Genomic DNA, 113,202 nt, shown 5'->3' on the forward strand with positions numbered 1-113,202 from the left:
GAGGTTACGCAGACGAGAATTGGTGGGGGGCGGGGGGTGGAGGGGGATTTGGGGGATTTCTCTCCAGCAGCTTTTCAGAGAGGGTGAGGTATCAATCAGGTGCTGATGTTACGATGATGCAAGGTTTCAGTCTACTAAGAAAAGTTACTTCTGAGGATTTGTATCAACTTACGAGCAGTTAAAAAGTCGCTATAAGTTGTTTGCTGACACATGCATGCAGCGGTTAGGAGAATGTCTGATGTTGCATTAATGAGACGTCTTGTAAAAGTATTTAAGAGAACTTGAAGTCTTCTGGGTTTAAAAAAAAAAAAAAAAAAAACAGGAGATGGCATCTAAAATGTCGGGCAGAACCAAGAAATCAAATCACAGAAATAATTAGCTCGAATCAACCCATTTATTCTCATGCGCTTAGTTCACATTTGAGGCAGAAAGGTGTGAACGCATTGCATTTCTCAAATATATATATATTACATTCAATAGTGCCGTTGATTTTTATAAATATAATACAACATCTGAGTGTAATCAAATATAATTTCTTTTAAAAACCTGTAAAAGTTTAAAAAAATAAAAACAAAAATATTAGCCTCTAGATGGAGCAAAAATATACAGAAATTCTCAACAGGTGTACAGCATTGGTCCCAAAGCTTTGGAATATATAAACTTTTCATTTCTAAAATAAATATGTGAAAATAAAGAAGCTATACTCTGTACTGCAAGTGTGCAGTCAGCCAGAGGATGGCGTTCCCTTCACCTCCAACAGCATGCATGTCACCGTTCTTTAAGAAGGGGGTAATTAACCCAGAGAAACATCCAGAGGTTGCTTAACTCATCTCTTTTTGAATGTCTTCTTTCTTTTATAGCCAAAATCCTGAGAAATACATAAGAAACACTTTAGGAAAAATATATCTTTTCAAGCATGACAACTAAAAAAATTTTTTTCTCAAACGGAGAAAAACGGAACATAAAGTCTAGGTCAACATTCAGTGTGACAAATCTGAACCGTAAAGGATTCAGATAAAAAAAAAAAAAAAGGTGCTACAAGGCAAAGGCTGTTTATTTGTATTTTTTGGAGTCTTTAGTGTCGTCGTCTTTGGCTCTGCGCGTGCCTCTGTCACCCCTAACAGGCGAAGAAGGGCAGTTGTGTCTGTTGTCCTTGCACTCTTTGGTTGCCGTACGAGTGGTGGCTCTGCCTCTGTTTGATGTGCCGTTACCTATGATGAAGTTTCCACATATCTGTCTCAGGGAGAGAGTGTAGGAGGGGAAACGTCCCATAAAGAGGATCTCAAACAAGAACCACTCGATGGGGGAGAAGGGGAAGGAGGAGGAGCCCGTCAGCATCATCCGGGTCTGAAGAAAAGCAAAGAAAAAGAGAAATCAGATGAGAGAAGTTGCCCAAACGGTTCACTGCTGCTCAACGGGACCGAAGGAAAATTTGTAAACGCAAAATCACTGAAATTCTAATTTCTAAGGAGATAAAAAGAAAACACAGGAAAATTTCAGATACCACATGATCCAGGAAAAGATCATTAGAATAGAAATTGCTTGGAAGTTCTGTCAACAATAGCAAGTTTACTTTAACAATTTGGACCTTTTTGTTCTGACCACAATCTGGGTTTGATTCGAACGAAGACTGTGGACGTTTGGTACCCGCCTTGACACGCCAGGGCTTTTCTTGGGTTTATGTATAAAGTTGACCAGTCGAAACAGGAATTTGAACAATAATATCTGTAAATAGGATGTTGTTGTTGCGAATGGCGTTTGCTTTTGTGTCCCCGTTTGATCCCTGTAAAATCAACCATTTTGTAGGCAAGATCCCAAACCACTGTGTTCCAACTTATTTGTAAGTTAAGAACATCTATTATGTTATGATGATTAATAAAAATAAAATGTATATATATCAAGTCTCATAATTAATTAATGCAATTTCCATTTACTGTGGTTTTGATCCACGTTTGGTTCAGGAGGCTCTTATTAATATGAGAATCTATCAGGTGTGATTTGCGAGCAATTGCACAAAAGCAACTATAAAATGACCTCTTGTTCATAGGATAGGCAATTATTATTATTTGGAGACATAGCTACATAGACCTTAGAAAATGAGTGTAAATGACTGGTTGTCAAAGTGGGTCCAAAACACCCAACTGGCAGGTAAAAGTTATTTAACAGTCTGTTGATTTCAGTTACACTACATACCTGGAAAGATTGAGAATAGAAACATCTAAACTGCAGGCACCTCTCACAAATCGATGTATTTAGAATATGATTCGGTTTTATTTTAACTAAACACTGCAGATCACATGGCGGTCTCATAAAATGATGTCAATTTATAATAAAGCAGACTGCTACCTCTTCTACATGCAAGTACTAAACAAACTAACTTTAGAAAATGCACAAATTATCATTACATTCAAACAGCAGAAAGGTAGACTTTAAACATAAGTCTGTGTTAAGTATTACAACCTTATAATTGATCAATGGCTGCTTTTCCAGCAAGAACATGACGGCTGCTTAATAAGCATAAAAGCACATATTACTGGTTAATTTCCATTAGTGAATGACTGTGTAAAGCATGTGCCATTAGAAACAAAATAATAAACATCAGGCCTGGACACAGCTCTTAAATCTGACGAAACGGGCTGCTGGTAATTTGACGGATCAGTCGGTGGGAGCTAACTGGAGCAAAAGTTGAAAGAAGATGTGATAGATTTATCTGTGTCTGAGTCATGAGCACAAGTTTCCCAGAGAAGAGAAAAGTGGGTGATGCAAGCTGATGAAAATGATGCAAAAGCTCCAGCCCTGGGGTAATACGCAGCTAATGTGAGTCACCGCAGTAAAAACTTCAAAAAAAAAAAAAAAAAAACAGCAAAGGGAGAAAGGTCATTTAAAAGACAAAACATCAAAGATCTGGCTGGAGCTGTAGCAACAAAACATTTGCTATATCAAAGGTTCGCTTCAATTAATAAAAAAGGACACAGTCAAATAGCTGTTATTAGACACGTCTCCCTGTTCTGCATATGACCCTCGGGGTTGGATTCCAATAGTGTGAACACGGTCAAAGACACTGACCTTGTTGACAACAGTAAAGACGGTGTAGAAGAGCATCAGGTGGCGTTTCTCCACAGACAGGTACTGAGTCTCCTGCAGAGCAAACAGCACCGCCCCCATCAGGGTGATCTTTGTAGGGCTGAAATTGACAAAACATCAGACAGAATATTCTAATAAACAATATCTGGAGACACGCGAGACGTTCCGCATGCAAAATGGCTGCACAATTACAAAAGTCCAAATCAAACACTTTTGTTTACAGGCTGCCTCTTGGCTCTGCGTCATCATGCAGCACATTATCTGTAACTAGAGAGCGGCAAAAGCTGGTGCTGCAGCATGAATGATGAGAAAGGACATATTAAACACTGAACAGAGCCCTCTCACAAAATCATAAACCTGTGAGCGTAATTAGAGCTCATTAAGACACTTAAGCGCTAATGTGCATTAGCTCTCTTAGCTTGATTGCTGTACAACACTTTCAAATAAATTTCAGCACCGTATTGGAAAAATGATAATTTCCATTTCCACTCATTCCTCAAATGAGACGACTGGTAAAGGTTTTAGCCACAACATTCAGGCATAACATCATGATCACCTGCCTGATGTTGTTTGTTGGTCCTGCTTTGCCCGAAAGCTTTGAGACATGGCATTTTATACAAGTAACAAGTTTCAGAGATAACCATCATAATGTGCTGTAGACAGAGGGAAACTTTAAAAAACATGGTTCACATAATAATGCCCTACGTGGAAACCAGATGAGTATTTAGCAAAAATCTTAAGCTGATCCAGAACAGAAATCAGCCATAACTTTTTATAAGATTGTGTAATTAATTGGCTGAAAGAAGTCCAAGCTGTGCTTCTCAAAAACTAGAACCCCTGGAAGGTGTGCTGTTGGTGTCTGGCAGCCAGATGTCAGCAGCAGATCCTTTCTCTGTGGCCCAACTGAAAACCTAGATCTCGGTTCAGTTGAAGTGATCTCTGGTGTGGTTCGAACGTACAGGTGAACGCCAATCGTTCCGGACACTGTTGCGAAATCAGGAAGCAAACTAAAGCGCAGGGCAATCTGTGCAAATACACCCAAAACAAACGTGCGTGTCAAGCGCCAGAGGGAGAAACGGCTTGTAGTCTTTTACCAAAGACAAAAAAGTAACCCTGCAACCGCTATTATGTGACACCACTCCATTTTTGTTCGCGTTTTGCGAAGAAGGAAGTTGCGTTCATGTCTTCTTCAGACGCTTTCATGTCGCTTGCTTCACAGGTTCTTAATGTTGCACCACCACACGCGAGGAAGTAAACCAGTTTTTCAAATGGTTTGGATTGTTTGACACAGTGCAGTGTGAAAGCGAACCACAACAAGCTGAAAATGTAACAAACATTGCAATTTTCCTTTCCAATCGAAAGACGTCTACCTGACTATCGGGTATGAAAACACTCCGAGTTAGCTATGCGTGGAAACTATCACTGATTTGCACATCATGCTGCTAGTATATTGTTATTAATGTTGACTGACTGCTCTCATCAACATCTTAGTACTTGCTTCCTTTAATGAACCAGTTTAACTATGGTAATGAATTTAGGATTAGTTTTCCAACCTGAATGAAGATATTTTGCATTTTAGCAGGACGTGTTATTCTACAAAGATGCACTATGGATTTTAACATAAATTGCTGAGCATAAACCTCAGCAATTTATCTACTACTCGCATGTGAATGTGTTAGATTGCGCTACACAGATCAGCCTTTGACCCCCTCATGCATCAGCTCAAATAGGTTGGATAACTTTTGACAGATATTGACCACTGGAGAGTGCCTACAACCCATAACCCGACTGCAGTTTTGGAGACGCCCTAACCTATTACCACAAATACCCCTGTCAAAGGCAGCTTAAATGCGTCTGGTGCCGTAAAACACCAGCTTTGTTTACTCCACCTACTAACAGATGAACAGATAATCCATGTTATTCACCTGTAGTGGTCATAGCTATGTGAGCTACATTCTTGTCAGAACTCCAGTGTATGGTAGAAAAACAAAGCTGTTGTTTTTTTGGTTTTTTTCTCCGCTCAGAAAACCCGTGAACACCGACCGCAATGCAAAACTGCCAGAGAAGACTTACTAGGACATCCTAATTAGCTCGTTGGTTTCTGGCCTCCATATACCCCGGACAAGCTGCTCAAAATTACTGATGAGGCCACCTCCAGCACCTGCAAAGAACAGACACGCCATGAAAACACACAAAAAAAAACAAGAACACAATTTACCTGATTTATAGTGGTTTAAAAGCTAACTGATGTTTTCACATGTATCACATGAAAACTATGCAGAACTCAGATCATTTACTGACCTCTCGCCCACCCGATGGTGATCATAATCAGCAGGTTGTCCTGGTACTTGTCTTGTGCCAGAGTAACGCCTCCGAGGATCTTCCAGGTCCTGGTCACCTCCTTCATTGCTGACAGCACCACCCTGACGGGCAGCAGAGTCGTGAAGCTGTAGACCAAGTCCATGGGGCAATAAAATACAAGGTACCTGCAGAGACAAATAAAGCTCTGATAACTTGGCACAGACATCCAGTTCTGGTCAAAACATTACATACACTCACCACGTCAATGAATGTCTTATTAAATTTGGCCTCTTAATAAACTTTTAGAAAAACATGAGGACAAAAATGCAATTTGTTAAAAAAATATTTGTCGTATTAGTTTGGGTCTATGTATGCAAATGTTAAGGGAGAGTGAAGAGTGCCGAATTGCATTAAGTAGATAACGCATGAAATAATTATCTGTATTCTTAAAAAAATGAAAATAAGTGCAGAAATAGTTTATTAAATATATAATTAATTATTTGTGCCTCAATTAAGTGTGCTGATTTTATTTTAAAAACAGATACGGTACAATCACCATCCAATAATTCAAGTCAAGATAACTTCTTCAAAGCTTGCTATGTCTCAACATCTTCACTCTCAATGCATATTTGAGGCATCATGTTCAATTTAGAGCATATGCAGGCAAGTAAAAACGCACAATAAATTCCAACTTACACGATGACTGTCAGATTAAAAAAATAACCAAGCTGTAGCATGCTATATAGTTATATAAGTTATAAAAAGAAATTTAAAATGCATCGTCAAAAGCCCAAAATTTATATGACTTTTATGGTCATGTTGACCATAAAAGTCTGTGTAAACTGCAGTGTTTTTACGCTGCTGTGTGAGTGAAGTACCTCTCTTTACCAGCAGAGTGCTAGAGATGCGTGTTAAGGTGTAATTTTATAGCAAACCAGCAGAGGGAACCAAAGGCTTTGTTTTCAAAGTCAGGAGACCTGCTGTGTCTTCCACTTGTCAGGCTCTCCCTGATTTATTTATTTATTTAAAAAGCAAGTTCAGGAATAGTTATATTTGTGTGTCACCTTTATCTGACAACATAAACTATTTTATTCCTCCTTGCTCTTCTCTCTGAACTTGCTTTGGACACATCTAGACAGACAAAAGACCGTTCTATGCACTGTTCGAGCCTCTGTCATTTACCAGATGATTGATGCGAGCAGAATATTGTTGCTGTTGGACAAAGGTGCTATTGGTGGCTCAGCCAGCATGATCCCTGTCAGCACTGCTCCCCCGAAGCAGTGGAGCATGGAGCTGACCCAACAGGCCAGGGGGCTGATTCTGGACAGACCTATAGCTCCTGTGTAAGAAACATGAGCATTAGAGTGATTAGTGTCCATGTTGGTTAAATATTTCAGCACCTTCAATAACATTTGCAAACGTGTAAATGGCTGAGGACATCATGTTGTAAAAATCATTTGCAAAACATCAAGTTTGGAGCAATGTAATACTTTGGCCTCTTCGCAGCCAGATATTTGTGCCTCAAACGTCTTAGCTGTATAAATATTAGCTAGCTTATATTCCACAGGCACAGAGAACAGAGGAAGGGAAAGGTTTGTCAAACACATCCGCAGACTTTGCTCTGCAGCTCACAGTTCAAAGTGCAGAGCAGAGAAACGACCTATATAGATAATGACACTGATCAGAGCACTTCCTCAAAGATAAAAAAAAAAACCGTCAGCTTTCTGAGTAATTCCAGCCTGATTAGACAGAACCATGCAGGGTTTTTTTTTGCTTTGTTTCTTTTTCCCCACCTGCAATCATTCACACAATACCTGCTTGACAAGACTAGCAATAAACTCAAGATTAATGCATGCAAACGTAGAAGCCTGGGAACTGCTCTACATCATGCCACAACACATTCTGATCTCCATAATCACAGTGTTCAAGAAAAGTAAGATATTGTGCAGTATGCCTTACATTTACAATATGCCGATATCATTATAATAATATGACTTGTATAATACATTCAACCCAAGACTGACCTATTTAGTTTAATGAGACCAAATCAAGCCCAGAAATCAACACATTTAGTCCTCAGACAGGTAGTCCTGTCCAGAGTCTCTACAACCATACAGCTTTACGACGTTAATCTGAGGATTAGAGACCGACTATAGACTCCTGGAGGGATCTGGAGAATTTAAATCTCTGTTTGTCTTACCTGAAGACTACTTTGGACTCGGCACGATTGCTTTTTAGCCTTCTACTAACAATTATCAATCAAGAGAGGCCTTTCCAGAGGTGCAATAGGACAACTTTGTTTGAGTTCCAGGTCATAAATTGATGGCCAGACATTCTTCCTTAGGGTTTTCCGTTAGGGAGCATGGTTCCACCTATTACGGCAAGTTTCCAAGGTGTAGAAGTAGCAAAGTAGCTCCAGACCATCACACTACCACCATGTTTGACTCTGTGTGTTATGTTCTTTTTCATGAGAGCTTAGCTTTGTGCTAGATGTAACAGAGTTCATAGCATCCACAGAGTTCCACTGTTGTTCCTCATTAGTCGACAGAATAGACTCAGTAAGTCTGGATTTTCATCAAGATGTTTTTAAGGGAACAGGAAAGGGGCATTTGTGATCTTTTTAGTCAGGCATTGTTTTTTTTCCTTGGGAATCTCCCATATTTTAGTCCGTCTCTAATTGTTTAATCATGGACACGGACATTTACTGAAGCAAATGAGGCTCACACTTCTTTAGATGTTGTTTTGTGATCTTTTGAATGAGTTGTTTCAGCTCAGTTGCAGTAATTATTTTAGGCAGGCCATTCCCAGGAAGATTCTGTGCTGTGGTTAAGTGGAAGACAACTGGACTTTTTTTTTTATCTTCTTTTTTCTGACGATATTTTGACTCTCAGAGGCAAAATGTTTTCAAGAACGGCTTTAGAGGCTTTTAGAGAAGAAGTCCAGTTGCCTTCTAGCCAAGTACTCAGGAATGTCCTGGAGGACTGAGAACTCACACCAGCATATTACTGCTAATGTTTTCTCTGCAGGTCAATAATGGTTCACAGGGGATCACTGGCTTGCCGATAGGGGTTATCGACTTACTTTCTCATCTGCTCTTGAATTTCTTTTTATTTTGACATAATTTGTTGCTTTTAGAGATCTTCAAGCCTACGTCATGTGGTCAGAGAACCATTTAAGTTATTTCTTGAACCTACAAGTCAGACAGAGTTCAACATTTTGTTTGGATGGAAGAACTGAACTTTGTGAGAAAAGGTGGGTAATCGCAGGTAATTCAGGATTTAAAAAGTGTTTCACACAGGGTGAGAGTAGTTTGGATACCTTTGTTTCTTTTAACGAATAAAATCATAGCTAGATAACTAGTATTTACATCTGTTTACTCTGACATCCCTCACAGTAAACACTAAACAGTGGGTGTGCTTGGCCTGATGGGGAGTCCTGGTGCAGAGTGCAGCATTGTGTTTACACAGTAAGCAGCCATGACGCTTTGTCACCACCTTTAGATGTGAAGCAAATGTAAATTATGCTGTCAGTGCCAGAGCCTGACTTGAGCAAACAATCAGAAAATCGTGTTTAGCTCTAAAACTGCTGGGTGTGGCAAGATCAACTCAATACAAACACCCACAATGCAATTGCTGTTTATATTTTCAGCTGATGTTAACTTAAAGAGCTCTGATCAGCAGGTTCACCTCAACGAGATCCTCTCTTTTGCCTAGTAGGAAACACATTTCCAAGGCAAATGAGTTATTAGGCCAACCACACTGGTGCTACCATGATATGCTTCCCCTAGTTTGTTTATCCTTTTGCCTGGCTGGAAAGAAGAGACAGAATTGTCTCTTTTCTTCATTCACTACTGGTTGTTTTTTGTTTGTAAGTTGGGTTGTCATCAAAACAAATAATTTCTTCCATCTGAGAAGATCTTTTGTTTTTCTTTCCTCTTTACAATTATGTAGGACTTGGTGTTGGTCTAACACATACAAATAAATGTTAATATGTGTGCTTTTTCACTCTTGTCATGTCATATAGATATCATCCAAACCACTCAACTAAAGGCACTACAATGAATCAACTAACAGGAAGGCACCTCTAAACTAAACATGCCCGATCTGCACCCAGACAAGAGCTTTCTCCTCCACCCGTGACATCCATCTAAACTGATTTCTCTTCATCCATCCACCGTTCTTCACTCACATGATTAGACGGATCCTGAACTCATGACTTCCATGGCCTAAGTGGTCTGTCTTTACAGCCATTACTGGATTGATAAAAAAAAAAGAAGATCTTGTTTCTATTTCTGGCTTGTTGAAGCAGAAATTGCTGACAGACAAATGACCACTGTTGGTCCTCCATGTCTCTGCCTCCTGCTTCCTAAACAATCCACATGTGGCAGTGAGTGTAGCTTTTGAGTTTAGAATAACTCCATAATGAGATAGAGTCTTATGATGAAACTCTTGTGCTCTTTTAGAGAAAGCCTGTGCGCGTCCGTGTCTAGAAAATGTCCTGTATAACTTTAAATAACGACTTTCTTCCTTTTACCGTTACTTATAGTCTGAATTAGACTTATTGGACCCTAAATAGAAGCTTAAACAAGAAAAAAAGAAAGTGATTTAAGGCAGGAAAGAGGACAGGCATGAAGGGCTGGAATAGTTTATAGCATTCCATTCCTTTTATGGGACTTAGGAGCAAAAGAACCTGAAAACCAAATCAAACTTTTAGGAGATGCCGTTTAAACCAGCTTACTATTTTCAGAACTTTTTTCCACTAGAAATCACAGAACACAGATGTACGAGCGCATTTCCCAGAGGCGCCTCATATGAATCGCTTGCTTATATCTCTTCACTCTGTATCTTCCCAGAGTCATCCCAGAGTCTCAAAGGCAGAAGGCCTTTGAGACGGCCTGATGCCAGGAGATGAGGACAATGGGTTAAAATGTCACAGGGGCTCAGATACTTTGCAAGGCAAGTTCAGAAATAGATCTGCATTGTCCTACAATGGCCTGCGTCTATGTTCTTGTGCTGAAAGTCAAATGGTGGGGCAATTAGAAGCCCACCTGTCACTAAATCCATAACAGAAACAAACACTGGCACGGGGCCTGACTTTGCTCTCTGCTGCTATAATATGGTCTGACTGGCACAAGGTTAATATTAAAGTCATCTTAGAGAGTTTTCTTTCCGTTTTGAGCTCGGCAAAACATCAAGCCTTATTCAAACACTTGAGGAGAAGCAGCAACTCTCTTATTTTCCCAAGCATCTACATGTGTTTGTTACTACTTCCTATGAGACCAATCTGTTACTGTTGTCAGTCACTTAAAAAAAATCTATATAATTGTTAGAGGATAAGTAGTTGTTAGTAGTTTATTGTTAGAAATGACCTATATCTAGTCTAAATAGGCCTTACAGATGTTAGATGGTCGCTTGGTTCAAAATATATTTATTGTCACCGATAAATATATTTAAAATGCAAGACTGCTTGAATGTTCCTTAAAAGTCTAAAATGTGCAACGACTACTTCAAGATGGTCATGTTGGATTTCAACGGGATTTGAAGCCGTCAGTGCAGAACAATGGTTCTGTGGAGGCTGTTTGATGTGTGCATACGGTCCTCATAAAAATGATGTTTTATTTATCTTTCTGGACTGGCACACTGTCCAGCAGTACTGTCAGAATCCAAACCTTAAATGAACAAAAGCGCAGCCATGCCTCAGCATAGAGACCAAAGGAAGAAACTATAAAGTTGACAAACCAGCTGGGTGGGTTCATGAATTTGGAGCAGGCCAGTCTTATCTGACATACCCCAGCTGCTGTGACGTTTAACACATGACTAAAGCAACCATTGAATTACAAAAAAATAAAACACAGATGATCCCTGGAGATAATCCAGAAAGGCGTCTTCAGCTTGGACCAAAAATTATGTTTAATAAGGGAAACGTGGTGTCTTATAGAGTAGTAGAGTTATTACATTAACCTGATCAAAACAATACTGTTGTACTTGCACTAAAGAATCTGAATGAGAGGCACAGTTTCTATCACATCCACAGCTCTACAAGTGGCCATTATAAACACATAAATGCAGAAATATGTAGCTGAATTTACAACTTGTAAATGCATTTGGTAATCTTATTACAATCTCACAGTCGTCATTACAAAATGAAATAATACTCAATTACTGGGTGAAATTAGGTTTGTCACTAGAGCCTGCCATTATCATTTTGATTCAATCACTTCTCTGGTGATTACGTTACTCACTGCACCATCTCCTCGGAAAAAAAATAATTATTTGCTATACCTGTCACCATTCCGAAAATATCTGATGCCAACAGGAACATTACCAGATTATCATTTAGCTGGTGCTAACTGCTAAAGTTTAGATCTGCCAAAATGCTATATAATTTACCTGAAGACAAGGGGAATTTTTTTTGTCAGCTTTATGGCCTGATAAGTGATGTTTTTAACTAGAAATATACAAATAGATCTACTGATCTGATATCAGAGATATTGCGAATTAGCTCGCGTACCACCTGGATTCCATCACAAATTACAAAAATAAACTAGAAATAATAGATAAGAAAATAATTTAGCAATATGATTGCATTTTAAAAAGAAAACAAACAGAATACTTGTGTCTTTTGGTAGTGTATAATTCTTCAGTGTTTTTAAAATTAAAAAGAGGCTTTTTTTTTTTTACAGTCAAGCTGCAAAATATATTGAACTGCTGACGTCAGCGCAACATCAATGTGTGCAATGTAGCAAATTCTGCAAAAGATGAAATATTGTGCAGGCTTTAAAATCGTAAGTGCCGTATATTCAAACTGTGCATGTCAATAACATATTTGGCAAGTTATGTTACCAAATATAACTTACCAAAGTCATACCTGGTAACTTATACCAAATATAATGTACTTTCCTTTTATGCTTATAATCATGGGTAAGAGTTATTGTCAATGCAGATATTGTAATCGCAATATTCAAAAACATGTTTGGAGCAACAAAGTTACTTTTTGGCTCAATAAAAGCACTATTACAAGTAACTTAATTTGCATTATTTCTAACCACTAAACAAAACACCTAGCAAACACAATTATTGAATTTGAACTATTAATATCAACATGTTAAAATATTTTACAAACTAAATATGTTTTTTTTTATGATTTCGCAATTACATATTTTACAAGTTGTAATACAAAACAAAGGAACATAAATCACAATATAATTTCAGCTTATAAACATTACTGCAATATTATTTCTAAACCCCACATACATTATTTATCATTGGCATCTCTGGAAAGTTACATTTATCCTCTTTCAGAGCAAGTCATATGTTTTTACAGATCATTTGAACATTTTGGTAACATAAATGTATCTCCAACCCACACACATTTTCTGCTAGCAAAGGCCTTCATCATAAAGATGCAATCAAAAAAAAATAAATTAATTAAATTAAATTAAAAAATATCCTAGAAATCTATTGGACATAAATGGAACAAATATTTAGTCATTCCAGTAGCTGGAATAATAAACTTTGTAAGAGAGAGCGGAAGTTCTTTCCCAATTTAAGATTGAAAAAAAACAAAAAAAAGTTAAAATATTCTTCGTTTCTTCTATAAGCTTCATAAGATAAAACCAACAAGTCATAAACATGAAAACAAATATTAAATACTTCTTAAAAGTGTTCGGCAAACTGCCCGAGGGTGACTAAATTGCATAATAATGGTCTGTATCTGATGTACTTCTAACTGCCACAACACCCACTGTGTTTGCATACGTTGTTGCAGCACTGAACGTTCAACGTTAACATGTTACAACTGTTGCAAAACAAGGAGACGACCATAGTTTCCACCCGCAAAACTTATAAACTATGCAGACGCTCGAACTTTTCACTCACCTTGCTGCTCCCTCAAAGCCAACACTGACACGATATAGTGCGCAATCTCAAAATAAGGAAACATGGGCAAGTTTGCCAGTCCATCTGACAGTTCGTCCAAGGACGACATTTCGAAGAAACTCATCTTTGTTGGCTGGTCGAGAGCACTACGCTATGCTAGTTCGTTAGTCTGACCCTCGGGTGGAGAAAAGGCACAGGTCCAACTGTGAGCATCAAGGTATTAACACTCCATCCACGGTCTAAGAGGTCTGACACAAGCCAGGTGGCACACAACAGCTGTGTGTTGATGATACGCTTCTGCCGAGTGGCTCACAGCTGGCTAGCAAAGCTATGGGATCACCGCTGGTCGCTGGGCAACAGCTTTGCGTTGCCACGGGACGGTCATCTGCGACGCTGTCATCCGCGCATAGACGGAATTCCTGTTTCGTTCTCCGCCATGCCAGTGATGTGGCGGGCGGAGCCAGGGCGGATTGTCATTGGAGGATTACAGCCAATCAGCTGCCAGAGGGTGGCTTTGAGAGGTGATGGAACAGGATATGAAAGTCTTATGTGCTGTTGTGTTTATTCCCACCTGCAGGTGCTTGGCATTACGATAATCGTATTCAAACTATAATCAATGTGGCATGATTTGCTATTAATGATACAAAACTGCTTTATTTACGGCAAGACCATTACAAGACGATGGTTTTAAAACTTTCGGCAAACCTTGAAAAATAACTCTTCAGGCCAAGTGCAGGTCACATAAGTCATAAAGTGGAACTAATGGCTGCTCTTAACATTAAAATGGAAAAATGAAAACTGTGGATGAAACATGTAGTTAATACAATAAAAATGCATTTAGAAGACATAGCATTTGATGTCCTTCAGTTGAGAAATTAAGGATTTACTTATATACTGCTCAAAAAAATAAAGGGAACATTTCACTTTAATTTTGTGTGTGGCTCCAAATCCAGGCCTCCATTGGTTAATAAATTTGATTTCCATTGATGATTTTTGTGTGATTTTGTTGTCAGCACATTCAACTTTGTACAGAACAAAGTATTCAATGAGAATATTTCATTCATTCAGATCTAGGATGTGTTATTTGAGTGCTCCCTTTATTTTTTGAGCAGTGTATTTAGCTGTTATATAATCAATAGTTTAGATAGTGTTCTTTTATTAGTAGCATACTAATAATTTTAGTTTGTACTGTCAGGCGGGACAGATTGCTTTACAGTTTTATGTTAGATTTGCTTCACAAAAGGGGCAAATTGGTTTGCAGTTTTCTTGAGTTTTCCTTGTATGCATATATAAGGTTCTAAGTGTGGTGGGAAAACTAACACCATGAACACACCATGTCCACCAAGTGGTGGCATTACAATAAAGCTGAAACCATAAACATTCTATGGAATGGCTTCACTAAAAACATATTGAGTTAGATCAGCCTACATATGAAGAAAAAATAGCAGCCTGCTTTTGGCCCTTGCTGGGCAGCTTTGGATAGTCCACATAAAAGAACAAAGCAGGATGTAACATGTTTTAGGTGCAGCTGTAGCTCAATCTTCTTGGATGACTAATTTTGACAAATCGAAACTATGCTACCTCAAACCCTCAAATGTTCATGTTAAATTTGTATAAATCTTGAAAGCAAATGAAAATTGGAAACATAACAAGGCCTTTAAAAATAGGTTTTACTCTGTGGATTCACATCAGTTCGCTTCATTTAACAGTGCAGAGAAAAGAAGAGCTGATGCAGCATTTCTGAAACCAAACTGACCCAGTTGTTTTGTGGCTTCTGCTCTAAAGAAAGTACTTTCTTGTGTATTTCTGCACAATCATAGTGGATGCAGTTGGGATTTACTGCAGCACCAAACCTTCACCTCATAATCAAACAAATAGAAGTTGCAGGATGAGAATCGTAATAGGCAGAATGGTGAAATTGAAGACGTGCCATACTACATGCATACATCTGTCGTCACTCTGACATCGTGCTATAGCCATGGGTTAAATGCTACAGAGCTATTATGAACTGCACTATTACTGTATAATCTGCACTCTAGTTTACTTTGTGAGCAAGCATGACACCTGCTGGTGAATCTGCCTGGAAGCACATTTTGAAATCTGCAAAATATCTGACATCCTGTAATTCGAGGTACATTTTTACAGGAAGAAGAACAATAATTAACTTATTGTTCAATGGAGCAATGAATTACTATGATCCCTCAGTGTAATCTCATTCACTGCTTGCAAACTTTACACATTTTGTTTTCCAATATTTCACATGGTTCCTTGAGTTTATTGCCGATGAGCTGCATGATATTATAATTATTTAGAAAAACCTTACACTTAAACATTTAGCATTTTAAAATGTAAGCATCCAACTGAACACATTTACACCAGATGATATAGGCTTATCTGTGTGTATCTTTATTGACAGTTAATTATTAATCATCAGAAACATTTTATGTTTTTTTATTAAGCATTTAAAAAAATACTTTATTTTTTAATATAAACTGTAACAATTAAAAGGGGTTAGATATTTTTAGTGCAATCTACAATTTGAGTAATACTCCAGAAGAGGGCAGCACTGCACAATCCTTTGTGTCACTTACTGTTGCTGTCCTCTTTTGCTGTAGATAATTACACTGAAAAATATCCATCCATCACCAGCAGCTGTCAACGAGGGAGTAATTTCCTATCTCATGCTCTCTTATTACAAAGATAAATCAAGAGAGAAAATATTGCACACAGGAAATTAGAAAAAAAAAAAAACCTAATTGATAAGTTGTAGTTTTGGAACTTTGATCTTCCCCGAGTTCTGAACCCATGGCAGAAGCAGGTGGTCATTTTGGTTTCTATCTTGTACCAGTGCCATCTTATTAAAGGATGTAATGAAGCTTTCCCTGTGGATACTAAAAAGTGCTTCCAAACTGAAAATTAGGCTAACAGGGACTAATGGAAATATTACTGACACACAATGGAAAAAGAGAGTGTGCTAACATGACCAGGTGATGAAGTAATCTCATGCTTAAGACTGTCTTGAAGAGAGAAACTCCACCCGAAACCACTCCTGTGTTTGGAACCAGCACAACTCAGAGATCTGTATCATCTTGTTAAGTCTCACACATTGTCGTCACCGGAAGCATTACAGATGGCATACAAATCAAGCCAGACACCTTCTAGTAATATTTTATAAGACCATGCGTTTGTCAGACCCGAGGCTCAGTTCCTGTAAGTCCTTTCAACACCTTTACACACACACACACACACACACACACGCACACACAATCCACTTCCATTAAATCCAGGGATTCTGATCCGTATTGTCTGAATAAAGCTATCTCCACCACAGCACATGTCCTGCCACCGATTCATTTGGACTTTTCAGCGAAGGTTGAGTATTTGTTCATTTCATTCTGTGGCAGCTAGGCCTGTCGATCAGTCGTTACTCCCTTTGTTTCTAGGCTGAATGCTGCCTTCCTTGAGGAAGCTGGGCAGGGATTGGGCTCGTCATTCCTGGTATTATAGAACAGCTCATTTCACATTTCTCAAACAATTGAAGGTCAAAGAAAACTATTTGCTTGGATGTTCTAAAAAAAATAACTTTGTGCATGTGCAGGAATGTAAACTAGTGTGTTTTGATTGGTGTACTCACATCCTATTCACTCAAGAGCATTATAAACAGGTTAAAATGTGCCACTGGAATCATTCATTTTAGCACAGCTTTGTCAAACTCTATTTCATCTTCTTTTAGTCTATCTGTCGGTCGGTTAGGCAGAGGGAGACAGACAACACCGATTAATGAAATGTGCTGTTTGTGACAAAGGGTTCAGTTTAAAACTGCAGTATGTAACTTTTACAAAAATATGTTTTTTGACATATTTCGTTAAATGTCACCATGTTGTGACGAGACACATAATCTGTGATAAGACTGAACTCATACACCTCCCCCCAGTGCTATTATTTGCATCTGCAGAAATGTGCTGCACCCAGTCAAAAACAACCAATCAGAGGCAGGAAGAAGGTCTTAGCGCTGTCAATCAAACGTGCATGCTGCTAAATATGTTAATGGTAGAGAAACAAGTTACCGTTCCAGGAAAACCATTTATCCACCATTATCAGTAACAGTTCTTCCTAGCCTGAGCATTCATGCCATACTTGGTTGTATTGAACCAGCTGTCGCAGAGAAAAAGGTGGAAGAGGTTGAGCAGCACATACACAAGTTTGATTGACAGCACTAAGACCCTCCTCCGGACCCTGATTGGTTGTTTCTGACAGAACAATGAACATTTTTAAAGAGTAAAATGCCTTTACCTTTTTGAGATAAGGTTGGAGAGGAAAAATAAAAATCTAAGGTATGCTAACGATTGCAAGCGTTACTTACACTCGCTCATTCTGACTGTTACTAAAGCTTCATCGCCAGCTTATTAAGCTTTATGTGATTACTTGGAGTATACATGAAAAACTTCCCAGTGACTCTTTACATACCTGCATTTTTGATAAAGCATTTTCAGTTTTGCACTTAAGCAGCTTTCACAATCTAAACAATGACATCTGTTAGCATCAGTATCTATCTCAGGCACAGTGACATCACACCGTCTCTTGAGAATCCCTAGCAACACCGCCTCAAAGTGAAACTTAGACCACAACGCTCTGAAATAACTGGTGGCATTTTGTGGTTTACTAAGTACGTCAAGTGATAGAAACATGAACCCAGTCTCATGGGGTTTCAACATTAAAGGGAACATGAGCGGGGAAGTTCAGTAGGCATTTACCTGGCCGTTTGTTTTCATTGGAAATGTTTATAAGAACATTCCAGCAAAGATCAGAAACAACGATCAATCCAAAACTTTAAAAATAATCTCATGCACAAATAAATTATGCTTAATGTCATTTTTTCTTCTGAAAAACTAGATTATTTTCTTCCAACTTTTGAAGTCTCACAGCTGAGATTCCCTAGCTGGCACAAATATCTGTCTGTCTTCATCTGTACTGTTCACATGAGAACAACTAAAAAGGTAGGACAGCACAACAACCAGCAGCACACAATCCCTGCAATTAGTTTCAATCCCACAAGCAGATGTTGTATCCATGAGTGCTGCAGTGATCTAAAACCCTTTATATGGTCTGCAAACAACAAAGAGCTACTAACAAACCACTGGGTTTGTTAGCAAAACAAACCCAATGATGGGTAATACTGCTGTTCTTGGTGAAACAACATACAATAGGAGTTTTTCAACACAAATATCCTACAGTATACATCAGGCTAATGTGCTTATGTCTTCAGTTTTCTTGAACTCTGTGAGCTCACTTAGTATGAGAATGATAAATTTTAGTTTAATGTTAGGAATATGCATGATTTGATTAAGATTCAACATCATGGCAATTACTTAGGTCTGCTCTTAGCAAATTTGTATGGTTGCTACAGTATGTAAGCATTTGATACAGAGTTATCAAATGTGTGTGTGAACTAAAAAAAAATGACTGTTTCTTATAAGAATGGTCAAAAAACTACAGACTGAAAACTGAGTGCCTTTTTTTTCACAGATTAAGCAAATAGTTAGTTCACTTACAAGCCAAAACTACTTAGCGCCTTTAATAATTGATGTAAAGCTGCATGTGTGACAACAGTTTCACCAGCAAGTCACATGTGCACAATATTACAGTTCATCGACTAACTGTCAGATGGGATTAAGATGGTTGCCTCCAAGGGCACAAACCTCTGAGAAGGGAAAGTCCGTGAGTATCATTAAAACAAGCCAGTCCCTCAGAAACTAAACAAAACAAAGTAAAAGGAAGACAGTAAATGCTGGAGTTTCTTGAGCAGTGTATGACACAGAGGAAATGAAAGCCATTTTTACTCATCAGCTGCGCAAATGAAACCAGAAGCCCTGAAGAGTCTGGTTCTGGTATTTACGTCATCAAAATGGACGATATAAGTCCCAACTTTATTAGTTTTTGGATTATTAAGTTAGGCTAAAGTCAGCTGCTGGGAAAGAAGTTGAGCAGTTTTAACCAAAGATTAGACCAAAAATTGCACTCAGCTTATTGAGTTAGAAGGAAGATGAGAAAAACCCTCATTACTCCTCAAAGATCAGTGATTGCCCTTCACTGAACCCCATCCACGGTAAAGGAATCATACTTGTATTCAGTTATGCTAGAAAGTGGTTCTCAAGTCGATGGGTTGTGCTAATGCCTTCAGTTTTCTTGAGTTCTGTGAGTTCACTTAGAATAGTAGTAGCCATATTCCTGCTCACTGTTTAACTCAGGTTAATGCCATAATGCTAGCATGGTTGAGCATAAATAGTTGGTCATAAAGTCACCATAGACAGGGAATGATTATGCAGAATGACTCTGTTGGTCCAGTTTCACTTGTTGCCTTTAATATAATTTAATTGAATAAATTTCAATGCAGAATTAAACTTGAAATAACAAAAACATTCATTAAATAATCTAGATATTTCTAGTATTAAAAATTCAGGTTACAGGTTATTCTATTCAGCTCACTGTTCAGTATAGCCTTCACAGAGGACGTAAATCATTTAACCCAATTTCTGGTTAAAAACTTATCAAACTCATTAGCTAACCACGTTGTGTTAAATCAACCCAGTGCTAAAATGGTTTAGGTTTGACCCAGATAATCCATACTTGTCAAAAGAATGTTTTTTTTTAGTTTGTTTGTTGTTGGGTTTTTTTTCTGTCTGTGTCTATAATTGAAAAAGGACACATTGTCTTTATCCCAAATCATGTATTTATTTATTTATTGTTTTTATAAAAATCTCAGTAGCTTTTGTTAGACCTACAAAGAAGTTATTAAGGTGTTTGTTGCAGGCAACTGACAACAAACCTGACCTGTGAAAACCTGTTAGTCTGCTATTCTGCATAAGTATTTGTGTGAAGGCTGATGTTTGACCAGGAAGTAATCGTAGCATTCGCAAACGTTCCAGCAGACAGAACTAAGTGTGTTTGTGTTGATGTTTTCAAAGTACAAAGACTTGAATTTTTGTTCTCATGACAGAAGCTCTTCACTTAATCCACGTACTTTAGCACCTTCTCCACAGTAGTATTTTCGAAATGCCTACAAAAGTGACAGACTATTGACTTCTTTTACTTTTCACCGGATAGGGCTTGAAATTAATCGAACAACTTAAAAGCGTGACCGACGGGGCAACGTGGATCGGAGCCTATTAAATGTCCACAGAAGGTCAGTCAGTGAGTCAGCTTCTAGCTTCCTTCCTCACGGGGCTCTGCGTATGTGGGACACTGACTGCCTTCGGGTCGGGCTGGAAAAGCCTCTCACCCGCCAGATATTTCCATAGAGCTCTCAACTTCCAAATGCACACGCACAATTAAACACAAAAATCCACTAAACTCTGTCTATGGTATCTCCGTCTCCGCGTGTGAGCTAGGGTGTGGGCCTCAGTGTCAGCCTGACCACACAGCTATGCAGGGGAGTGCGTCACCCTGTGGTAAATTAGAAGTTGTGGCATAAACAGATTCCTTTAGACTCTCATTACATGTGTACCAAATGATGGCTTAGCCCAAACAACGAGGACTCTGCCCAAACCCTCCTTATTTGATTGGAGCTCTTTTGCCAGTAATTATTACTCTGAAGTGGCTCGGTATGGCGAGTGGATACAGATATTAGCAAGGTAAGGTAAAATGACTTTGTGCACGCACGGCTTTAGGTACCAAGGATCTTTGTTTGCTCTTCAGCTGAAGTTCTCTGAACATTACAAACTGCATTAATTATTATTCTCAAGATTTAATCTCAATTTCCTTCCTCATTTTCCACCGGATGCAGCTGTCTGTTTCATGTTGCTTGGAAATTAGGTGGGTAAAAAAGCTGTGCTTAATGTAACAACATACAATAAACATTTTTCAACACAACTGTTGTGAGGCATTCACCGGAATATCAAAATAAACCATGTTTATAAGAGATAGCAGGGGAAAGGGCGGAGGTCGAACTGCAACAAGTTTAAACTCCAAACCGTCTATCTGTTTTTGATAAATACGCAGAAGTTTCCGCAGGTTTGCCTCTCTCTACCAGAATCAACCATGTAATTTCAGTTCAGCCAAAACTGGGTGTCGCCTTTTCTCTGGTGAAATCATGCCCATGCAGTGGAGAATTAGAGGGCATAGGGAGGAAATACCTAAATTGAAACTTGAAGTTTTTCAGTAACAGCTGGGTGGAAACACACGACTTTTGGCAAAAATTCTTGAACAAAAAATGCGATGTGGTTTCTTCTCTTCAGTATCTGTTTACACCTTTGTAGATGTGTTCCTGTTGCGCCTCCACACTTCGCATGCTAAATTTATTACCAGATATCAATTTAGTAATTTTTTTGGGGGGGGAGTGGGGCAGGGCTGATACAAATCCATTAATCTGGTCCTTAATGCATACAAAATAAAGGAGATGCTTATCGGCTTCCAAAGGCCACATTCTAAGTTTGCACCCCTCTGCATCAACAGTTTTGGAGCACAGAACATGGAGAGTATTCATTTTTTCAGAGTTCAGGTGTCAGATCACCTCAACCTGGCAAAGAACAGGATTAGGACTGTGAAATGAGCTCAGTAGAGACTGCGCTCTCAATAGCCTACCAGCATTCATGCAACATTAAATGTTGGTTTGCATATGCAATTTGGTAGTCAAGCAGTCATGCAGAAGAAAGTGAAGGGAGCTTAGAAGATCCTTGTAATCTTCCTAAACTCTGTAAAAAAAATAAATAAATACTTTTTCAACTGCTCTCCCACACATATAAACTTCAAACCAGTTTATTGTGTTATGATATTGCCCCATTATGAACAAGGAAGGAATGCAGTTATACAACTTTGGGATTGTGAATGTGGCAAATTTTTATCATTCTGCTGGCACCACATTTACGAGATCAGACACTGCTGTTGGATGAGGTGACCTGTCAAGTTCTTCAACACCAAACTTGCTCGTGCATTTTTTTATGGACCCTGCATTGTACCCATTAGTGCTCAGCCATGCTGGAACAGTAGGTGGCCATTTTCAAATTGTTACTAATTTGGGAGATTGAAATTGCCAAAATTCCTTCAGTAGTCTTTCATGAAAACTGAGGTGTTGAGTCCAAATACAGAAAACTAACTTCACACCCTAATTCTCTCTCTGGACCAAACATTACAATTTACACAGTCCAGTACTTTATGCCACTGCATCCAATCATTTGTATTTTACTTGATGATGTAAGGCTTAGATGCAGTTGCTTGGCCATGGAAACCAAAGCTCTTGACACAGCTACTTAACTAATCTGAACATGGAATATCAGTAGCTATTGATTCTGTAGAAAATTGGCATTCTTTGTGCATTATATTCTTCATCTGCTGATGACCCCACTCTGAGATTTTACCCAGCCTAGCACTCCATAAATGAGATGTTGTCAAACTCAATCACTTCCACTTTCTTGTAATACCATTATCTGTTGTCTGTGGGATTTTTAGCTGTGAGGAAAATTAATGAAATGACTTATTGCACAAGTGGCATCTTACCACACTAACATGTTGGAATGTACTGAGCTCCTGAAGGGACCTACTTTTTCATAAATGTTTGTATAACCAGCCTGTAGTCAAATTCCAGACCAAAGAATGGTCCTGGTCTTCATTTGTTCTTAAGTGGCAGCCAAAAAGAGGTGCTGGGTTCATCATTCAGTGTTTGCAACAATCCACAGTGGGAAAACTGGCAGTGTTTTGCATATTAGTGAAAAGATAGAGCCCTCTGGGTTGATGCCGCAGCCAAGTTCTTTCTGATGCTCTCAAAGTGCACTCCGGCTTAATTACATCTGCTCCTACGTGAGAGACACAAGCATGTTTATGATGAATCCGTGTCTGCTATGAAATAGCAGAAAACATGCTGCACTTGTTCATAATGAAAAACGAGTTAGGATTCAGCATAATTTCAAGTCAAGCCCTTTAAAAATCACTTAATTGCAGTTTTTGGTGTTCTCCCTAATTCTCCACGGTGCTTCATACTTACATTTGGATTAATCAAGGCTGACTTGAGCAGTTGTCATGCTGAGGGAGGAATGCTCCTCTCGACTCCCTTCATTTTTGAGGATAATTGGTGCTGATTACCACCTCTTACTGTGTGTATTCACTGCTCACTGATGAGGAAATTGGCTCACGAGCAAAGATGCTCGCAAGCGTGCTTTTGTGAGCTCAAAATTCCAGGGCAAGACAACGACTTGTGCGTGCAGATACACAGCGATTCCCTCATTATCGGCAGCAGTTTGTACCTGTAGAGGAGGAAGCTTGTTTATTTGAGCTGCTATGTCTCTTAGAGACATTCCACAGAGGCTTTCCCACGCTGAGGGTAGTGCTGGTAGCTGAGGGCGGAGGTGAATGGGCTTAAGGGTGAAGACCTTTTGGGCTTTGTGTTGATAGTTGGACCATGAACTACTGAAACATACCATACCTCTGAGACAAGTCCAGGCACGTTAGAGACCAATTGAGGTCCAAGGCATTTTCTCGTACAGTTACAGTGCCTTGCAAAAAATATATATACTGCTCAAAAAAATAAAGGGAACATTTCACTTTAATTGTGTGTGTGGCTCCAAATCCAGGCCTCCATTGGTTAATAAATTTGATTTCCATTGATGATTTTTGTGTGATTTTGTTGTCAGCACATTCAACTTTGTACAGAACAAAGAATTCAATGAGAATATTTCATTCATTCAGATCTAGGATGTGTTATTTGAGTGTTCCCTTTATTTTTTTGAGCAGTATATATATATATATATATATATATATATATATATATTTTTTTTTTTTTTTTTTCAAACCTTTGAACTTTTATTCTATTTGTCACACTACATCTCCAATCTTCAATTGATTTTATTGAAATTTTTGCGGCAGATCGACATGAGATATCAAATAATAGTCAAGAGGATGGAAATGAACGCATTTTCTTACAAGTACAAATCTAAAAAGTGTGGCATGCATCCGCATACAGCCTGCCTGAGTCAATGCCTCGTAGAATCACCTTGTGCTGCATGTAGGTACGCCGGAAAGTAGATTTTATTTGGAAATTAACATCTTTTATTTGTAAATATATATATATATATATATATATATATATATATTTTTTTTTTTTTTTTTTCTCCCTGCTTCACAATTTTGAAGTATCTGGTGTTGGTACATCACACAAATCCCATTGAAACATGCTAAAGTTTGTTTGTGCTGTTTTACAATGTGGCAAAGATAAAGTGTTATGAATTAAGTCGGTAAGACAGCAACTACTGAGTAAAGGAAAGATGGGTTGAGCGTGTGTATGTGTATCTTTGGACGAAGGCGGTATAAACGGTGCAGGATTATTCTTGGCCTTCGTTTTTGGTGTTGAAGTCAACACAGTCCTGCTATTAAAAACATAACAACTTGGTTTACAGAGTGCAGCAACAGCTAAGCTCTGAAATCATACCTCGGTCTGTTCCATCATTAGCTGCAGATTTAAAACTGCAGATAGTAACACAGCCATGGAATTACCCTGAACTGTATGGCTCCAAGATAGATCTTATCAGAGTGGCTGCTGCTTCCAGATAAGGAGTGTTGAAATACAACAGTTTGCTCTATTTTAAAAAACAAAAAAGTTATATCATACACCAAAACACACTCTCCACTGTGAAGGTCTAATGCTGCATCCCTAAAGCTCCCACTGTCAGCACGAATCAGCAACGTATTTGGCGAAACCGGAGTCCGCTGGATTTTGGAGGGACACAGAAACAGGGTACAGAGGAGGGGACAGGAGGGGGTGCTCCCATCCCTTTTCTCCCTCTCAACCAGCTGCCACCAAGGGGCAAGTCTGTGTGCCCCCCATAACTGATTTACACCCCGCAGGTGTTTTGCATGTTCATGTGCATGCATGCATGCATAAGTTCACACACGTGCAATGGCTCCCTTCACAGTGTATAGGCTTTTAGTTAAGGTTGTGAAGTGAAACAAAGAGATGAATGCTTCAGACTCTGTCATTAATTCTGCATGGTTAAACACTTCCTTCAAAAAAACTCTTTCTGATGGGTAATAACAAGCAGATTCGGTGTCTGCTTTCTGCCTGTGAAGAATTCTTATAGATAGAGACATACACTGGAAGCTATTTTCATTGGATATCAAACATTAAGATTGTTCTAATAGTACTTCCAAAAATGTTTACTTAAAAACCTTTAAATCTAAGATGTGTGCGACAGGTTTTCCAAAGCCACAAATATTTACGGCACGTTTCTTGCTCTTAGCTTTGTGAAAGATAGCAATAAGCCCTTTTTTTTTTTTTTTTGAAGGTTCACCCTAAATCTTTTTGTGCATACTCCTTTAAAGAAAATATATTTTGCTCCTCACTCATATCTACTGGAACCCTGACAGACACTGAGTCTGTACTTGTCAGCCTGTGTTTTCTGTTAAGCTCCCCAAATGTACAGACTGAGTGCTGTTGGGCTGTTTATACAGGAGGCAAACGTACAACCAGTTTCATGTTCAAAGTTCATTTGTTACTATTTATAAGAACTGTTCTTCTCTGGTGCGCGTCAATATGTATATGCTGGACGTTTTAAGACTAGTCACAACAACCTCTTCTGCCACGCTGACTGCATTTCAAATCTTCAAAATGTTAATCTTTTCATGGCCTCAAGATGTTTTATGCTCAGAAAGGTTTTTCTTTTCAATATGCCTGTCGGTAAGTCTCAAAGGTCATCAATTATATATGGTCTTACTTAGCTAATTTAGAAATTTAGAACACCTCTTAGAATGAGCTATGATTTGTGATTGGATTAGTGTGTTAAACTATGAATGTGATTTTTTTTTTTTTAATCCACAATCATGGTCCTCACAAAAATGTACAGAACTAATATTCCATTTTACCTGACCAGGTCTAAGTGCTGTGTGATCAACCCAACAAGCTTTGTTTGCAATATGTGCTTTGGTTTGATCATATACCTATCAATGTTTATTTCACCTTTGTTTAAGGTTGTGCAAGATTTTTTAATTTATTATTTTTGTGTCATCGAAAAATAATAATGTATAGCTGGTTCAAATCCAAACTGGGGAACCAACTATACATCCAACTTACTGGGCCAACACAGGTCACGGTGACAGAAACAAAACGTGCGTGAGTCTAAACACCGGTCACTGAATTTTGTGAAGTTCAGCGTTCAGGACGATGGAAAATATCCCTCTCTGCAAGTTTTATCGACACCATTAACTGGAGCAGCATTGAAATGTGCAGCAACTACAAACAAGTTATAGCAACACAAACATGCTAGCATTAGCACTTCAGGATTCTGCTCAGCAAGAAAACATCAGCAGGTGCAAGACATGAGTTGATCAGCTATCTGTGTCGAGTCAAATATATGTCTAGAAGCAAGTTGCATATGTTATGCATGTTTTCAAAATATTATAATTGCTTCCTTAGTTGAGTTAAAATGCCCAGTTTTAAATAACTTTGATTGCACCACAGACAAAAAAAAAAAAAAAAAAAAAATCCTGATCCGAAACATTTTAATTAAAAAATACAAAAACTTCACTGGTTCCTTCCTGGTTGGTACCTTAAAGACCTTATATGGTTCTTTTTATTTAATATTCCCACACATGATTGAAGGTATACTATCAATGGAGATGAAGAGGAAAAGTATGGAGTTATAAGAAAGATAGACTGCAGGATGGGCAGTGGAGTGTTGAGGTGGTGGGGGTTTCAGGTTAATGCTGATTTAGCGCTTTCCTGCACCCTTTGCACAATCTATTCTAGAATTTCCTGAGGGATCACTCATGTTCTCATGGCTGCTCTCTATATAACGGGAACAGTCATCAGTCAGCCAGCACTTTGTTATGAGGTTCAAATTACTAGTGTGAGGCAATATATGGCGAAACGGCTAACAAAACAGCTTACAACAATAGGTCCAAGTTATAAAACTCAAAGCCTTAGCTTTATGAATTAGAATGGCTGCTTGTTTTTAGTGTCATTGAATAGTGTCCCTTTCATTCGTCCCACTGGAAATGTATTTAAAAAAAGTTATATAAACCTAAAAACAATGGAGTGTCCCTCCACATCTGTCAAAACAACACTGCTGGTCCTCGGTTCTTTTTCCCCTCACGCTGTCCCACGATTCGGCCCACGCAATGCTTCTGATAGCGACACAATAGGGAAATATGTCTGGCAGGTCAGAGATGTCATGGATATCACGGATCAGCCAGCTGAAGCTGCAGTGCGGCCTAGGAACTTAAACATAGATGTCTAATTGGTTGACAGGAAGGAAGCAACATGAATACAAGGAAACAAGGTTCACTGACAAGATCAAGCGTCCGCCATGGCCTTGCTTGCTAGTTGCATGAAATGTCCAAAAATTTCCTGAGTCTGCTTCAGCCTGTATGCCGTTTCTTAGCAACAGTGATTAAGTTTAATCACTGGGGAACTTTTATCTGCCCTTGACTGCAAAGTTTGCCCCTTCCTCCAGAAAAGGTCATCTCATATGTATGCAGAGCTACGATAGGCTTATTTATATCTGAGTACTGTGACAGTTACCTGCGATAGACAAGCTAACCTTATCAGCAGTGTGAGTCAATAACGGGGAAATAGTTCATCGCGTTGAGCTCATATATTCTGGTCACACTGACATTGCTTAGCGCTTAATAATTGTAAAAAAAAAAAAATAAATAAAAAAAAAGTAAAAATCTTTTCTATAGTGCATTCTCACCAGATGCAATATTTAGGTTTTTAGTGACTGCTATGACACCAGCTGTTAATTAAACCTGCTGCATTATTCACTGAAACATAAATAAGTGGTGTATTTTTTTTTCTGTAAAGTTCCCTGTAGATGTTCAAGGATTAAAAAAATAATCTCATATATATATTTTTTTTTCTTTGCTCCAGCCTTGTCTTTGTGAGGATTATGGGAGATTTGAATTATAGTATTCTATAATACTATAATTATTATAGAATTCAGACTCATTTCCATTGAAATGAGTCTGTTTGCTACTGTACAAGTGCCTGGTTTACTGTAGGATTAACACAGAAACACCTATTCATGGACACTAATACTAACACCATTATCAAACAAATACATTTAAATCTTGGCACCTCAATGAGCAGATCAAGCTTACCTTTAAACCGTGTTTCTCATTGAGTTGAATCCATGCACTTTTCTGAATTTCCTGATCTCACAGAGATGTCGCATTACAACCATAGCCACCTGACCATTGCAGCAACTGGAGGATCGATTCTGCCCCCCCTTTAAAAGTGAGGGACCAAACATCTAATGCATTAACAACTTTACACATAATTGGATTATTCAGATCAAGGTTGCAGGCTGCTTAGACATACCAGTCTGCAGCAGGGAAAGGTAAGCATTGCAGGTTTTGCGCAAATCTGTGTCTGTTGTTATGAGACTTTCCATCACTCTATAGAAAGAACATCCCAATGGCTGTTTTCTCATTAAACTTAGACATAAACTAGCTCAAAATTAAGAGCAAAAACTGCCAAAAAAGTTATGTTGTAAAAGAATGACATTAATGACATTCATGAGCTGTGAGGTTAAAAGTTCACAACTAATGCATGTACACATTAAATAAATGTAAATAAAGGTAAGTCATTTTTAGACGTTTTTTAAAACATATAGTGAATGACCCATTTAGATTCTTATCACCCTGAGCTACCAAGTTACCACATGTGCAAAGACTGCCATGTGGCAGCCATTCAATGTAGCTGGACCTCTAGATGTGATGACTTGCTGAAGTTCAAACCAAGCATCTGGATGGGTGAAAAAAAAAAAGGGGGTTGGGGGGGTTAATTGACTTTGAACTAGGAATGGATTTTTTGTTGCCAGATGCCGGGTCTTTTGTATTTTGAAAACCGATAATCTACCGGATAAGCTCTCTGGTTTACAGATAATGGTCCGAATAGAGATGAAATACCGAATGAGGGTTGACTGTGTGCATGAAATTGCCTTGCTGACGTCAGAGGTGATTAACAGCTCTACATTTTCTTGTTACAGCCAGGGTTTGTAACATATGATGAGGCCACAGTTTGCACAGAAAATGTCAGACTGGAAAAATGCTGCCTGGTCAAATTAGGCTTCGGGATTAAGTTGGTCAGGATTTGGTGTAAGTAACATAAAAGCATGGGTCCATCCTGCTGGTAGACTTGGTTCATGAATGTGTGGCCAACAAATCTGCACCAGCTGCATCATGTCAACAAGTCAAAATGTTCTGAAGTCTAATAAATGTTTCAGAGAGGGTTTATTCATGTCCTAAAACCTAAAAGTAGCTTTGCAGGCAAATAGCTGTCAAACCAAATATGTTAGTGCTCTTGCAGAATTTTTAAAAAAAATTTTCAGTGAGAGAAGATATCGTGTACATAGGACTTAATATTTATTGATGTGAGATTATTTCTTATTCTTCTGATTCTATTTAATATCTGAAATTGCTCTGTAGGTCACTTGACAACATGCACTTTAGCCTTTGGGCAAATATTTCATTAACAAGTTTCTGTGCACCGTTAAAGCCATTGTTTTCTTTCCAGCATGTGCTACCACAAAGATTCGCTGCTAAGTGTAAAAAAATAAATTAATAAATAAAAATATGCACATTTAAAGCCACAGTGTGGCCCAGAACAAAAAAGAGACAGCTAACAAAACTTTGGTGGTTGTTAGTCAAACCAGGGAGACAGATGGCAGGAAGTGCATCTGTGTCTTTCCCTCTTAGACAGCTGGAGCTGTCATGCAGGTTTGACGCAGACCCTTCCCAGGTGTTGCCTCCTGGGCTCCGCCGAGGGAGGCACCGGGGACTCCAACCCGTCTGAGGGGAAACCGATGTCTTTCGTGAGTGCGTGTGCCGTCGTGGCAACGGTTTCAGTCCCACAACACTTTTACAAGTATACATGTCATGTCCTGCCTCATTCAGAGCAACTGATGTGTCATGCTGTGCCTCAAAGCGGCTGGCACGGGGTGAGACAAAGAGAATTTACTTAAAGCTGAAGCAGCTTTCATGTGCACATTCTTCTCATGCCAAAACGCAGTCAACACCTAGATTAAACAAAGGAAAGGTATCGTTTTTTCCCAATTGTGTGTTTGCCCAGGAAGTCTCTCTGAGGCAGAGAGATCAACAGATTTAGACAGAAATAAAGGACGCATTTAAAAATCCTGCCCACATGAGAAACATTCAGGCGATAATGACTCCTGGCTTACCTGATTGCTGGGTTCAGGAATGCCTTTTATTGCTAATGTTTTTTTTTTTTTTTTTAGATGAGCTCATAATGCTTCTTTTTTTTTTAAATAGTATATGCTAATAATTAGGCTTTTTCCTATGGCGCTAATCTATTTGGAAATGTGATGTAATGATTTTCTTGTTGTTCAGGGTCAAAATGCTTACAAGAAGCAGGCGAGATTAATTGCAGTGGAGTTTAATGAATAAGCTGATGAAAAATATTGGCTTTACGGAGCTGCAGGTGACAGAGACAAATAACCACCAGGACCCAAACCATAAAGGTTACAATCCGAGAGCTGTTGAGTCAAAGTTATGACCACATTTTTGGTAAAATTCATGACTAAAATCCTGGTCATAGCATGAGAAGAATGGTTTTTTGGCCTCATGGGTGTGATGTGTCTGTACATTGGAGAAGCAGCTGTCACCTTCTAGCATCACACAGACAGGAAGCAGCTCGCTGACCGATCGTGTTTCATTTCCTCCTGCCAGCTGAAAGGCAGGAAGTCAGACTGATAAGCAAGAGTGACCAAAGACAAGGAGCCGTGTAAACTGAGGGAGACCACAAGCTACGCTCCCGCACGCTGCTCAGAATGACTAATTTGTAACTGTGTGTGTAATTATTTAAAAAGATTCCCAAACAAAGGGACGCCTGCACTCTTCTCCCTTTTGTGCAGCATGCTGAGTGGGCTTATTGTTTCCCACTGTTGTCTGAAAGGGCGAAAAACTACTCTGTCAGCAGAATCTCTGGAATGCCTGAAATTCGTCCTATCAATTTTATTCATTCACAAAAGAGCTTGGAGGAAACAAAGGAAGGGGGGAAAATACTCTCTCTTCCAAAACAACTTAAGTTTTAAGTATTTGGTATAAAAGTGAAAAGAAACGAGCCAGAAACAGCATTGACCTCAAACAGAGTGCTGGCTGGTGTTTTTGAACAATGAGCATTTGCCGTGTTTTCTTTCTTTGGGTTAAAATGAGCGAATTAACGACAGCCTGCTGTTAGCAAAGGTTTATTGCTAAATTACGAGGTTAGCGTTTAATTATAAGTCGACCCTTGGAGAAGAGAGGTCACTTTCATGTGTCTTATTAGTAGATTAGCATGTCCCTGAGAATCTGTTCATCCTTTTTATGTGTCCATTTGATCCATTTCATGCCCTTCATATGTGCTATTGAAATTTGTCCCAACCTGAGTTTCTGCAGACGAAGATGGTGTTCTGACAAGAAGCCACCAAAAATGTGCATAGCTTCATTAATTATTTCCAGAGAAACAATGAGGTAAAATCAAATAGACTAAATCAGTTTTATTTCATCAGGACATAATTATTCCTATTTTCTACCCAGTGTTTTTCACAGATGTAACTCTTACTGGATGGCCACCCATTCTGCTTGATCTTTCACACACATATCACACTCTTCTTCTTCTCAATACCCCCAAACATTGCATAGTCAGTTGAGCAAGATGATCAGGAAAGCTTGGGTTTACTGGAGGCGCACAAAAGGCTTTTGTATCTCTACCCCAAACTGGCACACAATGGTTGAATGTATGGGAAAGAAATCAAACAATGAATACATTACTGTTTGGACAGCGTCAACAATGTGCTGGTGTGGTTCACACTTTTGCTGCACCTTTCTACATTTTCACGCTGCATCGCGGCGAACCAATTATTTAAAAGACCGAAGCCATGCGGACTGATATGCATCAAACCCTCAGAGGACGGAGGCTTACGTTTGTCATTCAAAGGAGAGATTTGGACAGACTTGTAATGATTTTTTTTCCCACTTCCCTTCATTTAAAAGACAGGCAGCAGGGAAATAGTGAAAAGGAACATTCTGACGCAGCTCTGGAGGAAAATTAAGTGTTAGAGTGAGAAAAAAACAGAAGTACAGAAGGAAAAAAGGAAAATGGAGATTAAGCCAGGGAGGAAACAGCAAGGACAAAGACTCACAATAACAAAAAAAAGAGGGAGAGAGAGAAAGAGAGAGTGAGAGAATGTTTTTAAGGCTGAAAAAAATAATTGTGGAAAAAGAGAATGAAGGGAAAACGGTAAGAAAAAGGAGGGAGAATAGAAGAGTGTGTCTATCATCCAGACAGACAACAGATAAACAATTTAGAACCTTAATGATAATTTACTATGTGTGTCCTCTAGAAACCAAGAAAACTCACTGGGATAAACTTGTCTTGGATTTTTCCCATTTGATTTCAGTATTTATTTTTTTTTTTTTGTGAATTCTTCTATAAAATCTTTACTTAAGAATTATAATACACCCCTTGTCATTGTCATCGTCTTTTGCACCAAATCTGCACACTTTTTTTGTCAGATAAACAGATCAATGTTTCTGGTGGCATTGCATCCAGCCTGTGGCGAGTGTTCACTCGCCAAATGCATATATGCATGGTTGCACACAGGCAGATACAAGAACACGTGGACATGCATACCAATGAAGAGTTATCATGATCCCCTCGCACCCCCTGCTCAAACATCAATATCGCCCTCTCCTCTGTGCAGGATTGTATATAAAACTGAATAATTTAGCAGCAAGAAGAGTTGCACTTCTTCATCCTATCACACGCACACGCAAACATGCATAAACACACGGCGCGGTTGGATCAATAGCGCGAGGTCAAATGTATCTGTAAACAATATAACAGCAGAACAGGCTTAGTGAACTTTAATGTACCCATGTAAAACGACTCGACATAATTTGTTTTCTGCCTTGTTTCATGGCAGGAAACAAAGTAAGTAGAAAAAAATGAAGTGGAGATACAGAAGAGGAGTCAAAGTAAGGACAGAAACCTTTAAACTGAAAGGATTTTTAATTAATATCATAATTAATTACATTTCATGCCAATTCCGCTTCTGTGTGTGTGCGCGCTTTATTATTATTTTATAAGATAAAAGCATACTTAGATATCAGATGTCACTTAATATTTTATATGGACTATCTCACTATCACGTTTCAGCTCTGACAGCCACTGCAGCAACCTGCTGTAGAGCTGAGCTGTGGCTCACTGCAGGATTCACTAAAGGTGGTGATTTTATGCCTCAGCAGCCCTTTTCTTTTTTAGACATACAGCCACGAGTAAAAGCAGATATGTAAAGGGTATTATAATAATCTAATCTAATATATTAACATGCCAGGTGAACAAGGGAGCTCTGCCTGGAGGTGCACGAGCCACACATCTAATGTTTTATAATTCAGGGGATCTTCTGTTCAATCATTTAGACATGGATCCTACACAGTGTAATATAACAAGGGTCTGGCAGTATGAAATGTCAAATAAAGTAACACAAAGCCTAGTCAAAAGGAAACTAATCCACCAACATGAGCCAGACATAGCCCCCGGTGTTACAACTGACATTTTTAAAGGTTCTGTGTTGCAGCCAAGCAAGAAAGAACATTTTGAGAAAAATGAAAGAGCTGCTGCTTCAGGTAGGGTGTTGTGAAAAATGTTGAAGATGTTTTAGCCTAGAGGGTTCATAAGTGTTTTCTATGTATTCATTATTTTTAAAACACCCCATTTTCTTTACACTTTTGTGTCACTGCATTACAAATTTATTTTACTACATTGTGATTTTGATCAAAATGACAAGTTTTGAAAGCAAATATGTTTTTAATTTGAGCAGATTCAGCATGTTGACGGCCCATGCTTATCTGAGTGAAGCTGCCCAATCAGAGTGCACTTAATTTTTTTGTTTGTTTCATTTTATTTTGTTGGGGGACTGGGGGGGAGAGGGTTGTCTGCAAATGCAAAAATATAAAGGTGTAAGTCATTTTTACATCTGAAAATTTTAAAAGTAACATGGTATCAATAAAACAGTGGAATGTCTGGTGAAACTTGTCTAATCCTTTAACATGTGTGCTAAAGACATGCATACTAAGGAAATGTATCTAGTTGTTTTTACTATTTACAAACCCAAATGTCCATTTTCATGATAAAGCTTCATTCTCTCTAAAAATATGTCAATATTATTAACCGCGCTTGGCAAATGTTGACATCTAAAGTGGAATTTGATTTGGGAACCGTTCACCGCCACTGGCAATATTTCAATACAGATTTGCTCGAATCTAGGGAGCCAGGTGTAATTAGATAAAAATTACTAATTAAGTTAAAAGCAATATTGATTGACCGGTTCTTATTGTTTGAGTCGTATTGTTGAACACAAAGAAAAGATTGTATTATTATTGTACTGTAACAACATTAACACAACAATCGAATAACAAAAATTGGTTTTTGCACTTTTATAAAGTGAGCTGCCAATTTTAAACATTATTCTTTTTTCAATAAACATGTCAAATCTTTGACTTATGTTAAAATGTAAGCATTTATTGTAGGTCCCTGATGTTTGACTGTGAACGGCAACATGAGTTTGCCAATGCCTTGCTCAGATCATCAATGAAAGAAAGAAAAAAACTTCTCAGCAAGCATGTTCATATACTTCCCTTTATTTTTATGTAACACTGATTTACCATTTCCATTTGGATCTGGGAGGGATGCTGGAACTGGATTTCTCAAGCCCTGGATCCACGGGGGTATTGATGGGAAAAGGTTATGACCTTGAGGGTTGCTGGCTCATTGTCTCCCTCCTTCTTGAATATGGCAACACCATTGTGCAATACAGATTTAATCACCACTGGGAGAATTCATCCACATTCCATGAATCTGTGAAAACAGTAGAGGAAGCGCGGTGGTTATTTTAGTAGATGTTGCAGGTGTTCTTCTTCACTGCTAAATAAAGAAGTTAACTCTCAAGCAGGAAACGGTCCAGTGAGATTTATGAGCCGTTTGGGCCACAGATGCTACATGTGGAGTTTTCGGCATAGTTGTGCCATTACAGGGTTTTTCACTGTTTTTCTTTTCCTCTTTAGACTTTGTAGATAATTTGAAAGGATGAAGGACAGAGAGGTGACCTGTCCGTCACAGAGAAAGCAGGCGTCAGAGAACGGCTGTGGCCTACAGCCATTTTAAATTAACCTACAAGAAAGGACCGCAGGGAGAGAACCTGAACACTGGAACTGGAAGACACACAAAGACGGAGTTTAAAAATGAAAAGGCCAGATCAGACCACTACTGCAGTCCCCCACCTCACAGCCAAAACAGCATGTTTAAAGGATATTCTAGATGGGGGGCTTTTTAAATATTAAAATTCCAGTTATAGTCCAAACTCTACGTTTCATGTTGTGCATTTTCTTGTCTTTGTCTCTTTGTTTTGGGCTGATGCAAAAATGAGAATTTATTATCAATGTTGTGATAAAGGAAAAGAAAAACCTTCAAGATTGAGTTTATGGCTTATGTTTAAATTTTCATGGGTAATAGGACAACTTCTTTTTTTATTGCTACTCTATGAATTCATGTGTTATTAATGTTGTACGTTAATACAAGCTGCACTGGTGTTCATGTAGTTCAAAATAAATTATTTATCCTCTCACAGTCATTCAGTTTTTGTCAATACATCTTGCAGAGGTTTTGATAAAAGACCACACATGATGCACCAGTAACAATTATAAAGGAATAAAGATACACAGATTATAATTTAGTGCCCAATTTTTGTAAAGCTTTGTGATTGCATTATTATTATTATTATTAAAATAATCACATTCAAAGTGCTCTTTGGTATATTAGTGATTACAAATGAGGGCTATTATCACAAAACGGTACTCAATTCTCACATAAACTCTGAGATTTCCAAACGGCTGTCAGGATTTCAACATCCAAATTTCTAATGACCAGCAGACAAGCTTTCCTTCAAATAGTTTCTTACACCTCTGTGCTTCCTCTTGCTCAAATGATCAATTACTGATCAGGAGAGTTAAGCTGAGAATTGGATTAATAAGTTCTCAGTGTATCTCCAAGGTTGGAAAATAGTGATCTGTGGTCACATTTATCACTCAGCAGCTTGATGATTTGAACGTAGGCAAAACCATGACCAGATCCCCGATCTGGAGAAAAAGCTAAAACATTGATTAATTTTTGTCTGAGTAAGAAAACAAAATTGAGTTTCAGTTCACTCTCTTCCACACACTAAAAATGTATTTCACTGGCAACCTAAGACAAATTGTACTTTGCAATAAAGCCAATCGAACACCACACCGGTAGTTCACAGCCAAGAATTTAAAGTTGAACATGAATCATTTTTATGACTTTGTAATGCAGCCGAATGTTTATAGTATATAGTTCGGATAGCTTCTAATGTAGCTGTAAGTCTGTCTGTATGAGCAATAAAAAGCCACTCAAATACGTTACAGTATTACGATTATAATCAGCTGGCCGATTAATTTACGGCTGTAAAGACCGAGGATGAGACTGTTAAGGTGGAGCGTTGAGACCGAACATCAAACAGAAGAGTCACCCAAAGGTCCGAATGAGATCATAAACACTGTCTTATTCCTCCTGCTAAACTATTTACAGTAATTGTAAGACTGTAGAGTCGCCGTCAGCACCAACAAGAGAAGGGTTTTGTTTTAGCACCTACGCTCACAGGGGTGAAATAGTAAACAAATAAAGAGAAAATTGTTTCTCCGTGAAAGATGGATCTGAGAATAAATTTTTTTTAAAAATCCAACACCATCTGTTCGGTCACTGAAAGGGTCATGGTAGACCTACTGACAAAGAGCAACCTGTCTTAGAAAAAGTCGGTAAAAGTGTCAATGGGTTTCTTCACCCATGAGTTGTTGTAGCAATTAAGGAGATTTTTTTCCCCCCTTATCCCTTCTTGCTGGAGCAGTGTGTAATTGCACAGAGGCCATTTTCTGATTCAGCATTTCCAACATGTCAGAAAACCAATCAGAAACATCCTGCAGCAATCTGACCTTATTGCTCCACTTGGTCCATCATTTTTTAGATGATCTAAAGTAGACCAACGCTCGGTTACAGTGTGTGACGCAGCGGGGACGATGTGTGTGTAGAAAACAGCTTATTGCTGAGGTTTCCACAGTATTAATGAGCTATTGTTTCATTGCTCCGGATAGTTTCAGAAAATATCATATAAGTCTTATCCTCCTTATTTGCTTATTTAACCGCAGTATAAACACTTTTATTTCAATTGTCTGTTGTTTAACTTTAGCTATCGCCCTTCGCTGAATGACTGAAGAGGAAGAACCAGCACCCGTAGCTGTTTTACGACAAATGTCAGGTAATCAGTAATGTCACCGTGAGGTCTCAACGCACACAAACACAGACAGATACCAGACAGGAATTTTCAGATTTTCTGCCCAGACAGGTGCTTATTAACTCTGCAAATCCCTCTTTTCTTCTCGCGTTTAAGCCCTGCTCAGCTCGAAGGTCAAGACGACGAAAACGAGAGAAAATGGCAGATGGAGGACAGAAGAAGGTGAGGACTTTTCACCCCGACCGACCACCCACCACCCTCACAACCTCTGTCTGTGTTTTCTTTCCCCATTGACAATCAGGGAGGTGAGACATGCTGCCACATGGTCGCTTCTTTGTTTGCCAGCTGTTTGCACTACAAACTCTATACTCCTCTGTTTAGGATAAATAAGCTGTAAATGTGTTTTTCTTTTCTATTTGTGAGATGAACAGAGATAAGAAAAAAAGGGTGGGGGCCGGGGGGCTTTTTCAACTCTCGGTGTTTCATGGGAAACCGGTTTTGAATTCTCAGACAGACAGAGGGGAATCTGTTTCATTATCAAGCCTTTTAAACGAGAAACCCTCCAAACTGTTTTGCTTCACTTCTTCTCTTCATGGCCCATACACATAAGATGCCTGTTCCACGTTTATATTTCATGACCAAGCAGCTTGTGTCCCATTCTCAGCAGTAATGTTACTCTGTGCTCTCCTACATCCTGCTGAGTGCAGCAGTTTGGAGCAAACTTTGCTTTTAATATTCCTGCCATTGTTATGGCTCTCCGCATCTCCCCTCCCTCCACCATGAAAGAAAATCATGTGATATGTGAGGCCGAGCGCGTTCCGGGGGTTTCATGTGGTGAGTGGAGCTGGGGAATGGTGGGTGCTTTATGAATCATGGATCAGAGAGATTGTGTTGGAGCAAAGCCAGCATTTCCTCAGCGTGCGGATAGGAAGTTCACCTCATCCGATTTTTTTCCATCCTTATATGTGAAACTGGTAATGGGTTGGGACAGAAATCTGTCTTTATTTGTTGCAAAGTCAAAGAAAGAGGGATTCTGTTGGCTCAAGTTCGCAGTTTTACCAACAATAGGGAATTTTTTTTATTTTAGTTTTTTTAGTAGTACTCCGTAGAACAGCTTTGTGCATTTAATAATCCATCTGTAGCTGGCATTCAAGTGTGGAAAATCTGGGAGAAATACTCATTTGGGGATATTAAAGAGTCAGACTTGCCAACTAAAATAAAAGTTAAACAAATTCATAACAAGTTGAATAAACTTTTGCATTTACATAATTACTTACACTGTTAATTGTGATTAACATGCAAAAATGCTGATCTGCACAAAGTAACTCCCTGATGTAAAAGTAGTGGGATCTAAAATAAAAAGGAAAATGTAACATATAAACTGATGCGAAATGTTTAGCTCCAACTTGATAAGCTTTTTGCTCAACGTCCCCATTGTAGTTTTTTCTAAGTTGTTCTTAATTGAAATTATCTGAAGTGAAGTCTCAGATAATATTTGCATTTCATCAAATTCAGTATATACCCTTTACAACTTTGCACTTTTACGTAGCGGCAGAAAACTACTAGTTTAAGACGATTAAAAGAAATTGGCCTGCCGCAGTGAGATTCTGTGGAACGACATATTGTTGCTGCTTTTCTTCCACAGAAAAAAACCTTCACAGAGTAATTACTTCTACTAAATCCCCTCGTCTTGAGAAGTACCTACATATTTGTTGTTGTATTTTTTTCCTCCAAAGCTTGTAGAGGTCATGGAGGCTCATTAAATGCAGTTTTTATATTATGACTCAGGAAATTGCAGATATTTTCAGTGGTAGACTGTTAAATATCTCGTATTCTGAGCTCACAAACATGAGTCTCACACATAGTAAAATCCATGTGCCTTGAAGAATGTGTGACAGTAGTAAAACTGGATTTGACGGTAAAAACGTATTAATCTTAGACCCCCATTCAGGTGCGAAGGTTTCTCCATTGTCTCTTGTGATGTTCTACTACAATTTAAGCTTATTTCAATTCTTAAAATGTAACAGATTCTGAATGACTGGCGGGTCTTTCTTTCTAGTAATTACTAATTAAATTAATACAACCGTTTTTATTACGTCCTTGTGTTCTTTCTCTTTCCCTTTTTTCATAGGAATTTTTCTCCAGAATTCATTTTCAACCTGCCCAGATTTGCTAACGCGCTGCATAAAACCACAAACTGCAATCAGCCTCTTGATCTTATCTGGCCCAAAACGGCAGGAATTACAACAATGTTTCCTATCTCGGAAAATAAATAATACCCCCACTGAAATCTCCAAGTGTGCAAGATAATCTTAGCTCATGTCTGGTCAGTCCATTAGCAGCGCCGTGGCTGTGAGTGCCAGATGTGCCTGATACATAATGGATGATCAGGAAGGCAAACATAAGGTCTGCATACAGTCATCAGATCAATGACCCAGCCTGATGTCTCCTACATAACTTAAAATCTGCTCCATCATGATAGTTCAATCTGCACCGTTTGATAACTTAATTATGCCTTATGTGAAGTAGCAGCATTTGAAAAAAATAAATATTGCTCGGTTTAATTTAAGCAACAACAACAGCATGCATTTAGTTTGCAGTGGCATGATCCTCATTTGACTTTTCTCTTCGGTGAGTCACTTAGATGTCAAAACCAAAAATAAAACAAAAGCAAAACACCAAGCAATTTAAACCGGAAGTGTCAAAAAGCTCACATGTGATTTCACAAATGAAAGAAAGATCAACTTTTAAAACTTAAAATACATTTTCATTGTGTTCTTGTCCTTCCTCTTTATAATGATGGTTTGGGTGCAGGGGGGGGGGCTTCATAGACTCCTCCTTCTCCTTGGGGAGTCCACAGGACGGCTCCTTGGCATGAAAAATGAATTGTGATTAATGCACATGAAGGGAAAAAAATGCATGCATCATGCCTACTTCAATGAAATAAGTGAGCATAACTTGATTTTTTTGCTTTGGCTGAATACACCTTTAGGTGCTTAGATGTAAATAGTGAAGGTTAACCAATATGAAGATGGTGATTTAATAAAAATTGCCCTCAGATGACGTAGAGATCACATGCTCAACTGGTGTAAATAATACAATAATACAATCATCATTGTGTTATGATGATTGTTTTTCAATGATTGTTCTCAGATATGTCTAAATATTTATAATTGCTAACATCAGTAAATCAATGTTCCTATATGTATATTTTTTTACAAGAGTTTAAATTATATTAATGTGGTCCTGAATTTTGTTTTGGTGTTGTGAAAGAAAGTGAAAAATAATACGTGCTTTCGCTTGTGTCTGCTGCTGTTTGTGTTATTGCAGCACGCTGCAGAGCAGTACCAGGCCTCCCGCATTGATTTCCTGTAAATTTAGTTCATATCAATGCATGTGTGAGCAGTGTGAATGCAAGGCCTCTCTATCTTTCTGGGTCATGGCAGTGGGGTCTGTTTTAACGGTTAGATGTTGCAAACATGTATGTTTTTTATATTATTATTTTGTTTGAAAAGCCATTTAAAATACATTTTTAGTATATTCTCCGCAGCCTGACCTCAGAGAACTTTTCTAGTGCAAAAGGAAGACACTACCTGTCTTCAGAGATGGCGTCACAGATCTTAAGAATAGGCACACAAACAAAGACTTTCTCAGCTCGCGCAGACGTGACTAAACCCGATGCCTTTTGTCTCTGGTTCTAGTTCAACAGAAATGTCATTATATATGAGGAACCGGTGGACAGACAGGTTTTCTGCGACTCGACCTGACTTTGACGAACCTGTGTGGAATTTCAAGCTTTTGTGATCAAATTACTTTGGAGACTTTCGTGAGTTATGAAATGTTGCACGTCGCATAAACTGACCTCAGAGATACAGAACGGGGGGATATGTGGAGCCACAGTCTTAAGTTTCAAACGTTTTAGAGAGTCAGTGCAAGACGACTGGCATTTTGAAAAACCTTCCCAGGTTAAAACAATGAAGATAACGTAACAATTGTTTTCCTGGCATATAGTACAAAGTCACTGCACTCAATGCACTCTGATAGAGGTATAAAGTTACAGGATAAACACAGCACTACACCACAGACTTTAAATAAAAGGAGAAGTAAAGCCATCAAATCATCCTATTTTCATCACAGTTTCCCAGACAGGCAGAAGTTATTTCTGAAAACATGACCTGGCTATTTTTACAAACTGAAAATGTCTTGTTTACCGTTTCTCTGTCCCACCGTGCTGCACGCTCTAATCTCTTATACACCTCGTCTTTCTGCCACACCAAAGATTTACAAAAAAAGAGGATCAAAACAGATTAGAAAGCCACCCAAAGTGTGACTCAATAAGAAGTGTTTTTTTTCCACTTCAGATCCTGTAATTACAACAGTTTCTGCTCCTATTAAACCGTCCTCTTTGTGTCTTATGACCTTCAGATTGCCTGTCTTCTTGATACGCGCTAGCCTCCTTTCTGCTACACTTGCATGTATCTCTTAGTTTTTTGTTGCACACAGGCAACGCATTGGACAAGTAATGCCTCAATTGTTATTGTTGTATCAGAAAATATGTGTCTGGATGAGTGCTTTCTGAAATAACTCTTTAGTTCAAGTAGATCTTCTCTTCTGCAGCTTTCTGCAGCAACTGGTTTCTGAATAAGGCAAGAGTTTTACACTGACATTAAAACAACATTAACATTAAGTAAATTCTATGCAACAGGTCGTTTCTACTCACAAAAAACCCCATTAAGCTTCATAAATTAAGTTTTCAAATTGTAAAACGCTACAGGGCAAAAGATCATTATCATACAGCCTAAAAGTAAGTAATGAAATTATGACACAGAAAAATCATATTTAGCTTTTCCATTGTTTTTCAAAGGAAAGAAATCATTTTAATTTTGTTTTTCCAACACAAAATGTAGCCCAACATGAATGATCACATATGGATGATAATGTTTTCAATGTTTGTCGCAAACAGAGAATAACTGCAACATGTCAGATATTTCACCACTTATTGGAGGGAAAGTGTTGGAAAATTTGTGTGAGAAAACAGAGAGACACTTTTTGCCTTGGGGTTATGAAATAATTTCAGTCTTGGGCAGCTACAAGCTGAGGCTGAGTGTCAACAACACAGTTCATATGGCATGAGCAGTGAATAAGCTGCTAGGCTCTCCAGGCGACTGGCAGCATTGTCTCTGAATATAAAGCTTCCCAGGTAAGCAAAAAAGTTATTTTCCTGAACACTGGCAGAATGTTAGTTTCTCTAATAAAATAATGTCACAAGCAGTCATTCGGCTTACCGTTCCGTTTGCGTGTCCACGACTGCCCTGCTGTCGCCTTTTCCCTTCATCTATTTGCGTAAATTACTTGACTTTGAAAATATAAATTTAAATAACAGCTGCAAGATACAAGCCTAAGCACATTTGAAAAGGAAAAGTCATAAAAGTGGCGATGTGACACCCTTAAACATACAGGGTTCTCAGATTTTTGCTGAAGTAATAGGCAACAACCGTATCCCATGTGAGCAACTTTATATGTCTTTTATTATGACGTTCTCGACTGAGGTGTCATTTCCCGACAAAAGCGATTCAGTCAGGATCAAAACTCTCTAATGTTGTCTGGCTCTCACCCACGGTCCTCTAATTCTGCCCAAATTCACCAAAAATCGACAGAGCAAACAAACATTTTCCAGCAAAAAAACAAACAGATGACTCCTTTTCACTGGCAGCTTTTGAATTTTTAGCGTTTCACGTGACACAAAGGCAGATTGACCTCTTTGAGGTCATCAGAGACTGAAGCAACGAGGCAAACAGGAGGGGGAGGTGAGATCTCCAGCTAACGTGCGTCTGGGAACCAAGCGTGATTCACACACTGTTCATCCCATCCAGCTCAGTTCTTATACTCAGCCTCGGGCACTTCACTGAGAGGAGGCCTTTGTTTGGTCTCCTCTGAGTGTTTGCAAGTGAGAGTTAAAAAAAACCCCAAAACTTTAAAACAAATGCACATTTTATTCCTTCTAACCAATAAATCCTTCAACGTCTAGTCACTCGATCTTTGTTCAGCTCAAGATCTTAGCGAGGGGAGTTAGAGATGCTTGATTCCAGGTTTTGCTTTGCAGTTTGTTTGGTTTCACTTTTTTTGATTTATTCCCTCAGTTGACACAAAGTTGGCAAGCGTAACAGTCTGAAAAAGGTTATTGCTGCAGACAAAAGATTCAATTAGAGCCCCGGTTTTCGATATCTCGTTGAGGATCTGACTAGGAAAACAGACCTCACAAAGCTAAATAGTTCCAGTGGTAAACATCCCATTCACAAGTTGAAATCGAACGAAGAGTTTTTCTGGCAAAATCATTTCCGTTCAAAACCTGATAACTTTTTTTTTTTTTTTTTTTGCCAGTTCTTTTATTTAAGTTTGTATTTTTACATTGAACATTCTTAAATAAATAAATCTAGATAAGATTCTGGTTACATTCATGGATTCAGCTTCAGAGGTTGTAGATTTTTGAGAAAAAATCAAACACCTTCCACCTGAGACCAATGTAATCTGAGCAACAACATCCATTCAAATGATTTGCAACTCTTTTCAAAACACTCTTTGTTGGCTAAAAACGGTGTTTGCAGGCTCGCTTTCGTACTTTACATTAGGAAAGTTACACATCGTCCCCTTGGGACACAAAAATGTCTCAAAGATGTCCTTTTAAAATGTGGAATTAATGTTTGGTTTTTTTTATAAAAATAAATTAACATTAATTGAAATCCACTTTTTTTTAGACTAACAAACTCAACTATACTACAATACCATCTTCTTTAACAATCTTCATTGACAATAGACAGTGTGTGTGTCTTCCCTACTTAACTGTACTATAAAGATTAAGTGTAGGTTCTTTGACTGAAAAGAAAGTCTTTTCTGTTGCCCGTATCAAATCCAGTAAAACACAGGTGCCCTGCTTTAGCCCAAACAGACTAATCTGCCCAAACGTCTGCTGGTCCTACAATTATTTGTGCATGCAAATGTGTGTAACAGCCACCCCTGACAACGGATCGGCTTTAACAGCAACAACAGCCCACTCCCAGAGCAAACAGGTCAGTGGTGTGGTTCAGGTGTTGGATTTAGGTGTGTTTGATGGGTAAACAGTTTAAACACCATGGGCAACTGAAATGGCTGCAAAAAACTCGTGCAGATGTATCCTTTGGATCTATTTTAGCCTCACGCTAGCTTTAACCACAGTTTTCTTTGTAGTTCTCTGAGTGCTGATAGTATCAGTGTTCTGGAAAAAGGACAGTTTATGTGTTGAGGGCGAATATGTTGATGCGCATTAAATGAGTGTGGATAAATCTTAAGGACTACCAGGCAAGTTTTATCTGTGACAAGTATAAAACATCCTGCCTGAATGATTTTAAGTTGTTTAAAAATCATTACACAACCTGCAAAAGAAGATTTTTTTTTTGTTGTTCTTGTTTTCAAATTAACAAGTGATATTTTATAATTTTTTACGTGAGTCAAAACTAAATAAAAGGTGGAAAGATAGATGTACCAGCAACCAAGTGACAAGCGAGTTGAACCAATTGTCATGTGATTTACTGTTTAGTTATTTTGGGGGGATTTTTTATTTTTTATTTTTTTATCATGGGAAACTTTTTTTTTATTTTTTATTGTTCTTGGTAAGTTGACAGTATTCTAGAGTCATGTTGGAAAACCTGTCGGATTTCCTCAGAGTTTGTGCGCTAAGAAACAGACAGGTTATCGTTAGTAACAGAAAAACCATTACGCTGCATCTCGACCGCTAAGCACTGTGGCAACGTATTTACTGGTTCACCTTTGACATTATTCTGAGAGAGCGTGATTTGACGATTTGCAGTGGAAATGTAAGTAAACATTTAATTACTGCCAGGCAGTCGTATTGGGCCTCTGAGTTTCCAAAGATCCCAGAAGTCCAACTCAAAGTTTGTGACTTTCCAGTTGGGTTTCTGAACTGAATCTGGGAAGTTCTAAATGTCAAAGTTAAAATGGAACACCAAATTGGGGCTATAAAGCTTTTTACAACAGGAATCTTCAGCATATTTTAGCCAATTGTTTCATTTACCAGAAAACATGTGGTGACTTTTTAAATAAATACATTCATTTGGTCTTCTTTTTGTCTATTTATTGTTTTTAGGTCAGCTGGGCGTGTTGGAGACCTGCCAACATACAGCAAATGCCAGGAGAAGGAAGTGGAGTCCAAATTCAAGTAAATGCCACCACCACATAGTGAAATTATAATTTTTTTCTGCTAAATATTTCTTACATTTTGAACATAGTTAGTGATTTTAAAGAAAATGTTATTATTAGGTCCAAAAATGTGATTCTGTCACAGAGAGAAACGTAAAATAAAAAAAGAAGAGAAAGAGGAAAGCGTGCTTTTATTGTGAGTTGCCTGTTGTGACTTCCTGAATTTCTTTTGAGAGAGGAATTTACTGCACTTCACAGCTGTTCGTAACAATCCAACTTCTCACTTAGCAGAGTAACATCCTTTTTTTTTTATTCATTTATGATAAAACAAGCCAATTCATATTCCAACGCGGTGAACTTTCCAGTGAGATATTTTTTAACATATCGTAACTGCAGCGCTTTTGTCGAAAAACACTTCTATTCTCTTTGTATTCAGGAATTCAGAACCCATAAAACTGTCAGGGGCGCAAACATTAGTACTTGTGCTTTCATTCAATTATTTGTTTTACATTTAGTCTTTTTTTGTGGGGGTGTGGGGGGATTTGTGCTCTGATGCATCACGTCAAACATAATTCAAGTTCCTTTAAAGAGCTGGGTCGTGGTTCTAACAACGGGTTCACAAACACACATTAAAAAGACGTTTTCACAGCAGGATGTACGTCCACCTCCAACGTGGGTCGGAAGTGGAAAGACAAACAAGAGACAAGGAGAGCTCTTCTTCTGCTCACACAATGAAGATAAAATGTGTTTTGGAAACCGACCTGGTTTTTAATCCATGAGGAAGGTATACGCAACATCCTGTAAGGATGGGGTTTAAATTCAAAGGGACAGTTGATGGTTTTGTTGAAAGCGGATGAGCACTTAATGTGTTGCCAGCATTAGGCAACTCCCTTGATGTCTTCTATAAGTTAAATCCAGATTAGTCGGTCCCAGAAGCTAAAGATAATTTCTGGTACGATAAAAAGACGTCTTAAAACAACTCAAATCTTAAGACAATTCAACTGTTTTTTGTTGGTGTTTTTTTCATGCTTCACATGTTTGCATTAGAAATACATTTACAGAAAAGTCAATTTATGCAGTCAATGAAAGCCAGTGATTAAAAAAAAAAAAAAAAAAGCATCTAAGCAATGTCTTAATCATCTTCAGATGTCTAAGCAGAAGTTGGTGTGTATTTGGTCTAAAAATGAAGGCTTTAGAAAACTTGCTTTAAGACATTCCATTAAAGTCTAAATGTAGACTTAGTTTAACCAAGACAAGCGTGAGACCAAATGAGCTGGGCATAAATGTGGGATCTCTGGACCACAAACACTCCACCTTTACTACACGAGCTTTGCGATGACACACTTCAGATCCACAAAATCAAGACCTTTTTTTTATGTGTACGAGTCATGAGGTTGTTTTGTTATTGCTTGAGAATTATTGTCTTTTTTTTTATAAAGACAAATTAAACTCTGTTTCTCATCCACTTCAGAGATTTTTATTTAGCACTGTGGTCACAGAAGAGCTGCCACTGTAAATGAGCATGTAGTGTTTGCTGTAGAGAATTTTCTTTTAGTACACTTTGGATTTGAAGCAAAAATGTGTTGTTTAAATCCATGAGTACAAATGTGCAAATAGGTTAGGTTAGAATAACCTAAAAAAAGAAAAAAAATCAAGTCAGTGTTAAAATAAAAGCACACTTAAACTTCTATTTATTTATTTTTTGTTTGCACTCCTTTATTTTTATATCTGACTCTCTGATATTCAATTCTCAGTACATTTCACACAAGAAGACCATTGGTAGCACACTGCCTTTATTTTCAGTGCAAAAAGTACTTAGTTATTCACTTATATACAAAGTTATTTACGTTACTTAAAGGTTCACAACATTGCATTTGTATAAACTTTTTTGAGATTGGAGTCTTTTGGACTAGCCTAAAGAACCAACTAACTTACACCAGGTGGTAATACAGAGAGAGTTTCGTACGCCAGCTAACATATTAACTGCTTTTAAACTTTCACTAGAACCTCCCTTCAAAGATACTGAAGTTTTCCATTAAGTGATGATCAAAAGCTTCTTGTATTATTATTATTATTATTACTAACCAAGGTAAACATTACATAAGATGTGCCCTAGGAATGCTAAGGAGAACATAAATGTGTCAGCCTACGCTGAGTTTCATAATCACAGGTGAAACCTGCAGGGACAGGTACAGGAATGCAAAAATGGAGACTCAGCTGACAAACTGCATCATCCGAGGCAACAAAGGGGGCTGGAAATCATAGAGTGGGTCTGTGTTTTCTATGTGAGGTGTGGCTCTGTTCTGCTTTGTCTTTGCATTCCTAACCACACCAACTCCTCTACATCAGACTAGCACTCTCCCTCTAACCCACACACATGCACACGCGCACACACACACACACAACTGCGTACATGGTGCCAGGCTCTCAGAGGCATATGGTTTCACGAGGTGGTTATCTTTGAATGCTCAGGTTTTAAGAGGGACAACCTGGGGAGACCAAAGTGAGTCCTGAGGGATCTGCTGAATGTTCGGTGCTTGTCGTTCTTTGTAGTGTTTCCGACCAGCAGTAAACAGACTGTCTGCAAACAGCACTTCCTCTGCTCTTTCATCTTTCATTTCAAACACCTGTTGAAAATGTTCAAGTTTCACTTTTTTCCCTTCTTTGTGTGCGTATGTGTGCATGCGCTTACAGAGCGTAGGAGAACCTGAGATAAGCACACGGTTTCAAATTAAAAGTCTAATGTCTCCGATGACTAAAGAGTATTCTTAACATGCGGGCCAAACTCAAACAAAGACCTTTTGGTGTTGTGGCAGGAAATCCTTTATGGTCTCCTGTAGTAGGGGGAAGTTACACTCAGGCCGAAACCTGAGCAACACAGTACCTGGTTTTTCAATTAGCCCAAACAAACAGAGAAAGAGGGCAAAAGTTTCCCTTTGGCTAAGAGTTTGGTAAGTTTAAAAAGGTCCTATGGTTAAAAACAGTAATGACCATTCAAAATTAAGGTTTCCATGCCTTTTGACTTTGTAAACGAAACTGTCCACCTACAAAATTGATGTGGGTGCTGGTCATTTAGTTTCTTTGCCATGTCATAACTTTACAGTCCTGGGATCTTTGGATGTTTCACGTTAACACGGCCCTGGGCAGAGATTTGTGTGACCCACATCACAAACTGATCTAACAAGGCGCTCCCTTCATTTTTGTATGATTGTTTCTATGTCAGGTAAATTCATGAAACAAAGCCTGAAAGTATTTAAGAACTTGAATTTCTTGTTGGACTCGTACAGATGATTAGTCTGTGAATTTAAGGTAAGGGATAAGTCATGCAAAGATTTGGCTTGTAAACACAAACGCTCAAATAAACTGAGTCATGGTTTGTTTTCCCTTCTGACATTTTTGGTATGAAGGAAACTGATACATTTGCTGTGGAGACCTTCTGCGTTGAGTCGAGTTTTAGGAACACTTTCTTAATCTTGTACAAAAATAGTTTTTTTTTTGTTTCAAAAAGACAATTTTTGTTGGATTGCCCATTTGCTTCCATAGAGCTCATCCACATAGCAGAGATGAGTTTTTCACTACGTCTTTTTGTGTCTCCCCAGTAAGCAGCAAAATATCCAAGCAACGTGTTTCTATTAGAGACCTTTATTTATTTTAATTTTTTTTTTTACAGAGGTTCATAGGCTTTCCGCTCTCTTTCTGTTTTTGAGGACAGAACTGAAATGGCTCAGTTTGGTTAAAAAAAAAAAAATAAAAAGGTTTTTGGCCAAACTTATAATCTGCATATATCAGTGCAATGGACACAAATAAAATGGTTTTTTGCACTCAGATATTTCCTACGTAGAAGCAAGCCACATAAACAAAGTGTTGCGTATTGCAAGGGACAGCAATTCCTGTGAATGTCAAAAGCCACGAAGGGCTGAAAGTACCCAGCTGTACCCAGAATGAGGCAAAATGGTGTGACACAACTGTGTGGTGAAAAAAAAAAACCCACAGGCATATATTCTGTTACTGTGGTTTTGCTATTGATGGTGCAAACGAAAACAGAAAGAAAACCCATGTGGCTCAGGGGAAGATCCTACGTTTATTATCCCAAGGAGCTCACCAGAACAGTTTAGTGGAAAATCCCAGCAATTCTCCTGACAGAATAGTTTCAGATATCACAGTAAAACAGGTGCACGAGAAGTCCCACTAAAAACAGGGGAACATCACCGGGCTAGTCGTGTCCTGCACATTTAATCTCCCTTCCATAAATAATAAATATGACTGCTGGTTTTATCTGATAGCAGTCGAGCCGTCAGTCATGAAGTGAAGCCCCATCATTTCGTTGCAAGGTTTATATCTAAGCCCATTTATCTCCCGACTGAATTTAATCTCAGACGATTGCCCCTTTTAATAATTCACAAGAAGAAGGAGCAGGTAGGAGAAGGGTGACTGCTGGCAAAGCAGTCACCCAGGAGCAGAATGATTGTCTAGAAAACCTGAATGTATGAATCAGTACGATCTGGCCATCACGAATTTAATTATTTATTTTGCTATGAAATTATTTTTACATTGAGTACCTGTAATGTTTGAGGAGTACAAAGACATGTGACACATCATTCACCATCCTGATGCTGTATCTGAGCCCAGCGCGGCTTGTGATTGGCTCCTCCGAGACAGCATCCTCATGTTGCAGGGAGGTTAACCCTGTCCCCGTCTGCCTCTCGGCCTCACGTCCAACCCCACAGCAGCACAGCAAACAAACTGCTAAATCATCAATGTGCTCATCCTGGCAGAGGCTTTTGTTGCCAGCGACATTTGTGTTAGCTCGCTTGGTAAGAGCTAGGAGCAAGGAGCAGGAGCAGCTCAAAAGGCTACATGGCTCATTTTTTTTTTTTTTTTTTTGTTTCCTGACGATTTAGGAAAACTATGTAAAACATGCAGGGACTATGCGTACACTGCAGCAGTTTGCAAATTAGATTTTCTCATGCATATTTGCTTGATGAAAAAAAAAACTCTACATGAGAGTTAGAGTAAAAGTCTCCTTAACCTAGTTTATTCATAATATGCACACACCATTTCAGTTTTATTTGACAGACCCACCCTGACAGAATGAAAACACACATAGATGATCAGGGGTTCTCTCAGCACAGACACCATCCACCACCTAAATCAGAAACTTATATTTCCAACAATAAAATTAGAAAATGACCCCCCCACACACACCTTTCTCCCCACCCCCAAAAAAAGAAAAGGCAAGAAATTTTGCATTTGGAGTTATGTCTTCTTTCAAAATGCATCTAAAAGCTTTCCAGGAGTCATCCTGCCTTTTATCTGCAAAGCAAGAGCTGCTTGAATCATCCCATTAGCAGAATTATGACAAGCTTTTCCTTTGCCAAAAAATAGATGAAGCGCAACAAGCCCCTAATCCTCTTGAGAGGACTACAGCCATCTCCAGATTCAACAGGTGGTCTTGTAAAGGTTAGCACTTTTCCTGGATCCAGTCTCTGTTGGGCTACTTATGCTGATTGTCTCAGCTCTGCTATAAATCTTTAGTCGAGGTCCAGGAAAACGGCGTTACTGTGTCCAATCAATTCATCCGCGTTGAATCGGACCATACGCAAGGAAGCAGACTGCGTGGGATCTTTGATTTTGTAGGGTTTAGGAGATCTGAATGGTATTTTTTTCTTTTTCTAACCCTTTTAACCCATCCGAAATCATGAAAATGGATCTTCATATAGTGCTTTGTAAAAGTATTCATATGGGTAGAGTTTTTTTTTTTTCAGGCTTTATCACCAACAAACCCTAAGGGTTTCGAAAGCTTACTCAGAAAACAGTATTATGATCACCAAGGAAGACAAACTTATATAGAGTTTTAAAGCAGATTTGGGTTACAAAACAGTATCCGAGCTTTGAACATCTCCTGGAGAATTGCTCAGTCTGTCATCTGAATATAGAAAGAGTCTGGCATCCAGTTAATCAGGAAGATCATGAAAAAGCCAGCAAACATGTAGAAGAATGTGCTATGGTCATATAAAGCTAAACTTTGTGGCCTCTCTGTGTGACATAAAACATGCAATGCACGTCATCCTGAACCCAGGGGAGTTAGGCAGAGCTGATGACAACATGGATGCGGCAAAACACAGGGCAATTCTGGAGGAAAAACTGCTAGATGCCTTACAGCAGCACAGCAGTCCTGAACACCTGAACATACATCCAGAGCAACAAGAGAATGGTTTATACAAAACCTCATTTGTTTGCTTGAACGGCCTTGTCAAAGTCTAGGCCTAATTCAACCTGAGGATCTGTAGCCAGAAAATGGAAAATGATGCTCTCCATCCTGTCTGTCTGAGCCAGAGCTATTGGAAAGAAATCTCACTCTGGATGTGCAAAGTTGGTGGAGACACAAACCCTCAAAAAGACTTGAAGCTGTGATTGCATTTTAATTCAGTGACAAAAAAAAAAAGGTGCATTAAATACTTTTGCATGGCACTCAGTCCTTTGTATATAGTAGAATGTGAAAACACAATCAAAGTCAAATAGCTGATCTTTGCAGATGACTGGTTCTCCCGTGTCTGTCCCTCCCCGAGTTCTGCCTCTCCCTTTTACTGACCGTAATGGACACCAGCAGGGGGTCCAGACTGGCTATGAAGCGGTGGCAGGTCCCCCCCCCTCCCCCCACCACCACCACCCCCCTCCCTCACTGTCACCCAGAAACAGGAGCAGTCCCGGGGGAGAGAGGGCCACTTCAAATTCTGCCCACTTCAAAGAGCCCTCTGATCAAGATTGATTTGCTTTGCATTAGAAATAAAAACAAAACTTAAACGGATGAATTATGGTTGGTATTAGATTTCTTCAACAGTCTAAATAATTTTCCGTCTGTAAATACTTTTAAGAAACCTGTTTGCGTGCCGAACATTAATGACAGCGAAGCAACGCAGGAGGTTTAAACGAGGATCGGTGAGTGTGGCCGCTTGCCAGACTGCATGGCTGGTTGAAGGAGCTCCTCCCACCTTCTTCTGCTCTCCCCCTGACGCTGCAGCAGAGGACTTCAGCTGTTCTCCAGCAGCATTTCACCTCTGCACAGATTAGCGGCGGCAGCAGCAGCAGCAGCAGCAGCAGAGGCATGCAGGGCAGGAGAACAAACCAGCCCGTAGCAACGCACTCTACCCCGGCTCTGTAGCCGGAGGGAAACCCGTAAGGACACTGGAAAATCAAAGGACCATTTATCATTGGACACGTTTTCTCTCTTTTTATTTTTATTATTATTATTATTTTTTTCCTCACGGAAAAAAAGCTTTTTGTGTTGCCAGGGAGGAGAAAGTCCGAGCAGGTAAGCAGCAGGCAGCAGACAATATAACCTTGAGCTCTCGATTATGTTGCAGCTGCATTTTTCTAAAAATGTATTCATTTATTTGTTTCTGCTCGTGTGTTTCCTCCAACATACCTGGCTTACTGAACCACACTCTTTGTTCTGTGTTTTGATTTGATGTCATAAAGATAAAAGGGGGGCGGAACGTATCAACAATTTTCTCTTTTACCAATTTACTCACTGGAACAAAGCAATTTGATCCAAAACCTAATTTTTCAGAGCCTCAACCCACTTAACACGTGGAGTGTGTTCGTCGCATACCTAAGAGAAGTTTAGTCAAATACTGAAAAGATTAAAAATAGCTCAGAGTTGGGAGTTTTTGAGAAGTTTTGGCGGACACCCCCCACCCCCTCCCCCGTCTCTCTCTCTCTCTGACCATAAGCAGAAGAACAGGTTGCGCGCCCCCTCCCTCCCCTTTCTTGGTGAATGAAGGGGCTGCTGTGTGGGTGAGCAGGCGTGACGAATGCAGCGCCCGTTCAAAGTGAGTGTGTGCACACACACTGCCGTGACCTGGTTATCAGACTGGAACATAGACAAATGGACGTCCAATTATTGTGATCATGAATGAATGACTAGACTCCGGGGTTGTTTTTTTTCAGAGAGTGTGATGTCCAATTAAGCTTCTTGGACACTGCATCACATAGACTGTAAGTCTCAAAAAATGACCCCCAGAGTCTAGTGCATGCATGCCTTCTGGTGCAGACAGATTTATTATTTAGATAAGGTGTAACTTTACCTGGTTTCAGAGTGTTGCTGTAAGACACCTGACTTGCCACATCTTGTTTTTAAAGTGCATACATTTAGCGTAGAGCAATGCATACAATGCAGGGCTTGAAAACCTGATGAGGAATGAGGACGATCACTTCAAGGTTCATGATGTCTGCCTCAGGTGGCACCAAAAGCTTTAAATTCCACATCCACCCTCAAGCTAGTGACTCCTGACATACTAGCGAGACATTTATTTATTTATTTTATCCGTCAGGGCTTGCTGCAAGGCTGATATTTTTGCTTTTCTCTGCCTGTGTGTGTGTGTGTGTGTGTGCTTTATACAAGGAAGTGAGAAATGCTGGACCTTGAGCTTGAGAAGGTGTGGGGAATGTAGAATAAGGGGTCTATCTTTGTTCAAAGAAGAACCGCTGACCACGGTCAACAAGCAGCAGGAACACCATTCGATAAAGTCTTAGTCTTGTGTGGCTGCATTTCAGACAACTCATAATAGATTGTAAAGTCCAGGATCCCCTCTAGGTCTATCAGCTCTTTGTGATGGTGCTCTGAAAAGGTGCGAGTCTCTATATCTCATCACATGACTCGTGGACAACGCCACGAGATGTTGGGCAACGCTCTGCTTCCTCTGTTGTCGCAGGAACGGTTAAACAAACAGTGAGCTCGTGGGTGCTTTCCTGCTCAGACTCAGTCAGAAAGAACAAAGAAAATGTAAACGGGCATTATCTTTACCAACAGAGAAACTCCTTATGACTACGATAGGATTAGTAGATCTCAAGATTGTTCTGCTGGTGCAGTAGATTATATAATTTTTTTTAAAAATCACAAAACACTTAACTGTATTATTTTAATATGCATTGCTTTTTACGTAAATGTGCACTAAATAAATTTGTACAGCTTTCTTTCGGAAAGGCTTCTGCTTATTGTCTCCCTTTCTCAAATATTCAGCATCTGAATAATGAGCTGATGTTGGCATGAGTTGCAGTAGCACCTTGTTGGGAAGTACTTGTACTGTGTTAAGATTATTAAAAGACCCCCAGGTACAAGGAGACAAGCCCTCTGAAATGTTGTTCTTCGCCTCACTGTCAGTCCAGTCAAACAGGACATGACCAGTCAGAGGGAGGGGGCGTGTGTGTGTGTCTCAGTTTTGTTTGTTAGCAAGGGAGGATGCATGTGGAGTTGGAGATGTGGGTGTGTGTGTTGTTGCACATTGGCGGGGGAAGGGAGTTGTTCTGGGTGTAAGATTCACCCTGGTGAGACTTGTGCCTTTAGACATTCCTGACATTCCGACCTCTGGGATGTTTGAGGCTCCTCTGTCTTCTTCTTGCTTGTCGGGGGGCTGCTGAGGACTCTTTGTAGGGCTTTCATGTTGCTGGGCTCACTTCGGCGAGCCTTTTGCTTGAACGGAGACCACATGCCCTCTAATTTAGGAGGCCATGGGAACATATAGCAGAGCACATATTTGGTCATCTTGAGTTACGTCTTGGGATGACCCTTAAGTTCTTATCGCTTGGCTTGGTTTCACTGAATTTCTTTCTTTGTTCTAAACCTGACATTTAGACTGTTTTGTAAAATTATTAGCAGCAAAATGTAAAGGATGAGCTGATAAATAGTTTGTTCTGGCACTCAAAATAAAAATTGGTTAATTATGTTTCCTTCTTCTACCATCTTCTGATGTTCCTCCTAGCCAGCCATGAGAGCTGATCCTCTGTCTGGAAGATTCCTTCGCCACCTCCTCTGACCACATCCGACTCTCAGCAAACCGAAGATGTCAGCCTGTGGCGACTTTGCAGAACACGTGTGGAAACCCGGCTCTTGCAAGAACTGCTTCCACCCGCTCAGTGCACACAAGACTGGCCGCGTCTCCGATGACAGCATCCCGCCAGCTTGTTTGAAGAGCAGCTTGGGAGGTGATGAGGAGGGTGCAGTGACTGCACCTTTGCCCTACAGCAAGCCGACCATTGCTGTCAAACCCACCATGATGAGCTTTGACACAAGTGAGACGAAAGATGTGAACATGAACATAGAACAGGTGAGCTTCTTAAATGATTGCCTGTACCTAACTTTCTGACGTTTTTTTTCCCTGGCTTTTAATGAGGTCTCTCTTTTTTCTTTTTTTTTTGTAGCAGGACAACCCAAAGAGTCCAGGTGAGCGAATGGGTCTGAAGAAGCTCCAAAACATGTCACCACTCTACATTGATGATAATAATGGTTGCAACAAGGCCCATAAAGAGGCGGGTCTTCAAAGCCCTCATGCCAAGATTGACTACAACAGCTGCCTCTCCTTGTCCCCCAGTATCCTGCCCAAAGACTCTCTCTTCATTAGTAATGTTTATGTCAGCCAGGAGGAAGGAAGAGGTTCGAAGAGTTTCAAGAAAAATGCCAATGGCGACTCGTGCTGGCAGCAGAATAATGCGCCAGCTATTGGGCCAAAGAGCACTTACAATGAAAGGAGTAATTTTAGGGAGTCCAATGAATCAACAGTGGAGATCTCTTTGTCAGTGGACGGTGTTCCTTCTGAACACACCACAGTTCATCACAACCCGTTATGCAGTAGTGGCATCAGCACAAAAATACCCAGCACTTCCACTGCCTACACCTCAGTTTCAAGCATGGAGTCTACAAATCACATTAGTCCAACATCCCTCAGTCCCATTTCTGCTCTGTCTAAACAGAACAGCTTCTCAGACTCTCCTTCTTCCTATCACAGCAGTACTGATTCCCTTCCTGGGCCTGATGGATCAGTAGAACAACAGAACGGGCTAGGGATGCACCAAAGTCCATCAGCCACAGGTAGTCCAGAGTCAACTTCAAGCTCTCCGAATGTTCAGGAAGACTCTGAACCCATATACGCTGAAAGCACCAAGAGGAAGCCTAAGCCACTAGCAAATGGACTGCTTTCTTCCTCTCCTGAGTCCCAAAACCAGGTTAAGCAATCCAAGTCCTCGGAGTCTGAACGTTCTGGAGAGAGTCAACGTGCTACCATCACCGTAATGGCTGCTCACACAGAGGAAAACAACAGAACTTTTTTCCTAAGCAGCCCAGATTCAGGTGTCGGCACCCAGTGCCACTTTAGCCCTACAGCATGCAAAGACCCCAGTAGCCCTGCCTTTCGTTGGCCCAGTCCCAGCTACAGTGCACCTTCTCTTGGCAGAGAACCCTCTTTGTCCCCTAACCTGCACCCAAAGCCCCAGTCTAGCCCACCCATTCCTCCCAAGAGAAGCTCTCGCTCCCCAAAACTAGGTACCTCTAGCCTCTCACCATCCATGTCTTCTCCGATCCTCCTTCCCGAATTCCCTAAACTCGGCACATCTAGCCTCTCGGCATCTTTGTCCTCCCCCATCCCGCTCCCAGAACTCCCCATGCTCTTCCTCATCTCTGCAAGAGAAGGACACTTCAAGGGCCCCGCAGACAACCAGTGCGCAACATCCGAACGCTCACACAAGTCCAGCCACCACAGCCCCAGCTGGAACTGCCGCATTGATGAAGAAGAGGAGGAGGAAGACCGGAAAGGGATGGAGAAGAAGAAGCAAGTTGCCACTAGTTTGGGAACAACCTCCCAGGGGACGGGACTCATCAATGGTGCTGCTGTCTGGAAGGAGGCCAATGACTGTAAGACCCACAGCAGTCCCTCTCCGACGACAGAGCCAGGCACGGCCCCCCCGGCTGCCTCCAACAATGATGCCTGTCAGCGGGAAACCGAGGGCACCAGCACAGAGGAGGAGGGCAAGCATAGCGAGAGCATGCCGGCCAGGCAACCGTTGCATGGAGGCTCGACAGAGCTGCTGGCAGGGGGCAAAGGAGTTTCCAACCTTGACCTCAACCCACCACCTCCCCCACCTAAAAAGCTGCACAGGTAAGAATAACAAAGTTCTTGTTTGGATTTATCCTCTGGGTCGATAACATTCAAACTAGAATGCCCACAAACATGGCATCTTTTTTTTTTTTTTAATTAAATTTCGTAAATCCAAAAGCAATATAATTAACTGATTTACTTTGAAAAAAGAAGTATGTTGATTGGCAAGTCAAAGTTAGCAGAGGCAGAATGGAGTCAAAACCATAAAGATAATGAGGCATCACTGTTTAAAGTACAATTTTAGATGTTTATTCTCTGAAAATAATCTGTACTTTTAGGAAAATTTGGGTTTTCCATTCCTCAAACTTTTGTTGCAGTATAAACAATCTTTATCCACATGGAGGGCAAATTGCATTAAAAACTCAGACATCTTAAGCGGCAGTGAGTCTAAATTATTATTTACATCCAGACAGCGGCGTTATCGAAAATCCACTAGCTGTTTAAACACAATTTGGATGTCATTGCCTATTTGAGCCTATTTTTATTCCACTATGGCATGCACAAGTCTAGAAAATGGTCTCGGCAGATAATTTAGCACTTTCCCCATGCAGTAGGTCTAAATTCAGATATGGGATTTGCTCCCGTGTCTGGCATATATATAGCTGCATTGCTGCTGCAGTGCACATGCTCACTTCTTGCATTTAAATGCACCTTACTGCAGTCATCTCCATGTGAAACCTCCAGTGCCTTCTCCTTTCATAGCATCATTATTCAGCCTTGAATTGGCCTCCATTCTGACGCTGTGTGATCATTCAAACCATTGGGGCATAATCCTCAATGCATGCCTTGTTCTGTTCCTACTGGTATTGTGACTTCTTCAGTTCTAATTAATGCACAAAATGGGCCTGGTGGATAGTCCACTGCTGTGTCATGTTGCTATAAACTGTTTTGGCTTCCGAACAATAAGTCTCATTGTCAAATAAACTGGCTTTTTATTCTTTCTTTTTTGTTGTTGTTGCTCATCACACACAGACACAGCTTTTATTTTATTTTTAAACATTTGTTTGCAGCCTTTCAATATTAACCAACATATTTGCACTGTAGCCATACTTCATGTTCGTGAAGTAAACATCTGTATTTTATTTTTTTTTGTTTTGTTTTTTTTCCACTTAACGTTTGTAATTTTGCCCAGTTACCATGTGGATAAGAATACATTCTGCAGTCTGAGTCAGCAATCCACGGCAGAAAAAGAGAAGGGGCCCTCGGTTTGGTGTTTAAAAGAGGATCAGATGATTCCCCTAAAATAGACTTTTCTTTGTCTGGGCTGGTGAAGATGAGGTGTAACTCAACTCCGACCAACTTTCTTTTAATGATACATTTTGTCCACTTGAATCAGACACACCAAATGTCTGCCATTGTCAAAAATGACTGATCATGTTCTGTGGAGTATAGGGAGGGCTGAGGGGAATATCATTTTGACCTTTAAAGCAGCAATTACAAAAGGCCTCAAGTTGATCCAAATTAATAGGAAATGTTGCCATTACACTACTAGCCTCTCTGAATTTCATGAACTGCTTTATCATAGACTCAACAAGGTGTTGGAAACATTTTTTTTAGAGCGTTTGGTCCCATCTCGGCATCATGGGAATACATGGTTGCTGCAGGTTTGTGGGATCAGCCATGATACAAATCTTTTGTTCCAACACACCTCAGTGGGGCTCTTTTCGATTGAGGTCTGGTGATTGGTGAAGCTGAAGTATAGGGAACTCCTCAAGATGTTCAAGAACCCAGTTTGAGATCATTTGAGCTTTATGACAGAGGGCATAAAACCTCCCACCAATCTGCATTAGGGTTCAACATGTGCTTTCAGAAGTGCTTTTCTGCCAACCTTGAGTGTAACAACCTTTGAAATCAAAGGTATTTTTGCACACTCGACTGCCTCTCGCTGAGTATTTTCTCTCGTTTTTTGATCATTTTCTATTTACCCAGAGAAATGACTGGATCCCACCTGGTCAGCAGTTTCTGAAATGTACAGACCTGCCTAATGCTATATTCAAAGTGACTTAAATGTGCCACCTTCCTCAATCCGGTGCTTGATTTTAACTTCAGCAGCCCATCTTCACCACTAAGTATCAAAATGCATGAGTTGCTGCCACAAGCAATTGAGCAGCTTTGTCAAATAAAGTGATTGTGGAGTGTATTTTGGGTTATTTTATATCTCAGTGTTTCAATATCCATTATGATTTCCAGTATACATTTGATATCATTCTTGATTATTGTTGGTCAGCAGAAAAAAAAACTATTTAAATATTTCAATTTGAAATATTTAATAGTCACAACTTTTACATTATGTAGCTTGATGCACACCAATATAATTGATATTTTCTTCAGTTCCCAGCCCCCAAGTAAAACAAACAAAAAAATCTATAAATAAACTGTCACAAGATCCAAAATGCAAAAAGGCACTGCAATTTATTTAATGTGTCTGATAATAGATGCATTACCCTAACATAAAATGTTATTATACTAAGTACATTCAATTTTGAGATATTGACATTCATAAAGTCTCTCTAATTATTAACATCGTTTAAGTATATTTGAAGTTTTCTTCTTGTTCTCTACCATTTTGTAATTTTATAAATTTGGTGAGCATATTGGCAACGTATTATATAAGATCTAAATGCTTTTTTAAATCAAATAAATTGCATAGATTTTTCACTTGGATACATCTTGTGTTACATTTTTGAGAAGCATGAAACATTTTGATTTATAAGTCTGCAGGATTCATAAATAGTTGACCACATTTACATAGCAAACTGAGAACAGATGATGCACCAGCTTCTTGAAGGAGCGTCCATTTCTCAGTGGGATATCTAACCCCCTACCTGAATTAAATGCCAAGACAAACAGAGAGGACTGAGAAAGGCCTTAGGACATCGAAATGATATTCAGCCTTTAGTTTGGTGTTTATCAGAACAATATGTCATAGGATATAATTTTTGACTTTTTAAATTATTTTTTGCAGATTTGTATCGGCAGAAGTTGCATTAATATTTGTTTAATGAATGGAAAATCTTGACCACCACCCAAAGTCACATGTACATTCTCTCTTGTGAGAGAACATTTTGATTCCCTGAATCATTTAAAAGCCACAGATGGCTTGAAGAATCTGCCTCCCAGAGTGTTTTATCATGGTTGCAAATGGCACATCGTCGTCTTTTTTTTATCTATTATATCCGGCACCGTGCTGCGTAGTCCGTCAGACTGAGACGACTGTGTTTGTACCTGTGCCCTCTGTCCTAAGTAGTCTTCAAAACTAAGAAGGTGTGTCAGCTGGCCATTGATTGCTGCCAAGAGGCGGGGCTTAAGCGAGCAGATTGTTGCCCCTGGCAGCTCCCAAACTGTTCCTGCTTGGCTATCGCTTACAACCAGTAGAAGTAGAATTTATAGACCAGCCTCCCTGATTCAAGTCCACTTGAGTTGGACTCGGGTTTGAGCTGCTTCCTACTCGGTAAACACATGTTCCAAGATGCTCTGCCCCTCCCTTCACAGAGCCACCCTGACATGTTTTATTTTTTATCTGCAGCACAACAGATAGCATTTTGTTGATTCCGGACACACTTAGAGTTTACTCCACACTGGTGGAGCTGAACAAGGGAATGCTAAATATAAGAAACAAGTGCTTATATTCCACACATCTAACGGACGCAGTTGCTTTTTCCTGCTGAGACACTTTAAATATCCTCATGACTCGCGTGGAACCAGGGTTGTGTTACTACACATGACAGGGCTTTAGAGAGCCACCAGTCTGATCCAGGGGCCAAATTTGTGTGCCTGCCGACCCGGCAAGGACCTCTGCTTCGGCAGCATGAGGTAAGCACCTGATAGCTGATTTTTTTTTTTTTCCTTCTTATGTTTTACAGTTGTGGATGGAAATTTACAGGACTTTTTTATGAGCAGTCTCATGATGGGAAATGGTGATGTTCCTGTGGTTCAGTTATTGGCTTTAAAAAAAAAAAAAAAAAACTTTACACTAAACCACTTTTTTTTTCAGAAGCGTCTGCATTTTCACACCTTTATCAAACAGCTTGGTTACCAAAGCAGAACTTGACTTTTGTTTTCACAACCTGCACGGGTGTTAAGGTAGCTGTAAGTTCGGAGAAAACCTGAAAGGTAAAATATGTACTTTTGCTCTTATGGATGAGAAGTGACAAAAGGAAAATGTACAGAAAAGTCTTAGAGTGCAGTTAAGAAGTAGACGTCTGACTGAGGGGGCGATAACAAGCCAGACTGGAGCCTTGTACAAAAGATAACATGGATTTGTGTCAAACATTAATGGGTCTTTGGTTTATATGACTAGATAGCCACGGTGACTCTACTACAGTCAAAGCAAAGGAACAATCGGTTTCTTTCTTCTGTGGACCATTTTGTAATCTACGGGAATTCCACAACAAGGGTAAAACGTAATCCAACATGGAAGATGATAAACTGTGTAATTCAGGATTAAAATTGATAGCAGAGCAAAAACAAAGCTTTAATACTGATTAAGCATTTGAACAGAACAATCTTGGTGCTTAAGTATCATTGCAGAAGCAACACTTTGCCTCGTATGGTAATTTTTGTTTCTGCCTACCTTTACTTCAAACTGTCGAGCCGAAACCTCAACCACAGCGGTGCAGGGAAAGCAATGTTAGAATTCACCAAACCTTTTATTTTTTTTCATTGTCCTTCATTTGTACTTTTGATTCTATCTTGGGCGATGATACATTATTATAACAGCTCTTCTTTTGCAGCTGTGTTTGTATTTTTAATTGAAAGCAATCAGATCACGCTCTACATTTTTTACCTTACGTTTTTGTCTTACTATTGTTGTTCCCTGAAATCATTATATTTTTACTTTGAGAATCTCAAGCCAGCCCTTGGATAGCTCATACAAATCTCTTCTGTATATACATTTATTTGAGATTATTATTCCAATATAAAATCTTTGGTTAATTACCGTTTGTTAGGGGATGGCGGGATATTAGAAAAACGATTCAACGATGATGCGACAAATCCACATTTGGTGCAAATGTGCTTCCAACTCTCAATGGTCTTTAGTATCATGGTCCATCCATCAGACTGGATATGTCATTGCCATGCAAAGTCAATTCAACATATCATGCAGGCAATTTGTGTATTAATAGCTGGTGAGTTGCTGAACTTTTGCACACTTTACCAAATGTGAGAAACGTGCTTCTTTGATGGTGTCACGTCATTTGTTTTACCACAAACACGGGCCTCTAATTTCAATACAGGAAGTGAAACCAGTTGAGTGAGTCACAACAACACCATGGCTGCAGCTTTTCGTCTGTGTCTCCTTTAGCCCAGAGGGCTATCTGCAGCCAGCTGCATGTAACTCCACTCCGGTCTGTTTTTAAAGTCAGGCGGCCTCCTGTTGCCCTGCTTTTTTTAAAGACAACGTCAGGACTCTGTGTGTGTAAACAGTCGGAGGCTGCCATGCACCGTAAGGGTATCTGTTGATATTTAGAGTCTGTGTGGCTTCTGGGTTGATAAGCGGAGACACCTCGCTTGACAAGTTTATCACAGTGCTTCATGCCCGGCAGGAAGGATGATTAAATCTACGGAGAGGAAACGGGCAACCAGGATGTTTAGGCTAAAAGTGAGCATTCCACTCGTGGGAATGAACGTGAAATCCACTGGCAAACTGCAACGTTTTGAGAATACGTCTCAATCTTTGCCATGTTGTTGAAACGCGTGCAAAGAATGACAATTTTTTATTTTTTTTGTATGCATGTTTTGAATGCAAATTTGCTCAACTTGAGAGACAAATGCAGACACACACTCATGGACTTGCAATCCGTACATTCATTACCATTTGTCCCCGTGCCTCAGCACTTCCCCTGCCTTTCATCACACCTCTTTTGTCTGCAAAATGACAGCGGATCCTCTAGCTAGCGCACTGACCACTGAGCGAATACCCTCACCATTTGTCTCCCCCACTGCACTCAGCTCCTCCTGTCCTCCTCTTCTGTTTGTTCTGCTGATTTATGTAGGAACTGAAGTCGTGGAGGAGTCATTTTGAAATGACAGAGAGGAACGATTATGATAAGGGAGAGGAACGGGTTCTAGCCCTCCACCCCTCCGAGCCATTTAGGTGTATAATGAGACAAGTGAATGGCTGTCAGTCGACCTAATTGGTCAGCTTCTGGATTAAAACTCTGCTCATGGAGCCTTTTCGTTGGCATTGTGAGAGGCCATCATGTCAGTCAGGAAGTAAAAAGGAGGAAGGAAATGCTTTTCCTTCAAATATGAAAAGGAATAAGTCTTAATGTTGGGTCGTGTTTCATGTCACACTTAGGATTATGAAACGAAATCTCTGTACCTACAAGGTTGAATGTTTTCCCACATTTTGTCACAGAACAGTTACAAACCAGTGTTTTTTTTAATGGGTATTTTGTGTGCAAAGTAAATGGTAAATGGCTTGTACTTAGTGCTTCATTCACGCACACCCATCCACACGCTGATGGTGGCAAGCTACAGAGTAGCCACAGCTGCTATCTTCTTCGTGAAGAAGGAAAAATGTGACTGGCTTTCTGTTTTTTTTTTTTTGATTGTTTGTTTTTTCACTAACAAAAATCTATAAAATATTTGCAATAGCATTGAGCCACTTTTACTCTGGTATATCTAAGCCTTTTTGCTTGTGTTTCTTTTAATTCATTGTGAAATTGCCTTTCCTTTTTCTCATGCAATGAGGTGCTTCATGTTTAGAATGTCAGGACATTGTAAGCATCACTTTTTGTTTTTAAATCTACTTGTGGCCACAGTGGTTAGAGTTCAGCAGAAGTTCCAGAGCTTCGACTAGTCACACGCTGCAGCTTTTATAAGTTTGTAAGCAACATATTCATGAGGATCTTTCTGTTTCAGCAATAAATCAGCTCCGAACAAAGAAGTCTACCTCACTGTGAGGAAGTGGAACTCCTCCTGATCATTTAAAGTAAAAACAAATGTACTCTTTCGCCTAGATTTATCAGCACCAAAACAGATTGAGAAAAAAACAAAACAGCCAAGAGGAAGTGAATCAGTTCCACATTTACAAACGGTCACATCAAAACATTACTATTTCTGCAGCAAAAGTGCAAATACAGTGGTTGTCCTTGCTGACAGTTTCCCCTCACCAATCATTTTGAAATTAGTTCACACAATTTTTTTTTCCCCCTCTTGTTACTTTAATTTGCTACGTTGTCTCTTACAGGGTGAGTGGTAAGATGAGCGGCAGCACTGTGGAGTTGAACTGCAGCAGCCAGCGAGGGTCAGCAGAGAGCCCCGAGTCGACTGTACGGAGCCTGGGCAGCATTAGCCTACCAGCTGCGTCCACTGACAACCTGACAGCTGACACCGGTAAGTCGGTCACAACAAATCACGTCCAGTCAAGAAGATTTACTCCAACAGGGACGTGCACAGAGAATCCAGAGCCTTGTCTCGTGTTTGTAGGGGTTAGTTGCACCGCTGCTCCCTCACATTCAGCCCACCAAAAGAGGAGATGGTTTGGTTTAAGGTTATGTTTGCCCACTTATCTCTTGCCTTCCTTATTTTGTTATGACTGGGTGTGTTTGAGTTTTCTAAAGTCTTCAAACATGTGACGTGGCTCGCAGAGTGAGTGACATTTGTCCTTGGCGTATCGGCTTTAAACCTCTGTGGCTCTCAGACGCTTGTAATTGCTGCAACTTCCCGTGCAATGCTGTTTGAAGAGATAATTATGGACTCTGATAACGAGGGGGAAAAAAGGGTTTGGCTACATCCTACAGAGTATGTCTTTTTTTTTCCCTGCCTTTATGCGTCTCCCCTCACTGTGAAAGCAGTTATTGAAGACGGCACAACGCAATTACCTTGTCGTCTGCCTGCTCAAGTGTAATGCAAAGCCTTTAATTGAATTGAATGGATCATAATCGGGTGGAAGATGTTTTGAGTGTTGACTTGAATCAGAGGTTGTGGAAATTTCCAGCTCTTCTGAGGAAACGAGGTATGTGTTTATAGCTAAGCAGTTAGATAAGGGGGTTAGATGGTCTAACGATGTTTACAGTAAGAAATGTATGAATCAGTCAGATTAGGCTCTAGTATTTCTATTTCTAAGAAATAGGAATAACACTTAGAATTTAGCTTGTTTTCTAGGTTGACAAGCTATTCCTGGATGGTATGAGAGAACAAGTAATTCTTTTTTCTTTATTTATTGCAAAGACACTCCAAAAATTTTTTTGGTAATATAAAAAACAAAATACTCAATCAGACTGAGATCATACCAGAAGCCACTAATGTAAATTTTTCTCTTCCTTAGGGTCGCGAGATGCTACTCGGCTGTCTTGTTCTTCGCCGTTTCCCAGAACTCCTGTGGCATCAGCTCCTGGTTCTCCTCACTTGTCCTCCTTCAGCAGCTTAAGCGCCCAGCCGCCTCCTCTGCCAGAGAAAAAAATGGTCAACCGCACCGTGTCGGCTCCAGACACCGCCAATGGGAAATCCTTCATCCGAGCCTACCCGCGCCTTCCGTTCGCTGGCTCGGAGAGCAACGTGTGTCGCTCCTCTGATGCCGGTTCCCGCACCAGCCTGCCGTCGAGCCCCGTTGACCCCCGGCCTGTTTTCTCCTCCAACGAGTCCCTGGAGCAATGCCACCTCCCTCTGGCTAGGCCCTCGAGGTCCCGCACTCTGGATGAGCAGCAAAAGACCCAGGGGCGGTTAGGCGTGCACTGCCGAACCAGCATCACCTGCTTGTCCTCGCCACAGCTTAGCGCGCCCTTTTCGGCCTCGGAAGCCGGCTCGGCGCCAAACCTCGGCTCGAGCATGCAGCTCCAGACTCTTCTGAGCAACATCGACAGCAGGGAAGGGGTGTACTCCAAACTGGGCGGCCTATATGCGGAGTCCCTACGACGCTTGGCCCTGAAATGTGAAGATCACTTTACTCGCTCCCAGAAGAATCCGCTTAGGTTTGACGAGAGCAACTGGTCGCTATTCAGGCTTACTTCCAACAAGCCGAGCTGCAACGCAGGAGATGCTGTGTACTACTCTGCTGCCTGCGCCTTGGACCCCAGGAACTCCTACGCTGTGAAGGTAATCCTTGGATACTGAAACAAAATAGTGTTACACTTATACTCTTGGTTCAACTGACAACTGAACAGCTAGTGAGCTGTCTGAGAATTTGCAATGAAAAACAGTTTTATTTCATTACAGAGCCCTCAGGACATAGTTCGCATTGGGGGTGTCCCGATTCGATATTGATATTGGAAATTGGTCCGATGTCAACCAAAAAAAGGAGTATTGGATCATGCATCCAAAATCTCCGATATAAGCACAAAAGCTCTCCGCTCCAGCATTTAGTCTTCCCCAGCATTTCTCTTCTGCAGTGCTTATATCTTGCATGCAGATCCATTGGATAATAATAAATGGGTTAGTTGTACTATTACCTATTGTTGTTGACTATTGTTTTCTGTTTGAGTACTGTCACGTGATCAAGGCGTTTCTAACACTCTACGCTACAAAATAAGTAACACAATTGCATATGATCCATACTGGTATCGTATTGAGTCAATATTGGTATTGGCCAATAGTGAGAGCTGCAATTTTGATATTGTATCAAAAGTGAAAAAGTCTTATCACCTGTAATTTGCGAGTTTCGCCTCAGTGCAATTTTTAAAAATCTTCTTAAATTTCCGTTTTTGCTACACCTCGAAAAGTTTTACTAAATTAGTAACTTAATGCAGAAGTTTTCAAACTTTTTTTAGCACCAGAATTAAAGAGAACTTGCTAAAAAAAAAAAAAAAAAAAAAAAAGGTTTCTTTGATGCCCTAATTCAGGTGTGAAAGTTAGATGTTTTAACACCCAGCAGCAGAGGGAGTTAGTGATCTGGATCAGTACTGTTTGTCCACGATCTGGTGTTCAGTCTGCACTGTAGCAAAACTCCAAGTAACCACTAACTGAACAAAGTCCTTTCACTACCGCTTTGGGTTTTGAAACAAACCACAGCATCAGGATCGATGTTTGCTTGGGGTTAAGAGCTCCATCATCCTGGGTCAGCCTGCAGTAGAGTTAATGTTTTTGTTAATGTTTTAAAAGGAGTCAGATGATGCCAGAAAGACGAGGTGTTTCTGGTATCTGATCAGGATACCAGAAACCTTCAAGTCACCCTTTGAAGGTTTCCTGGACACATCCAACTGAAAAAAAAAAAAAAAAACATCGGGGAGTTTGAAGACTAAGCTTCCCTCCTGCTGCTCTGGCGAGAAATGTATATAAGCACAATAAATCGGAGTAAAACGCAGCTTTGTCTCAGCAGCAATATCTGTATCATCATTGAATGCTTCTGAGGAAATGCACGATCTGTTCTCACAGTCTGATGTAGCAATAGGAGAAGCTTTAAAGTAGGGAGAAAATAAAAAATAAAAAAATTATAATCCCTTTTTTTTATCCACATCAATAGTCTTTGATGTGAATTCAAAGACTATTGACCATTTTTGACAGGATTACAGGAAGTTAAAACAGAGAACAATGAAGGAAGCATTAGACGTTCAATTGCTGTGTCGAGCCTGTTCACTCCTGTTACTTTAGCAATTGTCTAGTGGGTGTGAATGTTATAAAACGGTTTGAAAGTTTAAAGAAAAGCTGTAGAAATGAAAAACATGTGGTTGCAGTGTTGTTGGTCTACAGATGGGATGGTCTCCGATGCTGTTCAAACCTTCAGACCCCAGAAAGTAAACAAGCGGCGAGCAGGGCGTGGATTCAGTCTCACTGATCTTTGTGCTCGAGTCTTTATTGCTGTACAAAGCAGCAGCTCTTTGTGCTGCATGCGTTACACCACAGACTAGCCTCCCAGACTGTTGCTTAATATCTCCAGCCACAATTAATCTTTACATTCCAGGAAGGATTTACAGTCAGACAAACCACTGTTGTCAAGGCTAACCCTCTATCACACACACACAAACACATACAATGCAGCATGAGAGCATCCTTCAGAACTGCTGATGATATATATTTCTGCAGCCACTTTGTGTTTAATAGGCTGTCTGTGGTGTTTAATTATTTTTATGTTTCAGACATGTTGATTCTTAAAATCTGTTCCCAATAAATGTTTTTAGGAGAGATTAGCAATCCAACCATAGCCACAATAAAAACATTGTTAAGATTTTATGAGAAGGTTTTTTTTTTGTGGTGTTGAGTGTTTCCCATGACAGTCTTTTACAATACTTAAAGGTCCGGGATTTCTTTTTTTTTTTTTTTGAAGTTTCCTTTTAAAAAATGAAAGCAGTTAATAACTTGCCTATAAAGGAAAAAAAAATGAGATTCAAGCTAATGGGTGGTCTGCGGCAGCAAAGACCGAAGCAGACTTTAGTCAACAACTCCGATCTCAAAAACATTGCTGTGGTTTCTGCACCATGACCACCATCATGTTTGCACTGAACGATTATTTACAAAGGAGCAGATTATTATGAACAAAGAAATTCAAGTCCAGTCCTCGAGAGCCACCGTCCTGCAACTTTTAGACATTTCCCTGCTCCAACACACCTGAATCAAATGAAAGGCTTGTTCAGAGCTGATCCTGGTCTGTTGGAGTGAGGATGCATCTAAAAGTCGCAGGAGGGTAGCTCTCGAGGTACAGAGTGAAGACCAGCAAACCGTCCAGGGTCTCAACCAATGATTGTAGACTGCAGTCCCCATCCCTCGTGATCCTGCAAAGATAAGCAGGAATAGACAATGAAAGACTTCAAAGGTGACCTACAGCAATCAAAATATTGTGCGTGTATATATATATATATATATATATATATATATATATATATCAAAAACGGGGGTGGAGGGATGCTATTTCCATTAATACATTTTTTTTATTATTATCAAGAACATACTTTTACCTTTTTACATCCAATCCATCTTTGTCCTTTCTCACTTCCGCCTTGTGTCGCTTACTCCACAGATCTGTAAGAGTTCATCCAATGATGCCAAACAGGGTCATCTCTACGGCCTGACGGTGCAACAGAGCATCCCTCCTCACTTTAACATCCAGCAGGATTGTGGTCACTTCCTCGCCTGTGTTCCTCAGAGCATGCTGCCTTCAAATGAAGTCTCTCTGCCTGCCGCGCCGGCTCCTCCATCGCCCCAGTGCGCAGCGTCTGCTCCAGGTCAGCAGGCAGAGCAAGAGAGAGTGGTGGTCATCACGCCTGAGATTCCCCATCAGACCACCGCCGACTTCGTTCGGGAGTGGGAGGCATTCCATAAGACTCAGCCTGAGGTCTACGAGCGCCGCGTTTGCTTCCTGCTTCTGCAACTCTGCAATGGCCTTGAGCACCTGAAGGAGCACGGGGTCACACACCGTGACCTGTGTTTAGAAAACCTGCTGTTGATCCCTCACCAGCAAAGGCCCGCCCACCTAACTCAGCAGAGCGCCGCTGACGGCAGTGCCTGCAACGGTGCAGCTGCTGGAGACGTTCAGCGCCACCTCCCCCGTCTCCTCATCAGCAACTTTGCCAAGGCCAAGCGGCGCTCCTCGGAGGACGCCGCTTCGACGAACGGGGACCCCCGCGTCAAGCGCGACCACGCCAGACTGGCGCCCGAGATCGTCTCTGCTGCTCAGTATCGTAAATTTGACGAGTTCCAGGCTGGCATCTTGATCTACGAGCTTCTCCACCTGCCCAACCCGTTTGAGGTGAGTCCAGCGCTGAGGGAACAGGACTACCGCTGCGAAGACTTGCCTCCTGTGCCCCCTCTGTCCATCTACTCCTCGGGCCTCCAGAGGCTCGCACAGCTCCTCCTGCAACCCGACCCCATCAAGCGCATCCACATCCAGGAGGCCAAGCGGATCCTACAGAGCCTGCTCTGGGGCCCCCGGAAAGACCTGATGGAGCAGCAGTGGGAGCGGCACAGGCGAGGCGGGGGCTTTGTTGACGGTTCCCGAAACGAAGGCCTGCTCAACTGGCTGGACGTGAAACGGGCCCTGCTGATGATGAAGTTCGCCGAGCGCTCGCTGGAGCCAGAGAGGAACGCGGAGCTGGAGGACTGGCTGTGCTGTCAGTACTTTTCCACAGCTCACCCGCTGTCTCTCTGCCACACAGCTGAACTGCTCTACTCCCTAAAGTGACGGCTCGCGCGTGCGAGGCGCCGCCTCAAAATCTCTTGTGAACTTGTAAACGTGCGAATGAGAGTCGAAGATAATGTCCAGACACTGCGCACTGAACTGTGAACCTGATAATGTTACTTCTGCGTGCATGAGAGCCATAAATCAAACCATCTACACACTCTGTGCTGGAGTTTCTTCACCAATGGCAGCCCCCATGAAGACAGGATCAGAGGACCCTGAAGAAGTAGAGATGCACCAATCAAAATTTTGGGGCTAATTTACAAAATCAGTTTTAAAAAAAATGGCTTGGACCTGTTGATAGGGATTTCTCTAAAGACCAGAAAATAGGAAATCAGTATTCTGCCATGAGTGTTTAATCCTTTATAATGGGAGTAAGGACTTTATGTGTGTGTGTGTGTGTGTGGGGGGGGGGGGTGTGTGTGTGCGCATGTGTGCGTGCGTGCGTGCGTGCGTGCGTGCGTGCGGGACAAATTGCTGCAAACCAGGTCCGAATAAAGGGTTACATAGTTAACATTTTCTACCAGCATTAGCATCATATATTGGTGATCAGACACAGCTGACACTGCTGTTTCCATGGTTATTTATACAGAATCTAGGTCCTGATGTTAACTCTGAGGTTGCCAAAGTTTCCAAATGCAGCATTTTCCGCAACAGGGAGCAGTTAAAAAGCTTGAAAGGATAAACCACTGCAACTTTGTTGTAACTCAATTAGCGTTCCCGCTATCTCCTCTCTTGCAGCACTAGATGAAACCACGTTGTAGAAATTTTTAACGTTCTTCACATCTTTGTTTCCCCTGATTATAGTTATCACGCTGATACAAAGGATGGCCAATTGTGAGACGACTTCCACCTCTAACGACTTCCTCGGCAAATAGTGTTGTTAGCATATCCTGGTAGCTTCTGTTGTGGCGTATTCACTGATCTGGCTGGTCATTGGTCAAAGCCGACCAAGCTTTCAGCCAACTTTCTAGGTGTATCGCTACAAAAAAGAGTGATTGACAAAGTACCATTACCAAAGTTTTTTATTTAACATTCTGTGTATTTAATAAGTAGATGTGGAGACAGTTTATGCACTGTGGAAGCTTATAACCGTAGTTGTCTAAACATACAGCTTATTTTTCTCCATTTACATCTAATTTCTTCTCAAAATAAGGTGTTGGTTGTCGATTTGAACCTGTTGTACCTTCTCCTCCACACTTTAAGCCGCAGGCACATAGTGCTGTACTGTGAAAGCAACTGGATACTGGTTTTACTGGCCAAAACGATCAAACACACCTGCTTCTGTATTGACTGACAAAGTTTTCCCAAGCCCTACGGACTTCCACCACATATTTAAATGTTCTGACATTTGTTGAGGTGCCTTTTGTTCTTTGTACATGTTCCAGTGATTTGAACCAAGTGTAAATATGTTTCATTTGTCCTTTGTGAAACTGGCCTTTCACAGAATGTTCCGGTAACAATTTTGTACAGTTATTTGTAAATGATTTTCAAAAGCAAACGTGAGCCCAAGCAGGTCTTAAAAAGCCATGAATATGAGCAGCAGGTGTTATTTATGACGTATTAATTTTTCCTACGCAAGTCACTGGACGTTTTTCTGAGTTCACTGTCTTCTTTTGTTATATGTATACATTTCCTTTTGTGACTATTGTTGGGTGTAGAAAAAGGCTCAAATGATCTTTTTTCTGCTTTTTTTTATCCCCAATAAAAATGTTCAAATGAACTGTTTGGTAACAGCCTGCATGCAGGTGTTTGTCCACGACTAATTTAGATTTCTAACAAGAACAAACATGCTCTGAACTAATGCATAATTGATTTGATTTTCTTTTGTGTGTGTGTCTCTCCTATTTGCATCGCTCAATAAACTGTGCATATATTTTCCCACAGTTATATTCTGTGTTTTGACTTTTTTTTTTTTTTGTATGTCTCCAAGTTGATAGATATTTTTAAAAAACGGGCATTGGTGTAGGATTGTCTGTGGTGCAGCCCCACCTGGTGGTGTTGAAGATTATTGCACCTGAAGAGTATCCTCATACAAACCGTGGCAAAGATTTTTTTTTTTTTACAAACAAATCACAGCGAAATGATGGGTGTAGTACTTTAACAAAGTAGTTTAAAATACAAGCTGAATTTCCATTTATTTATTCTGTTCATGCACAATAAAGTGTAAGCAGAGCATCTCAGTTAGCTGCTACTAGTTTAACAAGTAGCAAGAATAGATGCTTAAAACAATGTGTTTATATTCAATTTAATATCTTTCTATTGCATTCATTTTGATAATTTAAACAAGCATGTTTTTGTATATTGTTGCCAATGCTGTTGCTTTAATTTTGGTCAACATAATAAACACATTTCCAACAATGAGCTATATTCTGTCAGTGTTGGTAGAAAGTGACTGTGAGAAGCTAATGCAGCTCAGTTATTATATAAATATGCACATAGCTTTTTTGTTTTAGCACAAATTAGAGTTTATAAAGTGAACATTTTAGTTCAGGTGTGTGTTTTACACAGACACGCATAAAAAAAACTATGTAAAAGTTGTATATTAATGACTAAACTGGAGATATTTTCTCCTTGAATTAATAAAAAGATGCTAAAATTTCTGAATAAAAGTTTTAAGGTGAAACATAAGTAGCAGCATTTTTACAGTGGAAATGTTTGCTGTTGCGAAAGACGCAGGTGCATCACCCATTAACCCTTCAACCTTCAACAGGTTGGTCGTGTTGAAGAATCTCCATTGTGGTTTGGAGCCTCAGGCCAAAGCAGGGCTCAGCCCTGTCCCCTTATTCCCTCACCCACCCACCAGTCTCCTCCGTGCTGCCACCGACTCCCCCTCACACCGGCCCACCCCACAGCTTTCTGCTTCACATCACTCCTTCAAACCACCGGCTGCTCCTCTGTCATAGGTGGAACCATGTTGCTAGGGTGTTTTGGCCAATGGAGTGGCATTTCCCAGAACACTGTCGGTCTCTGTCTCCCTCACACACACACACACTCACCAAGTAAATGAGTCTGTCAAGTATCCAACTAACCCACCAGAACCCCCACCCACCCACCTTTTGAAAGTTGTGCACCCTATTACTCCTGGCACAAAACTTACAGCACTACAAAAAAAAAAAAAAAAAAAAAATGCCAATAAAACTTGGAGGTGATGTCCTGGGATGCACTTGAACTTAAGGTCATGCAGCATCCAAAACGTCAACAAATCCTGTATAAATATTAATAAGACCAGTTTTTACAAACATTAAATGCTTGATGCCTTTCATACAAAGGATCAGTCATGCTTAGGGAGCAGCCATTACCTTTTCCACATCATAGAGCCAGATTGATTTGCGTCACTTCCCCTCACCTCCTTTAAGGAAATCATTTCAAAACTGCATTTTATAACTTTTTAAGCTGAAATATTTTTGGGCAACAAAACAAGCAAAAATAGAATTAGCTTGTAAAGGGCCAAATACTTATTCACAGCTAATCTCAACATTCCTACTCCAGTTAATTTTTTTAGGCCCGTTTCCTTAGCTTATATGAAAGAGCCTGCAAGTTATGGCTAAATATTTAAACAGAAAACGTGAACGTTTTTTATATGGCAATAAAAAGATGTCATTCTTTAATTCCTACACTTCAGTCATAGATGTGATGAGATTTTTTTTTTCCCAATTGTCACTCTGATACAGACGTCAGACTGGCTCCCATGCTTGGATGACACACAGCTACAGCTTCCTCTGGATGCTTCCTCTTCCTTAAAGGAATTGTAGCTTTTCCTGTTTCTGCCTACAAGCCAACTGCAGCAGAATTACACATCAGTCAAAACATGGCCGCCTCTACCTCCAGCAGCCTTTACATCAAATACTTGCATTTCAATTAGTTTTGCAATGGGAACAGTCTTTAATTGAATGAGAAAAAAAATTCTGCCAACCATCCACAGCCATTTATTTCAACTAAATATTATTTCTTTCAAGCTTCACTGATTTTTTTTTTTTAAATATATGGTTAGTTTTAAGGCCTTTTTTAAAATGCATTATCGGATTTTTATTTTTTGTGGCGCAAATAAATAGTCTTGCAACGCTGTGTGGCTTCTTGTGAGTTTTACAGACTCATCCAAAAGCATTCTGCCACCTGGTGGATCACATTTGTCATAACATTCAAGATTTCAGATTTTGAATATATAAAAAAAAGTTTGTTCTACAAAGTAAATAACATCCCATAAGTATTCATTTTATGAATGAACATAAGAGTATTATTTTTGCTCTGAAATCTTAAAACTTAACATAAACTGCTAAACTTTATTTATTTTTTTAAACCAAAACAAAGTACAGCATTAAAACATTTCAAGCACGGTATTAACATCCACCAAGTTGTCCTAAAAGTGTGGAGAAAAAAAAAAAAAAAACGCAATCAAGCACTTGTGGTTTTACGACATGCTCAGATCTGAAAGTTAGACTTGTTTGATCATGAAAAAGGAGTCAGCCTCTGAATGACTTACCACCATCATGCTAAAAAGCCTAAAAGGTGAAAGAAATTGACTGAGAAAAAAATGCATTCAATCATGTTTGTTTTACATTAAGTGTTGCAGGTTCGTACGCAGCCTGTGATACAGTCGATCACCAGGTCCTCGGGCAGGACGCAGGTGAGATCAGCCCAGGTAAGGGAGAGGATTGGAGAGAGAGGAGAAGTGGGATGTTTGGCTGGGTGGGATGGGAGATGGGTTACAGGAATAGGGATTTCTTGGAAGAGGTTTCCAAGGAATCTTTGGAAAGGATTCAGGGATAAGTCAGGGGATGGGGATGGGGAGGGCTGATTTCGAGGCTTTGTGTTCATTTCGTCTTGGGTTTGGCCTCCAGGGGTTGGCCAATATCTTTCCCACGCAGCTTTCGGCCTGACAGGAAAAATAAATTACAAATAAGAAATGAAAAAGACAGAAAACCTAATACTGAACAGAAGATATTTTTTTATATTCATTGGACACACTGAAACTAACAATTTAGAGCCTAGACTTCAATTAACACAGTACGAGATTTTTCTGGATTAGGTAAGTTTCTTATCAGATATGACAGGCAAACAACCCATTTACGCATTCAGTTCTGGTCCCAATACCAATGTGACGTGTCTATTGATTTTAACTAATGCTTCAATATTAAAATGAAAAAAAAAAAAAAAAAAGGTTCAGGCAGCAATTTTGTTCACCTTTTCAAGTAACCCATTATTAAAACTCCACGTGTATTTATTTATTTTTCCTACATCTTGTGTACCATATGCAGTGTTCTCGTGTTTAGGTGCATCAAGAACCGTTCTTACCAATGACTCGCTCAATTTTTCCCATGACCTGGTTGTTGGGTATCGCCTTCCCGCATTCGTAGTCGGCAATCACTTGAGGCTTCTCGTTAATTTTCTGAAGGCAAAAAAACCGGTTAGACGCTTAAACATGTCAAAATTAAAACAATGTGTTAAACTCCTATATCTACAAGTGAATTTATCAGTGAACGTCAGTAAAACACCACAAGTCGCCACAGAAGGTCGGTACGCAAAGCGTGCATTACTCACTGTGGCGAGGTCTTTCTGGGTCATTCCCTTCTCCTGTCTGCCTTGCTGAATGACCTTGCCCACCTCCAAAGGAACCCTCTCGTGGTGTAGCTCCTCTGTCTCCCTGTCCAGCTTGGCAGTATTTTTGGTCACGAGGTGCTGCTTGTTCTGTCCTGCAGACCCTGCGTGACAAGGAGCGGTTCGAGGCACTTAGCAGACGTGCAAATGCAGCTTTTGAGTTTATCTAGAGCCAATGTTGATCAGCGAAAAAAAATAATGAGTTCACAAACATTATTAAAGCTGCTAAAAACTTGTCTTTTTGTAACGAGTAGGAGATGCTTACATTTTTTAGTCGTCTCAATATCCTCCCCGCGTCTCTGAGCAGCAGTGATTGCCTGGAGGGGAAAACAAAAACAAAGGAGGAAGGTTGAACAATAAGTCTCCAAATTAATTGCTGTTTTATTGGTTGTAAAATTGCCTTATGACTACGTTTATGGTAAGCTTTATCTGCTTTTGTTTGTCACTTCCAAGGATGAAGCTATTAAATAACAAATATGCTTTTCGCAACAAAATGGCACCATGGTCACAAACATTGCTTCAACACAATCTGACATTTATACCCAGTCAGCATGATCTCCCAGCTCACTCAAAAAAAAAAAAAGTTTCCACATTAGAGGGATCAGTGTCGCCTGTCATTTTGGCAGAGATGTACAAGTGTTTACAGTTTAAATAGCATTTAAATGATAATTACAGTGTATTGAAATGTATTTAGATCCACGTCACGCGATTCACATTTTGTCATATTATAACTGCAAACTTTTGTGACAGACAAAATCATGTGGACAATTCCTTTTCAAACCTAGCAACAGATTTTCAACTGAATTTAAACCAGATGTTTGATTGCTTCAAATAAATATACTCATTTAATCTGGTTGCTGTCTCCAGTACTACGACGTATGTGCCAATAATAACGTTTTGTGAACTGTTTTAATGTGTCCAACACTTAAAAACGAAACGGCACTGCTTGTACCTTCACTTCCAAACTCCACATATGTCAAAGATTAATCTGTGTTGGCCAAGCCTGTAAGCTGCTGAGCAAAAAAGAAACATTTCTATCAGCAACATTAATATCTCTGTACGCCCCTGTGGATCAACATAAAACGGTCACATCTGTTGTCTTTACACCACACCACGCGATGCAGAAATCCGTCACATAAACAAGAATAAATCCAGTTTCCACGACAACAAACGCAGACAACTTGAGTGCGCCATTTTAATGTCTGGCAAGAAAACGATTCATGGGGAAAAAACACAAACCAAACAAACGGTTTTACGTGTACTTATACTGACCTGTTTGGACTTGGCCTGGGCAGCAGTAGGGCCCTTCTTCCTCAACACAGTCACCGTATCCCAGTCGCTTTCGGCCATGTTTTCAAGGGTTCAATCGGTTTTTTGTGATATCTGTGAATCGTTAAAGAAGTTCAAATGCACTCAATCTGTCTGGAAGTGAACCTTTTAAATAAGACAATGTACTAGTAGTACTTCAGCGGGTCAGCTCCTTCCAGAAATATCACCCCATGCGTTCTGCCAAACCTTTATTTATAACCGACAGTTAACAGCGACGTAACGATTGGGTCAACAACAGCGCCCTCTTCTGCTTGAGCGCAGTAATGCTTGAGTATGGCAGGTCATTAGAACATATAATCAAGCACCAGTCCCATATGTTTATTTAAGACATGGATGACATTTCTCCGACAAAATGGCTTTTGTAACGAACGGAAATTTACTTTTTATCAGTAGGATTATAGATATCTATGTTTACTTCTTTTTAAACCCACAGTGTTTTTTGTTTGTTGTATTGTTGTTGAGTTTATGTTTATTATTTATTGCTATAGACTATGCTTTTACCCTCAGATCTGGGGTTTTAAAATATTGCTGCTCTCTTAATTATAACTTCAATATAGGATCTCATTATAATTTTAAATTTTTCAAATGAAATTGTCTATTTCTCTATTCCTCAAATTATGCAAGCTACAGTAGCTGTTTACTTTCCATAATAAGTATGGAACATTGGACTTTTTCCATAGTCAAATGTAATAGGCTGCTAATAAGCTATCGTTGTTGGTCTGATATCCCTGTTAGACCTTTCAGGTACGATTATGCTCCAGTCAGCCTTTTTACCATTGGCCCATTGATTATATGGGAAAGTTGATTGCCTTCACCATGATAGTTTCTTTTTTAAAAGTCAACATTGCATCAGAAAGTGGAAAAAAAAACTCTACTTATCTAATTGCTACAAAATTATTCATAACAGTATGTATATTTATTAGCTGGTTTCCAAATAAATCCAACAGAACACAATTTGAAAAACTAACTTGTTTTATTTTGTAGGATTAAACAGTAAGTATACAGCAACACTTTCAGAAATCTAATACTCTTAAAGTGGGACATTGTTAACGTACAGCTGAAGACAGTAGCAATGGAAGTGCTTGTTGTAACCATATGCAGGAGCTCTTTTGGAAATTCAGGAATGCTACTTCCAGGCATACTGCCCTGCCTGCTTCAGCACACCTGATTTCTACTGATGATTGATTAATAGGCTTTTCCTGTACTGTAATCATCCGAATCAGGCGTGTCAAAGCAGGGCAACACCTAAAGAAATGCAGTGTGCCTCAAAGACCAGGGTTGGAAAACACCGTGCTGACCGATGAAGGCTGGGCTTTTTACTTAAAGTAAAAAAAAAAAGGGGGGGGGTGGGGGGGAACTTTTTCTGAAAAAGCAGAGACACAATGGAAAATATTATCTAAATTATAATTCTACTTTTGGATAACATTGCTCCTTTGGTATGTAAAAGATTCAAGGTTCTCCTTCACCAATTACAGGACATTTCTGAGGCAGCATCGCTGTTACGCCGCATACGAACTGGGGACCAGCCGAACTCAGACAGAGCATCGTCCGCCTGCTGACGTCCCAGACGGAAACTTTGTCTTGAACCCCGTCTGGACGTCCACGCCCGAGGTTTTGGATTCATCTGGGAACATTGAGAGAAATTCATGAATAAAATAAAAAAAGAAAAAGCACAATGCACCTGACTGTAGATAGATCAACAAGCAAGAAGGCATTCAGAGTATTCACGCTCCCAAAAAGAATGTAACAATCTGCTTCCTACCTGAACGAAAACAGCTGTGTTCATGTGAAGAGTCTCAACTCGATCGGATAAGTGATTTAACCATTCCAGATGGTCACTGATAGACTGGTTCAGATCGCTGTTGCTCTGTTTTAGGAAAGGGGGGGGAAAGCGTCACATGGAACATAAACATGAATTTAGCTAGATTTATTTATTAAAAATGAGGATTCAAAGAAACGCACCCCAGACAAGTTGTCTTTCACTTCAACTGCAGCAAGACGAATGTGCTCAAGTTTGTCAATTTGTTCTTTCAGCCGATCATCAAGCTCCTGCATCATCATCAGGCCCTCGTCTGCTCTGACAGAACCCTTAGCGGCCATCCTGGGTCAAGAACAAATGACTGGTTATTTACAAAGATCACAACCTGTTATTTATTTTTTAAATAACATTTTGCTGCATAGGATGTACATTTTCTGTACATCCTATGGACAAGGACGTACAGAAAATGGATGGATGGATGATGGATGGATGATAATGACCTTGAATTTGATACTGATGGTTACTAATGTGTCCCATCTGGATGTTAAAATGATATTAAACTTAATTTAACCATGCTTCAGCTCCAAGTTCAAAATTAGAATATCACATTAGACCAATCAGAAACAGATGTTTAAAGCACAAATAAAGTTATGGGGTGAGAAATAATCTGCTAGAGGACTGTTTGATGTAAGATGGTCACCAAAACATAATATAGTGAAAGCAAACTGGTCAGTGTTCCAAAATCAATAAAGAAGTATGTATTCCCAGCCCATGAGCTGCCGAGCAGTACTTACTTTGAAGCTGTTATGGAGATGGAATCAATAGTTCATTGAGATGACAACATCTCAAGTGAGACCTCTAATTTTGAGTTTTGACCGCAGCAAAAAACGGCCATTTTTAAACCCATCGCTTTATTTGCACGAGCAGCAAAACATCAAATACACGCGGCAGAATGTCGACAACCGCGAGGAAAATTAGTATTAAATAAAAACCAAATTACCTTTTTGTTCCTGAGGTAAACACACTCAGAATGCTTGGAGGTAGATCACTACAATACGGGGGCTGCAGAAGAATCCCCCTTTTCCGCATTCCCGAAGGAAAAACTTTCGTCCTCCCGCCTACATGCCTCATGAACTCTAAAGAATAATTTTTTTATGGGAAGTGGAGTATGTGAAAAATAGCATGAGCATGGACTACGTTATACTAAGTATGCAATTATGAAATATATTCGGATATATTAGAATAAAAGCTAGATTCATCTTTTTCTTGTAAAGAATACGTTTCTCCTCCTTACAATTTTCTGTTCAACCGCGTGGTGGCAGTGTTGCACCTATGACATGGTTTGGCAACTGGTATAAATAAATACAGAGTAAGATTCGGGGCAATAAGTCCCTGCATAACACGCTCTCTCTCTCTAATAACCTGCAACGAGAAATAGCACTTCATATTATGCTATTATTTTTACAGCTGCTGAGAAACTGTTTTTTTTTTTTTATGAGCCTGCCAAATTCTCAGTAGTACATATGTTTTGTTTTTCGAAAATAATTTCATTAAGTCATACAGATGACGTAATAAAAACTTGAAATCATAGCAAAAAATGAAAATATGTTTACACCTTTATTCATTTTATCAGAAAATGTAGCAATATTTTAATAGCTTTCTTGCTAGATTCAGGAATAAGAAGTTAAGCGTAAAAGAAATTTAGCAATTATTTGCATTTTGTAACAGACTCCACACAGGACTACAACCAGATCCTGCTGCCATGCCTCACGGTAGACATATTTCAAGACTGGAGAAGAACCGATCGGGTTTTTGTTGACCGATGCCGATTGTAGGAAAAACAACCACCATCACAAACAACACTTCTTGAATTTCAAAACTATTTTAGTATTTTCTGAGGCAGTATGGAACTTGTGAAGGGAATATTCAAAGCAAGTGACAGTGAATTTACAAAAATTGAATATCAATTCTTGTTTCCCACAGGTTATAGATGAAAAAAACTTATAAAGGTAAAAATATATAACCATATGGTAATCTTTTTCATCATGGGCGCAGGACATTTTCCAAAATTGATTTTCATTCTTGAGAGTTCATATAATCAACAATGCATTTAAGAAACCACAACTGCTTTATTTTTCTTTCAATAAGCTGATTTTTTCAAATAAAGGGAAAGTACTGACCAAATATCTGAAAAGATTGCGATAAAATGTTGAATGAGATGCAGTGGTCCTCTGACAAAGAAAAAAAAAAAGAACAATTTTTCACTAAAGTACAAAAAAAAGTCAGGGCAGCATCTTTAAGATACAATGATGAAAAAGGTGATTTTTTGGAGCTATCTATGAAAACACTCCAAGTCCAACAGATCCAAAGGAAAGCAGTTCATGTTAAGAACAGTGACTTGCTGAACATCAAATCCTTTATCGTGCCACAATGTTTAAAATAAAACGTTGAGTTTTGGCCTGTACCCCAATTAATAAAGCATGACTGTACAGTTTAAGTATGCATTTACATAAAAACCAGTGAAACATTGTAGTAAAGATAAACATTTTGTAGTGTCATGGAGCATGATGGTAACATAACCAGTGATGACATTGGTACAGAGTTCCAAAGTGCTGATTCTCACCTAAAAAAAAAAGAGAGATGCCTTTGAAATCCACTGGAACAGCTGAACTCACACATAAAACATTAAAAGAAGCAAAACACAAATACTTTACTTTTCTGCAGCAATCAATGCTTGATGCCCTTTGTAGCAAGTTTAAAAATAAAGAGAAGTAGTCTAAATGGGCCCCTGATTGTGATTAGTTGTGAGGTTTATGTTTTTTTTGTTTTTTTTTTAAAGTTTTTATTGCTAGAGCCACTTCAGAGACCAGATGCTAATTAATCGAACTGCTTCTTCACAATTCCCTACTGGGCTGTTCGATAGAATCTCAATTCTAGTTTAAGAAATTATTTGCCAGAAGCCCAAAAAAAAAAAAAAAAAAAAAAAAAACCTCCAAGGAAAGTTCAGCGAATCCCCAGCCAGAGGGATGTAGAGAAAAGACTCATTTTACGTAGACAAGCGAGTTCATTAAAACCAAAGCAAAGCAACAGGGGAAGTTATTTCACTGAGCTATCGGAGGGTTTCTCACATCAACTTTGAGCCCTCCTGTCCCTTTCTGAAAAACACCGTTGCCAGCTCAGATGTTGCCAGATGCTAGACGAGTCCTGCAATATCGCACACGGTCAGCTCATCGCATGCGCACGCCGTTAATAATGTGAGCGACGTTTCCATGGAAGAAATATGATTTTGTCAAAAGTCCGACCTTTTTCCTTTAATTTCACAAATAGAGCGGAGTGAGCAACAGAATGTAAAAGAAACCAAAGAACAGTTTTATGAAAAAAAAGGGTTTCTTTCTACTAACCTAAGCAGTTCCGGCAGCTTTATGGGGTTTGTTATGTACCTCCATAGACGCAATTCTGGGATGATGCACAATGTTGACATGCAAGGAAATCTTTTTCTTTCTTTTTTCAAATAATGAATTAATAAAACAAGTCTTTCACAGGTGGCTTGAACGGGTGGTCATGAAGGTAACCTTTATTTACTAGCAAACTCTGAAAGGAAATGACAAAAAAAAAAAAAAGAAAAAAAAAAAGTGCCCCACTGCATTTCAAAGTTGTTAAATAGGAAGTAACAGACTTTGCTTCTTACAGTAGGTTATGTTATCAAGTGTCCGGTCTGTTCTGGAGGGCTACAGTTCATATACAGGAAGCAAATACAGTTTGGCAAAACAGCATGAAAAGTGAACCATCTGAGTTGGCCGTCTTTCTTTTTCCACACTTACCAAGAAAAAACACAAAACAAGTATATATATTTTTTTTTTGTTTGCCCCAAACCAATCTCTCCTTAAAAGGGTCTAATAATAAGTTAAAGTGGACCTTGGGAGAGATCAGCTTAAAAGATGGTCTGTGTGTATGTATAATATATATTCATATTTATATATATATATATCTCTATAATTGGTGTGAAATAATAGTGTCCAGTTCTGGAAGTCCATGGTTAATCAATTGTAACTGCTTGTTTACCCCCCCCCCCCCCTATGCTTCGGAGCCGTGGGATAATGACGGTGTTTCAAAGGCTCGCACGTTTCGTCGAGGATCTTTGAGTTGGCAGGCTTGGCGGCGGTGAGGATCTTCAAGGTCCATTGTTATGCCTTGCCCTCTTCTACTTTGACAGTCTGGGGTTTAATGGCTCCAGTGCGTGCTGGTTTGGCTTGACCAGTGGAGGGCAAGGGCTCTTGGAGTTTGCTGGTCATGCCCCCTGGTGGTGATTTGCCCTCCCCCACCGCTTTGTGCACTTCTCGCAATGCTTTGCTCTAAACAAGAAAAAAACAAACAAACAAAAAAACAATAAAAATCACAGTGATGTAACCTCTGCTACTAATATAATTAATAGTCAATAGCACAATGTCTCTTAAATGTAAAGATATGTTAAGTGAATGTATAATTGAACACATCTGGAGTTCAAACTGACTTGGACAGAGCTTATGTTCAATATGGAATGATCCTGTAGACAAAAATATAATTTTTTTTGTGAAATGGTGAGAGTCCATATTTAAAGGTGTCCAAAAATATATGAAGTAAAAGATAACTGATGTCGTTTATCTGACTTAATTATCCAAAGTGGATGATTTTGTCATTAATTTAATTATTAACACATTAAATGGTCAATTCATACAGATGTTGGAAGCATAAAAAAACACCCTGAATGTTATTTAAATTTCCCAAAAGGAAATCAAGAGCTATCCAACACCAGCATTGCATAACAGAAATAGCACAGAAATGTTAAAAGCCAGGAGCTCGAAAAACATCAGTGCTTCTCCACCGACGAAATAAATCTAGGATTTCGTTTAGTCAATCACAACTAACATGACAACAAATGAACTGTTCAGAAATCCTTCACCGCAAACCTAAAGTGAATCAAGGAGGTTTAATCAAAAGCAGGAACAAAAAAAAAACACAGTTTAGACACAAAACTACGACATCTCATCAAATCTTGACCATGCACAAGCATTCCTTACGTCAGATTACTTTTTTTTTTTTAGAAATTATCAGCTAGTAGCATTTAATTAAAATTAAAAATTGTTTCAAACAAAGGGAGAAAGACAGTTAAAAATTTAGCACAATCATTAATAACTGAGACAAGTCACTAGTATTAATACGAACACAAGAAAATTATACCATGCTACTAAAAAAACTGGTCATTATTTCAGAAGAAAAACACAAAAAGCATTGAGAATAGAGGAAAAAGAAAATGAATTAAAATAAATTACCTATATTTATAGTGGGTGGCTCACCTTCATGCCATCCTCTGGCCCCTTGACTGTGGGCTCAGGGACTGAAAGGGGGTTGGAATGGGAGGGGTCGCGGTTAGGGTAAGGGGGGGAGCGGATGATGACAGGCTTGTTGACCTGCATGACAGGTCTCTGAATGGGACTGGGGAAAGGGCCGGTGGTGGGGGGCCGCATGTGCATGACCATGCTGCCTTGAGCAGGCGACACCTGGTAATTATGAAAGAATGAGGGCAGGGGGAAAAAATAGATTGGTGGTGGGAAATAAAAAGCATATATTTACCATTTCATTAGAGAATTGCACACTCCATGATCAGATGCATCCAATCTGCATATACTTTCTTTTATTTTAAATACAAAAAAATAACCTTTGGGACTGCCGAAGTTTAAAAAAAAAGTATGATATGGACACAAAAGCATCTAAACAATAACATGAGTAAATAAATAAATAAAATACACACCTGTTGAGTAAAAAGCGTAGGCAGAGGACCAACAGGCCCGGAAGGCTTTCCACTGGGGCTCGCAGATCCAGGCCTGACAAGGACAGACGCTTATTAAGAGCAATATGATGCAATTTATGATGCATTCTTACTTTTATCACAATACAATAATAATAATAATAAAAACTTCTAATCACCTGTAGGAACCTCCAGATAAACCTGGGGAATGATTGGGCTTCTCAGAGAACTGGAATCCTTTCATTTCCATCTGTGAGCCCTGATGAAAACGACACAACAATAAAAAAAACGATCAAAAGGCCATTTAAAAAAAAAAAAAAGAAAAAAGAACGGAAGGACGCAAAACAAGAATCAAGAAAGACTCGCCTCTCTGCTTCCTGCCATGACTGCGGCCTGGGAGCCTGGCGGCAGCATCCGGCGCGGGCCTCCCACCGACAGGTTCTGTCCCTGTTGCAACTGGATGGACTGGGGAAGGATGAGGTGCTGCTGAGCTGAGCCGTAACGCAGCTGCGAGCCAGGAAGGGGCATCGTCACCTGGTGACATAAAACAACGGGCCGCTTCATTAACAACAAAGCAATGCCGTTTAAAGTAACGCTGCAGCACCTCGTACATGTTTTCAGCTTACAATCACAAAACGCAATGCATTTTGTCCGACACAAGTAGCGCATAATAACAAAATGGAAGGAAAATTTGATATGTATTTTTTTTTTATTTCTAAGTAAAGATCCAAAATTGTTGGTACATAACAACCTCTAATTATACGGAGATTAAATAAAACATAGGTGGACAATCTTTACTACCTAAAGATCTGAAGGCAACTTGTTAAAAGTATCAGAATAAAAGTAGGCGAATACAAATGAAGGTTACGTCGAAATCTTAAACTCATCAAAAGTATATCTGTTTGCTGAGGTGTTACCAAACCGAGTTCACCTGGATGAGTTGGGAGTCCATCAGTTGTGAGGAACCCATACCAGGCCCCTGGTTCATCTGGCCGTCGTAAACAAGCTGCTGGTTGCCGTTCATAGGCTGGTAGTGTGAGCCCGACTGGGATTTCACCATGTCTGACGGCTGCATGCCAGGAAAAGCAGAGTAAGGACCCTTGAGGGGGGCCCCACCAGACAGCACCATGGGGTTGGGCTGCGACAGGTTGGGGTGCATGTAAACCTGGGACCTGAACCGAGGAAGGAAGATGGACCGTCATCAAACTGGACTGTGAACTCGCATCATAAACCCAGAGAGAAGGTTTATGATGAATGAATGAAACGCTTCAGCTTCCAATACCTGAAGGGGGGGATGGAGTTAAACATCTCCTGTGACTGAGAGACAGGCAGACCTCCACGAAGCCCCAGCTGAGCCTGAGCCTGAAGAGATGTGTGCAAAGAGATGGGAATCTGCTGAGCTGCTGCCGCCTGAATGGGTGAGAAAGTGCAACATTACAGCAGCATGTTGACACACAGGTGTGTGTGTGTGTGGGTTTGTTTTTTATACATTTTTTTTTTTACCTGTGGATAGGTCTGCTGCTGGGTCATGGTGGGAGGAACGAGGCGTGGCTGACTCGGAAACACATGACCGTCCATGTACAACGGAGGAATGGGATTACCTACATTAAGGTTAGGAAGCAAACCGTTCTGAGTTCAGTTCTGACTGAGCCACTGGGGGATAATTAAGCTTAGAAAAATCATACCTTGCATGGACATGGAAGGTGCCACTGAGGCAACCGGCATTGGAGGCATGGAAACCCCAAAAGAGCTGTAGCTGACTCCGGTGGATGACCCAGCACTGCAGGGAGGCTGAGCGCCTGAGGCACTACCACCGGGGGAGCCCTGCTCCGGAAGAGACTGCGAATTCTCCCAGGCTTTACGTGCCGACTCCATCTGCGGAGAAAAGAAGCGAAGTGGAATTTCACACGTAATAAGTACTCTATATGTATTATTATGCTGATTAATCGGATAAATTGTCACATTCTGCAGATTTTTTTTTTTTATTTAACCACTTCAGATTGTCCTATACAATATTAGAAAAAAATTAAAAGACCCAAATAAACAAATGATCCCTTTTTTAAAATAAGAAAATACATATTTTATTGCCTAAAATGGAACAACACAGCATTCCTTCAGCGTACATTTGATCATTAGTAGCAGAAATACTGCCAACATTGGTAGAAAATTATTGCTCTGAGTATGTTGTTCCTGCAGAAAAGAGCTTTTTTGAGCGTGTATACTCCAGTTAATCATTTAAAAAAAGTGGTTGTTTCAATAATGGATTCGTCACAATTATTCCGATGAGTTTCATCCCACCAAAATATACACGCTGCTTTGTCTTTACACAAATCAAACTCGGATACCTTGAGAGTGAGGTCAGCAGTGGGGAAGATGGTATTGAGGCTGATGCCAGGCTGCAGGTGGTTGGAACGCAGCATTGGGATGCTCTGATTTAGAGATGTCTGTTTTGGAAAAGTTTAGATTTAGTTTATTTGCACCTTCATAAAAACACACCAATCACAGTTGCACATTTTATTTTTCCTGAATTTCTCACTCTTTGACATGTAATCTGTCACGTTACTCACATCAGTGCTAAGCGTATCCTGAAGCTTGTTAACGGGATTGGAGACGGGTACTGGGCTGGAGCCAGGCGGCAGGCTGAAATCAGAGTCTTTGGCACTGACACCGAACTCGATTGGAGGCACGGGAAGCACACTGTCCACATGGAGGTCCACGCCGTTGACTGGCGTTATCGGGCCACCTTCCAGTCTGTCCACACCTTCTGAGCCCTTGCGGTTCTTCAGGGAGCGCTCGTTCCCGATGGGCCCTGGTTTGTGCTGTTCTTTACTCTGTTCTGGACCAGCGTCGGAATCCTGGTGGAGGACGGGACGTTACGTTTACATTTCTTCAAGTGAGATTTATCCTAACAGCGATCTATTAGTTGACAATCAGCCACAAACACCAGAAACAACTAATTTACATACTAATAACTGTATTCAAAACACAGAGTTGCATGCACGCTACCTCAGAGTTGGGCTCACTCCCAGTGTAAGACACCTGTTTAGTCCATGAGTCTCCCCCTGAAGACTGCACAGAGAGAGCTACAAAAGAAACGGGAACACAGGAAATGATTGGTGAAGGACACGAAACGCAGTCACATTCTGACATTGTTTTTGTCTCCTCGTTCAACATAATATTTGTCGATCAAACGAAAATATGAATGTCATTATAACGGCAAACAAAACAAATAAATGTTACCTGAACTGTTGGTCTCCCAGATTTCTGTTCCTAGATTGTTCGGTGAAGAAATTGCTTCCTCCGTTTGCTCGAGGCTCATGCTTCCCTGCTTTTTGACGAAGCGCGGCGGTATCTTGGAAGAGGGCGTTCTGTTCTTGACCTGCACCTAACAAAAAAAAAAAAAAAGAAACAGGAAATTGTTTTAAGCTAGACAATATACTAAATTTCAGCATAATAACTATTGTAGCCAAACTAATTTATTCTGTTTGTTTGACTGTTCACAGACCTCTATTGTAGGCACAAATAAGCCAGACTATTTTTCAGAGGCTAAAATGCAAAAAACAATTCTTGAGGTTATTATGAAAAAGCCTAATAGACTTTTCCTTTCCAGCAGAAGCCTGTTAGGGTGAGCAGTAAAATATGCATGAGTGGGCTTTACAGTTGGGTTGTGGAAAATATCCTACATTGTAGCCTAATTCACTAAAATATTGATTAACCAGTGACCATTTTCTCTTAAAAAAAAAAAAAAACTGTAATGTATTGTCTCCAACCATTTTTCTTAGCATTTGTTTAACTTACAGAAGGTCCCTGCTCTTTTCTCCGCCTCTCATCCTCCTGAGGGCGTCGTTGCTTTTTTGACAAGGCATCCTGGTATCCGTCTGGGTCCACGTTTTGTCCCACTGCATCTGCATCAACTATTAAAAGAAAAGAGGTTGGCAGTCAATGCAAAGTTATCCGAGGACAAGAAGCTACTTCTGTTCATTAACACCTATGCTTTCTGTATGTAAGAAACAAAGCACAAGCGGACCATGGATCTGACCTGAAGCACAGCTTTAACGAGCGTTGCTTTAGTTCAATCAACATAAGACAAAAAAGAAAACAAAAAACTCACTGGGGTAGCTGCTGAGTTCGTATTGCGAGAGCGGTTCAACAATGTCAGTCTTGACCGATCCAGGTTTCATTTCTTTGTCTAATTTCTTCCCTGTAAGCTCATTGGGCTCCCTGTCCTCTGTCGGGGGTTCTAAGCTATAGAGTGGACCGGTCTCATCCGGGCTCCTGCTGATGTATAAACAGAGGCAATAAAGAAGTATTTTAACTGATGCCAGTGACAATCAAAAATGTAAAAGCATTACATAAACCCAAACAAAAGATGGCTCAACTAGAATTCGCCTCACCTCTTGCAAGACGTCCCTCCGTTCTGCCAACTGTCACTCCTGTTAGACGAGGATGTGGAGGGATTTTCAGGTGTCCGTACCATCTTGCTTGCCTCTAGCAGGGAAGGCTCTCCTTTTCTGTTCTGTCGCTCCACCAGCGGCCTCTGACTAGAGAAGCTTCTCTTTGAAAGCTCCCTCTTCTCACCAGAGCCGGGTTCACTGTGACCAGAGTCTGAGGGAATGTCAACGTGGCCCTGCACAGCTAGATTCCCGCTGCCACCTTGCTTCCCTCTCCAGTCACCAAAGTCGCTGTTGTCTGATCCCGTCTCCCATTCTTCAGTCTGACCGTGCTGGCTGGAGCGTCCTGAGAAGTGACCACCGGGCCAGTGGTCATCTCCGTTGCCTTTGGAGCGAGTGGGCCAGGGATTCGCAAAGTCCCCGTTGACGTACTCATCACTCGTCCACTGATTCGAACCGGGTTCCCGCTCTTGTCGTAAGCGTCGGAAACGGGGAGGCTTGTCTTGACGCGGGGGACGCCGCCGTCTCAACATCTGTCTGTCGGGGTTGTCGTTCTCAAAGTAGTATTCTCCTTCACGGTCCTCGCCACCATTTTCTGTGAAAGAGCCTGAAAATTTTGGAGCGTACTTGAGAGCATCGCGGTCCACTGGAGGTCTGCGGGAATAAGCGACCTCAGCTCCAGGTGCGTAACCGTTCTCTTGCATCGAGCTACTGTTGCTGTTGAACTGGGGTCCCCGGCCCCTCCAGGAAGACACGTCCCTCGACCCTCCAAAGGTTCGATTGTAACTGTTGGTTGTATTCAGCCTGGGGGGCAGAACGCGACCTCCGAAGCCCCTCATCCTTGCCTTTTCTCTGTTATCTGAGGCTGTCTGGTCATCGGTGTACACCTTGTTGGACCTCCAAGAGTCTCTATCGGCCTTACGAACCTCGCCGGACTCCGTGTAACCTTCTCTGTTTTCCGCTTCCTTCTGGCGCCGCCTCTTGGGAAGTTCTTCGTACTCTGATGCTTCGCTCAAAGTCTCACTGACGTTTCGTCTGCGAGGTTTGCCTCTCTGGAACTCGTCAACCTTCAAGAGGTCTCTGGGTGGTCCTCGACCTCTAACAGGTCTCGGAGCGCCACCGCTGCTGTTGTTATACGCTCCTCTGAGGTTATCCCCACCTCGGCCACCACGGGTTCCACCTCTGGAGCTAAATTCCCTGAAGCCTCGACTGCGACCTCTACCTCCTCCTCCTCCTCCTCCTCCTCCTCCTCCTCCTCCTCCTCCTCCTCCTCCTCCTCCTCCTCCTCCTCCTCCTCCTCCTCTGACTGAACTAAACGCTTGTTCTTCATCGATGAATATCCAGTTATTGCGCCGGGGGGCTTGAGGATCTCGGTTATTTTCCTGGCCCTCTCTAAGTAACTGGCTCCTGCCACTGCCCAGGTGGGTTTCCTTGGGGAAGTCATCACTGTGGGTGCTAAGAGGCCGGTCCGTTTTGCTAAGAGCCGGTGACTGCCGCAGCCTCTCCTCAGGCTGCTTCTCAACGACAGGTGATGCTGGACGCCTGTTACTGGCAGGCTGGTTATCTTTCTTCAAATCATAAACATTAGTGAGAACTTCCTTCTCCAGACGATAGGGGACAGGCTTCTCTTCGGGTTCAGGCTTAGGCTTTTCATTTTCCTTGTCTTCCAATTTGAGCGCCTTGAGGACCGGCTTCTTGATGGGCCCGGTTCTACGAATCAATGTCCGGCCACTAGTCTCAGATGTCTGGTTGACACTATTGCTAGAACTAGCTTCGGGCCACTGGCTTGGGGAACTCAGGCCTCCTCCATCTCTTTTCCAGTTGTCCTTGGACCCGTCTAAGGTGTCGTAGGAGTCAAGAGTATCTTTCAGGTGTTTGTCTCTTGGGTCCTGCTTTGTGCCTTCACTCTTCGGGCAGAGGTTTTGAGCGGTGGTGAGAAGGCCGGTGTCATGGTGTTTGCGTTCTTTATCGGGGTCTCGGCTATAGTAAGCATTATGGGGATGATCGTCACTATTATGCGTCAAGCTCTGATTGGTCCCATCTTCAAAAGAGTCCCGCTGTGAAGGGGCAATATGACCTCTATAAAAAAAAAGGGGAGACAAAAGCAAGCAAAATCAATAATCACTTTTTTCTTTTTAATTAGAAACAAGGTTCTCACCGTGATAATAGTATATATAGTATTTTGCTTTTTAATAGTTCTATAACCTGAAAATACTTAAATCTAATCCATTTCAAAACTGTGTAGCAGTCTTTTCAAACTTTCTATTTATTTTTAACCCCGATTAAACATAGACGACCAGTTATTTCTACCTTGACAGTTTTCTGGAAATTGCACGGTCCTCACATATTAATTTAAGCATTTTACGATTTAAAGGATTTTATTTTATATTTTTTAAAACACATCAACTAACCTTTCCCCTGACAGGTCACTATCAGAAGTATCATGCTGTCTCTGATAGGGTGGAGTGAAGCTGCGTAGAGGGTAGCCATCTTGATTCCAAACTGGGTAAGGCTCAGTAGACGGAGCCCGTCTCTCTTGGTGTAGGTTAGAATGGCATCCCTCATCAGAGCTAGGACTGTTCAGGTGGTCTTGATGCACAGTGGGTTTTACCATTCCTAATACAGTAATGAAAAAAGTTTAAAAATGCATTTTTAGTACAGTTGCAATCTATCCATGAGGTCAGCTTCGACTGCTTGTGAGGCTCTTCTAAAGTTCAGAGTTCAATAGCTAATTTTACAACATTGCTAATCCATCACATAACATAGATTTTTAAACCACTTTATTTGTTTACCTGAAGACTGAATCGAACCGGGGTAGTAGTCCACCGGAGAGCGGCCTTGTGTCATGCGTGGATCCATGAAAGGTGGCATCATCATCCAGCGGGGATCAAACCCGAGCACATGCTGGGGATAATAGCCCCGCTGGCTGTGACTTGAGCTTGAAGGATGACTGGACTGCTGCCAATGTTGCATTTTGGGGACTTGTTCCTACAGAGTGTGCAGAACATACAAAAAGTTGAGAAATGTTGTTCCAAGCACTAAAAGCTTTTCAAAGTCTGATGAATTCTCTGCCAAAGTAAGACTCAGAAAAAAAAAATAAAAAATCTCTTCTTAAAAAGGAAACATTTTATTATTCAATGGAGATAAACCTGGTTCGGACCTGCTGCTGGTGGTGCTGTAGTTGCTTTTGAAAGCGGGGTGGAACTGGTTTGGAGGCTTGGCGTCCACTGTAGTCGTCTGAAGGGGAGGAAGGTTCCGGGCCATCATCATCACTGCTACGATGGTGCTCTTCACGATAGCTATGGCCAAAGGAGTTGACCGGCAGACACTCACTTCCTTCTGCAGATTATCAAATGACAAAAAGACAATCCTCAACACCTGGTAACCTTTCATGATTTATTTTCCTTCTATTTGGATTTTTTTTGTTTGTTTGTTTCACCTTTTGTGCTATACTGCCAGTTTTCATTATGGCCTTTACTGTGTTCCGGATTAGGAGAAAGTGGGGCTTCTTTCCCCTCGGCCTCCTTCGGAATATCTTCCGCCTTTGACGCAGGTCTTTCAGACTTTCCAAACTTCTCATCTAACTTTTTGAGTTTCTCAGCACAGGCAGCTAGTCGCTCTTCCCGAGCACGCCTCTCCTCCTCCTCTCGCCGCCTCCGGGCTCTCTCGACAGCCTCGGATACTTCGGGGGACACGTATTTTGCCCTGGCTGGTGCTTGACTCTGAGACCGCTGGTGATCGTCTGAGTCAGTTGGCGGTTCGCTGTGGTTTTTCTGCAGGGCAAAAACACAGTTGAAAGCAGATAATTCGTGGCTTCCTTGTTTGAATTTTCCACATTTGACAAATTTCTTAAGTGTATACAAAACTGGCTATGACTAAGTGATAAACGTTCTTTTTAATTCTGCCTTTTTTAAATTACTGTACCCAGCAACTAACCAAACATCTCTTATTTCACAATTATAGCTAATATTTTACTTTTTCCTTAAGCTTTATAGTGCTCCATTATTCAGTCATTAGAAAGGAACTAATAATAGAAACTTTTTTTTAAAAAATAAGATCACACAGAATGAATCTCAAAAGAGTTACATCAAAGTAGGGGGAATGCTGTATTGTCAGTAGTTACCTGACTGTCAGTAGAGAGATATCTGCTGATGGGTTTCCTATGGGACTCATGGTGATGATGTTGGGAAGAATAATTGTCATCTGCGCCCTCCTGAGAGTAAGGCGCTTCTCCTGAACTAAGAGAGGACTGGCAGTCTCGCTGGTTCTCTTTCTCTCTCTCCCACTCAGCCCTAAGATACAAAAGTTGAACCAAAAACTTCTGAATGAGGTTGTGGCTGTACATCAGAGCAACGCTGAGCAACGGAGCAAGAGCTCATACCACATTTTATTTTTATCACTACAAGAGTGATCTTCTTCATCGTCGCTGAACTTGAGCTTCTCGCTGTAGTCGACTTCTTCATGAAGACCTGAAGGGAAAAGTAAAACCAGGGGGGAAAAAAGCAACAATGTCAGATAATTCATGATACGTCAATGATTTAAATTTATATTAAGTATAAATTATTTATTTAAAACAAGAGCGTCTAAACTAATGGCTACAAAAAAACAAAAACAAAGTAAAGAAAGAAAGAAAATTCACAAAACTGCCGACTGTTGTTTAAACCAATAACATAATGCATTTACAACGTACAAGGCAACATCACATAATTCAGAGTATTAAACAGTCCCTTCACTATATTTTATCTTAATGTGGCTATCAAGTTCACTACAAGTTTAACAATAATTCAAACAGGAAGAGGAATTAGTTAAAAGCTAAACAGCATCAAAATGAAAGCTTAACAAAAGTTGCATGTGATGATGTGTGTTCACAATGCAGTCTGAACTGAGGAGGTCTCAGACTACAGAACAAATTAACATTTTATATTTAAAGGTAGTTGTAGCAATCACAGTAAATAAGAGGAATGTTAAACAGATTGTTTTATTTTATTTACTTTTTCACAATTCAACATTAAATCAGATTAGGCATTTCCTACTTCGTGTCTATTAAGACTACAAAACATATTTCTGGGTAAATCCTAAAATAAAATGACCTAAAACAGGAAAAGACTGGTCTGAATTAATGTCAAGCAGATACAATAAAAGAGAGAATAATTTTATGCAGTGTATCCACTTTTAGTTTTGTCCAGATGATTGCTCTTAATTCAGGATAACAGCAACGAGTGGTTTTTAGGATACAACACATTGTAAATGATAAACAAAGAATCTATTTCACAGAGAGGATAATTACACCTCAAATAATAGAATAAACAACAGCATTATCTTAGCAGAAGAAATACTGACCGGCCCATCCGTCCTCACAGTCGTTGTCGAGGTCATCCAGATCCTTCAGGTCCTCTGGGTTAATGATGGCTGGACGTGCTGGTCTGTCGCTGGGCCTGCGGATGGGCTGAGAAGAAAGACGAGTTGGAGCACGGACAAAGCGGTTCTCTCTTCTTAAGTCGCCGCTGTAATCACAGATTGGAAAAAAATGAATAAAAATGTAATGAACAACAGCTCATCTAGTTGAAAGAAATAACCTTTACAGTTTACATACTGTACTTACTTGACAAGTTCAGGTTTGGCATAGCTTGGTCTAAAAGTGGGTTTGCTGTCAAATCGTGCTGTGGTTGCGGCGGTGGTAGTAACATTGTCAGCGGTTGGCGTTTCACGCGTCTCTTTAGCGCACATCTGAAAATGTCAAATGGAATATATTGCATCAGCTGTAAACCAAGAACTCGGCGAGTCTGTCCATGAAGGCCCAGAGAGTCAAGGACAAAAAAAAATAAAATAAGTACTTACAAATGCAGGCAGCATGTCGTGGTAGACGGCGGTTGAAGTGTGATGAAGCTGATACTGGAGGGCAGTGGGGACGGCTGGTCTGCGGACTGGCTGGGCGGGTCTGAGGGAGGGCTCCTTGGGTTCGAGGCTCGGTGACGGAGCGGTCGCCGCGGTAGCAGAGGTGGTGCCGGTGGCAGAGGAAGGGTGCGATGAGGCCGGCGGAGAGCCAGTCTCACCCAGGGCAGTGGTCTTACCCTCAGGATCTGCTGGTAGGCTGAGGGTCAGGGAGGAGGGCTGAAGGTTCCTGCCGCCACCTTCCCTCCAACTCGTCACATCTTCAAAGCAAGACAAAAACCAGAGAGGTGTTTAGGTAGTCGCGCTTCACCCTCAAAGTCAAAAACAACATGATGTTTCTGATGTGACTCTTTAGGATAATCTTGTTACATACAGTCATCTGACAAAATTAAATATTCAAATTATTTCTGAAATGTTCACATATCGATGGCTAGCCTTTTATTTGTGGAAAAAGTTGTCATTTATTTACAGGTTAACAAAAAAAATTACCCAGAAGATAAAAAACACAACAGATCTGCATTTTATTACAAATTATTACACCCAACCTCCTTTATAATTAGCATTTGGATGTAAAAAAATCCTGCTGTAGGTCTCATGGAAACATTTTTAGGATTTTTGGAAACTTATTTTAGAATCTCGTAGTTTGTTTATAACTGTCAGACATGGGAATGATGGTAAATGAATGTTCTCTACTTTCCAAGTGATGGAAAGTGGAGTTCAAACTTATTTTAAAACCTCCTTGGATCCCTCATTAGACTCATGAGCTTCTACATTAAGCTTTTGAGTCTTCATGTAGAAGCCGTCTTCAGAAAGAAGCTTCTATACATCAAGTTGACATAATAGTGTGATCAAGATCTTTTCTTTCTGTAGGTCTAACATTTTTTGTTTAAGTGATGCCATTTTAGGAGAGATGTCCTTGCTTACCAAGATATATATATATACATATCTTTTTTCTTTAGGGTCTTCTTGGCTCGATCTAAACCCTTGATTTTTTCTAATAAGTTATATAATTCTGCTAAAGAGAACTTTAGCAGAATTATATGGGCTCATAAACTCCATCTTGGGCTTTATGAGCCCATTTGGAGTTTTAAATGCTGACCTTAGAGGGTCCACAGGCAAAAATGTCCCAAGTTTTGAAAATGGTAACCCAAAGCACTGCTTCCCTTAATGCATGAGCTTGTTTAAGGTTTGTAAGTAAGAGCTAAACCTACTCTGAGGGCGGAGGCTTGGTCCGGGCCCATACGACGGATCGAAGCCGCTTCTTTCCTTGCCAACTCTGTCCTGTTCTCCAGCTGCCTTCAGGGTGGGAAATTCCTCGTGAGAGAAGGGCTGAAGTCGGTTTAAGGCCCTTGAACCTGAAGTTATTCCAAAAAACATGTGTTAGCACAACTCAGCTTTATAGATTTCGTGGAGGACCGTTTAATAGGAAATGTGGCATAAATCAACTACAGATTGTTCGTCATGCCACGTCACTTTAATTTGCACATATGACCAAGTAAAATTACTGCTCACCATCTTGCTCTACTGCCTTTCCGTTTAGCTGGGCCCATTGCTTTGGTCCACCTGTGTTTGTGTTCTGTGAAAAAGAATGAAAAGAAGCTTTTAGCCCAGGTTCTGTTGACTTTGGAGGCAAAGGACGAACATCCTTGAGTCTAAACATCAACTTCCTCTATACTGCATCTAATTTTTCCAAGAACTAGGAGCTTGAAAATGACATTATGGCTAAATTTAACAGGGATTTTACAAGGAGGATTGTTGAAATTACGGTTAATGAAGATATTCCAATTGATTTGTCTGATATTGGACTCAAAATGTCAAAGTTCCTAAGTACAAATGAACTCAGAGAATCAAACCGTGTAAAAGAAAAAAGAAAAAAAAAAACAAGGTAGAAGCTAAAGCAGTTGGTATCAGTTTAAAAGAAAGATAATCAGCCATAGGTACACACGCACCTCCTGGTTGGCTACTGGTGAGGACTTCTGAAGATTGGAGACAGATTTCTGTAAAGCCAGCTGCGGCTGCGACTCCGGCAGCAGTGGCGTAGATGCACTGGAACTAAAAGGCAAAAATGGAAAAGCACAGTGTTAAAATTCAAGGTGACAGAACAGACAGAAAGAGTCAAAAGTCTTTGGACTGATGTACTGGGCCCAGTTACAAAGTAACCCGGGTAAAATTCAACACTCGTCTATTCAGATTTTTCTTTTTAAGGAACTACAGTCGTTGTTAGGAAGTATTAATCTGTTTCAATAAATGCATGTACCTAAATATTAGAAATTTGGAAATTGTAAAATTCTGTTGTCAAATTACAAATCAGAAAGCCGCTTACATCCATTATTGAAACCATCAGAAATAAAACAACTGCTTATGATTTGCTTGACACATGGCGATTTGAGATGCTGGTAACTTTTTCCTCAAGTACCTCTTTTGATCGGTTTGTTCCTGCTTGTTCGCCCATCCTGTACCGTCTTTGGGCACTATAATCACGTTGGGATCGTTTCCTTTGTTTTCAGACTTTAGACTAGGCAGGTGAGCGGGTGGGGGCATACGCCGGGCTGTTGCCACTTTGCCAAGACTCTGCAAGCCATGTCGCGTAACTACTGGGAGACAGAGCGGGAACAGATTAAGAAATATAAGCTGCTCTGAGGGAAAAAAAAAAAAAAAAAGCATTCACACAAACCCACCTGTATTTTTCTGAGATTCTATTGATTTTCCCTTGTACTTGTCAAATAGGCTGAGTGAGGAATACTTGCTTTTCCCATCCTTGGACTTGGTTAATTGCCCCAAACGATCGGACATTTCGATGTAATGTCATCGAGTATGAAAATTTTTCTTTGCGCCTCTTCCCAGTGCCTTCTGATTCTGCAGAGAGAAACAGTGTCCATTATATAAAGAAATTTTGATAATTTCCTTTTTAGCAGAGAAGCGTTTATTTAAAAGTCAGATTTTAAAGTAAACCTGGATGCTAAAGGTGGAGCACAGTTTACACATTTGAAGTTGTTGTCCGACCAGAGCAAGCATATTAACTACTTAATCCTCATTATAATCTATCATTGTTGTTGTTGTTGTTGTTTTTCTCCCCACTCGCGCGTGTCAGGACGCAGTATAGTCATGTTTGTCGAGTATCGGTGACGTTCAGGTCGGATGAATGCCACCTGGACGTTAGGTCGCATTTGAAAAGGACACGCATCGGACATCCAAGTGGCCTGGGCCGCATTTGAAATAAATCCGACCTGTGTTGTTCAGACTGCCATGAAAAGATCAGATACAGGTCGCATTACATCAATAAATAAATAAATAAAAAATAGGAATTGGGTCATTTCAGTCTGCAGTGTGAACACGACCTTTGACTCCAGCTTGTATTCGCCAGGCCATCACACATAGTTGGTGTCCGATTGAGGCCATTTTGAAAAAGTAGAAGAAGCACACAGTGTAAAAAACACAACGTCTAAGTAGGTAAGAGTGCATCCCTTGAATCCCATAACAAAAATAATGACGCAGAGTTTCTGTACAGACACTTCAGAAATACACAAAGCCACTTAATAGCATTACAAATAGCAGTACCTGTGTTACCAACTCAAGATCCCAGACTTTAGCAGTATCAGAACAGAACCCCAAAACAACACAATACAAAAATGGAGCAGGACAACTGAACTGGAAGTAAGGCTGCTCAATATATCGACATCACAATATCAGTATGTACGATATTAATTCCCCCAAAGGACGGTTGGAGTGCAATATTTGTTGGCTAATATGTCGTAGCGTTATAAATATTCATATTACATGCTGAAGTAACATTTAGACAGCTGGACAGCCATCTTGTACAAAAGAGATTTTTAATTTCATTTGGATTTTCCTGATAAAATAAAATAAATCTCATGGTAGAGAATGCTAACAGTGGACACAATAACCAAAATGCTAAAGCTCACAGAGAGATGGAGGGTCCGATAATAAGGAGGGGAAAGAAGAAAATATTAATTTATCGCAACTGATCTGATATTATCGAAATATTATCAAGATTGCATGGTTTTCTAATATTGTGCTGCCCTGATTAGCAGCAGAACATTAACCTTGGGTTACAGACATTAAAAACAAACACAATGTCATGACGTTAAACTTAATGTAGTTTTAATTCAATTCAGTTTAGTTGTATAGCACCAATTCACAACAAACTTTTTCTCAAGGCTCTTTACAAACATTTCATTTCAATTCAACTTCAATCACACTGGCATTCCGATTAATCCTAATTATCAAACGGAGTTCAGTTCATTATTCAAATTATTGCAATGATCTCACTGTTCAGGACTGTTTTGAATCAAAATAAACAAGGAAATCATACCAAAAATTTACTTCTACCTTCTGTAAAAAAAATAAAATAAAATAAAATAAAACTCAGCCTGTTTTAAATATTATTACTGGATCAGTGTAAATTGCAGGTATTGAAAGAACACAGACATAAGTGATGTCTGTCTACAGCTCCATAGCATGCCAAATCGCAATTCTCTCTGCGTCATTGCAATCAAACAGGACGAAGTGGATTCAGTATTTTAAATGTCATGCATTCAAACTTTGCATGCCAACAGTGAATTTGGCCAGTTGAATGCCTTTGTTACACCCACACCAGATTTAGTGGCTGACATATTTAAAAATGTTTCCAAAAAGGTTGGAGAAATCGCAGTGATGGAAAAGAATGGAAAGAGTCAGAAAATCTGGCTAAATTTTAATCAATATATTTTTCCACAATAGCATCAAAAGCACGTTCTCCTGATAATGTGCAGCTTTGAACACGACAAACAAGATGTGCTGCAACTGACTGCAGCACAAGCGTTCCTCTTAGTTCAGTGCCTCAAAATCAACGATTTGTCATGTATTTGGAACCACATCAGCTTTTACTTTTTTGGAATACAGCCAAATAGTAGATATGCCCTGAGAACAAGGATAGGATTTATCACACCAATTGTAAACACGTCTTTTCCCCTGAAAATTATTGGGCAAAAATAATTGTTTTGTGTAGTTTTTAAATTTGTTGATTTATTTTATTTTATTTTTTTGCAGAATTAACAAAATGCACATTTTGAAACAGCCACACTCAGTATTAATTTTCAACTGCTCAATTTAACTTTTTTTTATCATCCAGAGAGATAAGACTGTCCTGAACATTTCCCTGAACACAGAAATATCTATTTGGCATACCAAAGTATCAAAACATTGCTTTGAAATAAAATATCTAGAGACCTAAGGAATATGCGTCACAAAAGTCATTGCAACATGTTTAAATGAACTATAAAAGAAAGAAATAGCAAACACTGACTTCCAATCAGACCAAACCATACAGATTCACAGACGTCACACTTATCAAAAGCAGATTCATCATATATTAAAAACTTGATCTGTCTAGAAGAGCAGAGACATACAGACTATTCACTATAAGGACATATCTTTACTTTTAATAGAAAAATACAAACTATTAATCAATGTACAATTTCAATATGTGGTGTGAGCAAAGCAAGAATCCTGATACCTTTCAGCAACTAGTATTTACTTTCATCTACAATAAAACTCGGGAACATAAACTATATGCATTGCATCATGAAATGCACCAGAAAAAAATGAGAGATTTGTGAAAATATCAAATGCTAATATAAACACAGGTAGCAATCCGCCAACAGACTGGCCCTTTATAGGAGACTAAAATATTCCTTATCCAGCTGTAAACATAACGGGACACGATGGCATTTAATCCGAGAATTAGTCAATAACGTGTTGGAGGCCACCCGAGACGAGACTCCCCATAGGCGTTTCACTGGGACTTAAAACGAAATACATCCATTCACAAGGAATTTAAAATGTATATTTAAAATGGATAAATGGCGGTTATTTCTCCCAAGTAATTTTGTAAATTTTATTTTACAAAAAATATCTACAAATACCAAATTTCAAGCTAGCAGCTGCTTCGTTTTTGTAAGTTAGAAACTTCATAGCTAATGCTTTAGATCTAAAAAAAATATATAGATTTCACATTTAAAAATCACGTAAGCACATACCAGAATATAGTATGGCATAATTAATCATAATAACTCCACTTAAGCAATTCGTATCGACTTGTCAGTTGTTTAGCTGAAAGCTAGTACTAATGCTAATGCTAGCATTGAAATCTGACAACAAACACTTAGCTGGAAAAAACCCGAACAATTATTTTTCAAAGGACAATATTATGTTGAATTATAACCTTAACAGACAAGCTAGTATGATATCTAAGTATGACACTTAAAATCGATTAGAATATTTAAATGTGTAACCGCTAACCTTGGATATGCTATTTTGACGGCTAAATCAGAAACGCTATGTAAACATCAAATGCTAGCGAGTGTCCCTTGTAACTTTAGCTGTTATTGCAGATCCATCAATTTTACTGCAACTATGTTTTTTTTTTTGTATTTATTTTTATAAAGACGAAAAGAACAGAAATTTTGCTTCGGCTAACTGCCTTCGACAGTCGAAGCTTGTTGGAGGAAAACTAGCGAAACGACAATCCCGTTAAACTTCCAGCGTACTGCTGCAAATCCAACCCCATACAGGCCAGAATTTGACAGTGCATTTCAGTTCAAGAACATATAATTTAATGTGGAGTTTTTTTGTTTTAATCGCTGTGAAGCCCTTGTATCCAAGTAATAATTTTCAACCTTTGCTGGGCTTTTTGAACGGGCTGCAGACGGCGACGGGGAATGTAGGACAAGGCGATTAAAAATGGCTGCTGCCCAGAACAAAGCAACCATAAAACTGAGCAGCCGAGAAAAATACGAGGCAGACAATCTGACACAGCTCCGCATTTATGACTCACCGGATTAAACAATTTAAGAATGTCTTCTGCTCAGTGACAGTGATATAGTTCCACAAAACGTTGTCTATTCGGAGGATGGGTTGCGATTGTAAAGCTCAATCTTCATAGGTTGAACCGACCGTAGAGTTGTTGCTGGGGTCCTACCCGGCCTGAGAATGAAGAACACAGTGTAGGCTGGATTGACTCTGCTAACATCGGCGTACGTAAACGAAGTGAGTTCAGCGGCTGCCACCTGCTGGTCAATTTTAATCGTTACACAAACACCCAACTTGAATTATTAGAAAAAACAATATTTACGATCAAAATTAAAACTTCATGCTTGATGAAATAATAAAACACTTAATGAAAACACCTTTTAAGTAACTCAAGCACTACTGCAACCTCTGTTTAACAGCACAAACTCCCTGAAGCTAATACATTTTTACAAAGACGAATGAATTAGAATTTCAGCTATTTTTTTTCAGTAAATCAACTCAAAAAGTGAAACTTATATATTAGACAGATTCATTACACGCAGACAGATATACTTATGCTTAAGTGTTTATTTTGTTAATGTTGATTATGGCTTATTAAAAATTTTCAACTAAACATTAGACCAATAAAAAAAAGACTTTTAATGCAGGGAAGTTATTTTATGCATTTTATGCTTTACACATGGGAAGACTGCTAACTTTACAGATGTCACGAATGCAGTCAATGGTACCCTTGGGGTCATTGAGAGATAAGTGTATTTAATCATGTTAACTGAAAGTTAAGTGGAAGGAAAGGTGTGGTAGAAAAAGTTACCACATCCATTCAAGATAGCCATTCAAGGAAACAGATATCTTGAATGGATGATGATGAGTTTAAAACGTTTTTGAGGAGATTTCCATGGTGTGAAAATCAACTTTTTTTGTTTGTTTTTGTGAGTTTGTCTTATTTGGTCTTATTTTTTCTCTGCAAACTGAATGTTTTTTATTGAGTATGCAATGAAATTAAAATTGAATGATATTACTAAATTCAACTTTGTATTAAACACACAGATGCTCCAATTTTATCATTTGGCTTTCTTAATGGAATCCTTAAGAACTTCCAAAGATAATTTGTCATTCCCTGAAATACTACTGGTTTTTTGCCATCGTACTACTGTCTTTAACTGCACATATAATAAAATAGATTGTTTGGCATCTACTAAAGTAGATGTGTTTAAGCTTAGATGCCAAACTAAGCTAAAACACATACATGTTTGAACAGAAATGCTGGTAGTTTGAAGAGTAAGAGAACCTATTACTTTCTTATCATATGCAACATGAGATAAATATATAATAATTTAATGAACAGACTATGGAGTGAAAATTTTGAGACTGACTTTGCTGTAAAATCAAACTCATAGATTTAGTTTGTCTTTGATTAAAAAAAAAAAAGTAATGTATTTTTCTTTAAATATATTTAATTTAGATTAAATCTAACTTTTCAAAAATAAATTTTCATGCAACCAGTCCTTGGGTGACATCACATAAGGCATAATTTTACTATCTTTTTTTTTTTTTTTTATACATTTGTTTATAAGTTCCTTATTTTTTTTCCATTTTCTGCAGGCTGGAATAGAGAACTGTCTGACAACACTGCATTCAGACAGCTTTACCAAATTCTTTTTTTATTATTATTGTTATTGGATTTTTTTTTTCAGCCAGCACTGACAATATTTTTATGACACAAAAACAACTACTCCAAGAATCCCAAGTGAGAGCTGTCACCGTCCTCCAGAGGGCACTCTCTTCAAACCAGCGAAATTGTAATTTATCTGGAAGCTGTATTGGTATCTAAAACTCAAACAGCTTTTATAAATCACACAAGGAGTTTTGATCAAACTATTGTATTTTCATGGATAATCTATAACGGAGGACTGATGTTATCATTGGAGATGCTCACATCCCCAATGATAACATCACTGGGGATGATGTTATCCTTGGGGATGATGATAATATCATCCCCAAGGATAACATCATTGAGGATCATCCCCAATGATAACATCACTGGGGATGATGTTATCCTTGGGGATGATGATAATATCATCCCCAAGGATAACATCATTGAGGATCATCCCCAATGATAACATCACTGGGGATGATGTTATCCTTGGGGATGATGATAATATCATCCCCAATGATAACATCATTGAGGATGGCATTATCATCCATAAAAAATTAATAGCAACCATAATAACATGCATAGAACAGCAGATGTGATATGCTCAAAGGTATGAGGCACCTAAAGGTTGTTGAGTCTGATCTTACCTTAATCTAAGTGAAACACAGCTCAAAATTAGGAGAAAGACACAACAGAGGGACATGTGGGGTGTGTGAACACTGACTGCATGCACAGGGCAGAATAGTCCAGAGGCACAATATTTTGGTTGCACACCAGGCAAGCCGAAAGGCCTTGATTTTGAAGCAACAACTCTTACACATGTTCCGAAACAAACCATTCTGTTCATACAGAGCTGCAAAAATTCTGGCATTTTAGAGCAAATTTGAATTTGAATTTTAACAAGTTGTTTACAAATTGCTTATCTTTTTATGTTTTAGTTTGGAAGAAACTGTTTGTTGTTCTGGTTTATCTATGTAATGTTCTCAGTTGTTGGACACTGATGGATCATCTTTGTACAATGATGGATCCCCTCAACTATTTTTTGAAAAGACTTTTCAGAAAAGAATTTTTTTCGTTTTGCTGTAAAACATACAAGGAAACATTGTCTCTTTTGACTCATCATAACTACAGAACCTTACAAACATTTTCAAAAGGATGTGAACCTTTTTCACCTTTTATCATGTTGCAACATGATAGACCAACTTGGGAGACAACTTTGTAATGCAATAATTTGTGTAAAGGATCAGGAAGTAGAATAAGGAGTTTCAGTTCCTCATTATAACTGCGTTAAAGAACACAACGCCTTGCATTAGTGCTGCTTCCTTTGTGTGATTGTGGAATAATACAGCTTTTCTGTCCAGGTCCGGTTTAGTTTGTGAATATTTGGGTCCCAAATATAATTGAGGTGTGAAGAAACAGCAGATTGAAATTCACTGTTGATAAGAAGTACGTCAGCAGAACCCCTCATACATACAGTTCAAAGGTCAACAAATAATTCTCCCTTTTGAAAGTTAGTATGGATGAATACAATTTTGCTCATGTCCAACATTCCACATGGCAGAGAGATCTCTGCCATGTCCCTAAAAAGTTTTAGGGACAAAACTTTTGTTTTGTCCCTAAACAAAAGTTGTTTAGGGACAACTTTTGTCCCTAAAGTTGTTCAGGGACAACTTTAAACAGCTACATAGAAAAATGTATGTGCTTGTTTCTCCGGCACATACATTTCAAGTTGTGCGAAAGCTTTGAGAAGGATTTCAATTAACCACACATCTTTTTTTTTTCATTTTTCTTTTTTTTTTGCTGACCCTGCTGAACCACATGTGATGCAGTGAAGTGCATGTGATGTTTGAAGCAAATGAATGTATTCTAATGAACCACTAGGATTTGGGTAAACATCTCATTAATCATGTTTATTCCTGGATAGGATTGGTAAAACCTCAAGAAACTCAAGTCACAATCATTTCTGCAATAAATAAAAAAAACAGAACAAAAAACAAACAAACATCAAAAAAACAACAGTTTTTGTTATTGGAAATTTTGTGCTACAGAATTGATAAAACCCAAAGACATATTTTGCAACTGTATATCTGGTTTTATTTTTGAGATGCAGCAACAAAGTGTAAACATTGTACACAGATTTCTGCACAGTACAAAGCTAACTCATGTACACTATACATTGTTCATTTCAAATATCAAACAAGTTCCACCAAAAAGTAAGAAAGAAAATAAACAAAACACACTTCATATGCACGCATACGCTGCAGCTTTTCAGTGAGGCAGAGAGCCTTTAATGACAAACCAATACCATTTGTAAGGTTAGGTTTTGAAAGTACAAGAAAAGTATTGAATTCTCCTTGGCATCTGTGCATAAATGGTTCAAATCAGTTGCATAAAAAAGGGTAGAGTGGAACTTCACAATAAAAAGTGCAAAAGAATCCATCAAAAATATACAAATATTACATCAGTGCCAAATAAGAATAATGAAATGTTGGATATATTCTGCAACCAACTCCCTACACTGTTCAGCACGGTGTCAGTTAAAGAAAAAAAAAAATCAAAGGAAGAACAAGAATGAGTCATAGCAAAACTGAATGGAGGCATGATACAACCAAAAACAGGATAAACATTTTTCATATTCTTTTGTCTTCAATGTTTGTTAAAACTGGGGGATTAAAGATTAAATCTAGAGTTTATGAAGCTGTAAGAAAATCCTGAATGGGCCAGGGGCCTATGTGACTTTTTTTTTTTTTTTTTTTTGCTTATTGCATGCAAGTCAGCATCTGCATCCAAAATATCAGCTTTCTGTGGTCACAGCTTAGTAAAACCTCCCTACTGCTGCATAAATAGCTCCTTTAGACCAAAGATCAAAGTCTGCAGTATTGCACAGTTGAAATATCAGTTGCAACGTCATGTAAGCCGAGCAAAGCTCAATAAAAAGGGCTCCAGCTGAGTGTACTTATGGATATAAGAGTTTGACAGGTGTTTGAGGACAGCCACACTGTCTCCATCAGACTAAAGTGAAACATGCCCAGAGCAAAGCCGCACACCATGTCAGTTAGGTGGTGTTTACCCAGGAGCACTCGAGAAATGCCCACCAGGAAGGCCCACAGCACCAGCAGGATGCGCAGCGGCACGGCCAGAACCAGGTGAGACAGCAGGAATTTGGAGACCATGGCGGCCCGGCTGGCGTGAGCGGCAGGGAAAGAGTACACGTCCATGGCGACGCAATCCAGGAAGCCTGGCGCCATCTCCCACGGTCCTCTGCGCTTCACCAGTCTCTGGACTCCAGCAACCGTCATGACGTCAAGGATGAGGGCTACGAGAACAAACGAGAGTGGAAGAATCAAAATCTTAATGCTGTGCATAAAGTGTTCAAAGAGTTTCACTGCATAAATGTTTCCACTAAGGGAGTCGTTAGTTTATATATATCCACGACATAGACGGTAGATCTGACTTTTCCTTTTACCTTTTCTTGGAAAAGATTTGTGATATGCAATATGCAATGAACAAGTGGAAATATATACTGTCTTAGAAATAGCAAAAACACAGATTTGCTGAAAATAACAGGCAACAAAAAAGTCTATGAAATGAATAATAAATGGTTAAAACAGATGACATGCAGTTAGTTGTAACACTTCACTCTGTGTATCTTATCAGCATTTCTATTTTTTTAATTCCCTTGTTTTTCAGTTGAGGTTAATGTCACTTAGCAGTTCTCTCATTTCTTGGAATATTTCAAGTTACTGATCAATGTATTTGTTCAAGCATGGAAGCAGTAATCTGACTGTCACATAGGCTATGATAAGCTGTACAATGTCTTGCTTTACACCTCCTAAAAATAACTGCAAGTGAAATACTGATTTTTCTTGCATGTACTTGTTCACTATTGTAAGATCTCGCAATCCTGCTGAGTCTGAAAACAACTGGAATACATGTGTAAACAGATATCTTGGTGACTAAGAATAACCAGTGTGGCATACAATAACACCAAGCAACATTTGGTCCAAGTTCGCATGCCGGAAATTTGTAGAGTCTTTTTATAACTCAGCGACAGTCCCAGAAATATCCATGGCCCCTTTGCTATCTCCAACTTCAAGTCTGCCGTCGTCACACTCTTAAAATCAACTGTTTGACAAACTGGGTTTGGTGCCCTGATTCAGCGTTCTCGTAATGCTATCTATTCCAGCCGCAAGAAACCGAACATATGCAGCCAGATTTAAACCAAGGGAATGGTTTAAATCAAAACATATCCATTTGTTGGAATGGCCCAGTCAAAGTACAAACTTTAATCCAAAACAGAATAGGGCTGAAAAATGTGCCACAATATAAGTGTCTCATATCAGTCGGTATTGATAATAATTAATTAGATTTTTTTTGTTGTTGTTTGTTTGTTTTAGATATCTGAAATAGTGCCAAACTGGCGGCATGACCTTTCCTGTTTCATCCGCAATTTTCACTCCACTCCGCTGTTGTTTATTTTTAAGCAGTAATGAGGCACAGTGGGGGAAGCTTAAACTGTTGCTACACATGTTACTCAACAGGTTATTGCTAGGTAACCAAAGAGTGAGTGAGTGAGTGAGTGAGTTAGCTAATGCCACAAATCTTGCTAAGCTGGCCGTGAGAGTTTAAACAGCTAAAGTCTTCCCTCTGCTTACATCCCCCAGAATGCCGCGTGGCTTTGGATTGGAGTTAAGTGAAATTACTGAATATATATATATATATATATATATATATATATATATATATATATATATATATATACATAGGTGCTTCTGCAAGGCATTCAAAATGCGGTTTCAGGAGGTTTTTATAACTATATATTCACATATTCAATTTCACTATAAAGATTCAGATATTACATTTTTTGTTTAAAAAAATACCTAAACATGAGGAGTAAAAATGCATTGGCTTTCCAACAAACAGATTTTCAATACAACCTGATTATAATTAGTGCAAACATGTTGTGTTCATTCAGAATTATAAAAAGCATTTTTTTCTAACTCAGAAAATTGAATGCTTTTGCAAATTTAGAGAAATTTTAATAAAACTGAATAAAATATTTACTGTGTTTTCCTCAAAACCTACAGTGATTGATAATAATGCAAAAACCTCTGCATAAAAAGGGAAGTGATTGTTTCAAAACAACACAACTGCAAAAAAAAATAAAAATAAAAAAAATAAAATAGTGTATCATATTCAACTGAACTCTGAAATGACAGTGTTATCAAGTAATATATAAAATCGAAAACACTTTCGGCCACCATTAAATATTACTTCCCCACTACTGTCGCTTCTGCGTGTGGATTTTCTCCAGAACAAAAAAATAAATAAATAATAATAATGAACAAGCACAGGAGCTCAAATAATACCCCAAACACAATGCAACAGTGTCCCAAATCCAGAGATTTGTTGGCTTCCAATCAGTTCCAGCATGGCCTCAGTGAGTAGATTTGTAATACTTTCAATGTGATTAATCTGTATTTTGTGCTGAGACTGGGGATTTGACTGCAAACATGTGACTACAGACACACAGATGTCTGAATGATTCTGAAAAGATCAAGCTTTGTTTGTGGTGCAGGGTAAAAAAAAGAAAATAAAAAAAAGACATTTAATAAAGCAAAATTATTTACGAGTCTGAACATGACACAACCTAAAAATGAAATAATGCAAGCTGGCTTTTCACTGCTCAGGTTCCAGGCGTATGTGTTGCTCTGCCGGATCAAAATTAAGCCATTAAAGTTTTTGATTAAGGTTACGCATACAACCCAGCATCAAATATGAAACATAAATATATTATTGTAATTGGGAAATATTTCATTTTTAGTTTGATGTTTATCTTATGTTTCCAAAATAAATCGAATATGGGAATGATGTTGAGAACTCTGAAGTGTAGGGTTAGGGTTTTTTTTTTTTTTTTTAGGAATGTCAGGATTATTGTTTCTGTCTGAGCTATGTGTTGAGTCCTTTGCAAAAAAATCTAAAATATTTTTGAAAGTCATCTAAGCAGCTTCTAATGTATAGCAGTAAGCAACGCTAAAGTTTCAAAGTAAAAAAATTGTTTGAGATAAAACTGAACTTTCTAAAAGATAGTAAGCTATCAAACTTCTTGACAATAAACATATTTTTTAAATAGCTAAATACAAGAGTTATTGTTCACCGTGCAAGTACATTTCTCTTCATTCACATATTCCAAATATTGAATTTACAAACTTTATACAGATTGTTGAAGCCTTTACACGTTGGGATCAAAACCACACAAACAGAAGGGATTTTCCAAGATCTCACTCTACCTACGGTCAAATGTTTTTAAGATGTTCTTGCAATATTTTGGAGCTTGCATTATTTTGAGCATGTCATAGGCATGGAATTTCTAAAATACTCACATCCCTAAAACATTTCCACATGTTGTCACTTTTACAACAACAAATTTTGATGTATTTTAATGGGATTTTTTTTATGTGACTGACTCACATAAACTGACTGACATACGAGGAGTATGTCATAAGCTTTGAAGCTCTCACAGAGCAGCGTTCCATCAATCATTCAGATAAAAAGAGTGAGGAACTGCAAACCTACTTTAACATGACCAACCTGACCAGGCAAGAAGAGCATCAATCACTTAGGCAGTGAAGAGGACCGTGCAACTCTGGAGGAGCTGCCCTGTACCACAGTTCAGCTTGAATAATGACTAATTAATTAATGCCTACTATTAAACGTGCAATCCGCAAATCTGGCCTTTGTCGAAGAAGGGCAAAAACAAACCCGTTGTTGAAAGAAATCCATTTGGATTTCGAACTGCAGTTTGCCACAAGCCTAACAGAGCAAACGTGTTTCTTATAAGACTTAAAATTGAAATTACATCAGAAAAATCTATGGAACAAAAACGTAACACTGTACATCATCCTGGACACATCTTTCCCATGATGTAGTATGGTGGTGGCAGCATCATGCTGTGGAATGCTTTTCTTCAGCATAAGAAGCTTTTGGTGTCGCTTTACACTGTATGCTTTTCTCTCATAAAAATATAGAAAAAATATGTAGAGCCTATAAATACTGTATATATCCTATCCTGATCCTTGACTTAACTGTGACATAGTGAAAATAATTGTTTTTTTGTGTTATTTAAAAATGACATTTAATTTAGAATTTTCTGCTCACAGGGGGAGAATCTGTATCATTAATCGTCGCTTTTACCCATGTTTCTGTTTTTGTGAAACAACGAAACATTTCTGATTATAACACTTATAATAAACCCTTGTATAAAACCAAAGGTTTTAACTTAAAACATTTTAGTTGATGTGTCAGATTTTATAAGAATTTATGAGCGAGACAAAGAAATAAAGCAGCAAAAAGTGGATGTGAATCAGAATCACCCCCAAATAATGACCCGGCGTGTTGCAACTTGGTGAATGCGATGTGGTATTTATTTACCCAGCAGCAGATTGACCAGGACCTCCTGACCAGCCAGAGTGTTGCTCCGTGTCAGACATACGATAGTGCCAATGATCCACGTGATGCCGTGCCCCGTGAGCGCCAGCAGGGCCACCATGGACCTGCAGCCTCCCCAGGAGGACGACGTGGAAGCGCACACCCCCATTCGTTTGGACAGGCAGATGTCAATGGCGAGGAGGGAGTTCATTGCTATCCCTTTGAAGGAAGGGTTGAGCTGCATGCAGTCCTCCTCTGGCATCTTGGTGGACTCTCTTCTGTCCTTGCTGCCGCCTTCGGTAGGTTCTTCGCTCTTCTGGATCGCTTGGTGCTTGGTTTGAGGCGCGCGTTTAGGACCGCAGCGGTTCTCCGGGGGCCCGGAGCCGCCACGGAGGGGCTGATGATTGAGAGACATGAACTCGGGTCTGCTCAGGACGCTGTTCCTCTCCCGCGCCCTGGATCTCACGTTGTTCGCCGAGGGCATGTTTGGTCAGAATCGAGTTTTCCTTCTGAGGGCCCAATAAAAGATAAAACCTCGCAAGGTAGTTCAGGTGGCTGGAGTTCACCACGACGGCCCACTGTCTCGGAATAACACCAGTCCTCCCCCTCCTGTGGCCTTAATAGCTATATTTAGTGTGGGGGGAATGCGCGATGTCCATGTTGTTTATATCACGCAGACCGGCAGAGCGCAGCTACTGAATGGCATCAGCTTCCAGCCAATCCCGTGAAACCCGACCTACAGCATGGGCACATAAAAAAAAGAAAGAAAAAAAAAAGATCAACATGAGCATTTCAGTTAGGCACAACAATACAGCACAGCTCGGCGTAAAATGTGAAAGAAACTCGTGGTCTCACCTCCGGCATCAGATCCTCCCCGCAGCATCCATCACACCTGTCACATCCTGGGAGCGAGTCGCCATATTCTGGATGTAGCAAAAATCCGAGAGAGCGTAAAGAAAGGAAAAAGACAATGCAGCTGTGTTGCTGCTGCATCTAGTGCTGCTGCGCAGATTTGACGTAGTTCACGCACAACCACGATTCAGATTAAGCGGTGCGCTCTGACGTACAGCGGAGTTCTCCAAGGTGCTTAAAAAAACAAAAAAAACCCCACACATCACAAAGCTCATAGGTTCATTTCTTATTGATCTCCAAATACAACAGTTTATAAGAAAAAAAAACGTTATTAAATAATAACTAGGGTAAATTATTATTGGAATATAGAACAAATACATAATTTATATCATAAATACAAATTTTAACACGCTTAAAACACATTTTTATTTTCCAAACCAAATATTCTTTAAATTATTTCACCATTTCTCTAATAATTTCTACAATGTTACTTCATTGTATCTCTTAACCCTACCCATCGTAAAAAATGGGCGTGACTAGCTATATTGTGGTCAACACGAGCAGCTTAACCAATCAAATGTTAGGATCTGGTTGAAAAGTCAGTGACAGTTTTAATTATGTCCTGCTGATCTGCAGTAAAGCAATCAAGAACTAATTGAATAACAGTTGAAATTATTATTATTATTATTATTATTATTATTATTATTATTATTATTATTATTATTATTATTATTATTATTATTATTATTTTAAATGATAAAATCTTTGAATTTTAATTAGTTTGTGATTTAGGTCCTTACTCAATAAATGTGTGGTGTTTTAATACTTCAGGAGACATATTTACGTACATTAAGGTCCTATTTATTATTTATTACATCTTGGTTTTTTGACAGTAACTAAGTAAGTTAGGAATTTATAACAGCAGGGGTGAAAGTAGTTTTAAATTCTTGGGGTTACTATGACAAATGTATATTATAT

General features: G+C 39.6%; 6 protein-coding genes across 13 annotated transcripts; 1 reads left to right on the plus strand and 5 right to left on the minus strand.

Moving 5' to 3' along the window:
* Positions 1-375: 375 nt before the first annotated feature.
* tmem38b (transmembrane protein 38B) lies at positions 376-13,744 on the minus strand. The gene is made up of 6 exons (XM_014968896.2): positions 13,263-13,744; positions 6,568-6,724; positions 5,386-5,570; positions 5,158-5,245; positions 3,067-3,184; positions 376-1,347 (listed from the first exon to the last, which is right to left on the minus strand). Exons 1-6 carry the CDS (start codon positions 13,384-13,386, stop codon positions 1,054-1,056), a joined length of 966 nt encoding a protein of 321 aa, XP_014824382.2. The 5' UTR covers positions 13,387-13,744; the 3' UTR covers positions 376-1,053.
* Positions 13,745-52,663: 38,919 nt separating this feature from the next.
* Positions 52,664-71,150, plus strand: prag1 (PEAK1 related, kinase-activating pseudokinase 1). 3 transcript variants are annotated; one of them, XM_014999796.2, is made up of 6 exons: positions 52,664-53,054; positions 55,504-55,848; positions 55,946-57,672; positions 64,868-65,013; positions 65,948-66,714; positions 69,569-71,150. In XM_014999796.2, the coding sequence occupies exons 2-6, from the start codon at positions 55,585-55,587 to the stop codon at positions 70,727-70,729; spliced, it is 4,065 nt and encodes a 1,354-aa protein (XP_014855282.2). In that variant the 5' UTR covers positions 52,664-53,054; positions 55,504-55,584; the 3' UTR covers positions 70,730-71,150. The 3 variants fall into 3 exon arrangements, with proteins under 3 accessions (XP_014855282.2, XP_014855280.2, XP_014855281.2); XM_014999794.2 differs by having other exon boundaries at positions 52,665-53,054; positions 55,943-57,672; XM_014999795.2 differs by having other exon boundaries at positions 52,665-53,054; positions 55,508-55,848; positions 55,943-57,672.
* A 3,845-nt stretch (positions 71,151-74,995) lies between these two features.
* edf1 (endothelial differentiation-related factor 1) lies at positions 74,996-77,895 on the minus strand. Of its 2 annotated transcripts, XM_014999797.2 has the most exons (6): positions 77,789-77,895; positions 77,597-77,707; positions 76,590-76,641; positions 76,268-76,428; positions 76,022-76,115; positions 74,996-75,602 (listed from the first exon to the last, which is right to left on the minus strand). In XM_014999797.2, the coding sequence occupies exons 2-6, from the start codon at positions 77,672-77,674 to the stop codon at positions 75,541-75,543; spliced, it is 447 nt and encodes a 148-aa protein (XP_014855283.1). In that variant the 5' UTR covers positions 77,675-77,707; positions 77,789-77,895; the 3' UTR covers positions 74,996-75,540. The 2 variants fall into 2 exon arrangements, with proteins under 2 accessions (XP_014855283.1, XP_087867039.1); XM_088010913.1 differs by having other exon boundaries at positions 77,597-77,850.
* Positions 77,896-78,607: 712 nt separating this feature from the next.
* On the minus strand, positions 78,608-80,550 carry LOC148155988 (uncharacterized). The gene is made up of 4 exons (XM_088010912.1): positions 80,413-80,550; positions 79,616-79,754; positions 79,416-79,520; positions 78,608-79,277 (listed from the first exon to the last, which is right to left on the minus strand). The coding sequence occupies exons 1-4, from the start codon at positions 80,541-80,543 to the stop codon at positions 79,116-79,118; spliced, it is 537 nt and encodes a 178-aa protein (XP_087867038.1). The 5' UTR covers positions 80,544-80,550; the 3' UTR covers positions 78,608-79,115.
* A 2,409-nt stretch (positions 80,551-82,959) lies between these two features.
* Positions 82,960-102,507, minus strand: prrc2b (proline-rich coiled-coil 2B). Of its 4 annotated transcripts, none has more exons than XM_014999801.2 (31): positions 102,316-102,507; positions 98,159-98,336; positions 97,897-98,074; positions 97,430-97,532; positions 96,993-97,056; positions 96,692-96,835; positions 95,427-95,740; positions 95,191-95,315; positions 94,929-95,092; positions 93,970-94,057; positions 93,712-93,880; positions 93,028-93,361; positions 92,749-92,927; positions 92,381-92,576; positions 92,000-92,204; positions 89,592-91,667; positions 89,309-89,472; positions 88,996-89,111; positions 88,438-88,582; positions 88,204-88,280; positions 87,765-88,052; positions 87,543-87,641; positions 86,883-87,072; positions 86,701-86,798; positions 86,480-86,607; positions 86,129-86,369; positions 85,564-85,731; positions 85,377-85,456; positions 85,201-85,273; positions 84,746-84,949; positions 82,960-83,764 (listed from the first exon to the last, which is right to left on the minus strand). In XM_014999801.2, exons 2-31 carry the CDS (start codon positions 98,271-98,273, stop codon positions 83,597-83,599), a joined length of 6,693 nt encoding a protein of 2,230 aa, XP_014855287.2. In that variant the 5' UTR covers positions 98,274-98,336; positions 102,316-102,507; the 3' UTR covers positions 82,960-83,596. The 4 variants fall into 4 exon arrangements, with proteins under 4 accessions (XP_014855287.2, XP_014855286.2, XP_014855285.2 ...); XM_014999800.2 differs by having other exon boundaries at positions 89,309-89,475; positions 97,897-98,071; positions 102,316-102,506; XM_014999799.2 differs by having other exon boundaries at positions 89,309-89,475; positions 102,316-102,506.
* A 3,508-nt stretch (positions 102,508-106,015) lies between these two features.
* LOC106925445 (inactive phospholipid phosphatase 7) lies at positions 106,016-112,720 on the minus strand. Of its 2 annotated transcripts, XM_014999803.2 has the most exons (3): positions 112,228-112,720; positions 111,376-112,108; positions 106,016-107,260 (listed from the first exon to the last, which is right to left on the minus strand). In XM_014999803.2, exons 2-3 carry the CDS (start codon positions 111,854-111,856, stop codon positions 106,872-106,874), a joined length of 870 nt encoding a protein of 289 aa, XP_014855289.1. In that variant the 5' UTR covers positions 111,857-112,108; positions 112,228-112,720; the 3' UTR covers positions 106,016-106,871. The 2 variants fall into 2 exon arrangements, with proteins under 2 accessions (XP_014855289.1, XP_087867040.1); XM_088010914.1 differs by having other exon boundaries at positions 111,376-112,720.
* Positions 112,721-113,202: the final 482 nt, after the last annotated feature.

The sequence above is a fragment of the Poecilia mexicana genome, unplaced genomic scaffold (genome assembly GCF_051168715.1).
Source record: "Poecilia mexicana isolate PSO_F unplaced genomic scaffold, ASM5116871v1 scaffold_12, whole genome shotgun sequence".
NCBI classification, from domain to species: domain Eukaryota; kingdom Metazoa; phylum Chordata; class Actinopteri; order Cyprinodontiformes; family Poeciliidae; genus Poecilia; species Poecilia mexicana.

Bases quoted from the DNA above. Each gene is read 5' to 3' on its own strand.
- prrc2b (XM_014999799.2), bottom strand. From the start codon at position 98,273: ATGTCCGATCGTTTGGGGCAATTAACCAAGTCCAAGGATGGGAAAAGC. The intron at 89,112-89,308 runs GTGAGTTTTTTG...TTCTTTTAATAG, and splicing joins CGAACTCAGCAGCTACCCCA to TTGATGCAGATGCAGTGGGA. The intron at 86,370-86,479 runs GTATTGGAAGCT...TCCTCGGTTCAG, and splicing joins AACTCCATCCCCCCCTTCAG to GTCCCAGGTTTACATGCACC.
- LOC148155988 (XM_088010912.1), bottom strand. From the start codon at position 80,543: ATGAGGCATGTAGGCGGGAGGACGAAAGTTTTTCCTTCGGGAATGCGG. The intron at 79,755-80,412 runs GTAATTTGGTTT...TTCTTGACCCAG, and splicing joins TTTACCTCAGGAACAAAAAG to GATGGCCGCTAAGGGTTCTG. The intron at 79,278-79,415 runs GTAGGAAGCAGA...CAATGTTCCCAG, and splicing joins ACACAGCTGTTTTCGTTCAG to ATGAATCCAAAACCTCGGGC.
- LOC106925445 (XM_014999803.2), bottom strand. From the start codon at position 111,856: ATGCCCTCGGCGAACAACGTGAGATCCAGGGCGCGGGAGAGGAACAGC. The intron at 107,261-111,375 runs GTAAATAAATAC...TTGTTCTCGTAG, and splicing joins CCTGGTCAATCTGCTGCTGG to CCCTCATCCTTGACGTCATG.
- edf1 (XM_014999797.2), bottom strand. From the start codon at position 77,674: ATGGCCGAAAGCGACTGGGATACGGTGACTGTGTTGAGGAAGAAGGGC. The intron at 76,429-76,589 runs GTAAGCATCTCC...CTTGTCACGCAG, and splicing joins TATTGAGACGACTAAAAAAT to GGTCTGCAGGACAGAACAAG. The intron at 76,116-76,267 runs GTGAGTAATGCA...TTTTGCCTTCAG, and splicing joins CCCAGAAAGACCTCGCCACA to AAAATTAACGAGAAGCCTCA.
- prag1 (XM_014999794.2), top strand. From the start codon at position 55,585: ATGTCAGCCTGTGGCGACTTTGCAGAACACGTGTGGAAACCCGGCTCT. The intron at 55,849-55,942 runs GTGAGCTTCTTA...TTTTTTTTGTAG, and splicing joins TGAACATGAACATAGAACAG to CAGGACAACCCAAAGAGTCC. The intron at 65,014-65,947 runs GTAAGTCGGTCA...TCTCTTCCTTAG, and splicing joins CAACCTGACAGCTGACACCG to GGTCGCGAGATGCTACTCGG.
- tmem38b (XM_014968896.2), bottom strand. From the start codon at position 13,386: ATGAGTTTCTTCGAAATGTCGTCCTTGGACGAACTGTCAGATGGACTG. The intron at 5,246-5,385 runs GTCAGTAAATGA...TGTTCTTTGCAG, and splicing joins CACCATCGGGTGGGCGAGAG to GTGCTGGAGGTGGCCTCATC. The intron at 3,185-5,157 runs GTAAGTCTTCTC...TGTCAATTTCAG, and splicing joins GAGCTAATTAGGATGTCCTA to CCCTACAAAGATCACCCTGA.